The sequence below is a fragment of the Arvicola amphibius genome, chromosome 6 (assembly GCF_903992535.2).
Source record: "Arvicola amphibius chromosome 6, mArvAmp1.2, whole genome shotgun sequence".
Lineage (NCBI taxonomy): Eukaryota > Metazoa > Chordata > Mammalia > Rodentia > Cricetidae > Arvicola > Arvicola amphibius.
In genome coordinates, this window is record NC_052052.2 from 22,010,797 (window position 1) to 22,130,106 (window position 119,310).

The 119,310-nt window shown below is 45.5% G+C and overlaps 3 protein-coding genes and 1 non-coding gene across 4 annotated transcripts; 1 reads left to right on the top strand and 3 right to left on the bottom strand.

Moving 5' to 3' along the window:
* Positions 1 to 4,818: 4,818 nt before the first annotated feature.
* Positions 4,819 to 38,427, bottom strand: Snrnp40 (small nuclear ribonucleoprotein U5 subunit 40). Its single transcript, XM_038333604.1, has 10 exons — positions 38,239 to 38,427; positions 34,834 to 34,963; positions 32,864 to 32,957; positions 29,867 to 30,032; positions 19,635 to 19,757; positions 14,500 to 14,620; positions 12,252 to 12,334; positions 10,992 to 11,053; positions 6,794 to 6,897; positions 4,819 to 5,296 (listed from the first exon to the last, which is right to left on the bottom strand). The coding sequence occupies exons 1-10, from the start codon at positions 38,380 to 38,382 to the stop codon at positions 5,247 to 5,249; spliced, it is 1,077 nt and encodes a 358-aa protein (XP_038189532.1). The 5' UTR covers positions 38,383 to 38,427; the 3' UTR covers positions 4,819 to 5,246.
* On the bottom strand, positions 9,835 to 9,978 carry LOC119818161. Its single transcript, XR_005286066.1, has one exon. It is a non-coding gene; the product is annotated as a small nucleolar RNA SNORA48 (small nucleolar RNA).
* A 156-nt stretch (positions 38,428 to 38,583) lies between the features above and the next one.
* On the top strand, positions 38,584 to 88,287 carry Zcchc17 (zinc finger CCHC-type containing 17). Its single transcript, XM_038334279.1, is given in 9 exon segments — positions 38,584 to 38,704; positions 44,955 to 45,075; positions 52,223 to 52,280; positions 65,425 to 65,456; positions 65,458 to 65,526; positions 66,803 to 66,894; positions 74,413 to 74,513; positions 76,374 to 76,519; positions 87,533 to 88,287. Coding segments are annotated over 8 exon segments (723 nt in total). The 5' UTR covers positions 38,584 to 38,704; positions 44,955 to 45,009; the 3' UTR covers positions 87,692 to 88,287.
* Positions 88,288 to 89,021: 734 nt separating this feature from the next.
* On the bottom strand, positions 89,022 to 95,648 carry Fabp3 (fatty acid binding protein 3). The gene is made up of 4 exons (XM_038334280.2): positions 95,326 to 95,648; positions 91,941 to 92,113; positions 90,310 to 90,411; positions 89,022 to 89,307 (listed from the first exon to the last, which is right to left on the bottom strand). The coding sequence occupies exons 1-4, from the start codon at positions 95,396 to 95,398 to the stop codon at positions 89,254 to 89,256; spliced, it is 402 nt and encodes a 133-aa protein (XP_038190208.1). The 5' UTR covers positions 95,399 to 95,648; the 3' UTR covers positions 89,022 to 89,253.
* Positions 95,649 to 119,310: the final 23,662 nt, after the last annotated feature.

The following is a 119,310-nucleotide window of genomic DNA, read 5'->3' on the forward strand; positions in this document are numbered from 1 at the left end:
TTTTCTCAACAGCATCATGAATGACTTTCTGGAGCAGCAAATTCTCTGTGTAGCCTTGGTCACTGCCAGACACCCACAGGGATCTTCAAGTACCATCAAATGTTCCAAGTTAAAGAATAATACAGGAGGGCTGGAGAAATGGCTCAGAGGTTAAGAGCACTGACTGCTCTTCCAAAGGTCCTGAGTTCAATTCCCAGCAACCACATGGTGGCTCACAACCATCTATAATGAGATCTGGTGCCCTCTTCTGGCATCGAGCATACATGGAAGGAATGTTGTATACATAATAAATAAATAAATCTTTAAAAAAAGAATAATGCAAGAGTCCAGGTGAGCTTTAGAGTGGAATGAGAAAATACCTGAAGCGTAGAGTCTGGTCCAGCCCAGGGCTCAATACAAAGGGTAGGGATTCACCCAGGATACGGTCAGAGCTCATTATATGTGCGAGGTAGGTAGAGACAGCTGATGAGAACATGGGCCTTTACTTGGCCTGGGATGTTAGCTGTCCAGTATCAAAGTCTCTCTCTCACTCTCTCTCTCTCTCTCTTTTTTTTTTTTTTTGGTTTTTCGAGACAGGGTTTCTCTGTAGCTTTGGAGCCTGTCCTAGAGCTAGACCAGAACTCACAGAGATCTGCCTGCCTCTGACTCCCAAATGCTGGGATTAAAGGCGTGCGCCACCACCACCCGGCTAGTATCAAAGTCTCTTGACTTTGGGTTCTTGGTGCTAGGGATCAAACCCAGCAAACCCATCCAAAATTCGCTGGAAGAAACAGTCCTGTCAAACCAAGTTTTCGACAGCGCACCCCTAAGGCTCAAATTCTCACAGCCCACATTGCTCAGGAATTCTTCTTACCTACGCCTCCCCACCTCCACCCCTTTTGCGAAGAAGCAGACTCTGGGCCTATTGGTTAGCAAATACTGTTTTGATTTTTTTTTGCAGTTTTTCACGACAGAGTTTCTCCGTAGCCCTTGCCATCCTAGAACTCATTGGGTAGACCAGGCTGGCCTTGAACTCACTGAGCTCTGCCTGCTTCTGCCCCCACTAGTGTAGGGATTAAATGTGTGCCACACCTGGCTTGTAAATACTGTGGCTTTGATGTGAAGAAACAACTGACAGCTGGCTCTGGGTAAGCCAGCTCTGCCTGTCATCTGACTACATGGGACAGAGGATGACTGGGTCTCCCTCTTAGGGGACTCATCCCTGACTGAGGTCACTGCCATTACCGGGGATTCTCTTCTCTCTCCTGAAAGGGCCAACTGTCTCTGTGCAACCAGGGGAAGTAGGGAAGGAAGACAGAGGCAACCTGTGCTCTCATGAGCTGTTTGTAAACCAGCTTGTGGGGGCATTGGGGACAGACAGTACTGGGGCCATGGGCTAGAAATAATTGTGCTGGTGTGCGTGTGTGTGGAGAAAAAATGACTTAAAAACCCGCCTCCCTCACAATTTAGCTCACAAAAAGCCACCCAGTGAAAAAGAAGTTTGGCTTTAAGTGCCCGCAGTATTAAGTGCCCGAGACTGAAGTCATAAAGGGAAATTAACTGAAAGCCAGAGATGCCATTACTCATTCGGGAGCAATCTATCTCTCCCAAAGTGAGGAGACAATTTTCACCCCCTGGAGATGCTTTATGCTTAAATCTTTATTCCTAGGCTAGGGCTTCTGTTCTCTTCAGTCCTAAGTGGTAAGGCCATTTCCTGCTAATGGCTCTTACTCAGCCCCCTAAGAACTAGGAAGGACTGAAGGGCTGAAGGAAACACCCTCAGCCTCTGAGCCCTTCCACCCTTCAGTCACCAACAGCTCTTCAAGGGACTGGAGGCCTTTGAGAGCGCAGTGCCAGAGGCTGGTGACAAGGCGCCATGGGGAAAGGCGTTGCTAAGCCTGGCCATTGGGGTTTGACCCAAGGGATCCACATGGCCAGAGAGAGCCAACTCCAGATTACTCTCTGACCTCCACATGTGCATCGTGGTGACCCATGGAAAGGTGGACGCAATCAACTCCACTAACCTCTCCCCTTCACATGTGACACGGTACAGGTCCCTACACTACACACCATGCTTACAAATACACAGTGAGGTGAGAAGGGGCTGGACTGAGGCATGTGGATCTGGTGTTAATAAGGGTTAAAGAGGGCTGGAGGATGGCACAGCGGCTAAGAGCATTTGCTGTCTTTTCAGAAGACCTGAGTTTGGATCCCAGCACCCACACCAGGTACCTCACAACTGCATGTAACTACAGCTCTCCAGGATCCGATGCCCTCCTCTGGCCTTTGTGGATACTGCGTGCACATGATGCATATACAGATACAGACACATACACATAGACTAAAAATTAAAGGCCTGGAAAGATGGCTCAGAGGTTAAGAGCACTGCCTGCTCTTCCAGAGGTCCTGAGTTCAATTCCCAGCAACCATCTGTAATGAGATCTGGTGCCCTCTTCTGGTCTGCAGGTACACATGCAGGCAGAACACTATACACAAGAAATAAATCTTTTTAAAAAAATCACACTTAAAAAGGGGTGTTAAAAAGCTAGTTGTAGGCTGGCTCCATGGTTATGAGCACTGGCTGCTCTTCCAGAGGACCCAGGTTCAATCCTGGCACCCACATGGCAGCTCACAACTATCCATAGCTCCAGTTCCAGGGGCTCCAACTCTCTCGCACAAACATACATGCAAGCAAAACACTGGTGCATGTAAAATAAAAACAAATTATTTAAAAAAAAAGCTACTTGGGATTTCTGAGGAATAAAGATCAGGCCGAAGACATTCGGGACCACGTTTTTCCTGGAGAAGGTCATCATAGCCATATAGGTAATTAATTAGTGCTCGGTCAGATGACAGCCACCATTCCCTTTCTCTCTTTCTTTCTTTCTTTCTTTCTTTCTTTCTTTCTTTCTTTCTTTCTTTCTTTCTTCCTTCCTTCCTTTCTTTTTTTTTTTTTTTTTTGGTTTTTTGAGACAGGGTTTCACTGTAGTTTTAGAGCCTGTCCTGGAACTAGCTCTTGTAGACCAGGCTGGCCTCGAACTCGCAGAGATCCGCCTGCCTCTGCCTCCCAAGTGCTGGGATTAAAGGCATGTGCCACCACCGCCCGGCTCACCATTCCCTTTCGAGACACACACACACACACACACACACACCTGCGTAGTGAGTTCCTTTCTTACATTTTGTTGCCGTTTTGAGGCAGGATTTCTCGTGTCTGTCACGCTGTGTGGGTTCAGGCCAGTTGGCCTGTGAGCGTCTGGACAATCCCCATCCCCAGCTTCTCATCTCGGTGGGCCAGTGTTTGGGATTATAAATGAGTCCACTGCATCTGGATTTCTATTCCGTTTCTAGCACCCGAACTCAGGCTGGCCTCCAACTAGCTATGTAGCAGAGGATGTCCTGTCTCTGGATTCCAAGGGCTGGGATTAGAGTTGCCTGCCCTCTGTCCTCATACCTCTGTATGGTAAAGGCTCAAAGTAATGAAACCAGGTTCATGTTGTTTACCGCCCCCCCATTTTCCCAAATATACCTGATGAGAGGAATCTTTAAACTCAGAGTATGTGAAGTCTGTGAAACACACCTTGGGGGACTTCACTCTACAGGCTCAAGTAGCTGAAGTTTCCACGCTATGGGATTTGGCTGCTTCGGTTTGCTGTACCTGTCTCCAAGCACACTTCTCTGGCTCCTGAGACCCCCCCCCCCCGCCCAGGTTTGTGTCTGGTTTTAGACAGCCCTCCTCGTTTGCTGTCCATACCCAAGCATAACCACGGCATCCAGGATGCTTCTTTGTTCTCTCACAGGCACGATAAATCGCTTCCCCCCGTGTTTCCAGTGTGCTTTACTCAAACTTCATTCACTGTATTAAAAGTAATTGCTCTGAGAGCTTTACTATCCTGCTGGCTTCTTCATTAATAAGTCAAATAAATCTCGGGCATGTGCTCACTTAAAAAAAAAAAGTAGTTTATTTCCAACAATATTTTCTACTGGTTTGTGCACTTCTCATGATGGCAAGGACAAGATCTTTCCCGTCTCTGTCCTCAGCGATGATGACTTTGCCTGTCACATAACAGAGCTTCGTGGTGTTGAATGACTATGTTCTAAACCCATGGCAGCATCCTCTTTGACTTATGAGAAATATGATTTAAGTTCATGAGCCCAAAGTCTAAAGCAACAAGCCCAGAATTATTAAAGATAAGAAGACTTTTGAGATAGAAGGTTAAAAAAATACATTCTACTTCCTTGGAGCAGATGGATTAGTGCCTGTTTGTGTGCTAGACATAGTCAACCAGAGACCCAAGGGAGGGAGGAACCTGTCTTAGTAGAAGGCACATGACAGCATTTCTCAACATCCCTGTCAGACCAGGAAAGTCAGACAAGTAAACAGGATCATAAAGAGCCTCAGAAAATGCCACGGTCAAAGCCTAGGAAAACACCCATCTCCCACTTGGGCTACTCATGAGGCTGCATTCTGGCCAAGGGCCCCGACTGGGGCTGCCACAGCTCTGGTTCCCCAGGAGCCCTGAGCACATGACTGCCGCAAAGGAAAGGGCTTTGGGCAGGAAGCAGAGCAGACAGACCCAGAGCTAGGCTCTTCTGGACCTCATTCATCACCTTCTGGACGCTCTGCTTGTAATTACATGAAAGTATCTGCTACTGATAATTACACCTTGCCATTTTCACAACAGCGAGGAAACCTACAACAGAAGGGGGGGGGGGAATCCAAGTAAAGAGAGTCACCGAAGAGCAGATGGATCGTATCTATCAGACATATACGCCCTCTGACTTACGGCAATCAAGCCCCAGAGAAAAGACAGCAATAAATAAGAAATCTAAGCCACAAGATTCTTGTAAAAAGGTTATCTATTTGGATTTTTAATACAAAATGACTCAAACAAGAAAGAAAAATATCATACAAGCCAGCTACTCAATTTAAAATAAACAGAAAACAAATTCAACAAATTTCAACTGACATTCCCTGTCTCCAGCATAGGTCAAAAAACAGGAGACCTCAAACCAATGTTTGTCCCTCTGAAGAAATCTTATTTTTTTTTTTTAAAAGAAACCAATCCCTGAAATGTGGCAGGTGGTGCCAGAGGCCACAGCTGTTCTGTAAATGGGGTACAAATGGTTGCTGGAGCACAGCCATCACCTCCAGCTGCTTGCTAGTGACGGTCATCTGAAGGCAGGTCAGCTTGGACACCGTATGACTCTGGTCATAATGTAGTATGAGCCTCAGGTCACACAGCCGGGGAGCCTTCCATCCCACATCTTCACTGAATTTCACCCATATACAACCTCTTGTCACTGGATGCTGAGAGGACTGAGGGGAAAGAACAAGACAGGAGAAGTGAAGGCTTGGGAACCCTTGGAGCTCAAGGGCCCTGTGTCAAGAGACAATTGTGACATGTAAGAGCAATTGGATTTAGCTTGAATTCTCTTAAACACTACACACAGGAAATTGCAGCCTGGCTTTTTAATCCAAGCCCCCTTGAAACTCCAAGGATGGCTATGCTATGGGAGCCTCATGCTCTTCTAAGTCAGACACACACAGTGCAGGTGTGTGTGCATGTTTTTGGGGCTGGGGCTTTCCCAGACAAGGTTCTTAGACAGTCTCTTTATTCACTGGGCTGACCTAGAGCTTGTGATGTAGACTGGCTAGCCTCAAACCTCTAGAATCCTCCTGCTTCTACCCACCCAGGGGTGGGATTACAAGTGTCCACCCACTCAGTCAATATGCTTCTGCTTGGTTTTTTTAAAATCTATATATACTCCTGGAGAAAGGTAACATGTTCTTTCTTTAAATTTAAAGCTTAACTAATCAAATTTATTATAATTTTAATCTAAACATTCATAAGTCATTCTTGTCTACAGTTCCTGCCACTCCAAGAGAGTAAATTATGGAGAGAACCTGAACTGAAAATTGTCAAAAGAACTCAGTCTTTTAGCCAGCCTTCTCTGAGGTGAGAACTGACACCAACCACCATTTAGGACTACAATTCCAAGATTGGCCTATAGATGGCAGCAATCCTCCTGAAGATGCCTGTATTCCCTTTAGGCTTTTCTGTTAGCACTCCACTTAAATCCAGAGTAAACTTTTCTGAAATAAATGCAACACTGCTACTGTTTCATACTGACTCTCCCTGAGATCCCTTCCTGTGGTTTATGTGCTGGGTTCCTCTGAAAAGCCCAGTATTTGGGAGGCTCAGGTAGGAAGATTCCCTCAAGTATGAGACAAGCAGGGGATACACAATGAACACCAGCCAAGCCAAGGCTACACAGTAAGAGCCTAGCTGGAGAAAACAGACTTTTAGTTTTGCCTGGCGGTGGTGAAGCACACCTTTAATCCCAGCCCTTGGAAGGCAGAGGCAGGCAGATCTCTGAGTTCGAGGCCAGCCTGGTTTACAGAACTCCAGGCTAGCCAGGACTACACAGAGAAAACTGTTTGAAGGCTGGAGGCGGGGGGGGGGGGTGCATTTCCAATTTCACCCGAATCTTAGTGTAATAAGAAAACCCTAGGTTGCTTTAGCACTGGCATCTCCCTTTATGCTGACAACTGCCTTCTCTTACGGCCAGCCCCCCCCCCAAACAAAAACACCAGACAAAACCAAAATAACAACAACAACAACAACAAAAAACAAACCCAACTCTCCACAGAAAACAAACAAAAATCCCAAACCCCTGAAAAACCCCACACCAAAATACTGCAAAACCCAAATTAGCACTGGATTCACACAATAGCCCTGCCTGTTTCTGTCCCCCAAGTCCCTGGGAGAGGCTGCTTTCTCTTCTGGAGCAGTCAGGGCAGATGTGGACTTACTGATAGGTTCATCGGGGTGGAACGCCACTTCATTGATGGAGCCAGCATGGCCAGGCAGCTTATACAGGATCCTCCTGCTTGTGGTGTCCCACACGTACACAAACCTGCAAGGGGCCATAATGACAAGTGCAGATCCCTTAGAAGTTGGGGAGGACACTAGGTCTTGAAGTGAAATGGGAATGTTTGTTTATTGAACTATACTCTGGGTTTTAGAAACTAGGACTGTACCAAGTAAATAAAGATTATCTGGTGGCTTAAAACCAACCAAATCCTGAAATTATAGAAACATAAACATATCCACGTTACTGGTACAGCTTGCTTGTAATAGGCTGCAAACACGGAGTCAGGGGAAAGGCACAAACCTAGGCATACTCTTATTCACTCACACAAGCTAGGCACGATATATACCTGCAACCCTGCCACGGTGATAGGGAGGCCAGCCCAGGATATGCTGTGAGATGTTCCAGACCCTCTACCTGTTGGGGACTGTGGAGCACCAGGCCCTGAATTTCTTGTAAACAACTTGTTTTCCTCTGCTCTGAGCAGCCTGCAACTGCTCTGAACACGAGACCCTGAGGGCAGGGGAGTGGGTTCTGATGCGTCTGTAGCTGAAAGATATCAGGAGCTGGGGTGTGGCTAGGGCTCTATATAAGCTGCCCCTGAGCACAATAAAGTGGACTTTTTTTTGTTTTGTTTTGTTTTTTTGAGACAGGTTTCTCAGTAGCTTTGGAGTCTGGCCTGGAACTAGCTCTTGTAGACCAGGCTGTCCTCGAACTCACTCCACCTGTCTCAGCCTCCCAAGTGCTGGGATTAAAGGTGTGCGCCACCACTGCCCGGCTAAAGTGGGCATTCTTGTATCAAGGATGAACCGTGTCCCATGTCTCTGTCTGTCTGTGTGCGTGTGTTTTTAAGTCTCCAGCCTGGTTCCCGGCTCACGTACTGTCCCATAGTGCAGGTGCTACATCTACCCTCTAAGCAAACAAGGCTTATTAATTACACCTCACACCCTCATAGTCTAGGCTCCAGAGCAAATGAGTAAAAGCTCTTGAGTAGTTGGGCATATTGGCGCACACCTAGAGAACCAGTGCTTTGGAGGAGCAGATAGGAAGACAAGGAATTCAAAGCCATCCTTGGCTACAGCAAATTGTTCTAGACAAGAGGCAGAACCCTACCCTTCTCTGCCTCTTAGCCAGTGCTCATGCCCTCTCTTCTGTCATGCACAAACCATTGTCCCTCATGCCCACCAGGGCAGAGTGGAAGGCTGACAGCACTGGAATCAGAGAAGCTGGGATGAGCTCCACTAGCTAAGTAATCAGACAACTGTGATGGGGAATCTCTGTCAACCAATTAACTTTAAGAGGAGGGGCCAAGTTAGGGTGTGGCTTCTGGGACCTGGAGAAAAAGAGCATGCCCCAGGTGTGCCCTCTCTGTGTGGTTCCCTCGCAGCATATCTGAGCTTGGATTTCTTGTTCTTATTTCATGAGTTTGCCCCTTACAATAAATAAATATATAACTGTTTTATCTTTTAGCTAGCTTGTTTATTTCTCGAACCAAGATAATTCAACACAACTGCTTCCTTCTTTTATAGTGATGGAGAAAAAGTGAATTTATAGCTTAATGAGAAAAATAAGAATATATGCAAAGTATCTGGCACACAGAACTAATGACTGCTGTTGTTATTATGAGTACATGTATTATAAAGCTAGAGTCACATGAAATCAGCAGCCTGGCTAGTGTCTGAACAGGGCTGTGGAGGGTTAAGTGCACACAAGGAAGTGATCTATCTGTAGGCAGAAAGGGGAAATCTGCCAAAGCCAGACTCAGCTGGAAAGCGGGTTTCTGAGGTGGATATTATCTCTCAAGTACACAGAAGCTGGCAGAAGCCTAGATCTCCAAGGGTTTACTTTAAGGCCTCACTCTTCACAGATGCCAATTACATGCTAAATTTAGAGGGTTCCTTGTCCTCTCCACATTTGGGCATGTCAACATTTGGTCGAAACCAGGTTACTTATGTAACAGAACTGCTTGCTTACTTCAGGCTAACTGTCGAGGTGGACTGTGAAATCCTGCCCAGCCCAACAGACGGGATAGGCCTTACTTCTGACCAAGCCATGCATCCTCACGTAAGGAATGGTGAGAAGGAAGGGGAATGAGAGGACACTGTAAAATGGAAAATGTGTGTTGGGCATTGTGGTTTATCATCCCTTTAATCCTAGCATTTGGGAGGCAGAGGCAGGTGGCTCTCTCTGAGTTCCAGGTCAGCCTGGTCTACAAAGAGAGTTCCAGGACAGCCAGAGCTACACAGAGAAACCATGTCTCGAAAAACAAAGCAAAGACACAATTAGGGGCTGGAGAGATGGCTCAGAGGTTAAGAGCATTGCCTGTTCTTCCAAAGGTCCTGAGTTCAATTCCCATCTGTAATGGGGTCTGGTGCCCTCTCTGGCCTGCAGGCATACACACAGACAGAATATTGTATACATAATAAATAAATAAATATTTTAAAAAAGACACAATTAGGGGCTGAAGAGATGTGGGTCAGTGGCTAGGAACACAGGCTGCTCTTCTAGAGGACTAGGGCTTGATTCTTAGCACCCAGATGGTGGCTTACAACCATCTCTAATTCCAGATTCAGGGAATCCAACATCCTCTTCTGGTTTCTACAGGCACCTGACATACCAGTGGTCCACAGACATTCATGAGGGCAAGACACCCATATAGGTAGATATGGCTAGATAAATGCTTTAAAAATCTTTCAAAAAAGATAAATAAATCTAAAATAATTTTAAAAAGATACAATTATAAGGGGAAACATACCATCTCTACAGAAAATGATACAAAAATACTAAGAATGCTTTCCACTCTGTGAGAATGCAAACTTCTTGTACTTTTGTTTTAAAAAGACAGAGTCTCACTATACACTTCTGGAGTCTCAAATTCTGACCCTGGATTAGTCTCCTGAGTGCTGGGTTACAGGCAAGCACCACGCAAGGCTCCTTAGACTATTTCCTAAGTTTCTGTGTGTCTGTTTTGTTTGTTTTTTTTAATGTGCCCTAGGCATGAAACAGCTTTGGCCACCAAGTCAGGGCTCTAGCTAGGATGAACAAAGGACTGCCACCTGCTCTGCCCCTGGCTGATGTAAGAACACCACCACCAGGGAGATGTCTCTTTGCCCACTGCCAGGGGGTAGGGTTAAGTTTTCTTAAGTTTTCTTACAAGAGCTAGTTCCAGGACAGGCACCAAAGCTACAGAGAAACCCCATCTCGAAAAACAAAAAACAAAAAACCAAACCAAAACAAAAAACACAAAAAAACAAAGCAAAAAAAAAAAAATCCAAGCATAAGCCAGGTCAGGTGTAGTGGTGCTTTAAACTCAAGTACTTGGGAGGCAGATGCATCTTTGTGAGTTCAAGGGTGGCCTGGTCTACAGAGTAAGTTCCAAGACAGTAAGAGCTACATATGGAGATCACATTCTGAAAAAACAAAACCAAAAAAGTTTTAAAGCATGTCTCCATAGGGAATCCTAAACTGTGCTGAAAGCCATGAGCTAGGGAAGAACCCTGCTTACACGCCTCTACCACGAGTCTCCACAAGCCCATTGTCCTTGGCCCTCAGATTCCTACTCCACCTGATTTTTTCTCAAGTACACATCACCAGAGACAATAAAAACAACAGCATCCGATGGTAAATTCTCTCCCTTCTCTCCCTCATTCACAACATAAGGCCCTGAACCAGTTTAAATTCACACATAAGAAAGCTCTGGTTTATTAATTTTGCGGAAACATCAGCCCATTTTGCTTAGCAATGCTGGCACTTTCCACTGAGCCCAGATCTGGCTCTAAATCATTGTTCGACTGGCAGCTATGACCAAATGCTGGGCTGACACAAAGGTGCGTGGCCAGAGCACTATATAAGCTGTCCCTGAGTTGGCGTTCCTGTATCAAGGATGACCCGTGTCCATGTCTCTTTCTGTCTGTCTGTGTGTGTGTTTTTAAATCTCCAGGCCCAATTCCCGGCTCGTGTACCGACCTGTAGTGGCACGGGCGCTACAGGAGGAATACCGTAGAGAGTAGAGCGGACGCTGTGCTGCACAGGGCGCCCCTTAGTCACGTGGGTAAAAACGCCTGTTGTCTTCACATCCACACATTAAATGAGAAACCCAAACAGCCACATCATTCTCTACCTTACACCAGGAGCCTTACCTGTCCGCTGAGCCAGCAGCTATCTTGCTTCCATCAGGTGACCAAGAACACCGTAGGAGGTTCTGTAAGAGCAGGCATGTACAAGACAGTTAATAGGCCAAACTCCTCTTGCTATACTAGGAGTCAACTGACTTTAAATTTTCTACTAGGCTTTGAATGTCTCCCCAGAACGAATATCAGCTAATATATTCCTGCTCAGAACAGCATGCTTTGTAATTTTACTTATTCTTCTTTAAATACTTATCTCATTATTATATGTGTATTATTTTAGGTGTTTGGTCTGCAGGTATGCCTGAGGTATGCCTAGTCACTGAGGAAGCCAGAAGAGGGCATCACATCTCCTGGGACTGGAGTTACAGACAACTGTGAGCTGCAAGGCGGTTGCTGGGAGTCAAGCCCTGGTCCTCTGCAAGAGCAACCAGTGCTCTTAACTGCTGAGTCAATTCTCCAGCCTGCTTTGTAATTTTATACCACACAAAAAACTAGATGCAGAAATGCTTAACCCACAGTTACTAAGAACAAACCTGGCAACAAAAATTTGTTCTGTCTTTAAACAAAGGCTCCCTTTGCTCCACTTATCTTGATCCTCATTAAAATGTTTTAAAATTTTATCTTGTTTTTTTTTTTTTTTAAATTCTTTTGCTTTATCTTGAAGAAAAAAAAAAACCCAAACCCAACAAAAATAAGATTTGATTTATAGGGTAAAACAATCTTAGTGAACTCTCAAAAGAAAATCATTAATCTCTTTTAAGAAACTCAATGATAAAAAAAAAAAAAAAAAAAAGCAGCTTCCAAAAGAGCTGATCAGATACTTGAGGATTTGAGAAAAATTCTCTTGGACTCAGGCCATCGTGATTACAAGGGGAATGGGTATGGACCCACGGCCCCAACAGCAGGTTATCTGGTAACAATGGGAGTTGGGGCCCACAGACACTGATTTACAGGGTTGAGATTCCTAAGGAATAAAAGGTCAGGATGCCCTGTTAGGGAGGGAGGCATTGAAGTCACAAGTCCTAAGAATGAGGACAGGCCCCAGTGCGATCCATCCCTGCGGCTGTCTTCTCCTACACACTGTACTACAGCTGCCTCTGGAAGAGCACACGGGACGCTGAGGCAGAAGAGAGGGCAGCTTCGATGATGATGGCTACCAGATTTCACTCATTATCAGAGGGCCAGCAGCTCTTCACCCTTAGCATCATTAAATAAATGTTTCTTCAGAGCAAACGGACAGGTACCAATCCCGTGGCAGGTACCACTCACCTTCTCAAAGTTGTGCACATTTCCTTGAAATATCTTCACACATCTTTCTTTGGGAGCAAAGGGCCGGACATCCCAGACACGCACTACAAAGCAAATCCAAGCCAATCAAGCAACAAACATAACTACAAGCCAGCAGCTTCCATGTCAGTAACAAATACTGTCTCCTGGTTAAGGAGGTCCAACATGACACAATACTAATTGCTAAGGCTCTTTTTGACTTCTTCCTTTTTTCTTGAGACAGGATTTTTCTGTTTAACAGCCCTGACTGTCTGGCAACTCACTCTGTAGACCATGCTGGCTTCAAACTCACTGAGATCTGCTTGCCTCTGTCTCCCAAATGCTGGGATTAAAGGCGTGCACCACCTGGCAGATAAGGCTTTTTCATTCTTCCAGTGGGGTCACCAATGATCATCCGCCTCGGTAAGCTAAGGGTACAGAGGATGGAGAGCCAAGGACATAGAAATTGCAACAATATAGTTAAATCTTCCTGTGTTTGTCTGCCTTACACACACACACCCCACACGCAGTCTTAGGGGGAGAGTGAGACAGATCATAAAACATACAAAATAAAAAAAACATTTTCCAAATGATTCCTCTGCCAATTCAGAATCACACCCAGCAAAGTCTCAATACGACAATGATTTTGTTTAATCTAAAAAAATTTTTTTGGAGGCTTGAGAGATGGCTTAGCGGTTAAGAGCACAAGTTCTTGCAGAGGACCTGGGATCAGTTCCCAGAACCCACATGGTGACTCACAACCGTAATCCCAGTTCCAGAAGAGCCAATGCCCCTCTGAGTGCACCGGCATGTACAGTGCATATATAGATACACAGGCAAAACATTTATATACATTAAATAAACTAATTGTTTTTGTGTGTTTGCAATGTGCGTGCATGCTTAGTGTGTATTCATGCATGGATACCAGAGGCTAACCTTTTTCTCAATTGCTTTCTTTCTTTCTTTCTTTCTTTCTTTCTTTCTTTCTTTCTTTCTTTCTTTCTCTCTTTTTTGAGACAGGGTCACATTTTATAGCCCTTCTGGGTCTGGGACTCTCTATGTAGATTAATCAGTCTGATTTTGAACTCCCAGAGATCACCCTGCCTCTGCTTCCCAAGTGCCTGGGATTAAAAGTATGAACCACCATGCTCAGTTTTTACCTTATTTTTTGAAACAGGGTTCACTGAGCCTAGCACTCACTGGTTGGCCAGTGAGCTCCAGTCCTAGGGTCACAGATGTCTGGATTTTACATATGTCCTTTATTAACTGAGCCACCTCCCCACTCATAAGAATCTAAACACCACTGACTGCTGTGATGCACATCTGTAAAGACTCAACCTTTCCTTCAAGTTGACGGGTGCTCTGACAGTCTAAACATGAAACCTCCACAATGAGAATCAGGACACTATCCTCATGATATCCACATGTCCCCATCTCCAGGATATGGGAACATCCCCATCCACAGGGCACACTCCCTGCACCCCCAAGACAGGGTTTCTCTTTGTAGCCCTGGCTGTCCTCAAACTCTGAGATCAGCCTGCCTCTGCCTCCTAAGTGCTGGGATTAAAGGTGTGTGCCATCACTGCCCAGCTGACTCTTTCCTTTTAGTATGGGAGTCCTAGAAGCAAACTCAAATAATCTAGTCTGAACATAGGTAGCTTAATTAGCTGAGCCATATCACTGCTTCCCAATACACATTACTTAATACTAACTCCTGTGGTGATATTTTGTCTGTGATCTGACAAAGCTTTCTGAAGATCAGAATGTGGAGCTAGTCATACTAGTTAGCCATAGAAGCCAGGCAGTAATGGCACACACCTTTAACCCAGAGGGATCTCTGTGAGTTCAAGATCACCCTGGGCTACACAGGATTGAATCTGTCTAAAAGAGAAACAGAGCTCAAATAAAGGTGATCCCAGCACTTGGGATCACACGCCTTTCATCCCAGCACTAGGGAGATGGAGACAGGAAGGGAAATGGCTGGGCAGAGAGAGGAATATAAGGTGGGAGGAGAAAGGAGTTCAGAGTATTCAGTCCGAGGATTTGTAGAGGCAGGATCTTGCCCCGTTAGGTCTGAGGATTCAGCAGTAAAGTCTCTCTAGTGGCTGGCTCTGATTTTTCATTATTTACTCCAATATCTGACTCTAGGTTTTTATTATTAAGACCGATTAGAATTTATGCTACAACCCCCACCCCCACTTTTACAGTCAACAGACACTAGTCCCAGAACATCTTTGTTATCCAAAGTTACCTGTATTGTCCATTGCATTGGACAAGAGATAAGATCCCTCAGAACTTAAACTCAAGCCAGTTACAGAATCTGCATGGCCTCTCATGGTGTAGGTTAATTTGTTTTGACGCAGGTCCCAAACCTGTAAAAACACAAAACTGCACTCAGGATTCAAACTGAAAACTAGCAGAGAAAGGCCAGGTGTGAAAGGCGCACACCTTTAAGCCCAGCTCCCAGCACTCAGGAGGCAGCAGCAGGCAGATCTCTGTGAGTTCAAGGCCAGTCTGGTCTACAGAGCCAGTTCCAGCACAAATAAAAAGGCCACGAGCAACAAACAAATGAATAAGCCAAACACACCACAGTCTGGAGAGATGACACAGAGGTTAAGAGTATTTGTTGTTTTTGTGTAAGATCTGGGTTTGGCTTCCAGCATTCACATGGTGGTTCACAACTGTAATTCTAGCTGCAGGGGAATGAGTGCCCCTTCTGATTGCTGGCACCTGGCACACATGTGGTGCACATATATGTGCACATGCAAGCAAAATACTCACACACATCCAACAACGTGAAAAAATAAAAAGAAAGAAAAACAACTATATAAACAGATGTCAGGCTTACTGGTCTATGTCTAATTTCAGTACTCAGGAGGCAGATGAGGAAGGATTTTGAACCCGAGGTCAGCTTGAATAACAGAGTTCCAGACTAACTTGGCTATGTGACCATCTCAAAAAAATCATAAAGGCCAAGCGGTGGTGGTACATAATTTTAATCCTAGTACTCGGGAGGCAGAGGCAGGCAGATCTCTGAGTTTGAGGCCAGCCTGATCTACAGGATAAGTTTCAGGGCAGCCAGGACTACACAAAGAAACCCTATCAGAGAGAAAGAGAGAGAGGGAGGGAGGGGGAGGAAGAGAGGGAGGAGGAGAGGGAGAGGGAGGGGGAGAGGGAGAGGGAGAGAGAGAGAGAGAAAGAGAGAGAGAGCCAACGGCACTCCTGAATTCTAGCATTTGGGAGGAGAGGCAGGAGGATCAGAAGCTCAAAGATACCCTTAGCTATATAGTACAACTGAAGCCAGAGGTCTCAAAACTAAAAATTTTCTACAAATAAAAGTAGACAAAGCCAGGCACCATGATGTATGTATGTGAGAATATCACTAAAGACAGAGGCAGGATTGCTACAAGTGTCAGACACAAACAAAACAAAATGAAAACAAAGCCCAAGATTATATATGGTAAACATGAAACTGGAAAACAGTTAAGATTTTTTATCTTATAATATGTATACCGAAACAATGCGTATGTACGTACATATGTATGTATGTATGTTTAGAAAAAAGAAAATGAAAAGCGTGTTTATGCAAAGAGCCCTTGAGCCTCCTCTGGAAGACAGACACAAGAGTATATGCGTAGGAGTTCTGCCTTTGTCGTTTGTTCATCGTTGAGGTTCCAGTCCAGAGCTTTGAGCGCGACCATTGTAATCATCACCAGCGTATCTTCTGTCCGTCTGTCTTTTATACTTTTAGTAACGCTGGAGATTGAACATAGGGCCTCAAGCACGCTAGGCAAATGCTCTCCCATTCTGAAAGATTACAAACAGGAATGCTTTGCATATGCTTGGTACATGGCAGGCTCTAAATATTATTGAGCAGTTCCTAAAAATAACTCTAAAGCCAAAATATAAAAAAAATTACATAATAGGCGATTAAGCAAATACGTAAAAATAAACATTAACAGGAACAGAAATAGTCTGGATGTCAAAAGGAAAAAGATTAGCAATTTTGTGAAGGTCACTGGTATTATAAAAAACTTCATTTAATACTGCCATGTAATTTTTCTAAATAAATAAAATATCTGACGTCCTCTAAAGCATGGCATTTTTTAATATTCAGAAAGGAGTTAGGTGCATGTACTGATGTGAAAATTTGAATACTAGAGCTGGAGAAGTGGCTTAGAAGTTCCTGCTCCAGAGCAGCCGATGCACAGTAACCTTGGTCATTTTCCAGGACCCACAGTGCGTGGCTAACAACTAACATTAACTCAGCTCCAAGGGACTAGACACCCTCTTCTGCCTCCTAAAGGATATGCAAACATACACACACCCCTAAAGAAAACCCACTTTGAATGAATCAGACATCCTCTTCTGCTCCTAAAAGATGTATACACATATACACACCTTAAAAAACCCCACTTTGAATGCTTGAATACATGCCTACAATGCCAGCATTCAGAAAGTTCAGATGGAAGGATGGTAAGTTTGAGAACCTACCTCTCAAACAAACAAAACAAGCCAGGTGTGGTAGTACTTTTAATCTCAGCATCAGGAGGCAGAGGAATACCTGTGAGTTCAAGGTCAACCAGAGCTACATATACTGTCTCAAACAAAACAAGACAACTCCAAACCAAGACTTATTTAGAAAGATGAAGGCTGCAGGGCTATGAGAATCAGGACACTTTCCAAAAACATAGTAAAGAATATTTTAGAATACAGAGCTAAATTTAACTGCAGTATTCATGGAGTATATTTATGTTTCTCATATCTGAGATAAGTTCAAATTTCAGAGTAAAACTGGTATATATTAACATACAATGGCTAGGATTTATTCTCTGCAGAGACCCCGCCCTAAGAGAAGGGATAATACCCGCCTCTGAGAAGACAGTAAACTGCACCAGGTAGACCTTCGGACTATATTGCACTGTGATGCACAGAAGGCCCAGCAGCAGCATCCACACTGTGGTAAGAACCCTTCTTCGGTCTGTCTGACCCTGTGGTGAAGACAGGAGAATCAAATTCTCACAACTAAAAAGAAGCTGGTTCCCCAAAAGCCACACACTCATATGTCCCAAACACCCTGGAAAAGGAACTACAGGACAAAGAGTTCAATGGCTGATAGACACTGGAGATGGGGCTTGGCACAGAGGGCACCTCTGGGCGGCAGGCTGAAATTGTCCTATATTGTGGCTATTTACCAGTTTTCTGTTTTGTTTTGTTTTGAAGATTTATTTATTTATTAAGTATACAGTGGTCTGCCTGCACGCATGCCTACAGGCCAGAAGAGGGCACCGGATCTCATTACAGATGGTTGTGAGCCACCATGTAGTTGCTGGGAATTGAACTCAGGACCTTTGGAAGAGCAGGCAATGCTCTTAACCACTGAGCCATAGTAAGACAAGGTCTTACTATGTTACCCAGGTTGTTCTCAAGCTTGTGATCCTCCTTCCTATGCTACTAGGGATGATAGAGATGAGTTTTTGATAGCCATAGAAAATCTATGCAAGCCGGGCGGTGGTGGCGCACGCCTTTAATCCCAGCACTCGGGAGGCAGAGGCAGGTGGATCTCTGTGAGTTCGAGACCAGCCTGGTCTACAAGAGCTAGCTCCAGGACAGGCTCTAAAGCTGCAGAGAAACCCTGTCTCGAAAAAACAAAACAAACAAACAAACAAAAAAAATCTATGCAAAAAATTTTTACATGGGAGCTGGAGAGGTGGCTCAGAGGTTAAGAGCACTGACTGCTCTTCCAGAGGTCCTGAGTATATAATAAATAAATCTTAAAAATTTTTTTTACAGGCACATACCAAAATATCATTTTTTTAATATTTATTTATTTATTATATATACAATATTCTGTCTGTGTGTATGTCTGCAGGCCAGAAGAGGGCACCAGACCTCATTACAGATGGTTGTGAGCCACCATGTGGTTGCCGGGAATTGAACTCAGGACCTTTGGAAGAGCAGGCAATGCTCTTAACCACTGAGCCATCTCTCCAGCCGCCAAATATTTTATTTATTATGTATACAACATTCCTTCCATGTATGCTTGCATGCCAGAAGAGGGCACCAGACCTCATTACAGATGGTTGTGAGCCACCATGTGGTTGCTGGGAATTGAACTCAGGACCTCTGGAAGAACAGTCAGTGCTCTTAACCTCTGAGCCATCTCTCCAGCCCCCAAAATATCATCTTTAAATTTTCAGTTATCTATCTATCTATCTATCTATCTATCTATCTATCTATCTATCTATCTATCTATCTATCTATCTCCCTCCCTCCCTCCCTCTCTCTCTCCATTCCCTCCTATCTATCTGGAGCACATACACAAGCCTCTAAATGGTGTACACACTTGGAGGACAGAGGACAACTTGCAGGAGTCAGTTCTCTCCTTTCACCACATGGGACTGGACAGGCCATCAGGCTTGGTTTCAGGTGCATTTACCCACTCACTGAGCCATCTCACTGGTTCCCAAGCAGTATCTTAAAGTCTTAAAGAGTGTAAAAAGCATATGGCTTTATGACACTAGCTTATTTTTATGTGCCTAAGCAGTATCTGGTAACTCCTGTCAGTAGCACCACCTCTGCTCTGGAAAGCTCTGTACTAACTGTTGGCTGGGCGGTGGTGGTGCACGCCTTCAATCCCAGCAATCAGGAGGCAGAGGCAGGCGGATCTCTGTGAGTTAAAGGCCAGTCTGGTCTACAGAGCGAGTTCCAGGACAGTCTCCAAAGCTACAGAGAAACCCTGTCTCATTAGAGCAAAAAGCTAAAAACAATCGCCAGTGTCTTCTGTTGGGTGAGAAGGTTCAGCAGATAAATGTATTTGCTACCAAGACCAACAGCATGAGTTCAATCCCTGGGACTCACAGGACAGGAGAGAACCGATTGCAAATTCTTTTCTGACCTCCACTCACAAAAATAAATGTAATTAAAAATTAATAAACAAATACCTAGTCAGGGACTGAATACACTCTGTATTCTTTACTGGAGAAAGGGTCTCTATGTAGCTCCAACTGTCCTGGAACTCACTCTGTAGACCAGGCTGGCCTCGAACTCATAGAGATTTGCCTGTCTTTGCCTCCAGAGTGCTGGGATTAAAGTCATATGCCACCAAACCTGGCCATATTCTGTATTTTCACAGCTTCCCTCTACCCAAGGATTGCACATATCCTATTAACCACCTGGCCCTCGATGGCATTTATATGAGCCGATATACATATATACGTAACCTTTGATTTAGGAAGTAATCAGAAAAAGACAAAAAGAAAGTAAGTTTCAGGTCACTATCTTCTTTTTAGTTGGCATTAAGTGCCAACCTTGTATAATCTCAAGATTTTTAGAAAGATTAGCTTCTGATACATGAATGGTAAATATAAATATAAACAACCGTACCTTGATATCATTGTCTATTCCACCAGAGATAATCTGATCGCTTGTGTCATTGAAGGTCACAGCCAACACCTGGTAAGTGTTCTGAAATGTCTGGATAGCTGCTTTCTTGCGGATGTCCCAGAGCTGAAGAAGAAAACAGGCAGCATCAGTAACATCCTTCTCAGGAGCAATCACAGAGAACACCCTCACACCCACCTTCAAAGGAACGGAAACACTGGGCTCTTGCTACTGCTTGGCAGGTCAGCTATTCCCCACCTCAAACTTTCCCACCCCAAACTCCAAGTTTAAGACGTTGAATTACTAAACAGCTGAGTTTGCCTACAAGGCCACACACGTGTCTGATGTCTGATAAGCTTTAAAATAAACAGGATGGGGGTTAGAGGGATGGCTCAGTGACTAAGAGCACTCACTGGTTGCTCTTCTAGAGGACCCAAGTTAGATTCCCAGCACCCACATGGCATTCAATTCCAAAGGATCTCTTCTGGCCGCCATAGGCACCAGGCACACAAGTGGTGCACAGACAGAGATGCAGACAATACACCTATATACATGAAATAAAAATAAACCTTAAACAATCAAAAGGTGCTTGTTAGCTAGCTAGTATGAAAAATGTACAGACGAACCATGCACAAACAAGTGTCAGGGAAAAATAAGATCTAGATGATACTTAAGACCATAGTTCTGATTATTAAGAGGATCACATGTAGCTCAGTTTATAAACTGCCTGCCATTCTAGGTGGACGCTTCATTTTGAAAGGCTGTAACATAAACTGTCTTGCTCTCACTATTGTCTCCAGAGCTTTCATTATGAAACAAGAGTAACTTGTGAAGTGAGGATCACTTTTCTCACTGTCCCTCTGCAGGTGGCACTAAAGACACACTGTCAGATCTCCGGGTGAAGCGCAAATAAACAATATGCACCTATATTCCCAGCTTCTGAAGAGGCTGAGTCAAGTCAACTGCTTAAGCCCAAATGTTTGGGGGCTTTCTAGGCCACACCACAGCCTGTTTCAACACCTGAAAAAACAAAACAATAAAACCGCCAGAAACCTCCCAAAGTCTGAAAAAAACAGTTAACATGCCCACAGACTGAAATTTCTCTACTGGCTTACTTCAAATATCTGTTTGTGTGTCGTAGTACACATGTGTGTATAGGTGTATGTTTCCTTATCTTTTGAGACATATACACATACTGTATATATAATACAAACAGCAAATTAACAAACAAGTAAAGAAATGGAATAAACCTTACTCCCAAGATATAAGAATTGCCAGTAAGACCACAGAGTGAGGTATAGGCCAACTAAGGCAAGAGTGAGATCCTGTTTCAAAAACCCCAAAAGAAGACTATAAGATAACTACTAGGGCTGGAGAGATGGCTCAGAGGTTAAGAGCACTGCCTGTTCTTCCAGAGGTCCTGAGTTCAATTCCCAGCAACCACATTGTGGCTCACAGCCATCTGTAATAAGATTTGGTGCCCTCTTCTGGCCTGCAGGCATACAGGCAGGCCGAACACTGTACATAATGAGTAAATCTAAAAAACAAAACAAAAAACTACTCAGAGGGTAAAGGTGCTTGTTAGCTAGCCTGCAGACCTGAGTTTGATCCTTGGAACCCACATGACAGGAGAGAACTGACTCCCCCACGCTGTCCTCTGGCCTCCACATGCTCATCACGGTGTGCACATAAACAAACAGGTGAAATTTAAAAAAGAAAGGATGGAAGGTGCTAGCGAGATGACTCAATTGATCAAGTATCTGCTAGATACGTGAGTCCTGGTTCAGATAGATCCCCAGCACCCACGAAAAAACTGGCACAACAGTTCACCTATGAGTCTAATGCTGGGGAGGAGGAGCCTGGCTTACATAGTGATTTCCAGGACTGTCAGGGCTACATAGAGAGCCTGTTTCAAAAAGTAAATAGAATAAAAAAAAAAATCAAAACAAAACCAAAAGCCACAAACAAAACCACCACAAAAAACACTGTTGCTCATTAGAATATGGTATTATTTATCTTTTAGGGACAGGGGCTCACTATATAGCTTTAGCTACTTTGGAACTCGCCATGTAACCCAGGTTACCATGTGATGTGGGATGGTCTTCTGTTTGAGTTGATTTCATTGGTTAATAAAGAAACTGCCTGGCCCATTTGATTGGCCAGCCCTTAGGTGGGCGGAGTAGACAGAACAGAATGCTGGGAAGGGAAGTTAATAGACTCTCCTCAGGGAGATAGAAGCAATGAAGCTCTGGCCCAAGATGGACATACGCTAGAATCTTCCTGGTAAGGCACCACTTCGTGGTGCTATACAGATTATTACATATGGGTTAATCAAGATGCGAGTAAGAGGCTGAAACTAATGGGCCAGGCAGTGTTTAAATGAATACAGTTTGTGTGTTGTTATTTCGGGTGAAAAGCTAGCCATGCGGGATCCAGGCGGCCGGGAGCCAGGTGGGATAAAAAGCAGGCCTGCCACTCAGCTCCGCACTACAACCATGCCTACAATCTCAGCACCCAGGCGGCTGAGGTAGGCAGATCACTTTCAATTTCAGGATGGTCTGTACTACACAGTAAGCCCTTGACTGGAAACCAATGAAAGCACCAACCAACCCCAACAAAAAGAGCCAGGCACATCAGGAGATCAGCTTGGCAACATGGTGAGACTCAAGTCTCAAAACACACACCTGAAATCCCAGCACCCAGGAGGCTTAGACAGGAGGAACAAATGTTTTAAGAGGCTTGTCTACACGGTAGGTCTGTGTCTCAAAAAACTAAACCAAAAAAACCCGTGAGTTCCTTATCTCCACCCCCACCCCCGGCAACAAGCACCATGACCACAGAAATGTAGCACTACATTCATCTGCAAAAAAAGTACACGTGTGTAGTGTACACCTGTGATATACAGTCATGTATGTGTGATATACAAAATCTTATGAATGTGGTTGTGGGAGTCGAAGGCTGACATGTGCCTCTCCCCCTTAGATATTGAGGTGGGGTGTGGAATATTTCTTTTCACTGTGTGAATATATGTCACTGTGATTGGTTTAATAAAGAAGCTGACTGGTCAATAGCTGGACAGGATAGGGTTAGGGGGAGAGCCAAACAGAATGATGGGACAAAGGGCGGAGTTGGGGAGTCAGGAATCACCAGCAGATGCAGAGAGAAGCAAGAAGAGTACTAAGCCATGTGGCAAAGTATAGAAATATGGGTTAAGATGGGATGGAAAAATGGGTTAAAATAATTATAAGTTAGCTAGTAACAAGCATGAGCTACTGGCCAAGCGTTTATAATTAATATTAAGTCACTTCCACCTACAGTGGGGTCTCTAACTAAACCCAGAGTTTGCCATTTCAGCCGGTCTCACTAGCCAGCTTGTTCCGTGGATTCCCTGTCTCTGCTGCCAGTGCACTAGGATTACAGTAGGCCACCAGGCCCACCATCTTTTTCACCTGGGTAGTAGGGATCTAAACTCTGGTCCCCATGCTTGGACAAAAAAGCACTTGACCCCTGCCTGAAAAAAATAAGACTGTTTTACCATGTTGCCTTAATGTTAAGTTAAATTGGTACACTGTAGTGTACTTGAGGAAAGTGGACTCCAGGAGTGGAGAGGTCCTCTGTGGTCTCCTTCAAACCCTAGTCCAGGGTTAAGCTGGCTCTGTAACGGGGAGACAGGGAAACAGCAGCAGCGAAGGAATTTAAATCCGATGCCTTTGAGAACTGCTAGAAGGTAACCAGTTCCAACAGAGTCACTATGATCCCATGATACAAAAGTGCCTGCAGTGGGAGTGAGAAGCCAGGGAGAAAGCAGTGGGGCACTCCGGCAGGGTGCCTCAACTTCCCCAGCTGATTTCTGCTGGGTGGTTTTTTGTTTGTTTTTTCCCCCAAGATAAGGTTTCTCTATTATAGCCCGAGCTGTACTGGAACTAGCTCTTGTAGACCAGGATGGCCTTGCACTCAGAGATCACCTGCCTCTGCCTCCCAAGTGCTGGGATTAAAGGCGTGCGCTACCAATGCCCGGCTTCTGCTGGGTGTTTGTGTGAGCTCTGATTTGATAATGTTACCTTTGTTTTCTTAAGCAGGCTAACTTCAGGCATCTCTGCTGGCCATTAGAAACTAATTTAAGGATGTTTTGCTATTTGCACTACTTTCTATTTGTTCTTTTATACTTGCTTGCTATGTACTTAATAAATTCACTCATTCAGAACCAAAGGAATGACTGTCATAGATCACTCTCCACATTGCACAGAAAAGTAGCCCAGGTTGGCCTCAAATTTGAGACTTCCCCCAGACACTGAGATTGTAGCTTGTCTCATTTGATTTGTAGGGAATGTCCAGAGACACAGACAGGCTAGAAGTTGCCAGGCGCTAGAATATAGGAAGGAAACAAGAATGACTTCATTGGTTTCTTTGGGCATGAGGAGATGTCTGGGTATCAAAGTCACTTTAATTTTGATTTATTTAAGTGACAGAGACCAAACCAAGGACCCTGTGCATGCTAGGCAAGGGTAACAATGAGTTACAGCCCCTGTCTAGCTTTTGAAGATTTCAGTGGTGAATTTAGATTTTATTTCAAGTAAAAGAATCTACAGGAGAGACACCTGAGCTTTCCTTTCCTTTTTAAACAGACATTAGCTGAGCAACCACCAGAACACACCCAGACTTCCTGATTTGGAAGTCAAGGCCTTGATAATTCAGCTCCCACATATATAGGATGAAACTTTGTCTCAACAGATAATCTTTACACAGATCAAAACAATCTTTGTCCCTTATTTTTGAGGCAGAGATTCACTATGTAGCCCAGGCTAGTCTGAAACTCACCTCCTATGGACTGGGATTATAGGCGTGTGCCTCAACGCCTGGCGCCAATCTGTCTTTAACCTAAAAGGTACGGTAGCCACTTAAAGTTTGATTATAATAATTTAAAAAATTTGAAATAATCACAAACTTCCTGAAAAGTTGTAAAAGAGTTTTTTCTTTTCCCCCTAAAATCATTTTAGAGCGAGTGCTGACTAGTGCCTCATCTCCCCGCACCTCCTAGTGTTTGTCCACACAGATGTTTCCTTGGCGCGCCATGAACAGGAAGAAACCATCAAGACACGTGTTTGTCAAGGCACTCAAACACATTCAAGCTTAACCACTACCCATTGGTCCTTTTCAAAAAGACACCAAGATTCAGTTTGGAATTCTGTGTTAAATTTGTCATGTCTTTTTAGTCTCTTTCAAATTTTCCTTGAGCTTTGTGACCTGGCACTTGTGCTCCTCTCTGTGCTTCCATTTGTCTGCATTGCATCAGCGAGACTGAAGGTTTATCTTTGGTAGGGATATCACAGAAATAGTAACATCTTTATCAGGCACTAGTGAACAGCTCACAATTCTGTCTCATTACTGATAACATTCAATTGCAGCATTTGCTCAGAAATTTTTGTACAAGATGTTCTAAGTTCATCTTAAAATACTTTCCTGGAGCCGGGCGGTGGTGGCGCACGCCTTTAATCCCAGCACTCGGGAGGCAGAGGCAGGCGGATCTCTGAGTTCGAGGCCAGCCTGGTCTACAAGAGCTAGTTCCAGGACAGGCTCTAGAAACTACAGGGAAACCCTGTCTCGAAAAACAAAAAAACAAAACAAAAAACAAAACAAAACAAAAAAAAAAACCACCTTTCCTGGACCAGGCCTAATATAAGAGCCTTAGCTTTGTTTAGTGGCAAATGATATTTAAAGACCAAGACATAATTAAAAATAAATAAATAAATGTCAGATGTGGTGATGCTTGCCTTTAATCCAAGCACCCAGAAGGCAGAGGCAGGTGGATCTGAGTTCCAGACCAGTCTGGTCTACAAGAGAGTTTCAGGACAGTCAAGGCAACACAGAGAAACTTTGTCTTGAAAAACAAAGACCAAGATATGAAGCTGGGATGTGGCTTAGAGCTGAGCACTTCCCTAGCATGCTTGATGCCTTGGGTGATTCCCAGTAGATCAAATAGGGTCTTCTAAGCCTTCTCAGTATAAAGCTATGCAATATGTGTATATTTCAGAACACAGATGCCTGTAAACACAGATCCCCTCTCCCTGCTTTTGTGTTTTTGAAACAAAGTCTGATGTATCCTAGGCTGGCCTCAAATTGGCCAAGTACCTGATTAAGACCTACAATTCTGATCCTTCTATGTTCATCTCCCACGTGCTAGGATTACTGCGTGCACCATGCCTGGTTTATGCTGTGCTGAGAACACATGGCAGGCAAGCCTCACACCAACTGCAGTATATCCCTAGTCCTATGTCCACTCCCGCAACATACCAAGGGTTCAGATATTGAATCACTCAAGTTCTGCCACTTACCCAAAATGTTTTTCCTGAAATAAGGACTTAGTTTAGGTTATCAGCTTATAGATCAAAAATGAGAGCTTACACAGATTCTTCTTATTTGAACCCAGCATCACAAGACTCATTTAGTTTTCTCCCCATTTTTGTATCGAAAACTCCATTTTCTTGAGAGTAAGAAATCTTATGATAAAATACTTTTACTTACTTGATTAGGCTCCCTATAACTGATTTTCCAAATTATCTTTAATCCTTTACCTTCATGGGTATCTTCCTTCCTCCCATTGTGCTGTCACCCCCAATTTGGCTGGCCTTATGAGGGTCCTCTCCTCACCCATGCTGGTCTTACTTATATAGTGAGGCCCTATCATAAGAACTCACTTCCAGAAAAAAGTTTACTTGGCGTCTTTAAATAAATTCAAACTAAAGAATTACATGAAGGGGCTGGAGAGATGGCTCAGTGGTTAAGAACACTGGCTGCTCTTCCAAAGGGCACTGGCTCAATTCCCAACACCCACATTGAGGCTCACCAAGTGCCTGCGACTTCAGTTCCAGGGTATTTGTACACATGAGTGCACGCACGCACACACACACACAAATAAAAATATAAAATAAAACTGGAAAAAAGAGGACTACATAAAAAGCAGTCATCTTTAAGTGATATGACATATTGCCCATTTTATAAAATGCTACTTTGATGAAACTGGGGAGGGAGCTCAGAAGTTAAGAGCTCCCACTGCTCTTGTGGAGGATCTGGGTTTGAGTCCTAGCATCTACATGGTGACTCACAACCATTTGTAATTCTAATTCTAGGGGATCCAAGGCTTCCTTTTGATCTCTGTGGGTACAAGGCATGGACATGGCACAGGCACATACACACAGGCAAAACATTTATGCAAACAAAATCTGTAACAATATTGCTTTGAGCAATAAATTGTTCCTTTTACAAGAAAAAAAAAAGTTAAAAGACCCAAAGAGAAACACGGGGACAAAGGAGAAAAGGCAAAATAAAGAGAAAAGGAAATAATACAAACAAGGACAAGTTCTTATCTATTGTACTTAACACACTTGTTAATGGGGCTGAAGAGATGGCTCAGCAACTAAGACTTCCTATTGCTCTTCCAGAGGAAGCAAGTTCAGATCCCAGCACTGACACTGGGTGGCTCACAACCACCTGTAACTCCAGCTCCAGGGGAGTAGACAGCATCTTCTGGACAACTCATGCATTTATGTATGTACGTGCACGCACACACACATATACACACTAATTTCACCCTTAAGAGTCCAAATTCAGTAGTTAACCTAAGCGTCCAGGTTCACAAAACCCAAGTAATCTGGCATAGAATATCATTCAGCACAGAACATGTCGAGACATACAATCAAACATATCAAAGTCACCACCTTTATTTATTAGATTTTTTTTTTAAGATTAATATATCTTGGCCAGGCAGTGGTGGTACATGCCTTTAATCCCAGCACTCGGGAGGCAGAGCCAGGTGAAGCTCTGTGAGTTCAGTGGATCTCTGTGAGTTCAAGGCCAGCCTGGTCTACACAGCTAGTTCCAGGATAGCCAGGGATATGTTGAGAAACACTGTCTCAAAAAAAAAAAAAAATATATATATATATATATATATATATATATATATATATAATGATACATATTATGTATATGGATGTTTTGCCTGCACGTGTGTCTGCACATCATATAGATGCAGTGCTGTTAAGAGGACACTGGGTTTCCCCAAAACAAAGATATTTATAGTTATTAGTCACCATGTGGGTGCTGGGAAGCAAACCTGGGTCCTCTGTAAGGGTAACAAGTGCTCGTAACTGCTGAGCCGTCTCTCCAACCCCAATTTGTTATTAGTAGTATTTTTAAAGATTTCATTAAAAAAGTAATGGGGGAGGGGGGCTGGAGAGATGGCTCAGTGGTTAAGAGCACTGACTGCTCTTCCAGAGGTCCTGAGTTCGATTCCCAGCAACCACATGGTGGCTCACAACCATCTGTAATGAACTCTGGTGCCCTCTTCTGGCCTGCAGGTGTACATGAAGACAGAATATTGCATACACAATAAATTAATTAATTAATTTAAAAAAAAAACACCGGACTTACTAAAAAAAAAAAGAAGTAGCTGGGTGTACTTCCCTAGGACTTGTTCTAAGCACCAGTACCAACAAAATAAATCAATAACACACAAGCCAGGGCTTGGTAATACAGGCCTTGTGCAGGTTAGTTTTTATGTCAACTTGACACAAGCTGGAGCCATGGGAGAGGATAGTCTCAACTGAGAAAATGTCTCAATAAGATCAGGCTGTAGGCAGGTCTGTAGGGCATTTACTTAATTAGTGATCGATGGAGGAAGGCCCAGCCTATTGTGGGTGGATGGTCCTGGATACTACTACAAACTGAACAAGGTTTGGAGAGCAAGCCAGCAAGCAGCACCCCTCTGTGGCCCCAGTATTAGCTCCTGCCCTGTTTGAGTTCCGTCCTGACTTCCTTCAGTAATGGACTACAATGTGGAAATGTGAGCCAAATAAACTCTTTCCCTACAACTTCCTTTCGGTCATGGTGTTTTATTTAAGTAATAGAAACCCTAACTAAGACAGGCTTATATCTCAACTACTTAAAATGCAGTAGAAGAGGATTAAAAGTTCAAGGCTAGCCTGAGCTACAAAATGAGTTTAGGGCCAACCAGACAAAAACTAGGGACTGTAGCAGTTGCTCGGCAGTTAAGAGCACTTACTGCCCTTTTCTTTTTCACCTTTAGATTTATTTATGTGTATGAGTGGTTTGCTTGCATGTCCATATTTATATCATGTACATGCCTGGTGCTGGCCGGCAGAGTTAGAAGAGGGCACCTGATCCCCAGAACAGGAGTCACAGACGGCAGTGAGCCACCATGTGGGTGCTGGGAATCAAAGTGGGGTGCTTTACAAGAACTGCAAGTGCTCTTTACTGCTAAGCCATCTCTTACTGTTCTTCTGGAGAACTAGGAATTTATGCTGTTGTGCACGTACACAAATGCAGACAAAGCAATCATACGTGGCAGCCAGAGAAGAAGGTAAAGTAATATGCGTGTATGAGTATGAACATGGTATAAGGATATACATGTACAAAAGTCTCACAATGAAACGCATGAATCAGTTCATACTATGAAGCATGCCTCGGGGATCACTTGATTGATGTATTTAGTTCTTTTTCTTGAAATAGAATCTCGCTAGGCAGCTCAGACCATTCTCTGAATTCAACAATGCTCTGGGAATTTTTATTGTTATTATCTGTCATTTGAGATTGTCTCACGACACAGCCAAGGTTGGCCAGAACACCGGCTCTACTCTGGGTGTTTTTAGTAGGTTCTTCAGGTGATCTTAACACAGATAGCTCAGGAATCATCAAATTAAATGATCTGTAAGATCTCATCCTAGGCCATCGCTGAGCTTCTTAGACAACTGCGACTTCAGGCAACCTTGTAAGACATGTATACTACTGTCACAATCCGAAAGGTTAAGAAAATGCACCAGGTAGTGGCGGCACACGAGGCCAGCCTGGTTCACTAAGGAGTTCCAGGACACCCAGGGCTATACAGAGAAACCTTGTTTCAGAAGAAAAAAAGAAAAAAAAAAGAAAAAAACAATTAAGGAAGCTCAGCTCAGAGATTGAACTGCTCAGAGATTGAACCGCTCAAAGACACACAATCCGTAGCTGAGCCATGAATCAAATCCTCGCCGTCCATTGATTCCAAGCAGTAGTACATTCTATGGTTCTAATAGAATTTTGTAGGGCATTATTTAACTGGTAAAATTTGAAGTGTGCTTTGGAAAATAAGTTAAAACTAAGAGAAGAGCACAGTATCTGTAGAAAGACAGGTTGGAGTTTACGTTATGCCAACTCAACTGCAACACAGACGAGACAATACCTACCTTAACTGTGCCATCGTCACTGCCAGTGCAGACAAGCTGGGGGCCCCGCCGGGCTGGATAACAGGAGTTCACAAAGGACGTATGTCCCTTCAGCCTTTTCACCCTCTCGCCTGTTTCACTATCCCACACAGCCACTGTCTTATCTGTCGATGCTGAGAAGAGCATGCTAGAAGAAGAACATAAAAGATATGAGACAAACGATAGGGGCTGGAGACAGCTCAGTGGTTAGGAGCATGGGCTGCTCTTCCAGCACCCAGATAAAGGCCCACAACCAGCTGTAACTCTATCTCCAGAGGATCTGATGCTCTCTTTTGGTCTCCACAGGTACTGCATGCATGTGGTACACAGGCACACAGGCAAAATAACGCAAATAAACAAGATAAATCTCAAAAAAGAAATAAAAAAGGGGGGGTATGACAAAAATCTCTTTCTCATTTGCCAAAATGTGTCAGATTCTTCCCGATCACTGCCTGCTGCACTGTGAACTTAGCTCATGAACCCAGGTGCCTCCTTCGTCCTGCCATTGGCAATTCTATTCACCTTCTGGATTCACTATCAGGTTGACCCACACCACACAACCAATATAGCAGTTTTTTCAATCAATCTTTTCCTTCTTTGTGATACACCTGGATACAAAACCCCCTCACACAGAAGTATTTAAGTTCTTCCTGCTGAGGTGGAGGAGAGATTGATTGCAGTAATTCTAGATTTAAGAGCTGAGTAATTCCAACTCTTTGCTCTGTCTCTGGGAATGATTTCTAAGTTAAACTTGATCTTACAATGCCCTCTTTTCCCGTTGAGACAGGGCCGTGCTATGTAGACCATGCAGGTCTTGAACTCAAGATACTCCTGCCCCATCACTGCCAGAAAACTGAGATTGGAGTATGTGCAACAGTGCCCATTATAATGCTGAAGAAAAATTCTATTTTATGATAACGGGCATGGAGCTTATACGTTTGTGTCATATATGTGCAGTGTTCAGAGGGCAGAAGAGGGAGCACTGGATGCTCTGCAGCCAAAGTTACTGAGAGCCGTTGGCCAGAATGTGGACACTGGGAGCTGAACCTGGGTCCTCTGTAAGATCAGCAAGTGCTCTGTGATGATCTGAATGAACATGGTTCCCACAGGCTCATAAGGAATGGCACTATTAGGAGGTGTGGCCTTGCTGGAGGAAGTGTGTCACTGGGGGTGGACTTTGAGGTTTCAAACGCTCAGACCAGGCCCAGTGCCTCTCTCTTCCTGCTGCCGGCTGATCCAAATGTTATAAAAATTAATATATATATCCTAAAGTTACACAATATTAATTTTTATAACATTTGGTAGGTAAGCCAAAAAAAATCAGCAGACAAGACTGTAAGCTTGGCTTACATTATGGATATGCTAAAACTGAACAATTTTGGTAGAAAAGGACCTTAGCAAAGCATATAACATAAGCAGTAATTGGAGAGGTAAAAATGTGGGTAATTTTTCCATCTATTTGCCTTTTTTGTTTTTTTTAACATAGCTTATAGTAATATAAACATGATAAAAATAGCTAATTTCAGTCCCCTGAGATCTCTTAGCAGATGTAGGCACTTGCCTGCTTGACTCCAGAATCCAGCTAAAGGCAAACAAGGAAAACTAACTCCACAGTGCTGTCCTGAGCCCACACACATACCCCTCTCACAGAAACATCTTGTGCACACACAAAAATAGGTAAATTTTTCTTTTTTATAGTTTTTTTTTGAGACAGGACCTTACTATGTAGCTCTGGCTGCCCTGGAAATCACTTTGTAGAGCAGCTGGCTTTGAACTAGATCTGCCTGCCTCTGCCTCCTGAGAGCTGGCACATTCTACTATCCCTGCAATAAAAATTTTAAAGAGCCAATTTCAAATTACACTTGCCTTATTATGTCACTGGGCAGTGGTGGTGTACGCCTTTAGTCCTAGCAATTGGAGGCAGAGGCAGGTGGATCTCTGTGAGTTTGAGGCTAGCTTGGTCTACAAGAGCTAGTTCCAGGGCAGCCAGGGCTACACACACACACACACACACACACACACACACACACACACACACACACAAACCCTGTCTGGAAAAACAAACACCCTCCCTCCCCAAAATTGGCTTTATGTCTTATAAAAACAAACAACAACAACAAAACCCCACTGGTCTGACTACTGGCATATTACAAGATAAACGATGAGCTTTTAATGGTATACTGCATCACCCTTAAAATGTGATCTTTACTACACAGCAGGAAAAAAATAACAACAGCTTCAATTTTGCAGGAAAATGGATGGAGCTAGAAAACATTATTTTGAGTGAGGTAACCCAGACACAGAAAGACAATTATCACATGTACTCACTCATAGGTGGTTTTTTTTTTAAAATATTTATTTATTTATTTATTATGTATACAGTATTCTGCCTTCAGGCCAGAAGAGGGTACCAGACTTCATTACAGATGGTTGTGAGCCACCATGTGGTTACTGGGAATTAAACTTAGGACCTTTGGAAGAGCAGGCAATGCTCTTAACCACTGAGCCATCTCTCCAGCCCCTCATAGGTGGTTTTTAAACATAAAGCAAAGAAAGCCAGCCTACAAATCCCAGAGAACTTAGACAACAATGCAGACACTAAGAGAGACTTACATAGATCTAATTTACATGGAAAGTTGAAAGTAGAAAAACACAAGATCTCCTGAGTAAATTGGGAGCATGGGGACCTTGGGGGAAGATTGAAGGGGGGAGGGGGGAGAGGCAGGGAGGGGAGCAGAGAAAAATGTAGAGCCTAATAAATATCATGGGAAAAAAATTTAAAAATAAAATTAAATTAAAAAAAATTGTGATCCTCCTGCCTCAGCTTTCTCAGTGCTGTTACAGGAGTACACCAAAACTCTGCCAAAACGTAGCAGTTTTTGACTAGATCTCCCAAGAGATGAAACTCAGGGCTGAAGGATAAAGACGTTAAGCAGTAGTGTGGAAAGCAATCGTCAACCCATTATGCGGAACACTCACCTGCCATCTGTGTTATAATGCAGCTCCATCACCGCGCCACTGTGTCCCTTCAATGTAGCGTAGTTATCACAGTCACCATAGACATTCCACAATACTGTTAAGAGGAAAAGAAAACCCATCACCAGTCAGAGAATGGCTAATATAAAATAACCAGAAAAATACTTCTGAAATTATAAGACCATAGAACAACATTGGCTCTACCAATGAGACCAAATCTCCCTGACGCTAAAATTGCTGTGTGCAAGTGCTTGCTCAGGTATGTATGTGCATGAGTGCACACGTATGGAAGCCAGCGAGGACAACTGTGGGTGTTGTTTATCGGGCATCATCTACCTTTTTCCTTTTGAGACAGAATCTCCTCACGGCCAGGAACTTGCCTAGCAGACTAGGCTGGCCAGCTGATGGGCCCCAGGGGTCCACACCTGTCTACCTCCCTGGAGCCGAGGATGAAAGCACAACCACGCTACCTGGCTTTCGACTACCCTGCTTTGTATGAGTTTTGTAAACTGAACTCAGGTCCTAACTGACTGAGCTTTGTTTTTTCAGCCTTAACTTATTAGACAAAATTTGTTTTTTTATTTCATATGTTTGAGTGTTTTGCCTACAAATATGTATATGCATCGTATGCATGCCTGCCTATGAAGGCCAGAAGGGGGAGCTGGATCCTGTGGAACTGTAGTTAGAGATGGCTGTGAGCTGCCATGTAGCTACTGGGAACCAAAATTGAGCCCTCTACAAGAGCAATAACTGCACTTAACTGCTGAAGTATCTTTCCAACACCCTCAGGTTTAATTTTTAAAAAGTTAGTACTTTTTCTTATATGCTCAGAGTATGCAGACAGCCTAAAAACAGAATCATTGAGCTATATCACCTCAGCTTCATTTTTCTATTTATTTTTTTAAAAACATTTATTATTTATTCATGTGTCTGGAAGTGTGTGTGCTAAGACACCATCAGAGGTCTGAAGAGAGCACTGGATCCCCTGACCCTGCATTCCAGGAGTTATGAACCTCTGACGTCGGGCTGGGAAGAGCGGCAGTGCTCTTTTCTCCTTTTCTTTTCAAGACACGGTTTTTGTGTTCCCTGCTGTCCTGGAACTCACTCTGTAGACCAGGCTGGCCTCAAATTCAAAGATCTACCTACCTCTACCTCCTGAGTGCTGGGACTAAAGGCACAGCCACTCCCCGCTAACAAATGTTCTTAACCGATGAGCCATCTCTCCAGATTGTACTTATTTTTTCAAATATGGGCATTCCTAATGAGTAGCTGAGAACCTGGTAGCAGATGATTTAAGTGAGTCATCACTTGAGGATCCCATCTTTCTCCCTCATACACTAGGATCCTGGGTATGGATTAAGGTCTCATGTTTTTATGAGTAGAGAAGTTCTCTTTCCTCTTAACTCTCAGGCCTGTAATCCCAACACTTGGGAGGCAGAGGCAGGAGGATTAGAAGTTCCAAATTTATTCTCACTACATAGCCAATTTGAGAACAGCTGGGGCCACATGAGAGTAACGGGAGGAGGGAGAAGAGAGAGACTATAACCCCAACCAAAGCAATCTACTTTCCAGTTAGCAAAATGTTTCTTTTTATTTACCATATGGACCTACGTACGGCTGGACCTGAATGATTGCTCAATATTTTGACACCTGTTTTAGCATGCTATGACTATAATTTAACTTGCATATTTAGACTGATGCTTGATGCCTTACATAGCACCCAAAATTAAAAAAAAAACACAAAACATTATTTAGTAGAGAATAGTAGGCCGGGCGGTGGTGGCGCACGCCTTTAATCCCAGCACTCGGGAGGCAGAGGCAGGCGGATCTCTGTGAGTTCGAGGCCAGCCTGGTCTACAAGAGCTAGCTCCAGGACAGGCTCTAGAAACTACAGGGAAACCCTGTCTCAAAAAAAAAAAAAAAAAAAAAAAAAAAAGAGAATAGTAACTCCAGAGTCAAAAGCTGTGCCTTACATATGAGTCGGTCAAATCCTGATGATGCCAAGGTGGATCCATTGGGGTGAAACTTGCAGCAGTACACTTCTCCTTCGTGTCCCGAAAGCAGCATGATTGGGGCTTGCAGGGATGAACACCTCGGAGGCCCCTAAACCAAAGAGAAGTGTAATCCGTCACAGTACACAGGCAAAGGAAGCTGTAAGGTTGGGGCAGCGTATTTCATTTGGGTTAGGGAATAACACCTCTGCTCACAGAACTCCTACCTCTCACTAGATAACCCCTTGGACAGTCCAGTATATGCCCACCATACTACTCTCCTCCCTAACTCTGCTTCTGTTCCACAGTCAACTGCTGACTGCTGAATCATGCTTGACCTCATTTATGCCTCAGAATCTTAACATGAAAAGCTGTCTCCCATAGAGCTCTCCTCCCACTGACTCCTTTTAAATATTCATCCCAGAGTCTTTTTGTTGTTGTTTTTCAAGACAATTTTTCATAGCCTTGGCCATCCTAGAACTCGCTCTGTAAACCAGGCTGGCCTCGAATTTACAGAGATCCGCCTGCCTCAGCATCCCTAGTGCTGGGATTAAAGGCGTGCGCCACCACTGCCGGCAAGTCTGTCACACTCAAGTAGCAGCCGCTTCCCCACCAGCCTTCCATCGGGCCCACAGCACTCCGCCAACCTCATCACTACCTGACTTTACCTTCCTCGTGCCATTGCTGACACACTTTTTTCCCAAAGAAATGAAGCTCTGGGAGTGCAGGAACAACATTTCTCAGACTCCAGTCCACCCAACTCGCCTTTGAAAAACCCTGCATGGTACAACTTATTATACAAAATAGATTTTTGGGCTGTGAGCAGGGTTTTGATATGTAGTCCAGGCTGGCCTTAAATTTTCAGTCCTCCTGAGTGCTGGTATTATAAGTGTGTATCGCAATGCTTGGTTTGGAAAAGTAGTTTCTGATTATCGTTTTGGACACTAAAACTAGGTTTGGAAATTCTTCCAACTCTTGGCTCGCAATCTTAATCTTACTTGTCAAATAAGAGTAAGTGTACTACTAATAATCCTGAAATCTCGTTGGTAGATTCCAGCATATTAACTTATTTTTATTATCATGTATTAACTGTACAAAGTAATGGGTTTCATTATGAAATATCCATAAATGCAAATAATGTACCACGATCATACTCATCCAGCATATTTATTAAAAAAATAGTACATGTGGGCAACAGAGATGGCTCAGTGGTTAAGAGCACTTACTGCTCTTCCAAAGAATCTGGGTTCGATTCCCAGCACCTACAGTAAGCAGCTTTCACGTGACTTGTAGCTCCAGATTCAGAGGATCCAACAATCTCTTCTGGCCTATGAGGGAACTCACACACACGGGATAAACACGCATACAGATACACACGCATAGATAAAAATAAATCTAATGTATCTAGGCACCGGAGAAACAGAACTCAAAGAAACCATGAACCTTGCATTCTAGTGAAAAAAGAGAGAAGGGGAAGAGAAACAAAAGAAACAAGTCAAACACCTCGCGTTGTGCGCAATGGACAGAAGTAATATGGGTTCCAGAGCAGGGTGTTTCAACTGAAAGTACAGTGGCCAGGAAAGCCCCACTGAGAAACTGGTATCGGAACAAAGACTTGAAAGAGCCAACACGTGGGCATTTGGAATAACACCCCAGCAAACGCAACAAAAAAATAACGACAAATGTAAGAACACATATGTCGGTGCTACTTGAGCATGACATGCTAGAAAACTGGTCCATGAGCATGGTAAAGAGGGGAATTATTACAGTGAATTTGACTTTTTTAACTTCAGAACAAAATAGAAAGCCAACAAAATGTTTTCACCAGAGAATCATGTGATTTAATGTTTTGATGATTCCCCTGGCTACTGGATTAATTACTGATCCTTGATTCAAAGACAAAACCAGAAACACTAATTGAGCCCCACCTGCAATGATGCCAGCTGACATAGAGACGGTTTGACTAGAAGGTAAGGATTCTGGCTATGTAGTTCTTTTTTATCTCAACAGAGTTCTGCTATAATAGCCTATACTAGTTTGGAACCCTTGATCCTCCTGCCTCAGCTTCTTCTTCTTCTTCTTCTTCTTCTTCTTTTTTTTTTTTTTTAGTATTTTTCAAGACAGGGTTTCTCTGTAGCTTTGGAGCCTGTCCTGGAACTAGCTCTTGTAGACCAGGCTGGCCTCGAACTCAGAGATCCGCCTGTCTCTGCCTCCCGAGTGCTGGGATTAAAGGCGTGCGCCACCACCGCCCGGCCCTGCCTCAGCTTCTTGAGAGATTATAAATTTATGTGTCTAACTTCTTATTTATTTACTTTGGAGACAGGGAGATCTTGCTATGTTAACATCTTGTTATTTTAAAAACTAAGTTAGTATACTGGAATCTACCAACGAGATTTCAGGATTATTAACAGGACACTTACTCTTATTTGACAAGTAAGATTGTCAGCCCAAAGTTGCAGCCTGGCCTCCAATTTCTCCCCTCAAAATTTTGTCAGCCTTCTGGGAAGATACAACTACAGCCCCACGCCACTAACTTTATTTATATATTTTAAGGACCACAGCATCAGACTTTAAAGAGTTGCAGCAGGAGGCACACTTATTTTCTTATCTGAACCTCATAGGGAAGTATGATCACTATTTTATAAGACATGCCGTTAGGAGTACAGGTTCCAACTCAAAGAAATCCCTTTTCCCCATTTGCAAAATACCAGTTCCTTTTCGGCTGTTACCAAGATTAATGGAAATTTCACATGCAAAACATCTAACACAAGAGCCAACGAATGGCCGGGCGGTCCCAGCAATCAGGAGGCAGAGGCAGGTGGATCTCTCTGAGTTCGAGGCCAGCCTGGTCTACAAGAGCTAGTTCCAGGACAGGCTCCAAAGCTACAGAGAAACCCTGTCTTGAAAAACCAAAAAGAGCCAACGGATGTTAATTACTGTTAATAATGCAAATTCAGAGAAAGAGAAAAGTAAATTGTACCAGGTAGCAAAGCGAGCCTGTCTCATTCATTTCCCTTGCTTCCCTCTCCTCACTCACTCATTCATTCATTTATCCATTTTACAAACTCTTCTGAATGTTTCATTCATCCATTCTACAAACTTCTCTGAATGTTTATTTGATGCTGAATCCCTGAAGATTCAGGATGCGGAAGTTTGGATCTTGATTTTGAGGACAAGGTTTTAAATGGTTTAGTGTTACTTCACAGGGCGACTGAAAGGCTGAAAACAGGCGTCCAACAAGGGAACATGTATGAAACAGACGCAGAACACAGAGCAACTTTACAGTCCTGCTTTGACATCAGGTTCAATGTCTTTCCGTTCCCGCAGCACCGGTACGGTCCACAGCGAGAGAAGGGGAGGGCCAAGTCGGGATGCCTCCCTACTTACCGCTTGTAGCAAAGCCCCCGGAGTCGCCTGCTGCTGTCCGGCTCCGGGGCCGGACCCCGGCGCTCCCAACAGCAACTCATGCCGCGGCCGCTTGACAGGAACCAGTGGTAGCTCCGGGCCTTTGCGTTTCGGCTGCTCGATCATGGCGGTAACCACTATCGTCGGAGCCGCCACTGACCGCGCCGCCGGTCGCAGGTGCCGGGCGATTGGCTCCAACTGAGTTCTTCCTCCAGAACTTCCGGGGAGGAACAACCAATCGGCTTCCAACATTTCCTTCTGCAACGCCCTCTGAATACGCTCTTGCGATTGGTCCCTTTTTGATGACGCCACGAGGGCCCCACTCTGGGATTGGAGCGCGGAGCTGGAGTCCCTCCTAGACGCGCCATGCATTGTGGGTTGGGAACGCGCTGAGCAGGTTCGGCACTCCTGGCGATGCTGCGGCTGCCGGAGTAGGAGCCGGCGCGGAGTGAGTGTGTGGGGAACGAGGCGGGTGGCTGTTCCAGTCTGGAAACTGCGACTAGGTGCTAGGCCTGAGCCTGTCCTTCTCAGCTGACGTCCTTGCCGTGGGGGTGGGGGGATCCCCGGAAAGAGTAGTCCCTTGGCAGGTTAGAGCGGAGCTTTGGGATCTCTGGACGCCGGACTCGAACCCTTAAGGCCGCTGTCCCTTGACAGCTGCTCTGCACAACGCCGCTTTTGCGTCCAGGGCTGTGCTAGCGTTCCCCGGGACTGATGCCCGACTGATGCCTCTCCGCTTCAGTGCCGGGTTTGGTTGAAGAGGCGGACTTAGTTTATATCACCGGTTCAGCCATCTTTTTTAAGGGCTGAATTAAACAGAAAGCGGTGGAGGAAATATCTGATGGCTTCTCCAAAGCACAATTTTGTTGAGAAATCTAAGATTCATGCTTGTGTATTGGGCCTTCTCGTAAGTGGTACAGTGATATTTATTGTGCAGAGCGTTGGAGGGACACTGAGGAAACATGGTCCCCAACCTCGGGGCTTTAGGGTCTCTTGGGGTGTGTGTGGCAAACATGTTAAACAAATCTCACCAGCTGATTGGAAGGATTGAGAGAACGATTAGTTATGAATAACTAATAAGGCTGAAGGGTTTTCAGAGGAAAAGATGACCGAGCTATTGCTCTCTGATGGGACATTTCTAAACGGGAAGAGAGGAAGGCAGGACGTTCTGCACAGAACAGCCTGTGCGGTAGTGCCCTATCATTTGGGAAGATGACTAAGAATCACAAAGAGCCAATGTGCTGAGAGAAAACTTGAAGGGGGTATGGTACAAGATGAACCTGGAAGTCATGAAGATTTGCAGGAATTTGTAGCGTTAACTTTAAAATTAATAGGAAACCAGCGAAAGTTTTGTCTCCCCTCCAGGGTGCAGGATGTGGAGGAGGAGATGGCTCATTCCTTCAGGCTTAATGGTGTTGAGATTGGAGAGGTGAGGAGAGGTTTACTGGAGGCAAACAGACCACGTTGTGGGCATGCACAGTAGTTTTGATCTTCCATGCCAGTGAGAACCAAGCTGGAGATGAGACTGAAGACAGTTTAACGATATCTCGGACAGCTGGGAAGGATTTGGTGATGGACTGGATACAAGAGAGGATTATGGTCTTAATGCCAGCACTGGAGGCTGATACAGGAGGATTGCTACAAAACCAAGCCTAGCCTGGGCAACGCTATGGTTTCCAACCCGTACCAGGCTGCTGGACTGACACATTATTTTGTCCCTCTCCCCACATTGCTAAGGGACTCAGATGTGCTTCATGCCTGGGATACCAGTACGGGGGAGTAGAGTTTGAGTTGAAGCCAGCCTGGGGGTACATAGCGGTAGTCTTTTTTCCTTTTTGATGTTTTTAAAAAGATTGTTTTATTTTTTTATTTTTATTTTTTTTTTTTTGGTTTTTCGAGACAGGGTTTCCCTGTAGTTTCTAGAGCCTGTCCTGGAACTAGCTCTTGTAGACCAGGCTGGCCTCGAACTCAGAGATCTGCCTGCCTCTGCCTCCGGAGTGCTGGGATTAAAGGCGTGCGCCACCACCGCCCAGCCTAAAAGATTGTTTTATTTTATGTGTGTGAGTGTTCTGACTGGTTTCATGTCAGCTTGACAGAAGATAAGGTCATTTGAAGGGAGGGAATCTCAATTGAGAAAATGCCTCATAGACAAGTTTTTAGGGCATTTCTTTTCTTTTTCTTTTTTAAAATCCCCTCCCCCCCAGATAGGGTATCACTCTGTAGCTCTGGTTGCCCTGGAACTCACTGTGTAGATTAGGCTGGCCTTGAACTCAGAAATCCACCTGCCTCTGCCTCCTGAGTGCACGTACGTCATGTGTTTGTACCGCATGAATGCCTGGTCCTAGCAGCAGTCAGAGAAGGCATCGGGTCTCTTATGAATGGTTGTGAACCACCATGTAGGTGGTAGAAACCCAAACCCTAAGTCCTCTGGGAGAGTAACGTGTACTCTCAACCTCTGAGCCCTCTCTCTCTAGCCCTTACATAGTGAGATTCTAGCTTTACAAACCCAGGGCCTGGGGATGTAACCTCTGCTCAGTCCTTAGTACTGCAAAAAGAAAAACCCCCACAAAAAAACAAGCTTTAGGCAGAGTATGGGTTGCACACCTTTTATTCCAGCACTCAGGAGGCAGAGGCAGTGGGTAGCTATGAGTTTGAAGCTAGTGTGGTCTACATAGAGTTCCAGGATAGCCAGGGCTACTTAGAATTTGTCAGAAAGAAAAGAAAGTTTTAGATGGTGGTTCTTCATACTCTTACTTAGGATTTTTTGTGTTTTAGAATTATCATTTTATGTGTATGAATGTTTTTCCCGAATGTATGTATGTGCTTCATGTATAAGTCTGTTGCCTGAAGATTTCAGAAAAAGGCATCAGATCCCCTGGGACTGGAGTTACATATGTGAGCCACCATGCGGGTGCCGGGAATAGAACCTGGCTCCACTGGAAAAGCAGCCAGTGCTCCTCCTGCTAAAGCCCTCTCTCCAGCCCTCATCATGCTCTCAAAGCCTAATTTTGCAGAAACAGCTTAGTTCTGTTTCCTCATGTATATCGCTCTTTCCATGGCTGTGTGTCTGCCCTCATTTTAGATGTCCCAGAGCTATTACAGATTCTATATTCACTAATTAGCTTTCTAAATGTTGTAGGGATTAATGAAGGCCTCTTAATAGAACCATAGAGTTAAAATTAATAACACCTGTCCTGGCATGTGAGCCAAGGGATGCTGGGTAAGAAGGGCAAGTCTGGGGATGAGACCACCCAGCTGGAAATAAGAGAGATTCAATCTGACTATAAAACTTAAAAATGACTTGTTTATGAGGCATTTCTCAAGAACAGACAGATTAGCTGCCATCCGATATATTTTTATTTGTGTGTACATGTTTTGTGTGCCAGTGTGCATGCATATGTATGTATGGAAATTGATGTCTGCTTTATTGAGACAGTATTTCTCACTACACGTGATACTCACTGGTTTGCCTAGATACTAGCCACTGTGCCCCAGGGACCCTCCTGCCTCTGCCTTGCAGGTGCTGGAGTGCTGGCATGACAAGCCCGCATATTTGTGCCTACCTTCTTTGCTTGGGTGCTGGGGATGATGAGACTTAGGTTCTCATAATTGCATGGCAAGCACTTTATGCCTGAGCCATCTCACCAGTCCCCAAAGGTGTATATTTTAAGTTTAAAAAGCCCATAGAGGGTCTGGGAACAGCTTAGCTGCTCAGAACTCTTGCTGCTTTTCCAGAAGACCAGGGTTCAGTTCCGGCACCCACATTGGGTGGATCATAACCAATTTTAACTCCAGCTCCCAGGGATCTGATGCTCTCTTCTAGTTTTTGTGGCACCTGCACAAACATACATAAAATAAAGGAGAGATAAATTTTCCTTTTTTACTGTATAACCTTGATTGGCTTAGAGCTCAGTATGTAGGCCAAGCTGACCTCAAACTCAGAGAGCTACCTGCCTCTACCTCCCAAGAGCTGGGATTAAAGGCTTCTCTTTTTAATGTTTTTCAGATTTATGTCTAGCATACTGACCAAGATCATTAGACTCTGGGATCAAATAAATTTTACCATTGCTTGGTTTGTTTGTGTGTTTGTTTCTCACAAGGTCTCACTATGTATTTCAGGCTATCTTCGGACTTCCTGTTCTTTCTCCCCCACCTCAGTACTCAGACATGCTAAGCAAGTACTCTATTATTGAGCTATATCCCCTTCATAGGCCTCAGACTTTGCGTAGCCCAAGCTAGCCTCAAACTCATGATTGTCTTTTGCCTTAGACCTCCAAGTGCTGGGATTATTAAAATTACAGGGAGGAACCATTACACCCAGCTTTGTTGCTAGGTTTTCAGCCTAAGCTTAGCTATCTAAGCTTAGAAGCTTTTCATCATGCAAGTACATGATCAGAATAGAACCTCTGTCTGGAAACATACTGTGTTCTTTTCTTATTACCGTTCTGACATGTGTGCCTTTTGTTTTGTTTTGTTTCTCAAGACAGGGTTTCTCTGTGTAGCCCTGGCTGCCCTGGAACTCACTCTGTAGACCAGGCTGGCCTTAAATTCAGGGACCCATCTACCTTTGCCTCCCAAGTGTTGGGATTAGAGGTGTGTTCACTGTGTCTGGCTTTTGATTTTTATTTTTTGAGACACAGTCTCAGTGTATAACCTTGGCTGGCTTGGGGTTACTGTAGACCCGGCTGGCCTCAAACTCAGAGATCTACCTCTGCCTCCCAAATGCTAGGATTAAAACATCCCTCACCACACTGGCTTCTTTCTGATGTTTTTCAGATCTAGGCACACATACTCTTTCTTCCAAAAGTCTTCCTCTGATAAACAAATAACAACAGTAGTGATAAAAAGAATGAAACCACCCAGGTGTGATGGCACATCCCGGTAGTAGTTATTTGGGAGGTTGAGGTAGGAAGTTTGCTTCATCTCAGGAGCTCAACAGTAATCTAGATGTAGCCTAGGCGATGTAATGAGAACACATCTCAAAATAGTGGTGACAGGGGAGGATGCAGTTCAGTGGTCAAGTCTTGCTTAGCCTGTGCAGAGTTCTAGATTTGTTATCTATTATCGTAAATGAACAAGCAACTATCCTGATCAAAGCCAAGCGTGGTAGCTCTGGCTTGTAATTCCAGCACCACAGAGGCAGGTGCACAAGTTCAAGGACAACCTGAGCTATTTAGGAAAACTCTTGTCTCAAAAAACAAAAAACTAAACTAGGAAGATGGCTCAGCAGCTAAGGATACTTGCTGTGTAAGTGTGATGAGGGCCTGAGTTCAAAACCCCCAAGTCCACATAAAGAGCCAACTATGGTTACTTATGTGTATAAATCCCGTGCTGAAGGGAAGGAAGCAGGGCTTACTGGGGCTTGGTGACTGCCACCCTAGCTCCAGATTCAGCGAGAGATCCTGTCTCAAGGGAATAAGATGGAGAGAGATAGAGCAAGGAACCTGACATCTCTGACCTCCATGAACACATGTGGGCATGCACACCAATACATAGGCATGCCCATACACCACGTACAAATAAATAGAAATAAAACTGAAGCAATGACAACATCCCAGATAAGCTAACCAAACAAACAAACAACCTCTACTTACCTGAAAACCAATACCTTAATGACTTTGGTTAAGTAATAGGTCAGAAAGAAGGGCCATCCAGATTCCCAAATGCCACAAGTAGGATACTGAGATATGGATGAGAGTGCATGGTGTGTTTTAATGGTATTATTTTTTGGAAGTTATCCATGTAAAGGACTGTTTGCACATTTCTTTCTTTGTGTTTCTAGGGATGACTTACGGTTTCATGCTGCATGTTAGGGAATTTCTCTGCCATTGACCTTCATATCCAGCCCCATTCATTATTGTGTGTGTGTTATGTGTATGTTCATACAAGTGTGTATGTGGGTGTACATGCATGTGTGGAGGCCAAAGGACAATGTTTGTCTTCCTTGATCACTCATCATCTTGTTTGTTTGAGACGGGTGTCATTATGTATCTCTGGCTATCACGGAACTCCTTCTGTAGACCATGCTGGCCTCAAGGTCACAGAGGTTTACCTGCCTCTGCCTCTGGGGTTAAAGGTGTGCACCACCATTCCTGGCCTCTTTACCTTTTGGGACACAGTCACCCACTGTCTTAGTTTGGGTTTCTGTTGCTATGAAGAGACACTATGACTGTGGAAACCCTTATAAAGGAAAACATTTATTTGGGACTGGCTTAATTGTTCAGAGGTTTAGTCCATTTCATGGTGTGAAGCAAGGCAGCATGCAGCAGACATGATGCTGAAGTAGGAACTGAGAATTCTACATCGTTGTCTGCAGGCAGCAGGAGAGAGGAGAGCCACTGAGCCTGGGCTTGAGCTTCTCGAAGCCCACCCCCAGTGACACACTTCTTCCAACAAGATCATATATACTCCATCAAAGCCATACCTGCTGTAATGCCACTCCCTATTTGCCTATGGGGTCATTTTTATTCAAACCACCACACCCATTGAACCTAGAGCTCATCAGTTTATCTGGTGAGTAGTCTCTTGGGATCCATCTGTCTGTCCCCTACCCCTGGGGTTACAGTCATGTGCCTCTGTGCCTGGCTTACTGTGGATCTAAACTTAGGTCCTCGTGCCTCTGCCGTAGACTCTTTAATGGTTGAGTCATATCCCCAACCCCTCATTAATACAGATGTCTAATTGTTGTTTCTTTCTGAAAGGACGTTTGAATTAGCTTTAGCAGAAGAGAAATGGAGGAGCCGTAGAATATTAAGGATGAATTCAGGAAGGCCTGAGACCATGGAAAACTTGCCTGCACTCTATACTATTTTTCAAGGAGAGGTATGTTTTGCACTTTGAAACTTCCCTTTTGGAGTGTGTTAGGAACATATTGAGGGAGGGAAGCACCGGGGTTATTCTCCTGTTCGCCTGGAACTATTTCGCATGGGAAGTCCACTGGGCCCTCTGGTGCACATCCACCTTCTCTAAGCTGCAGACTTCTGTGTGCTTGATACCTTCATTTTGGTGCCTGAAAGCATCTCTAACTTGTAGTGATATGCTGCAGCAGGCCTGCTTTTCATCCCGCCCAACTCCCGCATAGCTAGTTTAGCCCCAGAAATAACAACACACAAACTGTATTCATTTAAACACTGCTTGGCCCATTAGTTTCAGCCTCTTATTAGCTAATTCTCACATCTTGCTTTAACCCATATTTAGTAATGTGTGTAGCACCACGAGGTGGTGTCTTACCGGGAAAGATTCAGCATGTCTGACCTGGTGGCTGGCTCCATGGTGTCTGTCTCAGAGAGGAGAGGCATGGAGATTGCCTAACTTCCCTTCTTCCCAGCATTCTGTTCTGTCTACTCCACCTATCTAAATCCTGCCCTATCAAAAAGCCAAGGCAGTTTCTTTATTAACCAATGAGAGTCCTCCATCACTAACTTAGATTTTAAACTTTTTTTAACCCCACAAAATAGGTTTCTTCACCAGTTCTATTCCATTTTAGCAGATGGAATTGCTATCCATTTGGTGCCAAAGCTAGAAATCTGGCCATTGTACTTGCTTTCATCCTTTGACTTGGTCTTGATTTTCCCTGTAGTTCCTTCATGAGTCTTAATTTTATCTGCAGTCTGCATGCTTATTTATGCCTTTGCCACCTTTAGTCCAAGCTCTTTATCTCTTGCTTGGCTCTGACTGGAATTTCTCACTTCTGTTGCAGCCTCTCTCCAATCTGTTCATGACACTGCACCCAGAATAATATTTCAAAAACAGATCATAGCTAGGAATGTGACTGAGTTGGTAGAACACTTGCCCAGCATTCAGGAGGCCTTTGGGTTCTGTCCCCAGCACCACAAAAACGGTGTGGTGATGCAGCCCTGTAATCCTAGCACCGAGGAGATGGAGGCAGGAGGATTAGGCTTGGTGGCAAGCACTGTACTTGCTAAGCTATTTGCCAGCCCTGATTTTGGTTAATTTTGAGATTTTGATCCAGGGTCTCACTCTATAGCCTAGACTGGTCCCAAACTTACTTTGTAATCAAGCCTTGGCCTCAATTTATAGCAGTTTTGCTGTATCAGCCTTCCATGTATTGGAATTACAAGCATCAGTTACTATACTTGGCCGTGGTTGAATGTTTTTCTCTGTCCCACTGGCCCCCCCCTGAACTGGTTCTTTCCTGCTCACGGGTTCCTGCAGAAATAACACTCTGAGGCTTAATATCAATTACAATTGTTTGGCCAATGGCTCAGGCATATTATTGACTAGCTCTCACAATTGAACTAGCCCATTTCTATTAATCTGTGTATTAATGCCACATGGCCATGGCTTACTAGTGATGCCCTGGCATGTTACTCCTTTGGTGGTTACATGGTGTCTCCCTGGACCCTTGCCCTTCTTTCTCTCCTGTATCTTTGTTTGGATTCACAACCTGGCTCTATTCTGCCTGGCCACTGGCTCAAACAGCTTTATTCACCAACCAATGAGAGAGACAGCATAGAGAAGTACATCCTACATCATTTGCCTAATATGTGCTTTTTATGTGTTACCTTTAAGTAAGATGGTCTGGTGGGGAGAGAGAGAGTGTCACAGCTTTTCAAAAATTTACTGAGGCAGGATCTCACTTTGTAGCCATAGCTGGCCTAGAACTCACTATTTAGACCAGGCTGGTCTTAAACTCACAGAAAGATCCACCTGGCTCTGCCTCGTGAGGACTGGAATTAAAGATATAATGTCATCACTATACCTAGCCTCTTTATTTTTTCTTTGTTTTTGAAATAGGTAGCCTAGGTTGGTCTCTGTCTTTCTTAAGATTTCTGTTGCTTTGATAAAACACCCCCAAAAGCAACTTAGGGGGGAAGGGTTTGTTTCACTTACCCTTCTATATCACAGTCCCTAAGAGAAGTCAGGACAGAAACTCAAGGTTGGAGCCTGGAAACAGGAGCAGAGGCAGGGAGGACACTGCCTCTGCTTCATTCCCCATGACTCGCTTAACCTGCTTCCTTCAACAACTCAGCACCACCTGCCCAGGAACCTACAGTGCAGTGGGCCCTCCTGTATCACTCATTAATCAAGAAAATGCCCCACTGGCCAGTCCGGTGGGGGCATTTTCTCAGTTGAGGTTCCTTCTTCCCAAATAATTCCAGTTTGTGCTATGTTGACAACAGACTAGACAGTCGAGAAGTCACTGTAGTCCAGACCAACCTGGAACTTGGGAACTTGTGACTACTCCCTTCCCTCCACCCCCAGAACACTTAAGGGCTTCACAGTTCTGATTGCTTTTCAGCAGCACGTGGTGTAGGAGGACATGGTTATCCAGACAAACTTATGCATACCTGTAATCCCAGCCTGTGAGAAATGCAGGGAATCATACCTGTTCAAGCCAGCCTGGGCTATAAAATGAAAGTCTGTCTTGAACAAATCACTTAAAAGAAAAAACAAGCCAGGCGTGGTAGTGTACACCTTTAATCCTAGGGATGCAGGGGCAGGTGGATCTCTGAGTTTGAGGTCAGCCTGGTCTACAGAGTGAGTTCATCCGCTAATTATTTACATGGAGAACTAGTTGATTTTTTTTTAGCTTTATTTATTATGTACACAGTGTTTTGTCTGCATGTATACCAGCAGGCCAGAAGAGGGCGCAAGATCTTATTACAGATGGTTGTGAGCCATCATGTGGTTGCTGGAAATTGAACTCTGGAAGAGCAGCCAGTGCTCTTGACCACTGAGCCATCTCTCCAGCCCAGTTACATTAAGACTGAAAATAAAGGCCAGGTATAGTGTCTCATTCCAGCATTTGGGAGGTAGAGGAAGCCCGATCTCTGAGATCAAGGCCAGCCTGTGTACATAGTAAGTTCTAGGCCAGCTAGAGCTACACAGTAAGACCCTATCTTAAAAACAAATAAGCAAACAAGCAAAATTAAAAAAAAAAAAACAAACTCCTAAAGTGTGTTAGCACACACAGATACATGCCCATGCATGCACACACATGTACACACAGTCTATGTGTATATCTCTGTAAAACGAATTCCTTTTAGCGGCTAATTAGAAGCTAAGTAACCACCCAGTGATTAGTGAATGATGAAGCTGGGGTTTGAAATCTTGTGAGTTTGCTCTCTGCTGGGGTTGTGCGCGTGCACTGAAATATATGGAGGAAGTGGAAGCTGCATGAGAGCGTTGTTTTAAGTGGGTGGCAGTGGGTAGGTAGATGTGGTCGGGGTGTTTGCGTGCTGCTGTTACAGCATTTACACAGTGGCGGTTTCACTTCACTAGCTGCTGCTGGTGGCTGATTGTGACAGTCCAGAGTCTTTTAAAAAGACAGGGTAGGCATCTATATTTCAAAAGTTGCTTTTTATTTCACACTCTGGCTTGGTACCTGCCACACATAGCTGCTGTATAAATACTGGAATACGACTGTGCCTCCAGCTGGTAGGACGAGTTGTCTTTGAAGAAACTGGTCCAGGGCTGGAGAGATGGCTCAGTGGTTAAGAGCATTGCCTGCTCTTCCAAAGGTTCTGAGTTCAATTCCCGGCAACCACATGGTGGCTCACAACCATCTGTAATGAGGTCTGGTGCCCTCTTCTGGCCTGCAGACATACACACAGACAGAATATTGTATACATAATAAGTAAATAAATAAATATTTTAAAAAAAGAAAAGAAACTGGTCCAGCTCGTGTTCTAGGATTCATCGTATGGGCTTAGCAGGGATGGTAGCAGTGTGCAGACTGAATGGAGGAGAAGCCAGTATCCATTGTCTTCTCATCCTCGGAGACCTCACTGCCAGTGTCTGTTAAACGTGGGGGTATGAGGATAGCAGTAGGAGCTAGGGTTTGTCTTAGACTTGCCACAGACAAAGAAATGCTTAAGTGTGATTAGTGTTGGTGAGGTAGAATGTCACTGGAGTACAATTAAAAATGTCTGTTGTGTGCCTACATGTGCTACTCTCTAACTTTGGACCAGGATCTCTGAGCCTCAGGTTCCTCATTGACATTATGAGGAGAACAAGTTTCAAGGCCAGTGCAGGCTCTTGTCTAAAGATGGAAATTAATTTTACTCACAGCCTGAGTTTCAGCTGAGATAATTACTGAATTTCCCCCTTCTGCCCTCCTGAGTCATCTGAGTGACGATTCTTGGGACCCCAGGAAGATTGTACACTCATCTAAGGCAGGTGCCATCCTGTGCATTTCATCTCTGACTGCCCTAGGAGACACAGTGATGGAAGCACCTGGTGCAGGAAGTAGGCTAGAATACCTTTTCCTTACTCGAGAGTTGACTGTGTCTATTCTGAAGCACGTTAACCTTCCCTTTTGGGAGAGGCAAAATTAAGGTCTGTTATTACCTCTAACGATGATAATGTGACCCTGGAGCTTCAGGATTGAGAAGTTATTTTGTCTTAATTTACAGCAGCAAGGTGGTTTGAGCCCTAACTTCCAGATGTTGTTGTTAAGTTTTTCATATAACTGTGCTCCTTACTAATGTCATGCAGTGTGCGATTGCTCAGCCTGGAGCAAATGTCAATCAAAGTGCCTTAGGTGAGACAGAAAGAAAACATTTGCTTTTATTTTTATTAAAAACAGAAAGTCTTGGGCTGGAAAGTTGGTCCAGCGATTAAGAGCACTTGGTGTTCTTACAGAGGACACAGGTTCTTTCTGTGCTGACTACGAGGTGACAGTAGATCATCTGTGGCTCCAGTTCCAGGTGACCAGTGTCACCCATTCCTAAAATAAAGAAATGTAAAATAATTTTTTAGAAAGGGAATTACTTCATCTGGGACCATTTTCACAGAGAACAAATTTATTGGTGAACTTGGTTAAGTGCTTTCTATCTCTAGTCTTCTCTCATCTCATTTGAAAGATGACAGGCTTGGACCAGCTAATGTCTTTGTTGCTTTGGGATTTCACTCTGCTCATGAACTTGGACTCATGGCAATCTTCCTGCCTCGTGCTTACTCCCCATGCTCCTATTCCTCATGCTATATCTGCAGGTGTGTGCCACTGTGCCTGGCTGGACCACTAATATCTAACATTTTTCTTTTTAAAAATATTTATCTTTATTTTGTGTGTATGGGTGTTTTGTTTGCATGTTTCTATGTGCCGCAGGCCTGCAGTGCCTTTGCAGGCCTGAAGAGGGCACTGAATCTCCAGGAACTGAAGTTACAGATGGTTGTTACCCACTGTGCTGGGAACAACAGCTGTTCTTAAACACTGGGGCATCTCTCCAGCCTCTTTAATATCTTTCTTAAAGCCCTCTGGCTCCACCTTGTCATGGTTTGGTAATTGTACTATTTTTTTGTTTGCTTGTTTTTGTTTTGGAACTTTTTGATCCTTTCTTTCTTATAGCTTGTTCCTCCTCTGTATACCCCAGGAGTATAGAACTTTAGGTTTATAACCCTTCCTTCATGGTGTAACATAGAGAATTAGTTCAGGCATCCTGTCTCTGTAAAAATGAGTAGAGAGGGACCAGCAAGATAACTCAGTGGGTAACGGCACTGACACCAAGCCTGATGACCAGAGTTGATCCCTAAAATTAACTGATGGAAGAGGAAACTAACTTCTCAGAGTTGTTTCCTGATTTCCATACACACATGATATGGCACACACATGTGTACGCATAACACAAAATAAGTGGGTTTTTGTTGGTTTCTTTTAAATGCACCGGGCTGGAAAGATGGCTCAATGGTTACGAGCACTGGCTGCTCTTCAGAAGACTCAGGTTTGATTCTGAGCACCCACATGGTATCACACAACCATCTGTAACTCCAGTTTCAGAGGATGTCATACTACATGGTATACAGACATAAAAAACCTAAACCATACACATAAAAGTAATAAAATGGTTCTTTTCTAAATGTGGGTGTCTTTAATCTCAGCATTCAGGAAGCAGAGGCAGGCATATCTCTGGCCTACATAATGAGTTCCAGGCCAGCCAGAGCTACAGGGTGAAACCCTGTCTCCAATAACACACAGAAAGCCAGTTATAGTGACTGGTGCATACATTCTAGCACTTGGGATTCTGAGCCTGGGGATTGCCATGAGTTTCAGGTCAGCCTGGGCTACAGTCTGAGACCCTGGATTGAAACAAAACACCAAAAATATAATAAATAAACAACGATAAATAAAGAAGAGAATGAAATTCTAAAAATATTTATACCATCTAATGAAGTGAGTAATACTGATGTTTGTTGAAGCAGGAGACTTGGGGCTCCAGGGACCCAAATTCTGCCCCTAGCTTGGTCCTGCCAGTCTTAGTCTCCCTGTACTTCATCATCTTGGGTTACAAGGTATTAAAAGTGATACACTGTTGAATGTGTGTTCTCTGCTAGACTCCAGTGCCAGGCACACAATGCTTATCTTTTGCTACCTGTAACAGCAATTGGGAACAAATGGAGTTTAGGCGCCAGGTAGGAAATGGCAAAGTTAGGATTAGAAGCCACACCTGCCACTACAAAGCCCTCATGCTTTCTCTTGTCTCCCCTGCAACATAGGATGTTCCCATTCCTAGTTGTTGCCAGGAGAGAACAGGATGTCAGACATCGCAGCTGTCACATTGCCTTTGACCTTACAGCTTTATCATGAGAAGGAATCCAGGAGCAACTGGTGTAAATTAAGAATGAGTTCAGATTCCAGGGCTGGTACTCAGGAGTTCTGGGCTGGGGTAGTCTCTCAGTGCGTCTGCTTATTCTCTGTCGTATGTGAATGACAATGTCAGCTCTGTACAGTCATGAGAGGTTTTTGAAGTGTTTGTAGTGAATATGGAAATGTTAGTGAGCATCTTGTTGAGTCCTTTTGTTTTGTTGTGATGAAGTTAAAACAGTGATTGCCTGAGGTGGAGAGATAAAAGGTTCTGGAAAGAACGCAGTTTAACTTCATGCTCGGCCTTTCCCACACAGTGAGTTGGAGGCCAACCTGCATTACCTGAGATCCTCTGTCGAAAATATAAAGAGGAAAGATTGGTTCTCAGTTGTGCAACATTGATTTTTCATTTTGTCTTTATAGGTTGCTATGGTGACAGACTATGGAGCCTTTATCAAAATCCCAGGCTGTCGGAAGCAAGGTGGGAGCCCATAATGGGGAATTCAGCACTTCCACTGCACTCATTCTACTATGGCCCCACCACATTCTCACTATAGGACTGCAGTTTTTCAGAGAGTCGCTGGTTTTACTTTATTTTCAGTGTAGCAGTAGGGATAAAGAGTTCTGTGTGCATGAGTGCCTGTCCATGAGTATGTGTGTAGGTGCGCTATACGTGTGCCTTGGTCTTAGGCTTGCCAAGAGCACTGAACTGAGCACTAAATTGACGTTTGTCCTTAAAAACAGACTGGAGAAGCATTTTCGCAGTATGTAGTGGCCCAGGCTTGTAATCTTAGCACCCAGGAAGTGGAGGAAGGAGGGATGCCACAAGTTAATGAGCAGCCAAAGATTCCCTAGTGAGACTCTGATTGTAAAACCTGAAACAACAGCAGGAAAGGGGACTAAGGAAATGGCACTGAGAACCTGAGGAATTGAGCCCAGATCTCCAGAACCCACATCAAAAGCCAGGCACGGCATACATTCTTGTAAAGCTGGCATTGGAGGGCAGACTGGCTAGCCAATCTAGCCTGAACTACAGGCACCAGTTGAGTGAGAGCCCCTGACTCAGGGCACTGCAGCAGAGAGTGATAGAGTAAGCCCCCTGATGACCTGCTGTGACCTCTGCATGCACATGTTTGCACACTGCACACATACTGCCACACACCCCATATACGCACAGAGAGTGATAGAGTAAGCCCCCTGATGACCTGCTGTGACCTCTGCATGCACATGTGCACCTGCACACATACTGCCACACACCCCATATACGCACACACACCCTTCAAATACAAAAAGTGTCCTGATCTCATAGGCTGTCGAGTGAGGAAAAGAAAATGAGTCTTGCCAGGTGTTGTACCACATTCCCATAACAACACAAGAGAGGTTAAGGCAGGAGGACTGAACCTGGAGCTAGCCTGGACCACATAGTTTAAAAAAAATGAATTTTAGGATTTATGAAACAAAGCTGTATATTGTAGTTCATGCCTTTAATTCCAGCACTCTGGGGTCTATGACTTGAGTATTGAAGTGGGTCTGAGACCAGCTGGGGCTGTGAGACCCTGTCACAGAAACAAAATCAGGGTCGATGAGATGGCTCAGTGGGTAAAGGCAACTGCCACCAAGCCCTCTGGAGGACTTGAGTCCAATATCCTGAATCTGCATGGTAGAAGTAGAGAATTGACTCTTGCAAATTGTCTTCTGACCTCCATAAGTGCCCCCCACACATAAAAATTAGTAAAAAACGTGTAGTGTCGAAGGCGCCCCACATTGGGCACCATCTGTCGAAGACCTGCTTCATTGAAATTCATGTTCCAGGGTAGGAGCAGGAGGATTAGAATATTAAGCAAAAGGAGCAGAGGTCTAAGAGAAATGAGGCAGAAACACAGAACAGCATTGGGAGGGTCCTTCAGCGCATACTGAATCTGCTTTGGTTATTTTCCACATGCTATGTACTTCACTCCTAAAGGGGAGGAGGGAGGCAACAGACTTCATCAACATGATATAAGGAGTAGACTTGAATGCACCAACTTTGTTCCAGGTGGAGCGAAATCTACCTCTAACCACAAAATGCTAATTAACCACACCCTAGGTCAGAATCGCTCCTGTGTAGCCACATCTGTTGTCAATAACTTTGAAATAGCAAAAATAGGCTCAAACTCTCTGACTTCCAGTCAAGGTGGAGCAGACTCACGTCTGTGGGTCCCACAATGTATTAAAACAAACCAGTAAAAACTATAAAGCTGGGCATGGTAGCATACACTTTGACTCAGCATTCATGAAGCACAGGCGAGGGATCTGAGTGCCAAGCCATCCAAGGTTACGTAGTGAGAGACCCTGTCTCAAAAAATCAAACCACGCCGGACGGTGGTGGCGCACGCCTTTAATCCCAGCACTCGGGAGGCAGAGGCAGGTGGATCTCTGAGTTCGAGGCCAGCCCTGGTCTACAAGAGCTAGTTCCAGGACAGGCTCTAAGAACTACAGGGAAACCCTGTCTCGAAAAAACCAAAAAAAAAAAAAAAAAAATCAAAAAAATCAACCACAAAAAATGCATACATGAGACAAGGCAATCTCAATTTATTGATGTGGCAAGATTTCTAAATTACTAAGGATTTTTCAAAACCAGCTGTAGAGTATTTGTGATGTGCCCCCCCCTTACCCTTTTTGAAGAGGATGTACCCATGTCTCTATATTTTAAGTGATTTTTCAGAAGACTGTTGACAAACACCTCCCAGTGCCACCTGTGGTAGTGGACTTGCTGAGAAGAAGGCACAGGAGAGGGATTTTTTCACTTCTTGGAGTCTTACAGTATTTTTCTGTCAGAAGGCTGTGTGGATTTGTGTCTCATAAAGCTGTTTGCCGTTAGCCTTGGAGCCCGCTGTTCTGGGTATCCCATCCTCGCAGTCAGTGGCTAACCAGTGCTTTCTAAGTTGGCAGTCAGGGGCTCTAATGAGTTCCTGTTTTATGCTGCCTGGGACTTAGTGAGGCGGAGCTCGCCCCACCCTCCAGGATCACACCTCTGTCTGCCTAGAGACAGATTTTCTTGTTAGTGTACTCTTCAAGGCCGCTAGTGCCAATTTCATGTGAGCCTTCATGTGACTTTGGGGACTTTGTAGAGATGAAAAGCCTGCTACCTTTCAGCAGGCAGTTTTCACCCTCGCTTGTGTCTGGTTCCCTGTCAGATATGCCTGTGATAGCGGCTGACAGCTTACACGTGGATCTGTCAGTCCTGACAGCTGTGGCAGAGTCACAGCGAGAGCTCAGGGAGCCAGATAATTAGGAGGGAAACTGGGAGCTTTAATTCTAGCATTTTGTGTAGGTTTTGTGGATAACTTGAGCGGGTTGACTACCCTATGGTGTGTCTAGCCTCGCAAGGGAGGATATCATTAGGTCCCATCGTGAAAGGACTGAGCAATGAGGTAGCTGTGGTCTGAGCAGAATATAATGCTTTAGTTTGGGGAGATGCTAATTTGAATTATTTTCTCAGAATTCTTTAACCACTGTTGAGTTGAAGACCTCTTCCTAATATCCAGATCAAACTAAGTTTTCCATTTTTTTTCATTTTTTGGCTTTTCAAGACAGAATTTCTCTGTGAAGCTTTGGAGCCTGTCCTGGAACTAGCTCTTGTAAAACAGGCTGGCCTTGAACTCACAGAGATCCGCCTGCCTCTGCCTCCCAAGTGCTGGGATTAAAGTCATGAACCATCACTGCCGGCCAATTTTTCCCTCTTTTTTTTTTTTAAACATTCATTTGTTTGTTCTGTGTATGCAAATGTGGCTTTGGGAACATGCCATAACATTTATGTGGAGGACAGAGTACAACTGGGGATGCTGTCCGTTTGCCCTGTGGGTCCCAGGTTTGAACACGGCATCAGGCTCGGTGGCAAGCACCTTACCCACTGAAGCATTTTCCTGGCCCTAACCTTGGGTCTCTAGTGTTCCTCGGAAGCACTGTATGTCCTGGTGGCAATGCTACAGATCTGTTCTCTTTAATTTTCTCACACATAAAATTCTCAATATCTTCTAATTTTGCATTACTCTGGACACCAACAAGATATCCAGCAACTTTCAGTTCAATTCTGACATTATCAGCCCTGAATTAGTATCAGATCCCATAGTTAAAGGGGCTCTGTCCCACAAGATTTTCACTGCTCAGGTGCTCCTAAAGATGACCAGCCAGTTCTTTCTTATTTATTTATTTATTTATTTATTTATTTATTTATTTCCATGACCCTCTCCTTAAGTTTGGTAATTTACTAGAGTAGACCAGGTGTGTATACCTGTAATTTCAGCACATGGAAAATAAAGGCAGAGGAATCAGAAATTTGGGCCAGCCTTGTCTACATAATAAATTGGAGGGCAGCCTGGGCTATCTGATACCCTGTTTTAAAAAACTGTTGAACAGAGCATGGTGCGGCACTCCTTTAATCCCAGTGCCAATCAGGAGGCAGAGGCAGACAGATCTCTAAGTGTGAGGTCAGCCTGAGCTGCCTAATAAGTTCCGGTCCAGCCAAGGCTACATAGTAAGACTGTCTCAAACAAACAAAGGCCCAAACACCAAAGCAAAAGTTCACAGAACTCAGGAAAACAGTTTCCTTACTGTTGCTGTTTGTGCTGAGATGAGAAGAGTTCAGGAGCGAACAATGGAAGGGACACGTAGGACAGGCCTGAGCCGAGTGGGGTGACAGTGTGCGCTCTATGTCTACCCAGCCTTGCACACTCCTCACCAGCCCCAGCACTACACAGATCTCTGCAGGGCTCCCTTGCTCCCCCATTCCCAGAAGCAGGACTTCCATGGCTGAGGCTGAATGTCCCAATCTCTAATCACTTGATTCTTCCCGTGACCATCCCCATCCCATCCAGAGACTGTCCAGGGACCTGCTGCTCTGTCACTATATTAGCATGAACGCCAAAGGGGGCTTCTTATAACTAGTAAAGGTGTTCCTGTTACTAGATAGTCATGTTTTATGGGTTCTTTGTTGGAAACAAGGACCAAAGACCAAAGCAATACTCACTCACATACGTATACACTCACACTCACTCTTAAAACAACACATATACGCAGACACAACACATACATACACATACACATTCTATTCCCACATACATACACATACATATATACAAATGTGTACTTTCAATTTTATTTTTATTTGGACATACATGGGTATCATGGTGCACATGTGGAGGTCAGAGGACAGGTTTGGATGGAGGCAGTTCTCTTTTTCTACCTTACGTAGTTTCTTATATCTGGTTGGCTGCAAACTGGCTGGCTTGTTAGCTTCAGGCGACTCCAGTCTCTGCCTCCCATTGCATTGTGGGAGTGCTGGGATTACAGTGTGTGAGTCACTGCATTTGGCCTTTTGTGTTGGGGGGTTCAGGGATGGAGCTCAGGTCCTCAAGCTTGCTGCCATTTGTAATTTGTGAGGCTAGATCTCACACCTGCTTGCTAGGATGGCACTCACAGTGGTCAGCCTACATAGGCTACGAGTGATGTGATTTTGTTATGTGCCACCCCATCCAGCCAAATGTGTTTTATGTTTTATATTTTACCATGTTTGTGCACTCCAATTCAGGAGTGCTGACTTTTTATTATAACAATTAAGCATAAATAGCTATGCTGCTAGTGACTGCCATAGTAAACAGTGGAGCCTTACACACCTAGACGGGGAGTAAAATTAAATCAGTGTGTAAGGAAGTGAGGGAGACAGTCTTGAATTCAGCTAGGCCACTCAGATACAGTGTGCAGGTCGGTATAGACTGTCTGCATAGACACGTGAATTCAAGTCCCAGCTCTGCCATTTGCGGGTTTCCTTGACCTGGGCAAATCATTGGTTTTTTTTTACTCTTAAGTTCCTCATCTGTGGAACGGAGATGATGTCTGTATTTTAGGACTCTGGTTATTTTGATTGACCAGAAACTGTCTTTCATTCATCCTGGGATCCCATTTTTGCCTGCAACATAGCGTCAGTAAGTGCTGTGACTGTATTTTCCAAGTCCCAACAGATAAAGGCATGAAACATTAACTTCTCTGCTTGTGTTATTGTCATGTGCTGGAGGTGATTCACAGAAAATTCTAGAGAAGGAATATATAGACCCCACAGATTAAAGGGAGAACTTTCATTTTGCCAGTTTGTTTTTTTTGTTTTTTTTGGACATTTGTAACCCATCCTCTCCTGGATTGACAGTTTCACCTTCTTGCTTTCTATCCAGTTGAAGTCATAAAGAGATTAATGGAGCCTGAAGCAATTGGGAGAGCATCCTAAGGGGCGGCAGTAAGCTCTCCTCTTAGATAGTGATTGAGTAGTCAGCTCCTCCAGGTATCAGGGTTATGTTTATTTTCTTCCTTTACTGACAACATTCAGTTGACTCGTTCTGTTTAAGTGTCATGTGGGTTTATTGAACATGATGATGGATTTGATACAACCCTTTGGGCATTTGTGGCTCCATTCTCAGGAATCCAGGCACAGTCAGCAGAGTAGAGTTCAGTGGTACAGTGCTTGCCTCGTACGCACAGGGCATGGGATTCAGTCTCAGGAGAGCAAGTGAAACTGTGTCTCTGTGTCTGGAGCACCTACTAGAGTAGAACGCCAGAGTCCACTGCCTGTAGGCAAACCAAAAACCGCTCATTCTGCTTTTTCTAGTACAGAGGGTGCAGTAATCTCAGTGATAGAAAACAGAGATATGTTTTATGGTGTGAGGGTACTGACAGACTCGTTCAAATTCCATTTCTGTTATAGCTTACCCCTGTGTCCATGGGCTGTGTCCATGGATTCAACCAACTTTGAATCCGAAGTATTTGTGGGGGGGGGGTGCAAAAGCCTAGATTGGTAGCAACATTCTGCAAATCCCAGTCCTGAGGGACAGAGGCAAGAAGGAGTATAGGTTTGAGGCCAGGTTGGCCTCCATACGAGAAAGGAACAGTATATGTAAGGAAGCATGTGAGATCTCCTTTTCTTGTCCTTTGTCCTAAACTACAGCTGTAGTGCCCAGTCTCACACTGCTAAGACAGGTGTGGACAGGTGTTCCTTGCAGGCACTGAGGATTCTTATTTTTTCTATTAGGGTTTTTGAGACAGGGTTTCTTTTGTGTACAGCCCTGGCTGTCCTTGCTGTCCTGGAACTTTGTAGACCAGGCTAGCCTTGAACTCACAGAGATTCACCTACCTCTGCTTCCTGAGTGCTGGGATTAAAGGCCTGTGCGCCACCACTGCCTGGCTGGCTCTGAGTATTCTTACACAAATGTAGCCTGCATACCTGTCCGGGCTACCTTTCTTCTGCTATGCCAAGACACCATGACCGAGGCAACTTATAGAAGAAAGAGTTTTGGGGGGCTTACAGTTTCAGAGGGTGAGTGTAATCATTTTAATTTGTTTCCAATTTTTCACTTTTTATTCTGCCAGAAATGGCAGCTGTCTCCTGGATCACAAGGCTGTTGATAATGCTTGATGAGAGGAGGACACACTGTAATTGCCAGTGTTTCCTTGTAGCTCCCAGTAAGTAGACCTTTAGCTTTAGGGAAGAAGTACAGTGCTCTGTCGGGTATCTTAGGCACATTAATTTCCTTTACATTGTACATTAATGATGAAGGAGTGGAATGAATTTCAATAATCTGAGGACTATTGTAGCCCAAACTGCCAAAGTGTGAGGTTTCCCTTTCTTCAGGGATCTGAATTTCCTCTTTAAACTTTTCATTTAGGCAAGACTGCTCATTACATCAGCATGGTTGGGGTTAAAACCATGGTTAGATAAAACCCCAGATGCATGAATTTTACTTGATTTGGAGATAACATGATGACCTAATTAAAAACTTAATTTATATTATATCTATATATTTACATGTTATATTTACATATTAAGCATTTTGGAGATAAAATACCGATCTGTTGAATCAACTCTCTTACATGTAAGAGACCCATTGGCCATGGATAAAGAAAACAATGGCTCCTAATAGGAGCTCTGAACAGAAGGGATAAATACATTGAATTTCAGGCTCATACAAACACTCATGTGTATGCACCCAAGTTTGTGAGAGAGGGCGCTGATTCTTCAGCAGCCAGATGAGGAAGTGCATGCTTCTAAGTGTCTGAGGCAGCCCTCCCAAGTTTGAGGCTGGCTTAACCTGAATAGCAAGAACCTATCTCAAAAATAAAACTCAAAAGGTCTCTCAAATTTCCTTGAGAGGGCAGTTATTTTAGACACAATTCCTAGTTTATGTCTCAAAATAATTATTTTCATTTTCTCCAGAAGGAAATCCCCAAATTTTCTTTATTATAAAATATTTAAAAATTAGTGAAAGAGTTCATCAGTAATACTGTCTTCAATGAAACAAAGCAATTTAGGGATAAAGGATTTGTTTTGCTTTTTGGTTATGGTAGTTTGAATATAATTGACCCCATAATCTCATAGAAAGTGGCACTATTAGAAGGTGTGGCTTTGTTGGAATAGGTTTGGTCTTCTTGGAGGAAGTGTGTGACTGTGTAGGTGCTATATATTCAAAATACCACCCAGTGTCTAGTCTCAAATTATTTCCTCATTGCCTCTGAGTCAAGATATAAGGACTCTCAGCTCCAGCACCATGTCTGCCTGCATGCTACCGTGTCTTACCATGATAATAATGGACTAAACCTCTGAAACTGTAGGTGAGCCACCACAATTAAATGTTTTCCTTTGTGAGAGTTGTTGTGGTCAGCCAGGCAGTAGTGGCACAATCCTTTAACCCAGTATTTAGGAGGCAGAGGCAGGCGGATCTCTGAGTTCGAGGCCACCCTGGTCTACAGAGTTGCAATAGAAACCCTAACTAAGACATTAGGTTTTGGTTTTTTGAGACAGTGTTTCTCTCTGTGTAGCTCTGGCTGTCTAGAACTTGCTTTGCAGACCAGGCCATTCTCAAACTTCAAGATCCACCTGCCCTTTTCCTCCCAAGTGCTGGGATTAAAGGCGTGCACCACCACCACCCTGCCAGGAGAGGGATTATTTCAGTTTACAACTCTCAGGTCACACTCCACCTTTGAACTCCAGCAGGACCCTAGAGGCCAGTATTGAAACTGAAGCCACGGAGGGGTGCTGCTCACTGCCTTGCTCCTCATGGCTTGCTCAGCCTGCTTTCTTATAGCACCCAGGACCACCTGCCTGGGTAGAGGTCCCTCTTCCAAAGTGACTCTAGCTGGTGTTAAACTGACATAAAACTAGCCAGCAGAGATACTACACCCATGGTTAGGGCTTTGGGTCACACTATGTAATTTTATGTTGTACTATTCTTAACATGGAAAACTCTAGATGTGCACAGAGCTAGACAGATTTTACTACGAAATGAATCACTGGCACGTTTGACTGGCTCTCCTAGGTTGAAGTAATTGCTGTACTTGTGTTGAGTGTTAAGTTGCTTATAAGTTCCCGTCTGGATGTGTTGTGCCACATGGCAGCATTTGTCTGTAGCCCCAGCTGCTCGGGGCTCATGCAACTAGATGAGTCAAGATCATCCTGGGTGCACAATCCAAATTGATTTCTTTAGGTCAGTTTCCTAGAAGTGGTTAAAGAGACTGCTCGCCAGAACTCCTGGTGCAAAGGGACAGACACATGGTTTTTGCCAATATGGCTGGGGACTTCTATTTTCATCCTTGGTTAGTATCAGATGTGTCAGGTGTTTGTGTTGTTTTGCTTTTAAAGAAAGGGTCAGCATACATAGCCCAGGCTGGCCTCAAGCTCCAGCCTCTCTCCCAGGTGCTTGGGTTACAGGTAGGTGCGACCAGACCTCAGTTTATAACCCTAGGCTCTGTCTTCTTGGTTGTTTTACTTTTCTCTGACAGACTCTTGCCACCTGCTGGTCAAGATGGGTATTGACAGCTTTTGTAGTTGGAGTAGGGTAATGGGCATTGGTGGTTTCTTGTGTCTCTCCCTGAATCAGCCAGTTTCTATGGTCAGTAAGATGTAGGACCATGATTAACTAGATTCTATCTTGTGCCCACAGCTGGGGATTACCTTGGAATATAGAAAGAAGGTTGTTCTCTAAAGGAGTTCACCTTCAACAGTCAGAAAAAGGGTAGTTTTTAGTTACTGTAAGGGACTGGAGAGATGGCTTGACAATGAAGAGCATGGATTGCTTTGCCAGAGGATCCAAGTTCAATTCCCAGAACATCAGGTGTTTCTCAGCCAACTGAAATCCAGCTCCAGGAGATCTGACACCCTGGCCTCTGAGGGCACCTGCACTCATATGTACAGACACAATTTAAAATAATTTAAAATTGTTATTGTGTTGTTGTGATTTGTGTTTTGAGACAAGTCTCTACAACATAACCCTAGCTGTCCTGGAACTCACTATGTAGAGAGGCTGGCCTTGAACCAAAGAGATCCACTCACTTGCCTCTGCCTCTCAAGGGCTGGGATTATGATGTGTGCCACTATGCCCAGCTAAAGTTTAAACTATTTAATTACATAATTTAATTTAATTTTTGTGGTGCTACAGATCAAACTCAAGAACCTTATACATACATGTTAGGCAAGTGTTGCTGTGCTGTTCCAACTGCTGTGCTTCTCCTACTGCTGTGCTGCTCCTACTGCTGTGCTCCTCCTACCTCTCGCTGTGCTCCTCCTACTGCTGTGCTCCTCCTACTCCTGTGCTCCTCCCCTCCCAGGCTTATCATTTTAAGTAGTTATTGTTAGTAACTTCTAAAACTTAATTCTTACCTTTAATAAGGTTTTCCTAATTTTTTGTTTTGGCCAATAATGGTTGTTTTCTAGCCATTGTTGTCAATTTAATATGTTAAAAATAGTACTTTGCTAGGGTATGTGGTACAAACCTGTAGTTCAGTCAGAAATCCAGTCTTGGCTACAGAGTGAAACCATTCTTTAAATTTTTTTAAATCTGTATTTATTTATTTGTTTCTTCAAGACAGAGTTTCTCTGTGTAGCCCTGGCAGTCCTGGAACTCCTCTGTAGACCAGGCTGGCCTCGAACTCACAGAGATCCATCTGCCTCTGCCTTCGAGTTTTGGGATCAAAGGCGTGTGCCACCACCATCCGGCTGAGTTTGTTTTGCTTTGTTTTGTTTTCTAAGTACTTCTTATATATCTTTTTTTACTTAACATTGACCATAATTATTTTCTGTAAATAATTTAAATAGTTGCTTCTTTTTCCACTTGACAAATTTGCCATTATTTATTAAGATGTTTTCTAATTATTAGTTATAAGTTATAAAACATATTTGGAATTGTATTTTCTTTTTGTTTTGAGATTGGGTTTCAGTCTGAAAACAGGGCTGTCTGGACTCACTGTGCATGACTAGGCTGGCCTCAATTTTTGTGATCCTCCTATCTCAGTCTTTGAAGTATTGGACTAACAAGTGAGAGCCACTGTGTCCAGCCCTGGAGCTAGCTCTTGTAGACCAGGCTGGTCTTGAACTCACAGAGATCTGCCTGCCTCTGCCTCCCGAGTGCACCGCCTGGCTCCAGCTTCATTCTGGCTCTTTTTTCTCTTCTTTTTCTTTTTCTTTTTTCTTTCTTTCGTTCTTTTCTTTCTTTCTTTTTTTTTTTTTTTTTTGTTTTTTTTTGAGACAGGGTTTCTCTGTGTAACAGTCCTGGCTGTCCTGGAACTCAACTTTATAGACAGGCCAGCCTTGAAATCACTGAGATCTGTCTGTTTCCCAAGTGCTGTGATTAAAGGCATGTGCCACCATTGTCCAGCCTTCTTATTCTTACATTAAAACATTTCTTAGATTTATTGTATTATTTAAACAGATGAATATCTTGTCTGCTTGTTTGTGTAATGTTACATATTTTGTGCATTCATAGTCAGAAGAAAGCATGAATTCCCTAATGACTGGAGTTATAGATGTTTGTGAACCATCATATAGGTGCTGGGAAATCAACCTTCTGGAAGGGCAACAAGTGCTTTTTTATTATTTTTATTTTATGTGCATTGGTCTTTCGCCTGCATATATGTCTTTGTGAGGGTGTCAGATCACTTGGAACTGGAGTAGAGACAGTTGTGAGCTGCCATGTGGGTGCTGGGAATTGTACCTAGGTCTTCTGGAAGAGCAGCCATTGTTCTTAACCTCTGAGTCATCTCTGCTGAGCCATTTTTCCAGCCCCACTTCCTAATTTTTCTTGTTGTTTTGTTTTGTTTTTTACGAGACAGGGTCTCTCTGTGTAGCCCTGACTGTCCTGGAAATTGCTCTTATAGACCAGGCTGGTCTTGAACTCACAGAGGTCCACCTGCCTCTGCCTCCTGAATGCTGGGATTAAAGGTGTGCTCAAATTCTTATTTTTTAACATTTATAGAAAATAGTGCCTCAAACATGTTGCCCACATGTTTTTTGGCCTGTATTGCTTTTTTCTTTGAACAATTCCAATGATATTCTTTTATCAAAGGCATGACTACCTTGACCACTCATAGAAGCATTTGCCTAGCATGTGCAAAGTCCAGAAGGATAAGGATAAAGCCCCACAAGAAGATAAGTCAAAGGTGTAACATCTGTATACCTTTTCTTTTAAAGAACTTTACCAACGTATATTTATTTATGTCTGCACTGTATGAGTGGGACTGGAAAAGTGGCTAAGCAGTTAATGAGAAGTTGCTGCTTTGCAGAGGGCCAGGCTTTGTTTCCCATCACCCATACTGTGTTGCTTACAGCCTGGCCTGCAGCTCCAGCTCCAGGGGACCTAACACCCTCTGCTAGCCTCTATGGGACACTTTCATATACAAACAGACACACTGGCATGCAGACACCATACACATAATTAAGGATAAATCTTTTGAGGGGATGGGGAATATAGCTCAATGGTAGAATGCCTGCCTGCCTGCCAATGCAAGAAGGCTCAGGGTCATTAATATCACAGAAAGCAAAACTGGGCGCAGTATTGTATGTGGCTGTTTTTTGTTTTATTGAATATGTATAACACTGAATAGTGTTTCATTTACTTTTTTTTTTCCTTTTCTATCATTGGTGCTAGAAATTGAATCCCAGCCTAGTGCATACTAAGCACATGTTCTACTCCTGAGCTGTACCCCAGCCAAGCAGTTATTGAATATCAACATTTATTGGAGCTAGAGAGACAGCTCAGTGGTTAGTACACTGGCTATTCTTTCAGAGGACCAGGTTTGATTCCTAGCATCCACATGGCAGCTCACAGCTGTCTGTAATTCTAGTTCCAGGAGATCCAGCACCCTCTTCCTGGCCCTCTGTGGCACTAGGTGTGCAGATATATATGCAGGCAACATAAATATACACATAAAATAAAATAATTTAACAATGTTGGTTGGTTGATTAGGCTAAAAATGGTCTTAAGCAGGGCGTGGTGGTGCAACGCCTTTAATCCCAGCATTGGGAGGCAGGCAGATCTCTGTGTGTTCAAGGCCAGCCTGGTCTACAAGAGCTAGTTCCAGGACAGGCTCCATAGCTACTGAGAAACCCTGTCTCGAAAAACCAAAAAAAAAAAAAAAAAAAAAAAAAAGAAAGAAAAGAAAAGAAAAACAACAACAACAACAAAAAAGTCTTAAATTTTTTAAGCTTGTAGTTTTAATCTATGTAACATTTTTATTGAAAGTTTAAATTTTTCCCTGTATTCCCCAACTTATATCTTTTTCCTACCATGCATTCAGAGTATAAATTTTTTATTTCTCTTTCTTGTACCCAGGTCTGGTCCATCGAACTCACATGTCATCCTGCCCGAGTGGACAAGCCTTCTGAGATAGTAGATGTTGGAGATAAAGTGTGGGTGAAGCTCATTGGCCGAGAGGTAAAGTTTCTGTGGACTTCATGTAGTTTGAAAGATTATAAAAAGCTGAGGTTTTATGGAATTCTGTGATGGTGAGTATGTAAATATTCATGGTGGCTGGCAATCTCATTTTTAAATCTTGTCCCAGTCATCTGTCTTGAGTTTTGAGTTTGAATCTTCGGTTGTCTGTCCTGCAGACTTAGGGGAAACAACAGGAAGTATAGAAGAGTGGTAGGAGTGTTCATAAAAACTCTCCTCCTGAGGTTCAGGAGGAGGAGAACCAAAGAAGGAGATTGCATCTTTACCACAGCCCCAAAGAGTACTTGTTCAGGTGCACTTCATCTGGGCCAGAAGGGAAGAAGGACACACAGTTTACAGTCATTTTTTCCTAGAATTGGCACCATCTCATGGAATGGGCAGCGTAGCATGGGACCACATACCCTCTGTCTCTACCAGGGAATGGTAGGCAGAGAGCTATGGAGCTCTTAAAGAACTGAAGCCTGTTTGAGTGCTTTCAGTGTATTAGGTTTGTAGATTGAGACAAACCAGAGCTGCGTGTGGTGGCATACCCTTGTAATTTTAGCAATTTGGGAGTGTATGATCTGCTGTCTATCTGCCTATCCCTATTCTATATATGCAGGCCACATGTGTGTGGAGATCAGAGGCCAGCTTGCTGGAATTTCTCCCTCCATCCTGCCCCCACCCCATGTAGATCCTGGGACTCAAACTCAATGTCATTAGGCTTGGTAGCAGTCACCTTTACCCACTGAGCCATCTCACTTGCCCCTGGCCTCTGTTTTATTACTTACCAGCCCAGATAGGAATGGATAAAAGGTTACTTCCTATATCTCTTCTGCCATTAAGTCTGCCCTTTCTACTTCTTTTACAACAATGTTCTCAGCTTAGTACTTAGTCCATTTGATGTTGTTATGATGATTGCAAGCTGACTCTGAGTATTACAAATTGGTAGTCAGGGTACTCAAAGGGTTTGGAGGCCTGGGACCATAGCTTGGTTGGTAAATGCTTGCCATGCAAACACGAAGACCTGAGTTCAGTTGCACTAGTATCCAAGCTAGATGTGGTGATACACTCCTCTAATCCCAGTGCTGAGGAGGTACAGACAGGAAGAGCCTGAAAAAAAAAAAAAAAAAAAAAAAACCAAGGTAGAGGGGGCCCAGAGGGATGCCCCTCAGGTTGATCTTTGGCCTCTATACACACATGTACCCACATGAACACCCCCCTACACACACACACACACACACACGGATTTTGGTGACTCTTGTTTTGTCTTTTTCAGATGAAAAATGATAGAATAAAAGTGTCCCTCTCCATGAAAGTTGTCAACCAAGGAACTGGGAAAGACCTCGATCCCAACAACGTTATCATTGAGTAGGTAAAGGGTTCAGAAGAGCTAAAAATCCCACCACAAGTACAGATTGCAGTAAATCACAGTAGATTGGGACTGCTACCATTGTAGGCTGTGATGATATTAATGAGTAGCACAGCATCGATGCCCTTTGGTTTTTCTAGGTGTAGAGCTTGCTTCTTGTCTGTGTTGAGGCAGTGTCTCACTGGGTGGCCTGGGTGGCCTGAAGCTCTCGCTGTGCACGCCGACACAGCCTGCCGTGTGGAGCTGGAAGATGAAATGACTGCACACGACTCTGGTGCTGAGGGTCTCGTTGGCAGTTTGTTTTCTTTCCCTTCCCTTCAGTTGTAGCAGCAAGTGCTCATGAAGTGCCATCACTTGCCTCTCCGCGGTGACCTCTGCCCTGGCTCTGAAGAAGGGTGCAGATGGGCAGTGCTGGCCTCCTGTCTTTGAACCCTGTACCTCCCATTGGCCCTTCTGAGTTTTCACTTCAGTAGGAAGGTTTTCTCGTTATCTAAGTGATATCTGGAGGTACAGGAAGCTTCAATCTGATTCAAATCCTTTAGTGACTTTCTTTTTGTGGTAAAAAAAAAACTTACATTCACTTATTTGTTGGGGGGCTTTGTGGGGGTCAGAGGTCAGCTTGTAGGAGCAGTTCTCCCCCTCTGCCATTTAGGCCTGGGTAGAGCTCGGGGCCTCAGACCTTATGGCAAGCGCTTTTGTTTTGTTTCGTTTGAGGGGGAGAAAGTGATTGCTTTTTGAGACAGGGTCTCTATGTACCCCTGGCTAGCCTGCCACTTGTTATGCAGACCAGGCAGGCCTGGAATCTACAGAGATCTGCCTGCCTCTGCCTCCCAAGTGCTGGGTTAAAAGGCATGTACCACTGTGCATGGCTGCAGTACTTTTACCTGGGAAGCCGTCTGTTGTGTGAGGGACTTTTCTAGGGAAGGTGTACAGCAGACCAGAGTAATGACTGCACCTGAGTCCAGCTGAACCAGCGGGTGTTTCTGGGGTTACAAACAGGAGTGGGGGTGAGGGATCCCCTATAGGGACAGTGCTGAAAAGCTCACCCTAACACTGGTGACGGCTCAGCTGAAATGCAACCCAAGAGCTCTCAGCATCACTTACAGGTCGCTCCACAGATCTGCGAATTTCCTTCCCCAGCCCTGCTGGTCGGAGCCTCCTCTTCAGCAGCTGTTTGTTGGTTCTGTAAAGTCAGGAACGGGTCTCTGAGAATCTTGTACAGTTCGGCTTTCTCACACATCTGAACATTAGGACATTACCTCCGAGTCTCATGAACCTCCTGCCCCACACAAGAAGGAATGTTTCAGTTCCAGGGAAACTGCTATTACCCTGTCCCCTTTATTGATCTTTATTGATCTGTTGTTGTCAAGACAGGGTCTCCACTATGTATTATACTAGGCTAGACTCTAACTCACAGAGGTCCTCCTGCCTCTGCCTCCCAGGTGCTAGGATTGAAGGCTGTGCTACCATTCTTGTCTCTTTATTGAATTTCTGTCCCAAAGTTGCTTAATCTTTGAGACCCTTTGCTTGGTGGTGTTAGGGGGAGGGGTTGTAAAGATAGATGGAGAGACCCAACTCATAAAGTTGTACATACACTCACATACACACACAGTCCCTTAAGGGGTTTATTAACTATTTCTAGAGTTTCAAGCAAGTTAGCTAAATCACACATTTAGCTTCAAGTTAACCTTGCTATTATTCAATTGATTTTTTTTTGATGTTAAACATCATGTTCTTTCTGGCAGCAACATCATTTGATTAATAAACAAGATGTGGTGGCACATTAACAGTATTTGGGAGACTAAGGCAAGAGGATGTGAAGCTAAAAGCTAGCCTGAGCTACACAGTGAGCTTGAGGCCATGCTGGGCTTCATGTTGAGATCCTGGCTTGGGAGCGTACCCACAAAGAGTAATGAACAGAATTTGAATGAGATCTCTTTGCAGAAAAAAGTGGAAGCTCTGTGTCTATAGTTTCTGAGAAAATTCCTTTAGGCATTTTATCTGACAGGAAGAGAGTAGAACACACTGTGTAGCAGTCACAGGCAGGCGGACATCAGCGCCTGTGGGTTCTTACACTAACCGTGAGTTAAGCGTTGTCTTCTGCTTCCTTCATATTTCTAGTTTGTAGCTGGAGACAGCAACCTGTAGTTGGGTAGCAAAATATATGGGTCAGATCCTTTGGTGTAGGACCCAGTGTTAAAGGCACATGCCCCTGCTCACCACGTCTCTAGCCTCTGCGTGTGACTAAGCCTTCCTATTTCTGCAGGTCTGACTTTTAAGTATCAATGTATTTTTCAGTCTGCTTATTCATAAAAACACTTGTCAGTTCTCTTACAACTCACCCAGAAGTGTTAAAGTCTGGCATTTTCTGATTGTGGTGTAATAAATTTCTTTCTCTCCAAAAAGTCCTGTGCTCTGCAGATTCGTTAAAAAGCTGTGAATTTCTCAGGGCAGCTCACAGCTGTCTGTAACTCCAGTTCCAGGGGAGCCAACACCGCCACACCAATGCACATAAAGGTAAAATAAAATAATTTAAAAACCCAGAAAACAAACCATCTGTGAATTTCTCAAAGCCACCCTTATAATGGTAAACTACAAAACAAGTAAAATAAAAACAAAGGACAGGAAGGGAAAAGCCTTTCTGTTTGCAGGCTGTCTGTGTAGACGCTATTGGCTGAACTTGTGATAAACTGTGTGCATCCAGGAGCGCAGCATGGAATTGACGGAACGACTGCACGTTCTTCTCCAGACATGGTCTTGGACAGATTCCACCTTTGCTTCCTCCGTTCTGCCTCTTTCCACAGCACATGAACCATTCTGCTTATCTTTCCCAGTTTCTTCAACACACATTTGCTCATCATAATGGCACTCTTCTGGCCCAGGGCCACAAGGGACCGTGTAGATCCGTAAGTGCCTTCAGCCAGCCCATGCCTTGAGAACCCAGATAGGCCTGGGGTGACTTCCATCCTTGTGAGCCAAGTGGCATCAGGCAGGTCTGTTACAGATTTTTTTTTTTTTTTTTTTTTTTGAGTTTTTTTTGTTTGTTTTGTTTTGTTTTTCAAGACAGGGTTTCTCTATATTGCTTTGGAGCCTGTCCTGGAACTAGCTCTTGTAGACCAGGTTGGCGTCAAAAAGATCTGCCTGTCTCTGCCTCACGAGGGCTGGGATTAAAGGCATGAGCCACCACCACCAGGCACCTTTTTGGTTTTTTGAGATGGGTTTTTTCTGTTTAACAGCCCTGGCTGTCCTAGAACTTACTCTGTAGATGAGGCTGGCCTTGAACTCACAGAGATCCGCAAGCCTCTGCCTCCCAAATACTAGTACCTTAAGGTATACACCACCACTTGCCTGGCCAGATCCTTAATCTCGATAAACACAAACTTTTTTTTCATAAACAGAAATAATGAGATATATCTCAAAATAAGAGAATGAGAGCCATTGAGATAAAGCCTAGTGAAACCCACCTAAGAGAAGGAAGACCTGCCTCCAGCAAACTGCCCTCTACACATGCACTGTGCACACATAATAAATGTAATGAAATAAAAATGACAATCATATTAAGAAAATCTTATTAGGGTAGCCATCTTAATGTCAAGTCTATCATAAGCATTTAGTAATAGATAGCTACTTAGTCATTAGTTTAGTGCCTCTGCCTTTCCCAGGACTGAGAACTGACACTATATCGTTGGAAGAATGTGTCTGGCCCATGAGCTCAGAGTGCCTGCCTCACCCTCCCTTGCCTCCTGTGGTGTCCAGTGTCCCCAATGTCTAGTGTTCTTTTTTGGTGTGTGTGTGGGGGGGTGGTTTTGAGATGAGGTTGTTCTTTGTAGCCCTGACTGTCCTGGAGCTTGCTCTGTAGACCAGGCTGGCCTTGAACTCAGGTCCACCTGCCTCTGGCTCCCAAATGCTGGGATTAAAGACCAGGCGTGCACCACTCCCCAGCTGTGTTCTTGTCCTCAGAGCGTTCACTTGTTATTTGTTCGCCGTATGAGTCATCATGAGCGGTGTCGCTCGAGTGGAGTTTATTTCAGGTCCTGATGTTCCGAGAGAAAGGTGACATTTGAGTGGGTCTTAAGGAATGGATGTGGTATTTTCAGGAAGCAGGAGAAGGAAGAGTGTTTGCAGGAAGTGCAGTGACTTTAGGCACAGGCAGAAGAGCAACAGCTCGTCAGGGGGTCCCGTGAGTGGGAGAGGTGACCAATCAAACCTGTCTCCCCGGGTCCCCACTTGCTTTCTTTTTCATTATTGTGGCCCAGTGTTTATGGTGGTGTTTGGGGATTGAAACGCAAGCCTGGTACAATCCTAGGCATATGCTCTTTGCTCATTTGTTTCCTGTCAGTTACTAACACTGGCACACGCCACACACTAGTTGAATTGCGTGGATGGGATGAAAACACAGAAGCAAGGAGACCACTGAGAGGATGAGCAACCCTTCCCAGGGGGTCGTGACCCACAGATTGAGAACCACTGCTGACCGACACAGTGGCATCAGAGCTGAAGGTTGTGTGGGAGGACTGGGGGGCTTGTGGTGCCTTAGAATAAATAGAGTTCTGGGGTTGATTCTCAGGGCCACTTAAAACTGCTCTTCAAATCAAGACACCTGGGTTGAATCCATAAGCGAGTGGCTTCCTCTGTGGTTCCCAGATGCCTGTCTTGGTTTGTTATTCAGATTTTACTATATTTCGTAGGACCAATTTCCTATAACCCATACCAGATAAATGGCTCTTTATGCATTTAGCTTCTTCTGGGGCAAAGGCCAGACATTTGGTGCAAATATTTCAGGACTTAAATTATGTCTAGGTAGCTGCGAATAACATGGCATTATTGAAATGTAAATTAATGAAAATTAAGTAAAATTAAGAACTGGGTCTGATGGTGCAGACCTGTAGCCCTAGCTAGCCCAGGCAGCTTAGTGAGACTCTTGTTTACAAAACAAAAAGTAAAAAGGGCCTGGGGATGAAGCCTGTATGCAGTCTAGTACTTGCCTAGTGTGGAGTAAACCCTAGGTTCAGTCTTCAGTATCTCAAAAAGTAGAAATAAGTAAGTGAAATTTAATATCTTTTTTTCATTTTTATTTTATCTGTATAGGTATTTTGCCTGCAATGTATGTTTTGTGTGCCTTGTGTCTGGTGCCCTCAGAGTCCAAGAGAGGGTGTCAGATCCCCTGGAATTAGAGTTACAGATGATTGTAAGCCAGTATCTTTTTGGGTGCTGGGAATCAAAACCACAGGCCTTTGGAAGAGGCAGCAGGTAACTCTTAACTCATGAAAGTGCTCCAGCCTTTTAATATCTTATCTGTTAGTCACACTAGCCATATTTAAAGTGTTTAAATAACCATATTTTCTCTAGACATGGTACACATGCCTTCAGTTCCAGCAAAGGCAGGTGGATCTCTGTAAGGTCAAGGCTTTGACAACAGCAAAATAATACCATATACCAATGAGAATAAATGATTCATAACTATAGACAACAATGTGGATACATTTCACAAAAAATAAAACTATACAGGAAGTATCCTCTCTCTCTCTCTCTCTCTCTCTCTCTGTTTCTCTCTCTCTCTCTCTCTCTGTGTGTGTGTGTGTAGATATGTCTTTTGATACGGGAAGTTGGAACTAGGGCTTTTTGTATGCTAGGCGTGTATTCTTAAAACTGTTAACATCTTAAGTACTCTACTACTTTTATTTTGAGACAGAACCTTGCTAAATTGCTCAGACTAGTCTTGAACTTGTGATCTTCTCCTCAGACTCCACAGTCCTGGGATTGTAGGTGTCTACCATCACTGCCAGCTACTGTAAAGAGAACGTGGTGTAGAAGGAAACGGCGGGCTGTGTCCCGCCACCTGGCTAGCTTTGCCCAAAATAATTACACGGAAACTGTATTCTTTTAAAACACTGCCTGGCCCATTATCTGTAGCCTCTTATTGGTTAATTCTCACATCTTCCTTTAACCCATATTTAGTAATCCGTGTAGCACCACGAGGTGTGGCTTACCAGGAGAGATCTTAACCTGCGTCCATCTCAGAGAGGAGAATCATGGCGACTCACTATGGCGACTGCCTGAAATGTCTCTCCAACTCTGCTTTCTTGTTCCCACAATTCTGTTCTGTCTACTCCACCTACCTAATTTTCTGTCTCTTAAAGGGCCAAGGCAGTATCTTTATTAATAATGAAAGTAACACATAGACACTCCTCCATCAACGTGGTTTTGTGTTAGAAGAAAGAACGGCGGTTACCCTAGGAGTAGACTTGATGACCAGCACTGAGCGTTAGCACTGAGCGTGGATGACTGGCTTTTGTTGTTTGTTTGTTTGCTTGTTTTTCAAGACAGGGTTTTTCTGTAGCTTTGGAGCCTTGCCTGTCCTAGAACTCACTTAGTAGACCAGGCTGGCCTCAGACTCAGAGATCAGCCTGCCTCTGCCTCCTGAGTGCTGGAGATAAAGGCGTGCGCCACCGCCACTGGGCTGAGATGTCTGTTTTAAGAGAGGTTGTTTGTGTTATTACCAACCCCAGTGCTGGTTCTATGGGGAAGTTCGGACTGTGAAAACTAAGTGCTCTGTATACTTACTATAAGTGCCTTCCGTGTGTGTCTTTTAGACAGGAGATTATGCTCGTTAAAAGTGTGGCAGGATTAGAAATAAAAATCACCTGTGGCCTAGGAATTCAGGGAAGAAGACTTGAAGAGAGGAACCTTGGAATGTTTGGGGAGTACAATGTGGAGGTAGAGTAAGGGAGGCAGGGCATTTCAGAGGGGGGCTCTGCCTAAGGAGAGACACTCAACCACTGAGAAAAGTAGAATTGACTCACTGGCCAGGGCCTCAGTCAATAAAGAGGAGGCTGGAGAAGTCAGTTTGAGACAAAGTGAAAAGCCCCAATACTAGGTCTTGTAAGGAACTCGGACCTGATTTTTAGAAAGCCTGTAAGGTGCCACCCCCACCTGGCAATTATACTTTCAAATATCTTTCCTGTATATTATTGAGGTTGAGGAAGAGACCTGGTCAGTCGTCCTCATCACTTTAGACCATGAAACCCAATATGGGCAAGTTCAACAGAACTACCATATACGGCCTGCCCATGCATGCTTCAGCATTACCAGGGTATAAATTTCATTTAATTTCATTCATATTATTGAGGGGAGACCTAATCTCTTTCATAATTGTTCATTCAAAGCCCTATTTGTGCCAGGAAATGGTGGTGAATGCCTTTAATCCCAGCACTCAGGAGGCAGAGGCAGGCGGATTGCTGAGTTCAAGGCCAGCCTGGTCTACAGAGTGATTTCCAGGCCAGCCAGGGCTACAGAGAAACCCTATCTAGAAAAAACAAAACAATAACAAAGCTTATTCTAAATGAAGGGGGGAAAAAAGGAAGGAGCTATTTAACTGTCTCTTTCTACCCAATGCTTTTTTTTTTTCTTTCTTCCTTGACAAAAACGAAACAGAGAACCAACAAACAGCGTTACGTTGTAATATATCTGGCCACATCTTTGAAAAGTGCCAGTGTTCAGGATCTCTTTCATTACAGACAAGAAGAGAGGCGGAGACGCTCCTTCCAGGATTACACCGGGCAGAAGATCACCCTTGAGGCTGTCCTGAACACTACCTGCAAGAAGTGTGGCTGCAAAGGTACGGGACGTCTGCCATTCCTGTCTCCTCCTCTGTGCTCCCTGCTGGCTGAAGGAGACCTAGTTTAGCTCGGTGTGTTTTTCAGTTGACCGCAGCCTGCACTCACTCACGCTGCCCTCAGCCACACTTATCCCCAAGCACAATTACTCTTCTCTAGAAATTAACTGTCTTGAAGATACATTCCCTAAGGATCCAAATTAGATCCTTTCTTCTCCATCTTTATCTCTTTAAGTTCAGAATTCTGAATATACTGTCCTTTTCTGAAATAAAGATAGAGGATTGTCACTTCCTTTTGGCTCTATTTCCTCAGGTTTCTTCTAGTCTTACTCAAATATTAAAAGCTTTCAGCCTGACTTCCCTTATTAGAACTGTAATGAGAGAGATTGCCATCTTCTTATTTCCAGAGTGACCTCAATTTGTCACCTCTCCTCCCTAGCTTTCCATCCATCACACTTTGTTCATTTTTCTGCAATGACTGGTAGCAGATTTTGTCCTGGTTGAATTTGTGGGTTTTTTTTTTTCAATTTACTTATTTTATGAGCATTGGTGTTTTGCCTGCATGTATGTCTGTGTGAGAGTGTCAGTTCCTATAGCTGGAGTTACAGATAGGTGTGAGCTGCCATGTGAGTGCTGGGAATTGAACCTGGGTCCTGTGGAACAGCAGCCAATGCTCTTAACTGCTGTGCCATCTCTCTAGCCCTGAATTTGTGGGGTTTTAAGTCACTGTTTTTTATTAATGTGGAGTGAGAAGGAGACTGTAACAGTGAAAGAAGCAATAGCCCTTGAGGATATTGTGGTAATATTTGGATATTTGGTATTTAGAGTATTTCCAGATATTTGGAAAACTTGTTGTGTCCCTTCTTCAGACCCCATCTAACTTCAAGGCTCAGAACTCAAACACATTTACACATAGTTCTGTAGTTACTCCATGCACTTCTTTCCTACTCTTGAGATGAAGTGTCCTAGAAACTTCCTGTAGCTCTAGGTTCAGAGGATCAGACGCCCTCTTCTGGTCTCCTTGGGAATATGCACTCATATCAGATTCACATATATGTGCAAAATTTAAAAAACCCAAACCCAAAACAAAAAGCAACTTATCTTCAAAAACAGCAAAAGAGATCCTCAATCCACCACAGGCTCAGTGTGACCGCCTTACTTATCTGATGCTGCACAGAGCAGAGAAGAATGACAAGAAATAGAGTTTGACCCAGCCAGTGAAGGTCAGGATGAAGGTGCTTAGCTTCAGTGCATCAAAAGCAACACCAGAGGGAGAAACAGCCAACCTGAGCTAAGTGTTTGCTTTGCTGCTGTGTGGCCCTGAACTACTTAATTCTCAGCCTTCGTATCTGATGTGTTGGATTTCATGATCTCTGAGGCCCTTGCCAGCCTGACAGTCTGAGTTCTCTGTCACCCTGGGCATCTGTGTCTGTCTCTGTGTGTGTTGGCTTGGATCGGGTGCCCACTTCCTGCCAGCTATCTTCCTTTAGGGCTTGGCCTGCAATTCAGTTCCCTCTGTTTAGCATTCTGCTTTCTGGAGCAACCTTTCATTGTCAGGAGTAAGTTCCAAAATAGAGCTTTAAAAATTAATAAGCCCCATTGCTAAGGGAGGGTGGCATAAGCCTTCTTGCTCGTATCTTCTGCCATTTCCGAAGCAGCACCAGTGTCTCCTGCAGCTCTAACACCAGCTGCTCGCCTGGCCAGGTTGAGTGAGCATTGCCACCTTGAGGTGGCAGAAACGTCACTCCAGATAAACTCAGTAATATCTTTGAAGCAGTGGTCTCTGCCAGGAGTCCCTGGGAAGCATCCACCTGCGGAGCGGGGCAGCTCTTTCCCTCTCTAGCCTTTGATTCTTTTCCACAGGCCACTTTGCAAAAGACTGTTTCATGCAGCCAGGTGGAACCAAGTATTCTCTGATCCCCGAGGAGGAAGAGGAAAAAGAAGAGGCAAAGGAAGAAGGAATTGAGAAGCCTGATCCCACAAAGAATTCTTCCAGGAAAAGAAAGAAGGTAAGGCTGGCTTGCTTTTATTTATCACATTTTTGAAGGTATTAAAATACAAAAGCTTTGTGTATTTTAGAAGCAGTGAAAAATGAAAAAAGCAAGCTCTCGTAATCTTTCCAGAGAGAGTTGTATTGGTAGTTTTGGTATATTCTAACCTTTTTCTTAGCTAACAATACAAAGAGATGTATATACATATAAAATTATGATCATTGTAGGTGTAGTTTATTCCCTACTTTTTTCACTTTTCTTATTTTTAAGTATCCTTAAGTGTTCTTAAAACACTTGATGTTAAAAGCCATATAGTGGGTAGATCTCTGAGTAAGTTCCAAGACAGCTAGGGCTACACAGAGAAACCCTGTCTTGAAAAAAAAACCCACATAATATTTTACTCAGTGGCTATGAATATTGAATGATTGATTTAGTTAGTTAGTTAGTTAGTTAGTTTTGAGACAACTTGTAGCCCAGACTGGCCTCAAACTTGCTAAATAGCTCAGGATGACCTTAAACTCTTGATTCTCCTCCCAGGCGTGCTTAGCTCTAATTAATTTAAATATTATTGGACACTTCATACTTCAACTTCAACCCTGGCTCTACCTCCTTACTTTTCTTTGGATATGTGTTCCTGGGTTAAGTTTACTGAGTTGAGACTGGGAAGACGGCCCAGTAGGTAAGAGCACTGACTGCTTCTGCATAGGACCTGGGTTCAGTTGTCCCTACTGAATGATGGCTCACAACTACCTGCTTCCAGTTCCAGGGGAATCTAACACCCTCTTCTGGCCTCCAAGGGCACTACATGCATACATGTAAACAAAACAGCCATACACATAAAATAAAAAGAAATAAATTTTATCAAAAGAGGGGAGGCTATGGAGAGCTGACTCGTGGGATGAGAGCTTGCCTTGCTTTTACAGAGGATCTAAGTTCAGTTTCCAGCACCCATGTCAGATGTGACCTGTAACTCTGGCTCCAGTGACGTCTAACACCTCTGACCTCTGTGGTCTGTCTGCACTCACAGATAGGCATACATTTAAACATAATTTTAGCTGGGCCGTGGTGGTGCATTCTTTTAATCCCAGCAGTTGGGAAGCAGAGGCAGGTGGGTCTCAGTGAGTTCAAGGCAGCCTGGTTTACAGAGTGAGTTCCAAGATAGCCAGAACTGTTATACAGAGAAACCCTGTCTAGAAAAAACAAACAATAACAGCAACAACAAAAAATTCCACATAATTTTTAAAAACAATAAAAATAAATCCGAAAAAGAAGATTACTGAATTAAAGGAACCAGGCGTAATAGGTCACACCTGTAATCTTGTTGCGGCAGGTGATTGCCACAAGTTCAGGGGCACTGTAGGATGCACAGTGAGTCCCAAACATTTGGGAGCTGCAGTCTCTGACTCTGTCTTAGGGGTGAAAAAGCGTGGTAGATCCCTGTGAGTTGAAAGCCAGCTTGGTGGACATAGAGAGTTCCAGCACAGCAGAGCTACAAAGAGAGAGACCCTGTCTCAACAGGAAAAAAGAAGACAAGCAAACAAAAACTACTGAGTTAAGTAGGGCTCTTGGGCTGGAGAGATGACTCAGTGGCTAAGAGCACTTGTTGCTCTTGCTGAGGAGCTGGGTTTGATTCCCAGAGCCTGCATGATGGGTCACAACCATTCATAACTCTAGTTCCGGATCTGAAGCCTTTTTTGGACCTTCATGGGCACCCAGCATGCACGTGGTGCACATAAACATAGGTAGGCGAAACAACTCCCAGTAAATAAACAAGTAAAGACTGTAAGACTCTTCTTGATGGATTTTATCAAATTGTCTTCCAGGAAGTACTTACCTGTTCCCATCAGTGGAAAGAACCCTTATCTGCTGGAGTTACCTTCTTTACTGCTTAGAGCACAGTGATTCACAGAGCAGATTTTAGTGTACAGAAAGTAGATTTGTGGCACGCTGTGCAGAGAAGTGGAAGAACTGTGCTTTTCTGTAGCTGTTTCCCTAACTTTGGGGATATGACTGTGTTTTGTTCTGTTGGGTTTTCTGTTGTGGTGGTGGTGGTTTGGGGGTTGGGAGAGAATAGGGTCTCTCACTATGTAGCCCTGGCTGTCTTCAAGCTCACCAGAGATCACCTGCCTCTACCTTCTGAGTGCTGAGATTAAAGATGTGCACCATCACACCAGCTTTTTTGGTGTAGCCCCAGCTGGCTTTGAACTTTCAGCGACCCACTTGCCTCAGCCTTCTGAGTAGTGGGGTTGCAGATGTGAGCCACCATACCCAGCTTTTAAAAAATGCATTGAGTGGTCGTTTGTGTCAGGCATTGCCAGCTTCAGCGGTGAAAAGCCCTGGTGTAATCTTTCCCTCAGTGGCACCGTCACAGAGGATTATTCTCATTTTGCAGGTAGGGAAAAGGGTTAGCCAAGCAGTGTGAAAGTCACTGATTTGTATAGTCTCTCTCCATCTCTCTGACCTGGGGGCCTCCCTAGTTCTTTAGACTTCGGCTTGAGTCTTCCAAACCTGTTTGAGGTCCTTGGGAACTTATGAGGGACTGTGTAAGTTTAAACACCACCATTCTTTCAGCTGCAGAGTGGGATTGTGGTGATCTTTGGCAAGGTTCCCTATGGGGTGATGCCCAGCTCCTCAAAATAGAAGGTGATGACACGCCAGTTCCTAATTGGTCCTGACTGTTTGGAGACATGGTCTCATAGCACAGACTGAACTCAGACTTCAGTAGTTCAGGTGACCTTGAACTGATCCTCCCCGCCTCCACCTCTGGAGTGCTCCTTCACCACAGCACCTAGCTCCAGTACTCTTAAACACACTTCCCTAATCTCTTATCTCTCTGGGCTGGGGGGTAGCTAGACCCCATATTTCTCTGTGGTTCCTCCCCTCAGTGTAGAGAGAGATGGATTTGCCTTTGCTGCTGCTGGCGGGGAATATTAACTTTCTCCTACCCGCTTTCACTGAACATACGTGCCCTGCAGTCTTGTCCTGACCCACACAGCCATCGTGTGTCCGTTTTGCAGTGTATTCAGGACAGAACATGGCAGTGTCTGTCCTAGTGTCTGAAAGCAGTGACTCATTTGCTAGATGTAATTAGAACAAGAGGAAGCAAAGTCATAAATAGAACTGGTTATAAAATGGTAAAATAGGAATTGGTTTTTATGATGAACCCATAAGGAGAGCCTTTGGGGTCCAGCCCCACGACCCTCTTTAGGGTTCAGGTTGGATGCTACAGCAAGCGAAAGGGACTTTTTTCTTAGGATATCTGAGGGTGAATGAACTCACCCTCTCTCACTCTGCTTTTCTGAACCAGTCTCTATTGTTTTTCTTCTATTCTAACTCCCTACTACTAATTCCTCCTAGCTTCTTCCCTCCTAGCCCAAAGACTCTTCTTTATACAGGAGCCTTGAAGTGATAAAAAAAAAATTATAAGAATTACCTCTCATTGGTCAAAAGTGCATGCCTAGGGTAAGCAGTTAAGGAGCTGAGCCATTGCCATGACAACCCAAGGTTCCAAAGTTGCAGGAGTAAGACCATAACCAGACAGGGGCGGGGATGGGCTACAGTGCCCAGTGACAAACTTTGAGGCATAGGTCTATTGTCAACAGACTGGCAAGAGAAGAATTTGCATGGCTTTATTAGGGTGCTTTGTATTGCAACCTTGGTTGGACGTCTGCAACTTTGACCTTGGACATAGCTGTACAGTTTTAAACTTATGATCTATTTACAGAAAGTCTTTAATCTAGTTTGAACTTGCTCTGAGGTGAAAGTGAGCTAATTGTGTGCAGTTAGTCTAAACAAAAAGAACAAGAGACCTTTTAAGGGTCATTGTGGGAAAATAGATCTAGTTAGGAAGCATGTCCTAGTATATTTCCTATATATCAGAATTATATAGCTAAATGAAATTCATGATGATCACGCACAGATATATGTGTCCATAAGACTGAGATATAATCATGAGATAACATACACACATCACATGAGTCGCACACTACAATGCAGGTATTGGGAGACACCAAGCTGCAACAGTTTCCAGAGTCGATGGTCCTGCAGGCTTTGTCCGGACAGGATTGACCTCCATCAGAGTCACTTCTCTGGTGGGCTGGCAACTGAATTCAATTGCCATGTGCTGTATATTTCCACAGTCCTCTGACAAACCCATAGATAATATTTTTTTTAATTCTAATTTAGTTCATCATTTTATTTTGTGTGTGTAAGTAAGTGAGGGTGCACACGTACCATGGTGTGTGTGAATGAGTGTATGTGTGTGTCAGAAGACATCTTTTGGGATGTCTTTCCACCATAGGATTTGGAGTGTTTTATACCTACTGAACCATCTTGCCAGCCCCTTCTTTGGATAATGTCCTCTCAATCTGCAGTTTGAGATTGCCATCCTCTTTGACTTATAGATCATCATGGATCTTTCTAAATTAGTGACAGATTATGAGGAAATGCATACCTTAGGGACCAGGCTGCCTACTAATTATAGTAAAATAGCTATATTTAACTTCAGAAATGCAATTGCTGTCTCCTATGCCATTTACAGAAGAATGAGAAATAGGAGCATCATTGGCCATGCTACCCTACGATCTAGGGAACCTCTGGTGCCTGTGTAAAGTAGACTACCAGGTCTACCAGCACAGAGCTGCTCAGATGCTATTGGTACTTCAAATCCTTTTTCAAAATGTGTTATTTCAGTGTACGCATGATGTATGAGTGCTGGCCTGATATGCCACAGTATGTGTTTATAGGTCAGAGGACAACTTCACAGAGCCAGTTCTCTCCTTCCACTTTTCTGGGGGTTCTGGGGATTGAACTCAGGTCACCAGGTTTGTACAGCAAGTGCTTTATCTGCTGAGTGCCCTCCCCCCCCCCCCCCCCCGCCATGTGTGTCCTTTTGTCTGGCCTCCAACGAGGGTGATCTTAAATGCCTGGTCTTCCTGTCTCCATCTGTCAGATACTAAGATTACAAGTGGAGCCTCTGCACCCAGATATTCTCTTTCCATTTCTGTGATATAATATCATCTTCCACCATTCCTTTCACACACACACTATACTTCAGCTTCATGCACTAATAGAGCTTCTGTTGTCTGTACCTCTCTTCTAGTCGCTGGGGTACAAAATGAAGAAAATGCATTGTGATCTAATGGAGGTGCTAGACAATGAACAAATGCTACGTGACAGTAACATCAAGTAGTGCAAATGCCCTGGAAGAAATAGTTCTGGAGTTGTTTTGTGGCATTCAGGTTAAACCCAGCACCTTGTGCATGGTGAGCAAGCGTTCTGCCACTGAGCTACACCCCAGCCTGTCTTGGCATTTAGATAGGGTGCTATTTGGGTAGGCCACTCTTATGAACTATCATTGAAGCCATGTATAATGGTGTGCTCTTGTTATCCCAGCACCTGAGGAGTTGAGGCAGGGGGATAAGTACGTTTATCTGAAGTGAGGAAGCAAATGACTTAGATAAGTGGAGAGAGAGGACTTCTGCGGTGCAGTAGCTGGGTGCTGGGAATGAGTCTGACATACTTCCGGAGCAGTGAGGCGGCCAGTGTGGGTAGAATAGGAGTGAGTGAAAGGAGTGGAGGTGTAGAGACCTCGGAGGGCCCTGGTGTGAGGACTTCAGCCTCACTGACTCTTGTGAGACGGGGTCTTACCATGTGTCTCTGGCTGGACCAGCCTGGCCTCGAACTCACAGATCCACCTGCCTCTGTCTTTTTTAGAAGATTGTTCTGGCTGCTATATGGAAACTAGCTGGTCAGAAAGTGAAGCTAAAAGCAGGCAGGTTGACAGATACCACCAACCCAGATGAGAGGCCACTGGGGCTGGTACAGCTGTAGAGATGACAAGAAAGGAGCTTATGGCGGGGTGTTCTGAAGGAGCCGATGGGGGTGTGTTCTGAAGGAGCTCATGGGGGTGTTCTGAAGGAGCTCATGGGGGTGTTCTGAAGGAGCTCATGGGTGTGTTCTAAAGGAGCTCATGGGTGTTCTGAAGCTAGAACTGACAGAATCTGTTGAGAGATTGGATGTAAGGTAGAAAGGGACTGATAAAGATGGTGTCATGAGTTTTGGACTGTAGCTGAAAGATCTGAGGTGAAACACGAGAAAGGAATCAAGGTTTTAGTCTGAGCCAGCAGTGTGGCGCACACCTTTAATCCCAGCACTCGGGAGGCAGAGGCAGGTGGATCTCTGTGAGTTCAGGGCCAGCCTGATGAACAGAGCAAGTTTCAGAACAGCCAGGGCTACACAGAGAAACCCTGTCTTTGGAGTATGTCTAGGATTAGTTTGAATTGCTGCCTGTGAAGATGGGAATGAGAGCTGGTTAAGTTTGAGAGAGGGGCTAAGGCATAGGAATTGAGGTGCCTGTTTCATACCTGAAGGGACTGTTCATAGGTGTTTGATACACTTCAGGATTCAGGGAGAAGCCAAAGTAAAAGATAGACATGTGGGAATTATCTGCGTGTTGATACTCTTCATGTCTCTGAAGTAAATTAGTAGAAATATGAGGTATGTGGTATCGGGTGAGGAGTGCCCATTTTGGCTGATTGATGAAATAAGTGAAATTCAAGAATTGGCCATAGGGGGTGCCAGTAGTCACAGCACTGGGGAAGCAGAACTAAGATCTACATCATGAGTCTCAGGCCAACCAGGGAAAATAGTGAGGCTGTCTGAAAATATAAAGGCTAAACTAAAAAAGCTGACAGAGTATTATAGTATAAGGGATATGAAAGCAGTGTTATGCTTATCCTCCCCTCCCCAGGCTAAGCCAGGCTGTCGGCTCATTTACTTCCCAGGACTGTGGCCTGCCTATGGGACATACCTCACCAGGCTCTCCAGCCCACAGTATCCAGGAAGGTGCTAGACTTAAACTAAGCCATGGACTTGTCACCTTTCAGCTCCTCCTGGCCGTGGTTGTTAGAGTTTGGGAATATAGGTCTAAGAAGCATTTCCTCTACTCTCTACAGTATTTACTGAAGAAAACTTTAACTTATTTGTTGTACTTATTTACTGATACTGAGAAGACCCTGGGAGTTACTGAAATAAGAAACAGTACTTGTAGTTGGTGGTGACGTAAGTTCATGGTAGAGCGCTTGCCTGGTGTGCACAGAGTTGTGGGCTCAGTCACTCGCGCTGGGTGGAAGGGAAGCTGTTAGGTGTTGCTGGGCGCCGTGATGTGTCGGGCTTAGCACTCGTCCTCATAGCATCTTCCGGAGTAAGTGCTGTTTAGACAGGTCCTTCGTCCCAGCCACAGGGCAACGCAAGTGGCGGAGCTGGAGTTCTACTGTCTTATTCTAAGATTGCTGTTCTGACCACCATACTGTGGGGCCTTCTGTTATGTTGGTGGAAGAGGGGCCATGCTCTCAGGAGATATATCTTTCCATCTTCAGGCAGATGGCAACCCTGCCACTGTAATCTGGACTAGTGCTTCCAACTTCTCCACACCATGGATACTATTTCATTAAATACCCACAGCCGTGTGACATGGGTGCTATTCTTACCTGTTTTCCATTTGCAGCAGCTAGACTTCAGTGAGGTGAGATACTTGCCAAGGCTGCAGAGTAGGAAGTAGAACTCGGGGCTGAGTCTGCGTGACACCTGGCTTGCTGTTTTTTCCACCACAAGGCAGCTTGGAGCCTCTGGTGCATCACCCAGGCCAACAGGTTTGCAGGATGCTGGCCAGAAAGCCTGCAGGAGCAAGGGCCTCGCTTTTCTGTGTCCATCCCTCTTCCTGTGTCTCCTTTGGGGAATTTTGGTGAAACAGTGTAGATACTTAAACTTACACAGTGCTGAAGTACTACCCAGGTCGCCCCCCCAGAAGCCTAGGACCCCACTCTGGGTTTGTGCTGCTAGCACTGGTGACGTGGTTGTGTGTAGAGGTGTCTAACTTTAGGACCTCCCCCTGTGAAAAAAGAAAAAGTTCCATTTGCAGAGTCTTGACATGTTGGTCCATGCTGATCCGTCACAGCATTTGCCGTCTCTTTGTGTGAGTGAGAAAATCGTCTTTTCTCCTCTGACCATGCTCTCTTCCAAAGCTCCTTCACATGTGGCTCAAGACAGTTATTACCCTTTGGGGTAAGGGAGGCCATCCGTTTCCATTGCCAGCACATCCGTGGGGCCGCCGTAAGGGAACAGTCTCCAGTCCATATTCTGGCAGCCTCCGGGGGATCAGGACTGTTCCCCCATCCTCTATGACCGTGCTTAACCCCTCTAGGGTTCTGGACCTCCTGTGCCATGCCCTGTAAAGTAGGCTTCCCTGTGAAGTTTTTGCTTGTTTGTTTTAATTACAAATGATAGTGGAGAGACCAGTGGTATTGCTTAGTGGATAAAGGCAGCCAGCTGCCAAGCCTGAGGCCTGACTGAGTTGGATCCCCAGGGGAAAGAGAACTGACTCTTGAAAGTTATGGAGTGCACGTGAACACTTATATAAATAATATAAAAATGGCAGAAAGGAAAGCCTGGTATACCTATTTCTTCCAAAGAATTCAAACACTACTGCATTTCTAGTGCTCTGGAGGCTGAGGCAGGAGAGTCGGGAATTCAAGGATGGGCCTGGGCTGCTTGAGATCCTGCTCCAAACTCCCCACCCCAAATACTTGCTTTTCCTGTTGCTTTGACTGTTGGAAAGATTGACCTAAACTTATTTATCTATCATTTTTATTTATTTATTTTGAGATGGGGTCTCTCCCGGAACTCACTCTGTAGACCAGGCTAGCTAAGAACTCACTGAAAGCCAGGCAATGGTGGCACACGCCATTAATCCCAGCACTCAAGAGGCAGAGGCAGGTGAATCTCTGAGTTCGAGGTCGGCCTGGTCTACAGAGCAAGTTCCAGGACAGGCTCCACAGCTACACAGAGAAACTCGGTCTCAAAAAACAAGAACAAGAACAAGAACAACAACAAAAAAAACAGAAAAAAATAAAACCCAGCTCTTGTGCTGCTGGAGTTCAATTCCACACCACTGGGTGTCTGTCTCACAATCACCTGCAACCAACTCCAGAGCCAGGAGTCTTCTGGGTACTAAATATGCACAAGTGTGTGTAAACATGGTAGCATGTCTGTGCTGTACACATCATCACACTTTTAACACAGTTTAAATAAGATAAAATCTACAAATGTTGAGAGTCCTAGTTTCTCTCTCTCTCTCTCTCTCTCTCTCTCTCTTTTTCTCTCTCTCTGTCTCATTTGGATTTTTTTTTGCTGTGTAATGATGTCATCTGTTTATTTAAAATGATTTTCCAATTTGCCTAATGATTGAGCAGGCTTTCTTTTAACTTTCACCTCGAACAATCAACATACTTTTGTATTTTATTTTAACCATGTATGCTATTTTGACATTTTATTAATACCAGATTTCAGCACATTGTACGGATTTCAATTAGACCCTTGGTAGATATGGTCTTATTTCTGGATTCTTGGGATTTTGGTGATGGTGGCTGTTCCTTCAGGCCCTGTCTCCAACCTGCTGTAAGACTTAAGCAGCACACTCCTCCATTCGAGGCCTCTTTATTATCTTCAAAATGTAAATGTAAATTTTTGTAGGTAAGGTCATGAGACTATGGCCCATCACTTTCATTTACTCCCCTTTGTTTCTGTTCTTTGAAGAACAAAGCCCGGTCTTGCTATGTAACCCCAGACGGTCTCAAGCGCCTCGGCCTCCAGCGCTGTTCCAGGCGTGAGCGTCACAGATGCTTTACTGTCGCTTGCATTTCTCTTTCTTTTCTCTCATTTGCTTCTATTTCATCTGTATTAGCTCCTTCTTTATCTATAAAGCATAACTTTCCACACTCAAATGAACATGACTTCATTAAAAATAAGCATGAGCCCAAATATTCTCAATCTAGTGCACTTAGGTCAGTAGGTAAGACTGCTTTCCTTAAATTTTTATTGGTTCCTACCTTTAAAAGCCAACTATAAAGTCATGCCTGAAAAATCATCTATAAGGACAAAATATACATTTCAAAGACAAAAAAATGCAATGATCCAATCTACTGTACAATGTATCAAAGTCAACAGAAGACAGTATAAGAACAGCCAAATTCAAATATATCACTTACAACACTCTCCTAAATAAAATCATTGAAGAACATGGATTTTCAGATATCTGCTAAGGAAAAAAAAAATAGAGAGATGTGGGGAACAGACTGGGAAGATAAGTTTTCTCTTCCCAAATAAAACTACATGGGTATCAGGAATTCAAGATTAAAGTTCTAAACCAGAATTCTAAACCAAACAGTTTGTTGACTCTGGGGGTAAATCACAGTCACAGCATGCTGGGTTTTATCCCCAGTACCACTTCAGGGAAGAGGGGGGATGACTTTCCTTTTTTGGACAGAAATGGGATAGGGCATTTCTCAATAATAGGTTGCTAATTTATTTTTGTAAGAAAAATTGGACATGCCCGTTCCACCAAGAGTCAAATGAGCTTTTTCCATAACACTGTCTCTCACATTACTAAAACAGTATGAATTGTTTGGGTCAATTTCACGTTTAAACTATTTTAAATGATTAGTGTATGTAGAATTATTGGTGCTGAGTTATTTAAAACTATTTGATGATTGTATTTCCTTAGGCAAATCTTAGTGGCTGTTCTGACAGTGATGTGGTGAGAATACGTGAGCCCCTTGAAATTGCCCCTTTAAAAACATAATCTGTGTGATACAAAGTAGTAAGTAGTTCACATCTTACATCTTCTTAACAAAGAACTGTGTGCAAGCCTTAGGAGAAGAAAACTAGTAATAGCATGCACTGCCTGTTTCTGGAGCTCGCTGTGCACACCCTCCCCAATCTGCCCCTGCAGCTTGGGATTAGTATAGGCACGTGCCTCTTTGCCCAGGTTTCTTTTTGTTTTGGTTTGGTTTTTTGAGACGTGGTTTCTCTGTGCAGTCCTGCTTGACCTTGAACTACTGATCTTCCTGTTCCTACCTCCAAAGTCCTTGGGATTGTACAGAGTGTGGTACATCTCACCTGTTGGTCACCTGCTGTGGTTTTGTTATTAAAGGAGATATACACACATATTGAAACTTTACGTTTTCCTTTTAGGAAAAGAAGAAAAAGAAACACAGAGACAGGAAGTCGTCTGACTGTGACAGCTCTGACTCTGAGAGTGATGTGGGCAAGAAGGCACGGCATGCGTCTAAAGACAGCAAGGCTACAAAGAAAAAGAAGAAGAAGAAGAAGCACAAGAAGCATAAGGAATGAGGGTAGACTGGGCCGTGGCTCCAGCAGCCCTGCTCCTGGAAAGACTCAGTAGTGAGAATATGGCCTCCCACCCCACTGACTTTGTCCCTGTGGTCTCAGATGGCTTCTCGTGCAGCAAGCAGCTTGAGAAGCTAGAGGGAAGCGCCCAAAATGTTTTTTCTTTATTGCTTCTGATCCCTTTGCAAGTGACCCCTGCAGCCATTGCATTCTTGTACACAATTTTCTCATTCAGCAGAAGGTTCTAGTACCGTCCCCGGCTGCCACTACCAGAGCTGGTTTCTTTGCAGGAGTCCAAGCTAGAGCCACAGGTGCTACTGTGGAGGTGAGCCTGGCTGTTGTGGGTGAGCGGCCCGCCTGCCTGCTATTTGGGACCAGTTGTGGGTGGACTCCGCAGCCTGTTGGCAGCAGGAGGGAGAAGTGTTGTTCCCCGTCTCCATTCCCTCAAAGTGAAGGCTGTGTGCAGTGACTGCTGAACCAGTGCTCTGAAGCCAGTCATTGCTCTGCTTTCTGTCCATCACTGTGTGAGCGACCCTTCCATTTCAGGTCTCTACTTAAATTCCTGGCATAAATGGAAATGTGTTTGGTTTTAAACTTTCCAGAAGGCTTTATTCCTATGATCCTTCCTGAGTCACCTACAGACTTAGCACACTAGTTCACAGAATACACTTAATATGCCATCCGAGACCCTGGAAAGAAGCCAAGCTGAGGCACAAACCAAGGCCACTAGAAGTCACAAAGTCACAGCTTTTTTTGTTTTTGTTTTTCGAGACAGGGTTTCTCTGTAGCTTTGGAGCCTGTCCTAGAACTCTCTCTGTAGACCAGACTGGCCTCGAACTCACAGAGGCCTGTCTGCATTCTAAGTTCTGGGATTAAAGGTGTGCACCATCACCACCCAGCAAATCACAGCTTTCTTGAGATCACTCTTGAGTCCCCTCTTCCATAGTGAAGACCTCATCCCCTGGACTGATTAGAAAACCAGGAAAACTGTAACCTTGGGGGCTCGCTGGGGCACGAATGGGAACTTAGCAGTCTCCTCCCACCACAGTGATCCCCGGACCTTGTCCTGAGTCTACTCCAGAAGGAGGGTGACCATAGCACACTGTAGAGTCAGTCCAGATGTGTTCTGTGCAGAGTGGGTGTGAAGTGGTCACTCAGAGACAGCTATCCGACCATGGCGAGCCAGGATAAAGGATTGTACAGGGCTGCTGTGCCCTCACCGGTGGCAGGAGACTGTCCACCTGGGCTCTTACCAGTGCTGCTTCCTGGTGGCTTACAGGCTCTCATTTCAGCCTAGGGCACAAAGGAAAGGAAGACCAAAGGCAAAAGCAACTGGGTGGCCTTGGCTCTGCTTTATTGACCTCGGAGCACCCTTTGGGTACAGTTTTAAAAAATAAACCACATACACAATGGGAACTGGAATCCAGGCTGGTGCCCTGTTCTCCAGAAAAATCCCAACCAATGTGTATTTATACAAAACACCAGAGGAAAAAAAATGAGGCAACATGGTGCTGAGTCGAGGGGTAACCAGCTGCAGAGGAACAGTCTGCGACAGCGTAGCAGCCTCACGCCTCCTTCTCGTAAGTTCGGGTACTCACTACATTGCCATGGGTGAGTGTCTGGAAGGAAAAACAGGGTCAGATGGGGCAGAGCAAGAGAGGGTGCTCCCCACCCTCTTCATCCTAAACAGCACTTGAATACCTACTATGTGCCAGAAACTTGACTTTTTTCCTGATACAAACCTTTTAATATAGGTGTTATAATTCCCATTTTAATGATTTTGGGGGAAATGGGCCCTTGAAAGAAGAGGTGAATTCGTCAAGATCCAGCACATTCCAATTCCTCTTTCTTTTGTGTTTAGCACCTGCCTACTAAGGCAGTGTCTGGCACATAGTAGACAAACACGTGAATAAGAAGATCCAGGGCCTTGAGAAAAACGCTAATCTACCAACCTTTCCTCCCTCCCCTAACTACCCATGACTGTGGTACAGTACAGCCAAGCTGTGGTCACCTTACTCTAACTGCCCGGTGACTATGGTCCTGTTGTCACCTCCCTACCAAAGCTAGGCACGTCACTCCTAACTCACTGGGGACCCCAGTCTCATGTGACTGGGATACAGTTAACAGGTTCCACTGAGCCAGATGGGTCTGTGGTGCTGACATGGCACTCCATGCTTCTGGTGCAGGTGCCATCTACAAAGCTGCAGTCTCCTGGTGAAGCTCTCAAACCTGTCCCAGAACAAATCTGCAGTCCTGGTGTATCCCCTATCTAGGCCATCGGTATTTGCAGGAAGCCAGACACAGCAGACCCTGCTGCTGCAGATGTCTGCGGTCCACCCAGGAGAGGATGGGGTGGCCGCTGCTCCTAGAGAGCCTGGGACCAACTGGCCCTGCTTTCTTCCTCTTCCTGGGAAAGAGCAAGCAGGAGGAGGCGTTCATGGGCACCTGCTGCATTCTTCCCACTTGGATGGTGCTTTTGGCTCTGAATACACTGTCTTCCCAGGAGCCCTCACGGTTGATGTTACTAAAGCAATGTGTCTGTCCAGAGTGGGGCGGCCTTTAGGCTGATACTTGAACCAAGGCTTGTGTGTAATTCCCACCCCTGCCGCTGCCCATCTTACCAGGATGAGTTTGCCGTCACACAGCTCCCTTACTAGCGTAGACTCCTGCCCGTCCCACTTCTGCACATGGACAAGTTTGCCTCCATCCAGTGTCACGGTTGACTGTGGGAAGAGGTAGAGCCTAAGCTGTGACCAGAGCCAGAACTAAAGGGCAAGACAGACCAGGAGCCTAACCAGTGCTGACTGGTGCGAGGACCTCAGGCTGAGGTGTAGCTCAGTAGAGCCCAGTCCCAGGTCCCGTCAAGCCCATCCATTTCTCTGAGACTACCCAAAGAGGAATCCAGAAGATCTTTTGAGTCTTGTGCATATCCGTGTCTAAAAGATCCTTGGGATGTATTGGAAAATTAGGCTTCCTTTAGTTTATATCACGTGACCCCCTCCACTGGCAAAAGAACAGCAATCGCAAGGTCTTAGGACCAGGTGTCCTTGGAGTGTTCTTCAACCCCGGCTCCAGTGCCCATCTGGTCCCCAGTGCTGCCAGCCACTATCAGCTGGTTTCTGTCTGGCAGCTTCCCCAGGTTTCTCTTCTCTAGGAATTTGGGAGCTGTAGGCCAGAACTAGGGAACTCAGCAGGGTTTATGGGGTGCACGTTTAGAAAGGTGATGGTTGTATTTGATCGCTCATCTCTTGTACTGTCTATAATCCACCTTCTGGAATTCCCCATTGGCTTTTGTCAACTCAGCAGTTCGGTTTGGGCCCAAACATCCCAGCAGACCACTGTTGTATTTCGTGTGGGATCTGGTCCCACAAAAGGTGGCAAGTTCAAGGATGTAGTTAAGCCTCCTTCATCTCAGGCACCATCCCCTGTGCCACTGCTAGCCTGCTGTGTGGTCCTGGGCTCAGCTTCAGCTCGTCTGCATCTGCAAGACCAGTACCTATCTTGTTCTTTCTGGAGGCAGCCTTGTGGGAGAAAGAGCTAAAGAGATCAACTTAGGGTTATGATGCGGGGGATACTGGTATAGGGACAATCTGTAGATACAGATGTCAACAACCCTAGGTTCTGTGCCTGAACCACCGCTGGGAAGTTTAGAGCAAGCTGCCAGGATAACCACCATGAGGCAACTGAGCAACGCTGGAGGTAGGTGGGTGCTCCTTCCCATACCCTGAAATCAATACTTGGAGACTACAGGCACCCACAACGTTCATGTTGGTGAGTGCCCTTCCTGGAGCATTGCCCTGGTGTCAAGGGCAGTGGCCTAGCCTGGGGCTGCAGAAGCAGGGCTCAGGCTTTTGTTCCCAGTTGCCTCCTTTGCTTGACAGAGCCTGGATGACCTCGGTCCAGGGCACTGACTTCTGGGCATCATTCCTGAAGCGCTTCCGGTCACAGCCATGGCTGCTGAAGTCCTCAGAGCTACTGCACACCTTGGTGCACAAGGTCACCCAGCTGGGGCTGGAGACACAAGGTCAGGAGAACATCTTGGCTTGCCACTCAAGTGGCAGCTGATAGATCCCTCCCAAGAGGGCGAGGAGAAACTAGGCCAGAGCTTGTACTTAGCCCCTGGGGCACCCAACACTGAACTGTCTAAATCTCTGACTGTCTACCCCTTGGGATACAAAGCCAAGGAGCTAAGAGAGGGCCAGCCTCTTCCCCTACAGTGTCTCAGTACCCTCCATCCCCTTCTCTGACTCACCTTGACCTTCCTGTCGTCTGCCGTCACCTCATCGAACTCCACTCCTAGCTGAAAGCTGATCTCTGTGTTCTTGAAGGTGCTGTGTGTCTTTATGACCAAAGTGTCCCCGTTTTTCTCGATGATTGTGGTAGGCTTGGTCATGTTAGCCACCTGTCTGGTGGCAAAGCCCACACCTAAGGACAGGGGCAGATAGCCAAGAATTAGCTGGGGTGGAGAGGTGTTGTACAAGCTCGGAGGCATCTTGGGGAAGGAGGACCATAGTAGCCAGTGTCTTTGTGTGGCCATTTTTTTCCTTCAGTCTTTTCCTTAGCTCTGCAGCTGTTGAACTCATATTAAACACGAGGAATGTTGATAACAACGGTGGAAATCAGAGTGAGGTCTCAGGGTATGAACTGCCTGTTTGGCCCCTCAGTCCTGTCCCTGCAAGGGTTTGTAGCTGTAAACCACTGTGACGGAGTTTAAGCCCAAGGTCACAAATCAGATTGAAGCTGCTAAGCCCTGTGTCGCTTCCAGAGCAGAGCAGCTTCTGCCCCTGGCCTCCTGAACACTCAAACCACAGACTGAAGGAAGAAGAAATAGTCAACCCCCCTGGATAAGGCTAGAGTCCCCTGGATAAGGACTGTCTGCTGTTTTTCACCCTGAAGCCGGGGCGTGTCAGTGTCCTACCCTCTGTGTGTAGCATACTACAGCTCAAAGCCTTCGGGTCAGAGGTACAAGGGAGTCCTACCGACTTCAGGATTGAGCTGATGTCCTAGGGAGACTCCTGACATAAGCATTGGGTCTGAGACCTGGGCAATTCCCAGGTGTCCACAGGCAGGTGAAGGACACAGACCCGGTAGGCCAAGCCTTCCCCCTGCTTGGGTTGCAGCTTCCTCAGAATCTTCCATTGTTGACTCCCTGTTGTTTGGGGCCTCCAAATATCCACCTGGCCATGTGTATTTGCTGGAAGCTCTCCATGGACAGCCAAGTAATGCCCGAAACAGCCCTAAGCATAGGTTTTACTATTCACAATTTACAAATGAGGCCTAGAGAGTGTGTTGTCTTATCCAAAGTCAAACAAGCCGAGCATGGTGACTCGTGCCTATAATCTCACTCAGGAGGCTGAAACAGGAGAAATGCCAAGAATTCAAGGCCAGCTTGAGCTTTGTAGCTCCAGGACGTGAGCTATAGTGAGACACTGTTTGAAAAAAGCGAAACAAACCACCACCACCACCACCAACAACAACAAACAAACATCTCTGTTTAGAGGCCTAGATTCCCAAACTGCTAGAGCTACCTCCTGTACCTGTAGTCACTTATACTAGGCTGGCCTGCTCTGTTCTGAGAACCTCTGTTTCTGTAGGCTAAGGCTTTGACTGCTGGTGTCTGAGTGAACTGGTCCTCAGCAGTGAACCAGTTATTTTCCCAAGACCCACCCACAGGTGTAGGGTGTAATGAAGTCAGTTATTGGTTGAGAGCTGGGGTGAATCTGTTCTCTGGGCTTCTGCCCTTTTATATGTTCAGGCTAAATGGAGTAACAGAAGAAGCTTGCTTTGCTCTGAGGGTGCCCCTTGGGACGATCAAGTACTCAGCCTGCTGGAGACCCTAGTTTCTGTCAGCACCCCAAGCACAATGGCCTGAAGACAGCAAGCACTGAGGAACACCAAGGCTGGAAAGGAGGCCATTGCTCTGTTCCAGTACTTAGCAGTTTGGCTTGGGGAGAAAGAACTGAACCTGGGCAATCTAGTACTCCCTACCCTATCAAGACCAGCCAACTCGCTGGGTGTGGGTGCCTGCCTGTTGCCCCGTGCTGGGGAGGCAGAGGACAGCGGGGCTTCACAGTGAGACCGTGTCTCAAAACAAAAACAAAGTCCAGCTTCCAAACTAGAGGATGCGGGGTTCTCAGGGTAGGTGCTGATGAGAGCTCGGGCTGGGGCAGAGGTTCAGCAGTCATGGTGTCTGCTTAGCGTGTGCAAGGCCTTGGGTTCCACCCCCAGAACCAAAATGACAAAAATGCTTTGGGGGGGACCATTTCAGAAAAGATCCAGAAATAGGTGAGAGGAACCTCCACACACCCCTCAACATGTCATAATCCAGCCCTCTTCCTTCAGAAGAAGGAATAGAACCTAGCTCAGCCATGGCACAGCCTAGTTTCCCCCATCCCAGCCTAGCAGACTAGAATGATATAGCCAAGGACTTCACAGGAAGGGTCTTTACCTAAGGCCAAGGCAAGAAAGGAAGGGGTAGGGCCAGCCCTGGGGGAGTGGGTCATCATCTGCCACTCGCAAGCCTATGTTGAAGTGGGAAGAACTCTAGGTGGTTCTGGCTTTTCAACTACTTGGAAGGTTGAGCTAGCAGGTTACAATTTCGAGGCTAGCCTGGGTAAGTTAGTGAGACCCTGCCTCAGGAAGTAAAAAGGGAACGGCGGGGGGTGTGATTCTGTGGTAGAATGCCTGCCTGGAATGCACAAGGCTCTAAGTTCAGTCTTCAGTCACGACAAAAGGAAATCCTGGGCATTCCCATCAGATGAGGAACTTGCTCGCCCTGGGCTGTTTTCCTAACTAAGGAGTGGGGCTCTATCTTCCCAGATCTTACTAATGAGGTTCTCAGAAGCTTTACTCTTCCCTATCCCCAAACCACATTTCCCCCTTCACAGCTCTTGACCTTGCTTCTGGCACCCTCTGCTGTATCCCACACTACAGCTTTCTTCACCCTATCCTTGGCACTGCACAGGTGGAGACCGGTGCTGTGGGCAAGCCCATGTGTGGCAGTGGTCTTGCATTAGCGTGTCAGTCACTGATCAGGGAGTGGGTTGCACACACTGCACATGAACACACTGGTGAGAACCAGGGCACCTTCACTACCCCAACATGGAGGGGAAGGGGCCATGGCTGACTGACCAGGTGTCTTCACATCTTCCCAGATGGAACTCACTGGTTTTCCTTGGTCTTCCTCGGGACTACTAGGTATTTCCTCCTACAATACAATCACACCTGCTCTAGTCCCTTTCCGGATTCAATTCTAGGCCACCCATGCTCCTGTTTGCTTCCTCCTGCTGCCAGCCTCTCCGGGCCTGCTGCTCTTTCACTCAACTCCTCTCTCACCTCCAGAGCACACACCTTGCTTCCTAGAAAGCGCCTCCCAGCCCGGACCTCTGCAGCCACAGCTACTTCCCCTTAGGCGCCTTCTCCCCAGATCCCTCACTCCCCAGGTGAGTCGGACCATGGCAGCCCCCTCCCAGGAAGCCGGGATGCTCCAGTCCACGCCACCCTCGCGCGCGGGTGTTCCCAGCCTGCACTGGCAGGGAGCGTGCAGGAGGCACACGGGGCACTCCAGCTGGAACTCAGCGTTAAGACCGGCTTGACGGCCCTCCGCACCCGGAATCCTGCGCGCGCAGTTCACTCACCGAGTGACTTCATGAAGTCATCAAAATTCTTGCTGTCTATTAGTTTCCAGGTGCCGACAAAGGCGTCCGCCATGGTGTAATGAGGGAGGAGGCGTGCAGGCACCAAGAACCACGGCTCCCGGTCGGAGGGCCTCTTTAAATAGCCCTCGCATCACATGATGAGCGTGGCCCACACCCCTTGCTCCCGAAATAGGAAGCCTAGGCTTGCACTCCCGCTAGGAGCTGGTGCCCTTCCCCCGCAAACCGCCGGGCACCTGTGTCGGCGCCATCCGCGATCCTGCTGGTGCCACCTAACTCGTCCCCGCCCTGGCTGCGGGTCGCTCCCCGCAACCCAAGAAGAGCATCCACCACCCACAGCCACACCAAAGGAAACTCGTCGCTCTTAAGCTTGGGGAAACGCCACTTAAACCACTTTTTAAAAATTCGTTATTGTTTTACATTTATTGTGTGCGTGCATGTGTAGGCGCGCGTATTGAGGGGTACATTGTAACTGGCGGGAGTCATTTCTCGCCTTCCACCGTGCGGGTCCCGGGTATCGAACTGAGGTCATCAGGCTTAGCAACAAGTATCTTTACCTGCTGACCCATTTCACCAGTCCTAGGTCATCTTTCTGAAGAGGGCCGGGAGACTCAGAGGGTGATGACGCGATCACCATAAGTAGAAGCGAATTGGAGCCCAGACAGCAAGCATGGTCTAGTGGCCCCTGAGCCCGCGTGCTCCCCGCCGAGTGGAGAGGAGTCGCCCTGGACACTGGGTAGCTGAGCTGCACAGCGCCTCACCTGCATTGGGAGACCATGACTTTGCTTCCCTCATGCTAGCCCACACGTGCTAGCCCACATGTGCTTGCCCCTCCCTGCGGAATGTCTCCGTCTGGTGCCTCTCTCCCCGGCAGTCCTGCTCCCCACCCTGCAAGCTTTTCTGACCTCTGAGCTTGCGCTGGGGTCGTTCTGCGCTTACCTCCTTCAGAAATCCTATCTATTCAGGCCGTTCTTCTGGCTGCGGCCAACTTAACTGCCAGAAGTCTGCAGCTCTCTGCCGCAGTCAGTCCTTCCTCTGATTTCTGCCTATCACTTTATTAAATGAGACCCATGTTAGTGGTGATTGCTGCCTGCTTCAGGACATGGTCACACTGAACTTTTCCCTTAGCTGGTGCAACCCCCCCCCTTTTTTTTACAGGTGAGTAAAGAAAGCTCAGTGGAGCCCATTGCTCAGTTCAGCGGGTTCCTGTTTAATAATTACCAAATCAACGTCTCACGTGCAGCCCAGTTGACCTTGAACTAAAGATCCCCCACCCCTGTCTCTTCCTGAGATTACTGCCAGGTGCTGCTGGCCTGGCTTGATTCAACAGTCCTTTAGGCACCTGGAGGCAAGAGGTTCCTGAGTAGGAGGCCAGCCTGAGCTACACAAGGCAGGATCCTGTCTCAAAAAAAGTAAGTTCCTGGTTTGTGCCAGCCCTGCTTTGGAAAAGACCACAGGGAAGAAGGTACAGGCTCAAACAGTCCACTCAGGGGGAATCACGCAGCTAATGACTACAGGCGGGACCTGCCCTAACCTGGGGACTCAGAGGAAGGGGCTTAAGTGAGGTTCTGAGTATGTGAGGCCCTACACAGGGGAAGTGGTGTGCACAGAACTTCAGCCACTAGAAGGGGGTCCAGGGTAGTCATTCAGAAACCATCATCAGAGCCGTGGAGCCTGACCGGTACACCTGCAGTGTGGCAAGGCTTACTTGGGCCTCTGTCTACCTGGAAGTCCCTTCCCCCCCCCCCCCCCACGCGCTGTTCTGGGAAAGAGGCCAATGAGGAAGAGTCCTTTCACCCCTCCCTACCCCCAGGTCTTGATTCCTTTGGAGAGCCCAATTGCCAGAAGGCTGAGAGGCCCAATTTTGCCAAAGCTACTGGGACAGGGAGAGGCCTCAGGGTTGGGCCTGGAGCCCTGGTGACTTCAGCGCTAGAGCAGGTTCCAAGGGAGGGAGGACAGGGGTTGGTTTCTGATTCAAGGTCGCAGGCTTTAGAGAAGGAACCTCTTCTGTCAAGTACTGAGAAGCCTGAGAGACCCAGGGACCAGAGCCGGCTGCCTATAAGGACCCTGTGATGCTGTGCTGGAGGCTGGGGCTGGCTGACAGCGGCTGGCAGGAAGCCCTGTATCTGGACCTGATCTCAGAGGGTACTAATTGTGTGGTGTGACCTCAAGCAATTCACTCTGAGTCAATTTTAACTTTCAAATGGGAGATATTTGGAGATCATGAAAGAATATATTTAAAACTGTGTTTTTGTTTGTTATGACAGGGTCACTACATAGCCCTGGCTGTCTTGGAAGTCACTGTGTGGACCAGGGTAACATCAAACTCAGAGATTGACTTTCCTCTGCCTCCCAGAGTGCTGGGATCAAAAGTACACACCACCACACCCAGCTCTGGATTTCTTTCTTTCTTTTTTTTTCTTCTTTCTTCCTTTCCTTCTTTGTTTTTTTCTTTTGGTTTTTTGAGACAGGCTCTACTGCGAAGCCCTTGCTATCCTGGAACTCACTCCATAGACAAGGCTGACCCTGAACTCAGAGCTCCACCTACTTCTATAATCACTGACAGCCAGGTGGTGGCGGCGCTGTACCTTTGATCCCAGCATTGGGGAGGCAGAGGCAAGCAGATCTCTGAGTTCAAGCCCAACCTTGTCTAGAGAGTGAGTTCCTGGACAGCCAAGGCTACACTGAGAAATACTATCTCTAAATAAATAAATAAATAAATAAATAAATAAATAAATAAATGTCATTGAAAGCTTAGGAAGGTAGCATGGCTCATTGGGTAAAGGTGCTTATAGTGTAAGCATGGGGACTTCAGAACTGGACCTGGTAGCTTTTGCCTGTAACCCCCTAACCACTGGTAGAGACACAAAGACAGGTGCATCATGGAGGGCTCGCTGGCCAGTCAGTCTAGCAACCATGGGCTGGGAAGAAGGAGAAGAGGAGAGATGAGCCAATGGAATGGGCTGTGGTACAGGCTGATCCGTGAGTCCATGGGGAGGGGAAAAACCCTCCACATTTCCAGCTGTTTCCTGGGCCTTCCCAGTCAAGGATACCTCTACATGAAAGTGTCTACAAGCATAGGGGAGACCCTCCAGGTAGAGGCCAAAGAGGCTGAGCCAGGGCTCCATCAATCCAGAGACGTGGAGAGCCTCTTTCTGCCCATCCCTAAGCCATTCAACGGAAGTTATTACAGAGGGCTTGCTGTCTCTGCCTGATGGGTGTCACTGGATCTTAGCTCTTTCTCCCGCAGACCCTCAGTGAATGGCCGTGTTCATTTTAGAAAGAAAGGCACTTGGTACATCCCAGACCTGCTCCTTACTACCTGAAACACTGACGCAAGCCCCCTTGACTGCCAAGTCTCCTTGCCCCTCCATAAAGGAAGGCCTTTGGATTTTCAGAGCATGGAATAAAAGCAGAATTAATGGCCTCAGAGTATAACTCACTGGCAGAACATTTGCCCAGCATATATGAGACTCTGACCTTGATCCTTACATTTGAGGAGGTGGGGAATGAAGATAAATAAATAGAAATCCCAACACATTGATGTCCAATGAAAAGTAATTTCCTTTATTTCTTCCTTCCAGGACCCTCAAGATATTTCTGACCCTGAGTCAGTAGGAAAGGATGGATATATAGTGTTTGTCACTGAGGCCATATAGTGGCCTTCAGAATTGCGGATGAGTTTCCTCATCTCTGCATTTCTCTCTCTTTAAATAGTCCTTCTACTACTATTCCTTGAGCTGAGCTCAGCAGGGACCCAAGCTCAGAAGGAGAATAGCAACCACAACCTCCTGGACACACACACACACACACACACACACACACACACACAGAATAGAGGAACACAGCCATGGAGGTAGGAGAGAATGTTCCTTCTGCCACCAGGAATCTGTTTCCTTGTTCCTTTCAGAGCTTTAGGCCTGGGAGGACAAGCAATGACAAAGGCACAGGTGTACTCAACACCAGTGTGTTTCTGAGAAACCGCTGCCTGTGTCGGGTGCTTCCTGGGAAAAACAGTGTTCTTCCCTGTCCAGAGACACCCAGCTCAGAGAAGAGGGACACCGTGTCTTCTGGGAAATCAGCCCATCTCTTGGTGGCTCATAGAATAAAACCCAAATTCGTTGGCTTGCTCTTTTTCTCCCCACCCTCTCTCTCCTCTCCAGTTAATAAATCCTGTCATAAGAGTGTCTGAGTCTGGAGAGATGGTTCAGTGGTTAAGAGCACTGACTGTTACAGTCCACAACCCCAGAGAACCTAGACAACAAAGAGAACCCTAAGAGAGACACACATGGATCTACATAGGAAGAAGAAAAAGACAAGATCTCCTGAGTAAATTGGGAGCTCGGGGATCATAGGAGAGGGTAAAAGGGTGAGGGGAGGAAGGGAGAAGAGCAGAGAAAAATGTATAGCTCAATAAAAACAATTAAAAAAAAGAAGAAAAAAAAGAGTACTGGCTGCTTTCCCAGAGGACCCGGGTGCAATTCCCTGCATCCACATGGCAGCTCACACCTGTCTGTAACTCCAGTTCCAGGGTTTCTGACGCCCTCACACAGACAAACATGTAGAGCAAAGCACATTAAAAAGTAAAAATAAATACACCATTAAAAAAGAAGAAGCCAGGTGGTAGTGGTGCACACCTTTAATTCCAAAACTCAGGCGGCAGAGGCAGGCAGATCTCTGAGTTTGAGGCCAGCCTGGTCTACAGAGAGAGTTCCAGCACACCCAGGAGCTACACAGAGAAACCCTATCTCGAAAAAACAAAACAACACAACAACAACAAAGAAGATCGTCCGTCAGAGAGTGGGGATGCTATACGGAGTGGATGAAGGCTTGGATGAGCGAGTGAGCAGGCGAGAGAGTGAAGCTAGCTCCAGTCAACACTTGCACTGGAAAAGAAGTGAGATGACTTAATATCATCAGATATGAGCAACCATGGTCCCGGGAACATGGATTCCTCTTACCCCAAATACTATATTCCACCATGCGAGTAGTCATATGAGTGTTTTCATTTTCCATTTTTAAATTGTTTTGTTTTGGTTTTTTGCTTTTTTAATTGTTGTTTTTCGAGGCAGGGTTTCCCTGTGTAACAGTCCTCCTAGCTGTCCTGGAACTCACTGTAGACCAGGCTGGCCTCGAACTCACAGAGATCCTCCTGCCTCTGCCTCCTGGGTGCTGCTGGGATTAAAGACATGTGCCACCACTGCCTGGCTGCATTTTTTAAAATTTATATTTACTTATTTGTGTATGATGTAAGTCTGTCAAAGGACAACTTTGGGGACGTGGACGTTGGCTCTCCTGGTCCTCTTTGTGGAGGCAGAGTTTCTCTTGCACACATTCTGCCATGTTGTGCATACCAGGCCAGCCGGCCTGAGGACTTGAGGCTGATTTCTTGTCTCTGCCTCTTTCTCACCGTGGAGTGCTGAGATCACAGATCCGCTGCAGGCAGTCAGACTTTCCCTGCAAGCACAGTTACTCACTTAGCCCCCTCCTCAGCCCTGCACGAACTCTTGATTGTGACAGAACAAAAGAAGGTCACCACGATGTATTTATCAAACCCAAGGTGTTTGTACAGCAGATGGGAGGGTGCTCACTGGAGGTCTCAGAGGGTGTCTCACAACACCCTTTGGTGGAGGTTGGTGCTCAGTTGAGGGAATACATTCCAAAGGACGCTTCCCTTACAAAGATGTTAGGGACTAAAACCAGTCCAAGATCTTTTGGGCTCTGAGCAGGAAACATTCCAACTCTCTGTAGTCACCAGGTCCACCGTGCGGGGCAGTCAGTCCTCAGTATCTTCAGCAGGGCGTGTCTTTTCAGGGAACTTCAGCTCACATACCACTCTCCCTTTAGGGGCCCTAGAGAGAGACTGTTGCCTTCTCACATCTGTTACCTATGTTGCAGCTGGGTGACCTCACGACCTCCCTGGGTCTCCCTTTATTCATCTGTAAAAGCCATCAAGCTCCCCAGGTGGCCCTCTGATCACTCAGAAGACAAGGCAGAGTTCATTGGGGAGTGTGGAACAAATGCCATCTTTAAGACTCTCTCTGCATAGCACGGGTCCCCGTGCTAAGGTCTCTGCTCACCTCCCGGGACTCTCAACAGCCCAGCCCCTGCTCACCTCCCAGGACTCTCAACAGCCCATCCCAACCCAGCCCTGTCTGTGCTGTGCACGGGGTGACATACTTTATTCTGTGGTCAGCCTCCTTGCTCTTCCTACCCAGCCCCTACATCTTTTAGTTCAGACTCATTTCTCAGCTTAGCTGCCACATCACAGCGTTTATCCCGCTTTGATGGATCTGTGGATCTGTCTTAGCTGTTCACTGGAGGCCATTCTCCAGCTGGGCGGGCCTCCGTTCCTCCCTCCTGTACCTGGGCCCTTCCTGGCCAAGTGTTCGCATAACTGATGAACTGACTAGGGCAAAGCAAACCACTGTGCTCTTGGCTCCTCCCCTTCTTTTTTTCTTTTGGGACTAGCCAGATGACTCAGTCCTTAGAGGTACTAGATATCAAGCCTGAGTGGATCCCTGTGACAAGAACTAACTCTCACAAGTTGTCCTTTGACCTCTACACATGTGGTACATGTACCCACATACACACAGAGACACCAAGTTATTTTGTATTATTATTACTATTATTATTATTGTTGTGTGTGAGCATGAATATGTGCACATACATGATGTACATGTGTGCATACCAGCATACATGTGAAAGTTCAGAGGATAGCTTTGGGGAGTCAGTCTCTCATTTCATCTGGGTTACCTGGTTTGTGACATCAGACTTACTGGGCAGCAAACACCTTTATCCACTGAGCCATCTGACTGTCCGGCTGGCCTTCTTCAGTGTCCTCTCTGTTGGAACCTCCCACACCGCCTCTCAGCTTTCCTCCTGCCAGCTGATCTTATCTCCTGTCCTCCTTTCTCACCTCATCCCCAGGCCCCAAGTTTTCCCAGGTGAGAATTGCCCCCTGGGGCTGCTTGGCCAGTCTGGATATCAAAGGCGTCTTTCTTGGGGGACTGGTTGTTCCCAGAAAGTGGTAAAACTAGGTCTCAGGCTTGGGACTCTTGTTGGTTCCTCTTTCTTTCACTAAACTCCGAAGTGAATAGATTTCTTCTGCAAAAATCAAAACCCCTGACACTGGTTTAGGTAAAGTAAACAGAAAGGCAAATCTGAACCCAGACTAGAATAGTCTTTCAGTCTCCCTCAGAGACACATAGGCTCTGTGGTGGGCAGCAGTCAGTGCAGAGACTCATAACTGGTCAGCAGGTAAAGAATACATGACCGTGGAGTGCATGAGTACGTCAGTATGTGACTCAACCCTAAGTGGACATCTGTATCAGCCCCTTCCCCCTCAAGGCTCCTGGAACAGGGCAGAAGAAGGCTCAGAAAGAATGTAAGCACCAGAGGGTGGGGAGGAGCCATGAAGCCCTGTCTTCTGGACCTGGGTGTGGCCACTGCACTCGCAAACCCACAGCACAGGATCAGGACTGACACCATTGTGGCCTGGGTGGGAGAGGGACAGGTGAGGCTCTGCCCTGAGCTGAGGAGCCAGTAGCATGCTGGGGGAATGGGGCGTCATTTTTCCTTGGGGTTTGGTAGCTGGTAGGTTGCTCATGCTGGGATGGATGGCCCTGCCCCCATCGGCCTGTAACCAGCATTGCTAAGTGGGCTCAGTGGGTTAGAAAAAGAGGTGAAGGTGGAAGTGGGGAGCTTGGGGCTTCTGGGGCTTCTGGGAAGGGGATTTGGGTTGACTCTGACTACATTGTATACATGTACGAAGTGTTCAATAAAGTCTAGGTTTTTCACATAGGGAGAAAAATAGCAAATGCTTTATAAAACAACACCTCTTGGCTTGGGTGTGGTGGGGCATATCTTTGATCCCAGTGCTCAGGAGACAGAGGCTGGTGGATCTCTGTGAGTTCAAAGCCAGCCTGGTCTACATACTGAGTTCTAGGCCAGCCAGAGCTACATAATGAGACCCTGCCTCAAAAACAAAGAAACAAAAAGTACGTAACACCTCTCCAGCCTATAGCCGTGTGGCCTCCATCCCTGCTATTCTGGCTCTTCTCCTGGCACCATATCTCAGTGTCTACACCTCAGAGTGCATTCTGTTCTGATACAGGCTGCCCAGGGTTCTGGAAGAATCAAGGAAGTTCCAGGAGGCTGTTGAGCCTGGCTCACAAGGACAAATGATCATTGTGTGTCCCTGAGTGACAGGGGACTCAGCAATCCAGGGTCACATATGTTCCAGGAAACAGATACAAGGCCAAAGCTGGCATCCATTGGGCTACCCTGGACTCCTTGGTTGGCTGGAGGCCTGTGCAGTCAGCTTGCTGGGGCTCTACAGTCAGCAAGGACATTGGGTATCCAGAGGAAGGAACCTGTTCCCGGGAAGGTCTGGGCCAGCTGGGGACAACATGCCTGGAGCCCCTGTAGAGACACCCTCATCTCACCTATAACAAACATGGCTAACAACAGCGTGGCAGCCATGTTGGGCCTTTCATGTGTGCTCACAAAACAGCCTGGATTTAGACTCATCAGATGGGCTCTTGAGGTTGGGTAGCTCGGCCACTGTGTGGCACTTCCCCCTCCTGCCTTGCACTATGACCTTGGGCCCATCTCTTTCCTTCAGTGTGCCCAGCTCCTTGGAAGACTGAACCTGATGATCTCTTAAATTCTTCAAGCTTTGGCTGCTGATGACTCAGGAAGATCACATCCAAGTAGGGAAGAGGGCAATATGGACCAGAGCACAGAAAGGACAGCTTTTTCCAGAGTCCCCGTCTTTAGCCTTCATCAGTGGACAGGCTGGCAGGCTCCCCTTTGCCCTACAAGCGCAGCCAAGAGAGCAGGTGATGCTCAGGCCCAGCCCAAAATATTCTCTGGTCATTGGGGTCACCCAGGTCTAGATGCCAGGACTGCCTGTGGCAGGCAGGGCCCATCTGCTTTGACTGACAGACCCAGAGGGCTAATGGTCCAGCCTGTCTGGCCCATACTCCACCCTAGTCCCCACCCTCCTACACAGTATCAGTTTATTTGGGCACCAGGCCTGGGCTGGGGCTTTTTCCAAACGTTCTCCCTGTCTCCTTGGCCTGCACTTCCAGCCAGATCAGACCATGCACACACACACACACACACACACACACACACACACGCCCGCACACGCACTCGCAAATGCACATGCAACATCTCTCTGTCCATTCTCATTGAACCCGACTGCCTGCCGGCTTAGTGCTTGGCATATGACCCAGACTTGGCCCTGGAAGAGATGTAAGAAGTGATCACATCTGAGGCTGTCACTAACACAGAGGGCTGCAGGTGTGCCAGGGAAGACCGGAAGAGGAAGCCACTCACTCTGCCAGGAGGGTCAGTACCGCTTCACATGGGAGCAACCGGCAGGCTGGCCTTGAAGGACACATAGGTGCCTGTTAAGGGTGGGCGAGGAACTAGGGAGGCAGAGAAAACAGGTTGTTGCAGAAAATGAACTTGTTCTGACAACTGACCTGGGGATGAGGGCAGAGGAGAAAACCCGTGAGAGGTGAGACCAGAAAGAGAGTCTGAGGAAAGATGGAAGTCGCCTTCCCACAGTGTTAGCGCAGGGCTCTGCTCTTCTAAGAGCGGTCACGAGCTGTTGAGGGTTTGGGTGGGAGGGTTCTTGGATCTGCCTGTCTCACAGCAGGAGCGTTCTGACTGTCTCGGGGGACTGGATAGGAGATGGTTAGGAGCTGCCGTGGCTGTGCAGTCGGCATGGTCCAAATGCTTCACTGAAACCACACCCACGCATGCCAGTGGGAGGGGGACTGTCTGGGGAGAAGTCGCCGCTGGTTAAAGGGGGCAGGACTGGTAGGTAGACACACACACACACACACACACACACACACACACACACACACACACACACACACACACACGTCTCTTGGCCACAGACTAGATAGAGCTTTTGCTCTAGAACAAGGTGGTCAGGGGCCTGGCGGCCTGACACTGCTTCACTGTCTTTCTCTAAAGAATTTCCTGAACTGCAGTCTTAATTTAGCACTACTGGCAGGAAGACACATTGCTCACCTTCTCTGTGACTCAGTTGCCTCACTTGAGAGCTCAGAGAGAGCCTGGGATACCATGAGGGGCCCAGGATGTTTTGGGCTTCATTGTGTAGTCCTCACTATTATAGAATTTACCCCATAGACCAGGCTGGCCTCGAACTCACAGAAATCTGCCTGCCTCTGCCTTCTGAGTGCTGAGATCAAAGGTGTGCACTGCCCCTGCCTGGCTATTTTTAGTTTCTAAGAGGAGAGTTCTGGGACAGTGTTATCTGAGGTCCCCAGGGAGAATTGAGGCAGCCACACAAGGCAGGCAGAAGGCTTGGATCACCAGGTCCATGAGATGTGTCTTTCAGCCCCTTCCCCAAAATCCTATGGTTTGAAGCTGAAGATGACGGTAAGAGGACATAGGAGGGGTCCCAGTGTTCATGCTCACGTGTGTGTGTGTGTGTGTGTGTGTGTGTGTGTGTGTGTGAGAGAGAGAGAGAGAGAGAGAGAGAGAGAGAGAGAGAGAGAGAGAGAGAGAAACAGATGGCTTATGAAATGATTCCCTGGGCTGGAGAGATGGCTCAGTGGTTAAGAGCACTGGGTCTTTGATTCCCAGCACCCACACAGTGGCTCACAACTGTCTGTAACTCTAGTTCAGAGGATCCAACACCCTCTTCTGATCTCCTTGGGCACCAAGAATGTATATGTTACATGGACTCACATGCAGGCAAAATACCCATACATATAAAATAAAATAAGTAGATTTAAAATTTAAAAAAGAGTGATTTCCCTGGTTACGGCTATGAGATGACTCGGTAGGTGAAGATACTTGCTGTCAAGACTGACGGTGTGAGTTCAGACCTTGGGACACACCCACAGGGTGGAAAGAGAAAACATGGTAGAAAGAATTTTTGGAAGCTGTCCTCTGGTCTCTTCATGTGTCACCCCCCCCCACTAATAAAGACAAAATGTAAAAAGTGATTCCTTTGAGCTCCATAGCTTGAGGCAGCCCAGCCTTGAGTCCCTTCCCTTATCCTGTTCACAGGGTAAGGCAGAAGTGGGACCCTCAGCAGTTGTGAGTCAAGGTTGAAGAGGGGGTCGGACTCAGAGCTTCAGGAAACCCCAGGCCCCCGGTCACTACTGGCCCTCTGGATCTCGGTCCTTCCAGCTGGAATCTGTCATTTGCTTGTCCTTGTCCTCTTGCCAGAAGATATGAAAAATCACAAGGCAGGAGTGGGCATGGAGCTACTCGCCTTTAATCCCAGCACTCAGGAGGCAGAGGCCGGCAGATCTCTGAGTTCGAGTCCAACCTGGTCTATATAGCAAGTTCCCAAGCCAGCTGAGGCTCCTTACTGAGACCTTGTCTCAAAAAAATCAAACCAACCAACTAACCAAACAAACAAAAGGAGCAGAGCAAACGCCAGTCCTGGCTCTGTAATAGAGTGATAGCATCTTCCCAGCAGAGCATCTTCGGGTGTTCATGGGCGACGCGCCCCCTTCTGGAAAGAGAAGGCATTGCAGCCCAGTCCTTCTGAGTCGAACCCTGCTGGTACTTTCCTTTTTCTCCTTTGTTTTACCAGTGGCTCTCAACCTTCGCCAACACCGGGACCCTTTAATACAGTTCCTCGTGTTATGATGGCCTCCGAACTCAAAGCTCTTTTATTGTCACTTCATAACTGTAATTTTGCTGCTATTATGAACTGAACTCTAACGTAAATATTTGTGTTTTCCCATGGTCTTAGGCAACGTCTGTGATACACCCCCCCACCCCCCCCCGCCCCCTCGCCCCCCCCGCCCCCCGCTCCCTCCCCCCCCCCCCCCCCCCCCCCCGCCAAGAGTCGCGACCCACAGGTTGAGAACCGCTGCCATCTTTTCCCTGACTGTAACAGTGAGGGACCATGTTAACATCCCTGCAGACTGCTTACTTGACCTCAGTCCGTCGGGCTGAGGATGGTGATAGTGGAGATGTGAAATGTTGTGGGTCCAGAGCCAAAATTACCACGAACTGTCTTGACTCCCTTAGGACAGGATTACCAGGAGTTACCAGGAGCCACCTTAATCCCTTAAGATAAAATGACAGCAGGCAATCCTGATTCCCTTCAAATAAAATCATCACAGGCTATCTTAAGGATAAAATTACCACCCCTGGCCATCTTGACTCCTTTGAGAACCCTTGTTAACTTGCGTCTGACCTGCCATCTGATGAATAACAGATAAATTTCTCTGCAGACCTCCCACCTGCACCAGCCCTCAGACTAAGAAGCTGAGAAAACATCCGAGCCCCAAGAAGAGATTTCCCCTATGCGCTACAGCCTGTTCCCCCTTATCTGAGGCTCTCAGCCAGATAATTGGTAATAACTATGCTGATGTGTAGCTTTGTTTTTACAACTAAAAGAGAACACTCATTATTACAACCCCTTCCGCGGGAGAACTTGTTCAGGGTACAGTGAACTGGTGTTCCTGGGCCATAGTGACTCATATTTGGCTCGGAAAAATACTTCTGTTTTATTTCTTTCAAAACAGAGCTATTTTACCTCAACAAGGAGGGTGTCTATGGGGGAGATGACTTGGTGGGTCACGTGTTTTCTACACAAACATGAGTTTAGGTTGTAGTGAGGAGGTGAGCAGGCCTGCTTTTCGTCCTGCCTGGCTCCCGCACGGCTAGCTTTACACCCAAAATAACAACACACAAATTGTATTAATTTAAACACTGCCTGGCCCATTAGCTCTAGCCTCTTACTGGCTAACTCTCACATCTTGATTAATCCATTTCTATTAATGTGTGTAGCACCATGAGGTGGTGGTTTACCACGAAGATTCTAACCTATGCCCATCTTGGGCCAGAGCTTCATGGCGACTGCCTCACTGCCTTCTACTCAGCATCCTGTTCTGTTTACTCCGCCTACCTAATTTTTCTGTCCTATCAAAGGGCCAAGGCAACCAACACAAAACAGAAGATCCTCCCACATCATTAGGTTCCCAACACATATGTAAAATCCAGCATAGCTGTTATCCCAGGGCTGAGACTGGTGAATTCCAGGGTCTTGCTGGCCAGCCATTTTAGCTAAAATGGTGAGTTCCAGATATAGAAAAGCAATTCAAGAAAAGAGCCTGCAGCTGGAGAGATGGTTCAGCGGTTAAGCACACTGACTCCACTTCCAGAAAACACAGGCTCAATTCCCAACATTTACATGGTGGCTCACAACCGTCTGTACCTCCAGTTCCAGGGAATCCAATACCCTCTTCTGGCCTCTAGGGGCACATGGCACACATACACATCAAATCAAATCAAATTAAAAATTAAATAGAGCGTAATAAAAAAAGAAAACAAGCTGATGTCAACCTGTGGCTTGCACATGTACACACACAAAAGAGAATTTCTAGAAGTAACTTTGGGGGACCAAGTCTCCCCATGTTCAAGCCCAGGTGGGGAGCTTGCTGAGAACAGCAGTGCACCTTATCACCTGTGACCTTTTCCAAGACCCCTCAGAAAACAGATTCAGCTCCCATGGGGGCCTCAGGAAGCCTCCCCACTAGCCCTCTTTGGGGGCTTTCCCTGACACAACTGTTAGCCTATAGTGAAGGCTTGGTGAGCGGCAGCACTCTATATTAGAGACCCTGCAGGCTGACTGTGTCCAGTAGAAGGTTATAGCGGTGGATAGATGCCATGTACCGTGTGGGTCAGAGTCCACCATGACCTTTAGCCCCTTTTTTTTTTTTTTTTTTTTTTTTGGGTTTTTCGAGACAGGGTTTCCCTGTAGTTTCTAGAGCCTGTCCTGGAACTAGCTCTTGTAGACCAGGCTGGCCTCGAACTCACAGAGATCCGCCTGCCTCTGCCTCCCCGAGTGCTGGGATTAAAGGCGTGCGCCACCACTGCCCGGCTGACCTTTAGCCCTTTTAACAGGTATTTATTATCAGCTGAGAAGCTTATCTGGCAATTATCCCTCTGATAGCTTCGTAGACAAGATGTGTTTTATTATGGGGTCTAACCTCTTCAACCTCTCTGCATAGACCTTGTATATACAACTCCTATCCTTCTTCGCTCTTCTTTTGACTTCCCTGCACGGATAGTTGCGGTGTTTTGGTGCCTGATCTTTAGCTTGCTTCTTTCTTCCACCAGGTTGATCGTCTCTGCACTAAGCCAGTCTACTGGTATTGCCCTTTTTTGCATAACCAAGCATCTCCTTTGAAGTCTCCTGCATAGCTCTTTTGATTTTTTTCCTCCATTTGCTTTCTGTATTTGTAAAGGGTTGTTTAATGATTTCCCTCATCTTATCCTATCTCTGATACTGTCTCCATACAGCTGAGTTCATCAGCTGTTTACGATTGCTCTTCCGGTTCATCTTGCCTGGCGTGCCTCTCCCAAGTTTCAGTTGAATGTTGGCCAGGACAAGTTGGTGATCTGACCCTAAGTCAGCATTAGGAAATGATCGGCTGTTTTGGATGATAGCTAAGAGTTTCCTGCTGACCAGAAGGTAGTCTGGCTGCATGGGTGTTCGTCAGGGGATTCCACACCCAGCATCTTGATGGCTTGGCCTGCTTGAATTTTGTGTTGATATGTACAGATCATTTGCATAGCAGAGGTCAAGCAGTCATTCCCCTCTCTCGTTCCTTTGTCTGAATCCACATGTTCCCATGACACTATAGTCCATTCTTTCTCCAGTTCCCACACTTGCGTCGAAGATTAAAGATGGGCAAGGTCATTTATTAACAGAACCAGGGGAAGGAAAGCAAAGATGGAGACAATACTGTGACACCTGTACAATGACCCTAATGCTGTCAAGATAGACTACAATGAGAAACATGCCAGCAGCCACACAAACACCAGAGACGATGAGGAAATATTAAACACTGACAGGAGCGAGATAGAGGAATCTATCAAGAGAGCAGAACGCAGGAAGGTCCCAGGAGTGGATGACATCACAGTGCAGAGGCTGGAGGTGGCTACAGTAGGCTCAGGGGCCGAGGCTCTTCTCAGACTCTTCAGAGAGATATGGAAACAGGAAGTGATCCCCACAGAACGGAAGCACTCAGTTATAATTCCCACACACAAGAAGAAGGGCAAGCTGGACTGCTCAGGTTACAGGGGCATTAATTGCCATAGTAGCAAGATCTTCTCCTCCGTTGTCCTGCAGAGGATCGAGGGCAGAAGAGAGGAAATCCCAGCAGAGGCCCAGTGCGGATTCAGAGCCAACAGGAGCACAAGTGATCCGATCTGCACTTTGAGGCCAACTGGCAGAAAAAATATGAAGAATTGGGGGCTGGAGAGATGGCTCAGCGGTTAAGAGCATTGCCTGCTCTTCCAAAGGTCCTGAGTTCAATTTCCAGCAGCCACATGGTGGCTCACAACCATCTGAAATGAGGGTTGGTGCCTCTTCTGGCCTGCAGGCATACACACAAATAGAATACTGTATACATAATAAATAAATAAAATAAATATTTAAAAAAATGAAGAATTTGGAAAAGACTTATATGTCTGTTACACCAACTTCAGGAAGGCATTGGACAGCATTTGGAGGAAAGGACTTTGGGAAACAATGAGGTTCTACAGGTACCCAGAGGAAATCATAAGAATACTAGATAAATGCCCACAAAGATACATTTGCATCAAAGCCTGTAGAGAACTAAGCGGTCAGTTTGAGACAATCGTGTTGCAGGGATGCATCCTCTCACCACTGCTCTATAATATATCCCTGGAATTCATAATAGCAACAGCCCTGGAGGATGAGGAGATAGGCGCGCAGATAGGTGGTGAGCTAATCAATAACTTGAATTTCACCAAAGATACAGCACTTGGACTTGCTGAAAGTCGAAATGAGCTGCAGGCCATGGTAAACAGAGTGGTGGAAGTCGGTGAAAACCTTGGTATGAAAGTAAACACCGAGCTGGGGGGGGATGGTGTTGCTGCACACCTTTAATCCTAGCACTTGGGAGGCAGAGGAAGGTGGATCTCTGTGAGTTCAAGGCCAGCCTGGTCTATAGAAGTGAGTTCCAGGACAGGCTCCAAAGCTACAGAGAAACCCTGTCTCGAAAAACAAAAAAACAAAAACAACAACAACAAAAAGAAAGAAAGAAAGAAAGAAAGAAAGAAAGAAAGAAAGAAAGAAAAGAAAAGAAACATCTCCATCTATAGAAGAGAGTAAACTACAACATATGGCAACAGCATTTGAGATACTTCGGCCGTGTTATGAGAATGAATGACAGCAGACACCCGAAGATAACACTGCTTGGAGGAGTGCACGGGATAAGGTGAGGAGGAAGGCCCAAAATAAATGCTGGATAGAGAGCCTAAAGGAAGACTGTGGAACCTTGGGTGTGACAATAACACAAGCATCTAGGACTGCCCAGGATAGGAACAGCTGGAGAACCTCCATAAATGGGCTGCCCACGCGTGCTTGAGCACTGCCGGGGCATAAATGATGATGTATAACTTCGTCAACTGAGCTATGTGTCTTTTTTTTTTTTTTTGAAGCAGAGTTGGAGTTTATGTATTTATTTTTCTACATTTTTTATTGATCTTTATTGAGCTCTACATTTTCTCTGCTCCCCTCCCTGCCTCTCCCTTCCCCCTTCAATCCTCCCCCAAGGTCCCCATGCTCCCAATTTACTCAGGAGATCTTGTCTTTTTCTACTTTCTACTTCCCATGTACTGAACATCCTCGTGACTTTCTCTCTCTCATTTTTCTTTAATGTAAATATTGCATTTATTGGTCAATGCGATGGTGACATGGAACTTTAATCCCAGCTCCCCAGAAGCAGAAGCAGGCAGCTCTCTGAGTTTGAGGCCAGTCTGTTCTACATAGTGAGTTCCGGGTCAGCCAGAGCTATAATGTAAGATTCTCTCTCTCTCTCTCTCTCTCTCTCTCTCTCTCTCTCTCTCTCTCTCTCTCAAAACACAAACAAACACACACACACACACACACACACACACCTTACATTTGTGTGTGTGTGTGTTCAAGTGGCAGTCAGAGGACAACCTGTGGGGGTTTGTCCCCTCCTTCCACGGTAAGGGTCCCTAGGATCTAACTCAGGTTCTCAACAAGCGCCTAAACCCCCAGGGCCATCTTGCCATCCCCTCCACTTGACTTTCTCATAACACTTTGGAATACATCGCTAAGCCGGACTGATCTAGTCCCTACCAAGGCCATAGTTAAATATGTGATAAAGAAAGGCTGTGTCCACATCCTGTGACTTTGCCCCCTTGCGGCACCTGTCCTCATGTTTTAAGACAATGTCTCTTTGGGAACCCCAGACAAGCCTGGAACTTACTGTGCAGCCCAATCTGGCCTCAAACTTAGGCTCCTCCTGCCTCAAGTTCCCAACTGTGTTTTCCCGTTGACATTTTGTTGCTTGTTTTGAGAGCAGGCCTCACTCAGCCCACACTGACCTCAGACTGGATATGTAGGGTCAGAAGACCCTGAACGGCACATCTCCTTCCTCTACCTCCTGAATTTTGGTATTAAGAAGGTGCCTCACCACATTTTGGGTTTTAATTTTAAAATTACATGTATTTACTGATTTTGTATGTGTGAGAGAGTGGTATGTGTGTAGGTCAGAGGACAACTTGGTGATGTTAGCTCTCTTTCACCTGTATGTGGGTTTGGGGGATGGGACCCAGGCTACCAGTTTGTTTACTTTTTGTTGTTTGTTCCTTTAAGATTTCTTTATTTTATGTGCCTGGGCATTTTGCCTGCATGTAGGATTATTCAGCCTGTTCATGCCCAGGAGTCAGAAGAGGGTGATACATCCCCTGGAACTGGAGTTGCAGATGTCTGTAAGCACCATGTGGGGTGCTTCAGACCAAACAAGGGTCCTCTGCGGAGTAGCAAGTACCCCTAACCACAGAGCCATGCCTGACTCCAGTTCTGCCCCTTCCACTGAGCTGTCTTGCTAGCCTACCACCACCAGGTTTTGTTTGTTTGTTTGTTTTTCCTGACAGGTTCTCATGAAGCCCAGAATGGCTATTAACTATCTCTGTAGCTGAGGCTATCCTGAACTGCCTGCCAAGTGCTAGGATTACAGGCTTGTGCCACCACTAAGAGGCTGTCGTTGGTGCTCTATTGTCAACAGCATTCCACTGAGGAGTCTGTGGTGAGTCACAGACATTTCACATGGTGACATGTTACCTGGTCTGAGGGACTTTCTCAGCGGCAGAAACAAAGCAAACGGTGCCTCTTTAATGTGCCTCAATTTTGATGACCCTCATCGCTTCCCAGGAAGCGTGGCTCCGAGACCCACCTGGTAGAGTGGACTGCTCAATGGCTATCCTCCCTGTCTCCAGGACTGATCCAGGAACACCTGATCCAAGTAGGCCAATGAGGCCCCACAGATTTTGTTCCTGCAGATCAGAATATGTTTGTTTTTCCTTATTAGATCTAGACAGACCTGCCTTACCTCAGGCCTCGATCCAGCTCTGTACCCCCTCCCCCAGTCACCATCTTCTCCAGCTGTCTATGTTCATCCCAGCAACGTGCTTGTCCACATTCCTGTTGTTGGGTGTTCAGGCTAGAGTATAAACATCTGTGCAGTCCTCAGTGCCGCAGGCTAGCCCGTGAAGGGCAAAGAGTACATCTCGTATGCTATCGACTGCATGGCCAGCACCCACTGCAATGTCCGGCATGGAACATGTTCTCAGCGTTCATCAGATTAAAATATCTAAATGTTAAACTGGGCGTGATGGAGAATTCCTGTAGTCCTGGCACTCAGAGCTAGGAGGTGGAAGCAGGAAGATCAGAGGTTCAAGGCCAGTGTTGGCTCAGTAAATTCCAGGCTTGCCTAGACTGTGAGACCCTATTTCAAAAAAAAATTATACTAATTATACTATTTTGTTAAAATCGATGGGACTGGAAATTTGGTTCAGTGATAGTTGCTTAACACGCACATGGCCCTGGGTTTGATCCTCAAAACAGACGAGGGAAGGGTGGGAGAGAGACCCGTGTATTCAATGGTAGATGGTCTTCTATTGCCCTGTGATATGATTTTTTTTTTTTCTTTTGAGACAGGATCTCCACATGGCAGCCTTGGCTGGCTTAGAACTCACTAGGCAGTACCTACACTACCCTCAAATGGAGCATTATTCCAGCCTTCTGGTATTGGAATAACAGATGTAAGGCACCTTGTCCAACTAGGAGACATTTTTCAACCTAAACCCCCAGTTCCCACTTTAATTCCTGAACATTAGAGCCAGTTGATTTCCGGAGGTCCTGATCTCACACAGCTTGGTGATGCTGTGGTAAACCAAATTTTGGGCTAGGGAGATGACTTAGTCAGCAAAGCAGCTACTTTGGAAATATGAAGACTTAAGTTTGTATTCCCAGAACCACATAAAAAGCATGTGAACTGGGCGGTGGTGGCACACGCCTTTAAACCCAGCACTCGAGAGGCAGAGGCAGAGGCAGAGGCAGGCAAATCATTATGAGTTCAAGACCACCCTGATCTACAGCTCGAGTTACAGGATAGCCAGGGCTCTACAGAGAGACCCTGCCTTGAAAGACAAAACAAACCAACCAAACAAAAAACAGTGTAAGAGGCGGATCTCTGGAACCTGTGAACCAACTAGCCTGGTGTTGAGGACCGGCCTTGACAAAAATACTTCTTACGAGGGTAGGGGCGTGGGAATTGAAATATAAGTAAAGAATATGAAGACACATAAAAATAATAAGACAGAAAACATAGAAAGTACCAGGAAGGCTTTTCAGTGACTGAAATCCTGAGATTTCCCCCCCCCCATGTTTATTTTTCCACAGCTTTTATACCCATTGTAAATGGGGAAGGAGGTAACAAAAGACCTTATCAACATAATACAAAAGGATAAGTCATGCAGTCAATGGCTTTATCACTTTGAGACATCAAACCATTAGCATTCTGCTGTCTAGGTAGCAAAGGTGCTCGAGGTCACGTATTCTGAAGGCTGCCCTTTCCTAGGTTACCTTATAGTTATTAAAGAGTTATTAAAGAAGGAGCAGAAGTACATTTGCATATCCTGACCACCTGTCAGGATTGCATGGACTTACTAGAATGAGCTATCTTAATTTCAAAATACCAAGCAATAATTTCCTGAGTTAGGACATGAAACTATGCCTGTTAATCTCTAAACTCCCTGACCATCAGACAAGGTGGAAATGGGCCTGCATTTTTCTGTCTCCACAGCCTGACCTCTGTGGTGAAGTTCCAGACCGGTGAGAGGTGATCTTATGCAATAGGCAAATGCACTTGAGGACGGAGAGCTGAGGGTGTCCTCTGACCTCCAGATGTGCACACATATACCCCCTGCTCCCACAGCACCCCCACAATTACACACTTACCCACGCCTACTAAGCAAAAGCAAATTAAACTTTATGTCTTGCAGGGTCTTTCTTTCTTTCTTTCTTTCTTTCTTTCTTTTTTTTTTGAGACAAGGTTTTACTGTGAACTAACTCTGTAGTTGGTCTGAAACTCACAGAGACCCACCTGCTTCTGCCTCCCAAGATCTGGGATTAAAGCTGTGCCTTACGATACTTGGCCTTATGGTTTTGTTTTGTTTTGAGACAGAGTTTCTGTGTAGCCTGGCTGTCCTGGAACTCTGTCTATAGACCAGGCTGGCTTCAAACTCAGAGATCTGCCTGTCTCTGTCTCCTGAGTGCTGGAACTATAGGTGTATGCCACCATAACAGGTTTTCTTTATTATTATTATTATCATTATTATTGTTGTTGTTATTATTATTATTATTATTATTATTGGTTTTTCAAGGCAGGGTTTCTCAGTAGCTATGGAGTCAGTTCTGGAAATTGCTTTATAGACCAGGCTGGCCTCAAACTCACAGAGATCTGCCTGCTTCTGCCTCCCCTGTTGGGAGCAGTGAGACCCAAGATCCTGAATTTCTTGTAATCCCCTGATCTGAGTGCCTACAGCTGCTCTGAGCACGAGACCTTCAGGAGTTCCTGATGGCAGGAGAGTGGTTTCTGGTGGGTTTGGCTGGGGCATGGCTATCTCTATATAATCTGCCCCTGAACACAATAAAGGGGGCATTCTTGGGGAATTCAAGGATGACCCATGTTGCTGTCTCTGTCTGTGTGTGTCCTTGTTTTTTAACCTCCTGCCCCTTGCTCAAATCTCGTGAACTGGGTTCAAGCGCATCGAACGCAGACACGGGGCGCGGTGCACAGCACTCCCCAGTGCTGGGATTAAAGGTGTGTGCCACTGCAGCCCAGCAATTATTTTTAATGGTATCAGTGAATAATTGACTGTAAGTCCTAACCCCTGGACTGCTCCTGTTTTGCTCAGACAAAGGGTCTCTAGTAGCCCAGGTGGACTTTGAACTTTGTATGACTGTGAGCTTCTGATCTTCCTGCCTCTGCTCCTGAGAGCTGGGATCACAGATGCGCACCACACTGGGTTTACACAGTGCTGTGGAACAAACCAGACTTCAGGCGTGCTAGACAGAAGCTTCGGCTTGGAGCCACCCCCTTGGGCTCATCCCACTCACGCCCTTGTAAGTGTTAGGGAAACAGGTTCAGAAAAGGGTCGGAGAGTAACTGAGAGGGAGAGACCTAAGGTTTACTGGGGTGACATTTTGTTTGTGCTTTAACAAATAAAGCTTGCCTGAAGATCAGAGTGTGGAGCAAGCCATATTAGCCACAGAGGCCAGGCAATGGTGGCACACACCTTTAATCCCAACACTAGGGTAGTGGGGACGAGAAGTGGTATGGCTGGGCAGAGAGAGGAACATAAGGCAGGAGGAAATAAACAAGAACTCAGGATTCAGTCTGAGGATACCTAGGGAAAGGATTGTCCCTCTGGTCTAAAGTAAGAACTAGCCAGGCAGGGGTGGCGCACACCTTTAATCCCAGCACTCGGGAGGCAGAGGCAGGGGGATCTCTGTGAGTTAGAGGCCAGCCTGGTCTACAAGAGCTAGTTCCAGGACAGGTTCCAAAGCCACAGAGAAACCCTGTCTCGAAAAAACAAAACAAAAACCAAACCAAAACAAAACAAAACAAAAAACCCAGAAAACTAGGAGCTGGCTGCTCTGCTTCTCTGATTTTTCAGCTTTCACCCCCAATATATGACTCCAGGTTTTTATTCTTTTTTTAAAAAAAGATTTATTTATTATGTATACAACATTCTGCCTCCATGTATGCCCGCATGCCAGAGGAGGGCGCCAGATCTCAGTACAGATGGTTGTGAGCCACCATGTGGTTGCTGGGAATTGAACTCAGGACCTCTGGAAGAGCAGCCAGTGCTCTTAACCTCTGAGCCAGCCCTCCAGCCCTCCAGGTTTTTATTCTTAAGATCAATTAGAATTCGTGCTACAGGTTGTTACTCTGGCACCTAGATCTCCTTCTCTTCCTCTTGAAATCGGGAAATGAGGTGTACAGACACCTGAATTTTCTCCGTGTCCAGGAGGACCTTTCTGGAAGTAGGGGGCATCATGCACCAATATTTCCACTAGGGGGCACCAAAGAGCCAGGTTAGGAGTAGGGCCGTCCTTGCAGGGGATTCTCCCCCAAGTCCCCACCTCCCCCACAGTTCATCCTCACTTGGGCCAGACTAAGATTCTTGCTGAAGTTCACCCTGAGAACTAGGTGTAGAGTTGCCTTTTGACACCAGTCAGCCTTATATATATTCTGGGTGGCTGACAGTGTCCCTACCAGTAAGATGCTCAATCAGAAGGCCATTTTGGCTCTGGATGAGCCCCTTCCTGGGCCTCTGATTGTTTCTAATACTTCTGTTTACCTGAGAACTAATTCACAGTGGGCAGCAGGCTTCCACATGGCCCATGAGCTATGAATGGGTTTTAGTAAAAAAAAAAAATAAATCCAAAAACCAACAAAACATTATTTTGATTTGTATTTCAATTATGTGCATGTATGCGTGTCTGTGTGGGGGTGTGTACACCTCCAAAGGTCTCCTCAAAAACCTGAAGGTGTCAGGCACCCTGGAGTTATAGCATTTGTGAGCTTCCTGCCGTGGTGTTATGCTCTTAACTCTGGTCTTCATGTTAGAGCAGCAGATGCTCTTACCCCCTGGGTTTTCCTTTTTCTTTTTCACAGTGCTGGAGATGGAGCTGTGGAGAATCTTGCAGAAGCTAGACAAGTCTGACATTAATCTATACTCTTACACCCTTTAGAAAAAGGTTTATTTTTATTTTATGGGTGTTTTGCCTGCATGCTAATTGGTGCACCACATACATGCAGTTCTTACAGAGGCCAGAAGAGGGCAGAAGATCTTCCGGAACTGTAGTTATAGATGATTGGCTGCTGTCATGGTACTGGGACTCAAACCCACGTCCCCTGAAAGAACAGCCAGTGTTCTTAACCACTGAGCCTTCTCTCCTGCCCCCCTTTGTTTGTGTTTTTGTTTCTGACACAAGGTCTCCTTGGATCCCAGGCTGGCCTCAAACTCACTTAATAGCTGAGGATAGCTTTGAACTTGTGACCCTCTTGCCTCAGCCCCCCAAATGCTAGGGTTGCAGGTATGTGCCACCATGCTCACCATCCTTGATTTTGCACAGGGTTGCACTAGGTTACCCACACTGACCTTGAATTTACTTCATAGCCCAGGAATGCCTTGACTTTTGATTCTCCTGAGTCAGACTTCCAAGTAGTTGGAATTACAGCCACTGGGTATCAGGCCCTGTTTGACAATATTTTTATCTGTCTGTCTATCTATCTAATCTATCTATCTAATCTATCTATCTATCTATCTATCTATCTATCCATTCATTTAAAGCAGAGTCTTGGTCTGTTGCTCTGGTACCCAGACCTGGTGCTCACTATGTAGCCCAGGCTGGATTCCAGTGCCTAGCAAACATCTAGCCTCAGTCTCAAGGGAGTAAGGTCAAAAGTGATACAAGAGAACACTGGACAGTCTCTATGCATCCCGGGGTCTCAAGTCTAAACCATTCCTGGGCCAGGTGATTCTGATAATAGCTACTCAACCTCTCAAGAGGCTTGCGGCTATCTTGGCCTCTTT

Excerpts from the sequence above, each read along its gene's own strand:
- Snrnp40 (XM_038333604.1), bottom strand. The coding sequence starts at position 38,382 with ATGATCGAGCAGCCGAAACGCAAAGGCCCGGAGCTACCACTGGTTCCT. Across the intron at positions 11,054-12,251 it reads ATGTGCACAACTTTGAGAAG|AACCTCCTACGGTGTTCTTG; the intron begins GTGAGTGGTACC and ends CTGCTCTTACAG. Across the intron at positions 6,898-10,991 it reads GCTGCTGGCTCAGCGGACAG|GTTTGTGTACGTGTGGGACA; the intron begins GTAAGGCTCCTG and ends GGCCCCTTGCAG.
- Fabp3 (XM_038334280.2), bottom strand. The coding sequence starts at position 95,398 with ATGGCGGACGCCTTTGTCGGCACCTGGAAACTAATAGACAGCAAGAAT. Across the intron at positions 90,412-91,940 it reads CAGACGACAGGAAGGTCAAG|TCAACCGTGACACTGGATGG; the intron begins GTGAGTCAGAGA and ends CTCTTCCCACAG. Across the intron at positions 89,308-90,309 it reads GTGACGGCAAACTCATCCTG|ACACTCACCCATGGCAATGT; the intron begins GTAAGATGGGCA and ends TTTTCCTTCCAG.